Source organism: Conger conger, chromosome 9 (assembly GCF_963514075.1).
Source record: "Conger conger chromosome 9, fConCon1.1, whole genome shotgun sequence".
NCBI classification, from domain to species: Eukaryota; Metazoa; Chordata; class Actinopteri; order Anguilliformes; family Congridae; genus Conger; species Conger conger.
This window is the reverse complement of record NC_083768.1, coordinates 49,918,566-50,062,744: the sequence shown is the minus strand read 5'-3', so window position 1 is coordinate 50,062,744 and position 144,179 is coordinate 49,918,566. Positions and strand designations below refer to the sequence as shown.

At 41.6% G+C, this 144,179-nt stretch overlaps 1 protein-coding gene across 1 annotated transcript; it reads right to left on the bottom strand.

Annotated features, from left to right (window-relative positions):
• Window positions 1–33,861: 33,861 nt before the first annotated feature.
• Window positions 33,862–94,424, bottom strand: runx1t1 (RUNX1 partner transcriptional co-repressor 1). The gene is made up of 11 exons (XM_061254341.1): window positions 93,986–94,424; window positions 54,464–54,601; window positions 53,239–53,480; window positions 49,673–49,762; window positions 45,826–46,007; window positions 43,015–43,265; window positions 42,068–42,153; window positions 39,145–39,346; window positions 38,736–38,804; window positions 36,855–37,045; window positions 33,862–35,220 (listed from the first exon to the last, which is right to left on the bottom strand). Exons 1-11 carry the CDS (start codon window positions 94,011–94,013, stop codon window positions 34,942–34,944), a joined length of 1,758 nt encoding a protein of 585 aa, XP_061110325.1. The 5' UTR covers window positions 94,014–94,424; the 3' UTR covers window positions 33,862–34,941.
• Window positions 94,425–144,179: the final 49,755 nt, after the last annotated feature.

The following is a 144,179-nucleotide window of genomic DNA, read 5'->3' as shown; positions in this document are numbered from 1 at the left end:
AGTCTGGAAAATAAGTGAAAATAATTGTCTGTGGATTTTGGGAGGGTTAGTGACCACAAAATCAATTATGCTTTCGAATAACCATGAGCTGGTCACATATAATTAGACAGATGTTCAAATCAAGTAAAAACATACTGAAGAATGGAATATTTCAGGCTTGTGCTCAACATTATTCATTATTACGTACATTATTCAGCTCTGTAAGAGTTTCAGAAGAAGGTCACTCTCCAATGCCTTTTGTGTGTAGTGAAGCCAGCGACCATTTGGAGACAAGAAGGTAAATCGTATTTACATAATTTATAATGTACATTGGTCCTCCAGATGACAGTCAATGATACCAGATGCCCGTGTCCAGAATGCAATGCAATCACAAGGGCCAGAAGAAAATAAATTTACAAACATTTTCCAGGTGTCTCCCCTGCTGAGAAAGTACGAAAGACCCACCGCGTGTGAACTGTGTTCCATAATTGATGACAGGGGACATCTTGCCACAGAACCAGCACTGACCCAGGTGAGCAGCCTGGAGAAGATTTCCTGAGAAGTACTGATGACCAGATGTCAGAAGAGCCAGTGGGGCTAACAACATCCTGCTCACCTGTTTACTGGAACAGGATCTCTAATAAAATGAAAATTATGGAATGGGAGAGAAAACCCCCCAATAAAAATGGATGCATTGGATTTTTATATATCATAATCACAATTAGTAGCAGTCCCTCGAAAAGCAGGTAATATACATTTATGGATAAACAAAGTATGTTAACTATAGAAAACTCTTTTATGAGAAGAATATGCTTTCTCCAAGTAAGGAGATTGTTGCTCTTGCATATTTCCAAACACATATCTTTTGTGTGTGTGTGTGTGTGTGTGTGTGTATGTAGAATGTTACTTTCAGCTAGACTGAAATCTGCCTGCTAATATCTATAACATCAAGCTTTGGAAAATGCCTTCAGTGAGAGTTTAAACCACTACTACTTATAACAAAACAATGACTTAAGCATAATAATGATGCTGAAGACCTGAGGCCTATTGCTAAATAGTGAGCTAACTGTCCAGATCAAACAACTAGCAAGATTGCTAGCCATCTCAGCTACCTAAATAGTGAACTAAGTGCAACTTTAAGTAGCATGGCCATGTTCATTAAATTTTATACCCCTTTCTCACAGAAAAACCTTCCGGCGTTTGACCCATTCACACCGCACAATGGTCTCATCGATGTGCGAGGACATTGAAGGCTATCCCGTCTGGTTTGAACTGACAGAAGGGCTACTGTGGCACAAGTTGCAGAACACTTTAATGAGGGTTAAGGGAGGAATGATTCACAACACACAGTGCATCGCACCCTGCTGCGTATGGGGCTGACCAGTCAGAGTGCTCATGCTAACCCCTGTCCACCATCAAAAGCGGCTAGAATGGGCACACAAGTGTCGGAACTGGACCTTGGAGCAATGGAAGATGAGTCCCATTTTCTTTTAAATCATGTGGACAGCCGGGTACGTGTTCGTTGTTTACCTGGGGAAGAGATGGCACCAGGATGCACTGTGGGAAGAAGACAAACCGGTGGAGGGAGTGTGATGGTCTGGGCAATGTTCTTCTTGGAAACCCTGGGTCCAGGCTGAACATCAAGTTGACACGTGCCGCCTACCTGAACATTGTTGCGGACCAGGTACACCCCTTCATGGCCACGGTATTCCCCAATGGCAGTGGCCTCTTTTAACAGGTTCATGCGCCCTGCCACACTGCACACATTGTTTGGGAATGGTTTGAGGAACATAATGAAGAGGTCCAGGTGTTGTCCTGGCCTCCACATTCCCCAGTTCTCAATCCAATCGAGCATCTGTGGGATGTGCTGGAACAACAAGTCAGATCCATGAAGGCTCTGCCTGGGAACTTACAGGATTTAAAGGATCTGCTGCTAATGTCAGTGTGCCAGATACCTCAGGGCACCTTCAGAGGTCTTGCAGAGCCCATGCCTCAGCAGGTCAGAGCTGTTTTGCTGGTACGCAGGGGACTAACAGCATATTAGGCAGTTTTGACTAATCGGCATATGTCTATGGCAGTGTCTCATATGTATGTGTGAGAGTATTTCATATTTTAATATATTAGCATTTTGGATATGTGGGTGACTGTTTCATATAAGTGTATGAGAATGAGGTAGAATGAATTAAGTCCCTGGTGGCGTCTCATAGCGCGGCACACACACGCACGTACAGGTGCAGACAGCGTCATAAGTCATAGGCTCCAGTTTTACGCCCACTCTATAAATGTCACCCGTGACAAGCCGTTTCGTCACACAAGTGATGGAGTGGCTCTGGCACCCTGGGACACGGGGGTTCCGTCGCGTTGCGCTCGAATTATCCCCAGCCAAATCCGGCGCACACCAGTGCTGCAGCAGGCCCTTCTGCCCATAACTGACAAAATATAAATCATCATCACCGCTCACAATGGAGACGGAGCGAACGCCCCTCTGTAAATATTTATTCAGTATTAATATGATTAAACAGTCCAATGCATCATGTCAGATGTGCCCCAATCTTTCATATAGTTGAGTGATACTGTGGACCAGCTCGGTCAAACATTTGTTTTAAATCTGGGAGACACAGGAATAAAAGATAGATGAGACAGATGTTTGAAGAGAATGCTCTGGAAGCTTTTCTAACTGCCAGCATGTGCCTAGCAGAATTCTGTTTTCTATTTGAGAGCTAGGACGTACAGTATGCATTTAAAATAAAAAAAGGAGTATCAATCACGTCAAACCTGAAATAAGGACAGTTTCAGAACCAGAAAGTGAGGTCTAGGCTTGCAGTCTAATCGCAACCAAAAATGTTGTGTAATTTGAAAGAATTTGGCTCTTGTTTCAATTCGGGACTGACATTTAGGTAACCTATTGAATGGAATTATGGTATTATTTTGATAATGTTCTATACAAAGTGAATAACATGAAGATTCAACTTTTAGGGCAAAACACATTAATAGTTCAATTAAAGCAATTACAATACTTTTAATAAGTTAATACTCCCACAGTTCCCAAGAATGGAGAAGATTGAAAAAAAGTTTGGAAAAGCATGAAGATATCCTAACCTGACTGTGCTCTAAGAATACGGTTTCCCTTGTGTTAATGATTTGTGTGATTGTGCCCTTGTGTTATCTCTGTGTTAGCATATAAATCATTTGTTAGAAATGATCAAACTGCTGGACAGCATACAATAGTTCAGACAAACCCATATATGAATCTCTGTTGCCATGAGTCCCAGCCATGAACCTTTCTGTCCTGTGATCCCATCTCTACCTCTAACGGTCTCCCTACTCCTGTTAAATGAAAGGGCAAAAATAAGGGAAAGTAGAGAGTCCTTTCTAATTTCAGTTGGACTATTTCAGTTACAACAATCAGACTAACATAGAAATATAACCCTAGACAAGCTCCAAAAAGACAAGCCACAACCCCACCCTGTACTCAGACTGGCTAACACTGTGAATCATTTCATAGTTCATTCACTGATTGCATGTGCAAACGTTGTGTGGTTAAAACTTTATGGTTACAAAATACAATCTGAAAGTGGTCAACCACATCAGAGCCTCTGCAAGATGGCGTATCGAAAGCAACTGGGATATCAGTTGTGTCCCTGTGTTCCCAATGGTCATTGCGCCTTGATTTAATTAATTGAATTCCTTGCATTTATGTAGTGCTTTTCTCACCAGATGGCGACTCAAAGCACTTTCCTCTGATAAGGGAGAAACTTGCCTCAACCACCACCAATATGTAGCACCCACCAGGGTGATGCACCGGCAGCCATTTTGCGCCATAATGCTCACCACACACCAGCTGAGGTGGAGAGGGAGAGAACAGTTTTTTAGGCAATTAAATCAGGGGATTATTAGGTGGCAGGGTTGAGAGCCAGGTCTGGAATTTAGCCAGAACACCGGGGAACTTGAAGTATTAACCTGAGCAGAAGAGAGGCTAATTATTTACTTGGCTACATAGCTACCTACATACAGAATGTTATGCCTTTAAAAATGGCTATACAAACTTGCACATGAACTGGTGTTTGTACAATTTATTAGTCTAAAACACTGCACAACAATTTCCATAATCTCTTATGATATGATTAAATAAAAAAATCTATTTAATGTAACGGGCATGGTACAATTATGTCATGAGTCCTTAATAAAAACCTGTGAGATTTCTCTTTGCATTGAATGATTTATGAACACTACTTCAGTATACAATTCGGGGAAAACAGCGAATATTGAATGAAAATGGACAAATTACATTCCAGTTGTGATATGTAATATTTTTGGAAAAACGATAAAGAAAAGGACCTATGTTATGCTGTATAGGTGTGCATAATTCTGAGAAGGGATTTAATCTGGCCTTGATTATGCTGAAGATCCACCCTAGATATCTCCCTGGTTGCCTGGCTGCCAGACTCTTCCCCTTGCCTTGACAAGCCTCGTCCATCTTACTTCAGTTCCACTCCTCTTGAGTGGGGCTGCTTGGTTAATAAGCCTAGGGAAGGCCCTGAGCTCAGATATATTTCATTAAGATTCAAAATCAGCAAAGTGAAATTAAACTTCTGGAGGAAAAACAGGATGCGCTCTACGTGGCAGCTACATGAAGAATTCATTTTGAAAATAGGGGGTAATTTCTGACAAATGGCATCTCCCATGACACAAAGATTCCAGCGTGTCTCCTTTTATCATTTTTTATTAATGTATTTAGAATAACAACACTGTATGTTCTTCACAGAGAGCAAATAGATTCGTTTCTTCCCTCCATTGGTTCTGGGCTTTGGAAATTGTCCCTCGATAGGATGATACATGATTAGTTATCACTGCATAAAATGATCAAAACAAAATATGATAGTTCATCTATCATCAGTTATTGATGGTAAAGGAGTTTTCATCAATATCTATTATTTATGGAAATTAATGCTCTCATTTTCACAATATGATATCCTTCATTTTTATTATAAACAAAACTGCTATTTTTAAATGGTTTTATTGTATGGAAAAATGGTCCACACAGTTCCATTTTAAAAACAGGTTCCTTAAGAACAAAAACTCTTGCTTCTAAATTAAATTAAGATGAGTTAAAATTATGATACATATTCTGCTTGAGAAAAGGGTACAAAGAAATTGAATAACTTAAAGTTATTCACCCAAAAATGTAATTAAAGTATGTTTCCATTTACCAGTACTCAGATTTAATGGGTTTTCTACATTACATTACATTATTGGAATTTGGCAGATGCTCTTATCCAGAGTGACATGCAGTTGATTAGACTAAGCAGAAGACAATCCTCCCCTGGAGCAATGCATGGTTAAGGGCCTTGCCTTGCTCAAGGGCCCAACTGCTGTGCAAATCTTATTGTGGCTACACCGGGATTCGAACCACCAACCTTGTGTGTCCCAGTCATTTACCTTAACCACTATGCTACAGGCCGCCCAAACATTTCTAGATATCCACTGCAGTTCACTTTGATACAATGGATGTCAACAGACGCATATTTTTGTGGTGGTCAGTGGGCTGAAAATGTACATTTGAAAAACAGCAACATCTCTTTCTAAATATAATGCCAGTTACTCACAAACATATACAGAGCTTAATTTCTGCATGGGATCATTGAGAACTACATCTACCAGAGTATGCCAACTGTGTATGTCTGCATAGTCTCAACCAAAGCGGGCCATAGAAGGTTACCGTTTGTAGTCCTAAAACCTGGAAGTGAGTCAGTGTATTTAAGCCATAGGTTCCCTCTGCACTTCCAAAGCTTTTCCTATTGGGGTCTTGTTGATGCAGAAAATAATGTCTGTAGTTTACATACAGTAAGCCTAATCGAGTTTCACGCTTTGATCTGTAACATAAATGACATCCATTAATATCTCAACCATGAATTTCTGTCTGATGTCTAATGAGGTAAGTTGCTAAGAAGTTGCTATATTAAAATGACAATAAACGGCCATATTCCCCCTCCTCACATCATCCCCATTCAATAAAACCATGCACAAATTAAGCTCCGTGGATATTTGTGAGTAGCTGTAGCATTATATTTGGAGAGATGCAGCTGTTTTGTGAATGTACATTATTGGCACATTGGGTCTGTTGAAGTCTGTTTTATCAGGGTGAGGTGCAGGGGATATCTAGAAATGTGTCAAATCAGCAAAACTATTTGGATGGAAAGATGGGTACTCTGGGTATGTGAAAACATACATTAATTTCATTGTTCACATGACAATCACATGAGAAGTGACCATTATAATGTCTGCACTGTAATTTAATTATGTACATCTTTAAAATGGTATTAGTGGAACTAATGTATCAGTGCCTCAATGTCGTGCACTGTAAGAAACTTTGCATGTATGTTATTGCAACTGAAATGATATCTGTTTGCTCTCAGATTGTGATAACCGGAGCTGATTTTAATTATTTTAATTCTTTAATTCTCTAATTCTTCTTCTCCCATGGATTTGCAAACTAATGTAGCAGCAAATAATTGCTTTGCAGGTGCTGTAGCTGATACCCCTGAAGTCGGTGAGATGTTACATTTGACAAAAGATTGTCATGGATATGCAATACACTCCAGTGGTTTGGCCAGCTTTTTACAGCAAAAGTAAGATAAGAAAGTAACTGCAAGAACGGTTTTGATACCCTGTGGATTTCTTAAAATGAATAAAAACAAACCCACAAGGATATTTGCACTTGCATGCTACTAAGCTAGCCTATGCAGTATGACCAAGCATCTTGATGGTCCATACACATGAAAAAAAGCCCTGCACTATACATGGTTTACCTGCAATTATTCTGTTTTTGTCATAATTATTTCTACCAACCAACCTTCTCGGAATCACACACGTTTGAGCAGTTCATTTGAAGGCTGGAAACTGCGGCTTGGTGTAGAAGTTACATCACGTGCCTCGATGGTATCAAATGGAGAGCGTTTAACCAAACCAATTTCTTCTGCCTTTTCATGTCTGAGTGCTAAGTGCAGCAGAATGTGAAAGGCAAGAATTCAAATGGCATATGTGAACGTGTTCTAAAAATAGCGGTCTGAAATAGAACAAAGCGGTGACCGCATACTGTAAAGTCAGGAAACCGCAAAATATAGAACCTTTAAAGTGTCAACCGCAAACCCTTCAGCCTGTTTCGACTTAAGACTTGAGCACGTACAGTATAGACTCCTTGCCTTAACCTTCAAACACATTAGGAAGTGTAAAAGGGAGAAGTAATGAATCAAGGCTCTCACGCATACCTTTCCCGTGATTTGGTATAGGAGGGGGGTCATCGCTGGCTCTAATCTCGCGCCGGTGATATTGTCCTGCCCCCCTCACCTCCGTGCACCACCCGCCAGGCGCGCCCAATCCCCCCCCCCCCCCCCCCCCCCCCCGTCCCCGCCTCTGCCCCTCAGAGAGATGGATGGCACGTCTCTCCCGTGGGCCGGCGTCCAGGTGCGGAACAGCTGGGGTAGACCGGGGGAGGCGTGCGCCAAGAGCTATAAATTGCGCAGGAACTCTGGGTACTTACCATCAGCGTGTCCGCGCTCCGATATTAATCACGCGACGGAGCTCAGGTGTGTCCCGTCACTCCTCTCCCCGTCAGCCGCACTTATTCACCTCCTCTCCTCCTGCTCTCCCTGCTCCCGCTCGGAGGAGGAGGGAGGGAGGGAGGGGAGGGGTGGGGGTGCCCGCGGGAGGAGGTGGGGGGGCAGGCCAGACGGCACTCCGCTGATTTATAACCGTACTCAGGTCATTTATTCGATGGAATGTGTGGCACATCACAGTGCTTCAATGCTGTTTGAGCGCTGTATTTCATTTTCAATGGAAAATGGTTGGAGGAGCAGCTGTTGGGATCTCTTACGTATTATGTGTTTGAGTGCAAAAGCACTGCGAGCCTCTACCCGTGCGATAAATAATTCAGCCTGGGTAAGATAGAGGGAAGGCTAAAATTAGGCGGTGACTAATAACATTAATACAGAGGGAAGAAATCTACAGGACCGTTTTCATGTACTGTGTGTTCTATTGTGCATAACGCCTTGCTAAATCAGTGCAATTCATTTTTCACAGGATAACGTTTAGCTTCACAGTTTAGAGCAGAATGAAAAGACAGGAGGAATGTAGACTTGATATGTACACACCAGATTTGACATGTATTTTTCATTGAATTGCAGTAGAATCATTCTCAATTATCTATGACCGAATCCCAATAGAACTGTCTGTCAAAGGGTTATAATAATAATATTAATAATAATACAAGTAATAACAACAACAACAACAACAACAATAATAATAATAATAATAATAATAATAATAAGCAGCAGAAGAAGAAGAAGAATAGTAGTAATAATAATAATTTCAGAGGGTTTCAGGATGAATAACATTAAACTGGGAAAACTGCAATTTTCTAGCGAAGCACAACACAAAGCATTGACTAATTCCAAAACTCGCACCAGCAGACATGGCACTCATTTGCACATGGGCTGCATTCAGGGAGAGGGAAGAGGGAAGGCTGTGAATGCAGAGTGATGGATAGCTTATGTTTCTCCACACTGAATCACAGCCAATTGTTTTTTCATGGCAGTGCCCCGGCGAGTGGAAATGCTTTCTAAATGGGATGAGTCAAAGCACACTCTGCGAGAAGCGCCCCTGACAGGCGACAATCCGTGGGGGGAGCTGACCGAAAAAGCACTCATGCTTCACTATTTTTATTAATATTTCATTCTGCCCGTGCTGCTGGAGTGTATCTGCAATTCAAGAGTTTTCGCTTCCTGCAGTGGAGAGTGTATCAGGGAAGCAGAGGTGCTGAAACATGGATATGGGACACAGGGACACAGTCTACACTTCAAATGGCATGGGAGAAAATGTTCATTTATACAGTAGGACACCTATGGCTGTTCCACAAAAAAAGTCCCCCAAAAAAGTTTTATTCCTGTTTGTGTTTCTTTTAAAAAACTACTGCAACTATAAGTCACCCAACAAGACTCAATATGGCAGAAGCATCTTATCTCATCTCAAGTTCAATAAGATGCTACCAAAGTCATTGGACAGTGCTTCATTCCACAACAAGGCAATGGTCCCAAACATAATACCAGTGCTCTCTTTCTTCTTAATGATGTTCCAAACAGTTTGTGTCAGTAAACCTATTGTTTGACCTATGCCCCTGACTGTTTTAATTTCAAATAATTTTCGAATAATAGCTTCTCTGACGGAGGCACGGATGGTGCAGTGGGTAGCACTGCCGCCTCACAGCAAGGAGGTCCTGGGTTCTCTGTGTGGAGTTTGCATGTTCTCCCCGTGTTTGCGTGGGTTTCCTCCAGGTACTCCGGTTTCCTCCCACAGTCCAAAGACATGCAGGTTAGGCTGATTGGAGAGTCTAAATTGCCCATAGGTATGAGTGTGTGAGTGAATGGTGTGTGTGCCCTGCGATGGACTGGCGACCTGTCCAGGGTGTATTCCTGCCTTTCGCCCAATGTATGCTGGGATAGGCTCCAGCCCCCCTGCGACCCTGTTCAGGATAAGCGGGTTAGGATAATGAATGAATGAGCTTCTCTGACTTTCATTGGCACAAATCGCCAATGGCAATACAAAAAACTGGAATCTTTCTTATACCTGCACTAGGAAGTGATTGATTGTACACCTGTCTTATCTGAGACAACTGAAAGCCAGCTGTCCAATTACATTTGGTCATATAAAATGAAGGGGGGGGGGGGGGGGTGTCTATGTATAAAAAGGGAATGGCATTCTGACATGGATCACCTGATATGGATGCAAATACCCTCAAATTAAAGGTGACAGCCTGCAATTTAACCTCACATTTGTTTCATTTCAAATCCAATGTGCTGGAGTACAGAACCAAAAGAACAGAGATTGTACCACTATCCAAATGTGGGCTGCCTGTAGCCAAAGGTACATGACTGGGACCTACAAGGTGTCGCCCCCCCCCCCCCAGTGTAGCCACAATAAGATGATAAGATCTTCCCTTGACCCCACATTGCTCCAGGGTGGATTATCTCCTATCTCCTGCTTAATCGAATCAACTGTTTGTCACTTTGGATAAAAGTGTCAGCTAAAGAGCGTGTACTTATGAACTTCACTGTATATAAGATTTTTAGAGATGAAAGATGTCTTCAAAGAGCAGATCTCTTTTGAGACCAAACTAAGTGTTAGGGTTCAAGAGAGCAAGACTCTGTACTGTAGCCTAGCCATTGCTATTCTGATTCTGGGCTTTGTCAAGAGTTGATTGTGATTTAGAGTCTGTGCTAGTCAAATCCAAGTGACTTCATTTCATTGGGTAGGGACGCCTCAAGTCTGCCATAAAAAGTGCACCCTAGCACCTCACCAGCTACCTACAGTACAAGACACCTTCTGTAGTGTGTGGCGGATGTGCCTCTTGATAGATATGGTAGCTCTCCTGTTGAATACGTTGTGGCTCGTATTGTGGAAAATTGTCACGGAAGGACCATGAGGCACTGTGAAAACTTTACATTTCACTGAGGGGGGTCACAGCAGGACAGTAAAGAGGTTTTTTTTTGTTTTTTATTTTGTATGAGTAAGCGAGACGGGTGCCCACATGTAAAGTGTGGGGGAGATGGTGAACTGCATCAATCATTCCTTAAACACACAGAGGGCTCCACGTGGCCCACTCCTTATTCAGCAGTCCTCCGCAATCAATCATCACAGCTGGGGATTCTCCCAAGATCAGCACTCCAGACGGCGTTCAGACCTCAATGCCACAGCATCATTGGTTTCTCAATGCCATGACTTCATCGCCACCCTGCAACACGCCCTTACTGCAGGCACCAAAGGCTATTCCAGTGAAGCGTTCAATTCAAAGGAGTTGAATTTTCCGAAAAATAAGTTGAAATAAAAAACTGTGAAGTGATTGAATATGACACCATTAAACTGAGGAAAAATATTCTAGATTATTTCAAAGAAATATATTCCTACTATTTCACAAATCTCAGTCCATTGACATGTAAAAAATACAATCAGTATGGATTCAGGTCATATTTTAGCATAATTAGCATCTTATTCTAGATGTATGGGGTGCAAAATGTAAAAACTATAATTTGTCTGTGCATTTTTCCCACATTTAGGCAAAATCTATATTTTTTCTAACATTTAGCAAAATAAATGCACATCATTTCCAACATTTACAATCTTTGAAATGATAGCCGTTGGGCCCTTGAGCAAGGCCCTTAACCCTGCATTGCTCCAGGGGAGGATTGTCTCCTGCTTAGTCTAATCAACTGTACGTCGCTCTGGATAAGATCATCTGCCAAATGCCAGTAATATAATGTAACGATAGCTAAGGTTTAATTATGTAGTGCTTTTTTATTATTTAGCTGAATTTATAACCATTTACCCAAATGTATGAATCATTAAGGAAAATATTTAACTAAATTTATAAAACATATATCTAAATGTATGAAACATTTAGTTAAATATTTAACTAAATGTAGGAAATATTTAGATGAATAAATCTTGAGTTAAATGTTTGAAACATTCAGCTCAACACTTATCTAAATGTATGAAACATTTAGCAAAATATTTTTTAAGTTTCAAAAGTTCATTTGTAAAGCCTATTCATTTATAAATATGGGAATTATCCCAAATATTTAGCTAAATGTTTAATACATTTAGCTCGCCACACCTGCAATCCTCAGTCACAACTGCCCCACGGTGGTGGAATGACCTTCCGGTTGATGACCACTTTCAAGTGCAGACTGAAGACTCATCTCTTCAGGCTTCACCTTTCCCTCCCTACCTCACCACCATGATTAGCCTTAGATGCCATAGATTATAATGGCATTTATATATAGTTATTGTTGTACTCAGGGTATTCTAGCTGCCAACCATGGTATGCTAGTTGGTAAGTTGATGTATTCTTCAAGGTTTCAAATTGTATCTTTGTGGTCACGCTAGGACTCAAAACTGTACTTTCCTCTAGGGTCCTCATCGCACTTAGTCCTGTGTTCGATTTGCACTTCATTGTATGTCGCTCTTGATAAGAGCATCTGCTAAATGCCTGTAATGTAATGTAATGTAGCTAAATGTCTCACATATTTATTTAAATATTTAGCAATATTTTGCATGCATTTATCTAAATATTTAACTGTATGTTTCATACATTTAGCTAAATTTGTTATATATTTTGTTAAATAATTTAGCGAAATGTTTTAGACATTAGCTAAATAATAAAAAACGCTAAATAATTAAACATTTAGCTTTTATACACACAGTGAGCACTTTATTAGGAATTTGTTAGACCTATTTTTGAGATAAATTAAGTCTTCTGCTGCTGTAGCTCTTCTGCATACCACTGTTGTAATGTGGGGTTATTTGAATTACTGTCACCTTCCTGGGAGCTTTGGCCAGTCTGGCCTCTCTTATTATCAAGGCATTTCTTCCCACAGAATGTGGATGTTTTTTGTTTTTCACGCACCATTCTCTGCAAACTTGAGAGAAATCTCAGGAGATCAGCACAGTTTCCACCTGCCTGCCCGTGGAATGATCGTTCCACGGTCAAAGTCACCGATCACATTTTTCCCCATTCGGATGGTGGATGTGAACATTAACTGGAGCTCCTGACCCGTATCTACATGATTGTATGCATTGCACTGCGGCTACACAATTGGCAGATTAGATAATCACATGAATAAGTAGGTATCCAGGTGTTCCTAATAAAGTGCTTAGTGAGTGAATATAATTTATTATAAATTATAATATAATAGAGTAACACATTTAACATTTACACCTATCAATATATATATTTTTTTGTAATATGTGAGAAAAAAAAATTTGGGAAGAAATGCACAGAAAAATGACAGGTGACATTTGGCACCCCATATTGATATATTCAAATTAGGACATTTTGGAAGGTATATATTTTATTTAAGAGAATGAGGAAGTAAAAGAAAATGTGAAACTTTCACTATTTAAAATTTTCTGTCGTGAGGAAAGCCCCTTTAGCCTGATAAGACGTGTTCTCAATTAAACAGGAGCACGTAATTGTCTTGTAGGTTCTTAACTGCAGTTTACACGAGGCTTAGTTTCCCTCATTTATGCCTTTCTGAAACTGAACCAGTTTTTCTGTTGTTCCTAACAACTGTGGTAGATTACATGTTTTCCCAACAGAGCCCAAGGGAAAGCAGTATTTTTCTTCTAAATCAGGGCTTGAGTTTCAGGGGAACCTTGAGATAAAAGTATGCTCTTTTTTCGTCCTTGGCTGCAAAGCAGTACAGAAGCCATTAGCTGACATTTAAGCAAAGCTTTTGTCCTTGCCTGGCAGATATTCACTCAGAACCATCCAACCAGACCCATCTTACCGCTGTCCTACATACATTCTAAGCAAAATTGAAAAGTCTCAGCATCCATGGGTGACGGAAGAAGCGTTTTAATTCGCCAAAGATGCAGCCGCCGCCTCAGTTCCTTAATAATGTCATTTTAGCTGAATGCTATTAACAGATTACCAGGGCCTAGGGGCAGTGAAGCATGTGCTCAGGAAAGATAACCTTGTGTTGGTAATTTAATATTAACTCTTTTTTTTCCATGGCACCTCTTCCTACTACATTAACAACAAGCCAACACGACGTCGCGCCCTCTGGTCGTATTCCACAGTCAGAAAATGGATTACAAGATAGCCAGCGCTTGAACATTTCCACTAAGGACTTATAAATCACTCACCACCCGACGCATATGTAAAATAAAATAAAGACCCAAATAAATATGATCAGATTTAACTTCTTAAATTTAGCTTCAAAGCAGTAGAAGGCCTATTAATGTATTTGAGATTTTTTTTTCTTCTCCTTTAGCCTCTCCACCCCCCCAGGGTCCGCTCTGATGCTTCCCACATATCGGATTCATGAAAAGCGCAGTGAAATTCTGTGACACAGTTTGATTCGGCGAGGAGGGAGGGGGGGGCGGAATGTAAACCATTTAGAGAAAACTCTTTATGGAATTTTATCCTGCACTCCATCCCTGAAAGCTGAATTTATATCCTGCATTAGCTATCATAGTGGTGGAGTATTACTCTTCTTCCTTTGCGAGCAGTTCAGGGGCCGAGCAAGGGCCTATCACTCACCAGCACTCACACATACACAGACATTATGGGTTTATCTCATCTCCTCCAGAAAGCACTAGGCCCAGTCTCAGTCCTCTGGGCTACTTTACTAATAACCTATTTCTTATCAGGCACTCTCCACCTCTGCCTGTGATCAAAGACCCAATTAATGGGCCGGGGAAAGGTGAAGCATTCAAATAATGGAGACAGCTGTTTTTCTCTGTTTGAGAAAATCCATTTGTATTGTTATCGCTGGAGTGCAGTTCCCCGGACCCCGCTTAATTCAGTCTATTTCTGCTGGCTGATAAAAAAAAACCCCAACCACAATGAAGTTTGGAGGACAATGGCGGAAATGTCACAGCTTTCCAAGTCATCCCAGGTCTATCAACTCAAAAGTGGTAATACATAAAGATAAAGTGTGGAAGTCCTCTACAATGTAAAGGCTTTTAAAAAAAAAAGTACAAACCCTTTAAGAACAAATTTCTCTCTGGGTCTCTGTCGTTTACTTTGAGGTTAGTAATCCTTGTTTTGTTTTTGATGCCTGCATGATTGAAGGTTAACTGCAATTGTGTTAGGACTACATGTAAATGCAGAAGCTAAAATCCCATCTGCGCTTTTAATGTGACAGTTCATGGCTTGGCAGTGACCCCCTTGACCAGTCCTTGCGCTTCCATTAGGACAAAATGGCTTCTCAGCTGGACTATGTCACCAAGCCCTGAAAATAAAGGCCGACACTGAGGGAAAACCATAAAATAAATGCATTGCCAAACATGAGGTAAAAAATAAACAAAAAAAAACCAACAGAATTAAATGACACTTTAAATATACACCGTCTGCTTAAAAGGCATTTATTTCATTGAGGGGGGAGGGAGGGCATTTTCATGCAAAGAATTGTGGAAGCCATTTATCATGCGAAGAAAAAGGTTTTAAAGGCTTTGCTATTAACACAGCGAGTGAAGCAATTTCAGACTCTTTAATATCTTAAGTAAATGGCAAGCCTTAAAAAGGTTTATTTAAATCACTGCAGAAATTGATGTGCATCAGGAAATAGCTTTATAAATTTGCAGCACTGAATTCCATTTACAGAGAGGGAAAAAAATAATAAAAACCACCTATAAAACCATCACATCACCTGGTTGATGAAAAAACAATATGAATCAAATAGCAGATATTTTTTATTCAAAATGTGATTGTGGAGTTATTTTAATATTCACATATTGAATGATTCGCTTTCGCTGCTGTCAAATGTTTCTTAAAATACAACACTTGCCACCAACCAATAAGAACCCAGACCCAACCATGAGTTTATGTACGTCAATTAGGCAGTGACTCTGAAATGTCATCCATTACTTTTAAATATGACAAATAAATATTAAATTTTGTGGTCAAGTAAATTAAATGTATTAAATTTGGACTGCTGTTCTCATGTCGTGCTGCTAGAGTATTAAATATGGTATTACATTATTCTAGAAATCAGTATATAAATGCTTATAGAGTAGTACATGATTGTATAATACCAAAGACCATAACAACCAGTGTATTGTTGAAATGGGCAAAACTAAGGCTCACAGTAGGAAATAATTGATCTTGTACAATTGAATCTACTGTGGCCACTTCTCTAATCAAAAGCCATTGTACTATGCACTCAGTGAGCACTTTATTAGGTATTTATTAAACTTACTTTTTTTTAAACTTATGCTTCTGCTACTGTAGCCTATCCACTTAGAGGTTCAACGTGTTTTGCCTCACTGGTTGTTTTTTGTTTGTGTGCATGACCACCCACAACCACCCTGTCTGGCACCAACAATCATTCCATGGTCAAAGTCACTTTGATCACATTTCTTCCCCATTCTGACATTTGATCTGAACAGCTGACCACGTTTGCATGCTTTTATGCACATGATAGCTACATGATTGGCTGATTAAATATTTGCATTAACAAGCTGGTGTACAGGTCTACCTAATAAATTGCTCACTTAGTGTATATGTTTGTTTCCAGGAAAGGTCAGAGATGAAGAAAGTAGCCAGGAGCTGTTAAAAAGAACCCTGCTGAAAATGCAGAATCCCCAGGAAGACTCAAGCAAGTCAAGATGGCCTTAGTTAATGTACAATATTTTCATACATAATCATTCAGTATATTTTAAAGCCTTCAATAAGAGGATGAATGAAGAAGCCTCTGAACTGATGGAGGACAGTGATGTAACTGGGTCTTCGATTACCAATCGGAATTGAGGGGCGGAATGGAAAATCAAAAGCAGTAAATGTTACAGTGAGTACTTATTTATTTGCCTAACATAGGAGAAACGCAGGAAATGCACTGAAAGAAAAGTGCAGATGAAAGAACAGAAAAATAGGGATAAAGAAAGGCAAACATAATATGGTCACAAGGGAAATTACTGTAATAGCAGACATCGGGGAATGACCTTGCTGAGAGGTTCAGCTCGTTGACTGACAGGAGCGGGTGTAATATGATCACACAGGTGTGCTCAGGTGGCACCACAGCACAGCATAGGGACTGTGGGTAAGGCACACTCCCCCACATGAATACTCTCCAGGGACCAACTTCCAAAAAAAAAAACCCACTACAAAACTCAAACATTGCAAATTCTAGAGCATACAGTACACGCGTACTAAGTGAAAGCAATCTAATTTTCTAGGTTCTTTGTGTCCTGTGAGCTTTTTGGATGAAATATATGAGATGACTTTTAAGAAATTCTAATAATTTTGGACTATTAATGAGCTAGCTATGCATACCACATACCATAGCTGAAATAACACACTACATTTCGTATAGAAAGGTGTTATGATGTCTTTTTGGACATAATTAACGTGCAGCTATGGGCAGGAATCATAACAGGCATTCGTCAGATTGAAATCCATTTCTCCAGACAACGTCTGCTCGGTGATGCCATCCTCTAATGCATTTCACACGCTCCCCACTGTGGAAAAAAATAGAAGGGAGTAAAAGCAGCACTACTTCACCTGGTAGTTTTATTTTTCCACTAATTTATACAGTTAAGTCCTGGGGTATTATTTAGATAGCGTTAGATGCATAATTTCACAAATATCTCCATGGTAACCATGGAAGAAAATGAAATTTCTCTGTTTAAGTGTTGCAGCTGGCCACAGCAGCACGTCCAGGTTCACCGGTGCTAAGCAGCAGGCATGGAAAGGAATTGGGATAATTGAAAACCTGCTATTTGGACAAATTTGTCTGTCGGCATACAGATGACATTATCTATTGCTGTGAACAAAAACATATGTTTTGGAACTGTACATATGGTGCAAAGTAAATGAACGGAATATGTACAAGAAGTATATATCATGTTGAAATTCATCAACTATTCATTGCTATCAGCAGTTACATCAATGAACGCAAGTGAGCCAGCTCCTGTGGAAACCATACATTCTTAAAGCATAGCACCCCCACCGCCATGTTTCACAGATGAGATGGTTGGGTGGGGAGTTCTGTGGATCTTGGGCAGTTCCTTTTGGCCTCCACACATGACATCACTCTGAAGTCAATCATCTCTCCAGAAGACTTTTTTCCAGAACATTGCAGCCTCTTGTATTTTCTGCTAAGCAAACTGTAACCTGGCCATCATATTGTAGTCTCAGTAGTTCTGTTCTCAAAGTCTTCTGTGGACAGTAGTCACCAACACATCCACTCATGCCTCCTGAAGACCATTTTTGATTTGTCTGACAGATGTTTTTCTCCATTATGGTGAGAATTCTTTGGTCTTCCTTGGCCGACCAGGCACTTTGTGAAGAGCACACCATTTGGTAAGCCTCAGGTTTGGTCCATGTATGAAGAGGTCTTATTGGGGGGAATGACCCTGGTAAGAACAAAAATGGCAAGTTCCAAAAAAATGCCTTTCTGGTTAAAAATAACAATATTTATAATTCCTAAACAGGTGTGGATTAATTATTGTCTCTTAAACCTCCTATGTCATTGTGCTATGCAGTGTGTAGCCCTAGTGAATTATATACTTTCCATTTCACCCAGAAGTGCCAGAACCTAATTTGTTTTTTCATTCTCACACTTCTACCATGGGAAAATTGATGAGAAAATTAACACACTTTTTTTGTGGGCTGAATTTACTATACCTGAAGTCAATTTTCAGGACATCGAAAAATATGTGTGTGCCTTTTAAGTATTAAAATGTACAGTAATGTTTGGGACAAGGATGCATCATTTATTTATTCGCCTCTCTACTCCACAATTTTGTAATAAAAGAATGTGTTAAAGTGCACATTGTCAGATTTTAATAAAAGGCATTTTCATACATTTTGGTTTCACCCTGTAGAAATTACAGCAGTGTTCATACATAGTCCCCTCATTTCAGGGGACTGTAATGTTTGGGACACAGCAATATTATGTAAATGAAAGTAGTCATGTCTAATATTTTGTTGCAAATTCTTTGCATGTTGTAGATTTAATTTTAAATTGATAAAATTGCCCATTATTGCCCATCAATCTACACTCAATAACCCATAATGACAATGTGAAAACATCTTTTTAGAAAAAAAAAGCTCATTTATTAAAAATCAAAAACTGTAATCTCTCATTTACATAACTATTTAGACACTTTGCTGTGGCACTCCAAATTGTGGTCAGGTGCATTCTGTTTGCTTTAATTATGATTATAATTATTGAGATGTGTCTAAAACTTGATTGGAATCCACCTGTGGCAAATTGAATTGATTGGACATAGTTTAGAAAAGAACAAACCTGTGTATATAAGGTCTCACAATTCACAATGCATGTCAGGACAAAAAACAAACCATGAAGTCCAACCATAGACTAGGGCAAGGGTATGAACCCATTTCTAAAGCTTTGAGTGTTCCCAGGAGCACAGTGGCCTCAATAATTGTGAAATGGAAGAAGTTTAGAACCACCAGGTCACCAGGAGTTGCCTGTCTGGCCAAACTGAGTAATCAAGCAAGAAGGACCTTGCACAGGGACATGACCAAGAACCGAGCAGTCACTCTGACAGATTTGGAAGTCCGCTGCAGAGATGGACGACTGCAGAGATGGTCCAACCAGGCTAGATGGAGTGGCTAGATGGAAGCCACTCTTGAGTAAAAGGAATTATGACAGTTTGCTTGGAATTTGCCAAGGACTCTGAGAGCATGATGAAAAGATTCTCTGGTCTGATGAGACAAAAATGGGAACTCTTTGGGCAGAACTCCAACACTGTGTCTGGCAAACACCAGGCACTGCTCATCACCTGGCTAATACCATCCCCATGGTGAAGCATGGTGGTGGAATCCGATGGGGGTGCATCTCAGCGGCAAGGACAGGGAGATTGGTCAGAATTGAGGGAAGGATGAATGCAGTGAAATACAAAGTGATCCTTGAAGAAAACCTTCTCCAGAGTGCATGCAACCTCAGACTGGGGCGAAGGTTCACCTTTCAGCATGACAATGACCAGAAGCCTACAGCCAAGACAACACTAGAGTGGCTTCAGGACCAGAGTGGCCCAGCCAAAGCATGGAGCTTGAGAGGATCTGCCAGGAAGAATGGGATAAACTGCCCAAATTGTATCAATTTAAAATGAAGTTTCTGAAGCCACTGTAACATGTAACATAATAACTTCTAAAACACTAACAGAACTTTAATATTATCAGGCTAATATATATATAGACACCAGCTAAGTGAAATAACTACTGTACAGTACAGCTGTGGATGTGGATTATTCCTGGTAAAACAGTGGGGGAGGGGGTGACTGAGACACAGTGCTAATTTGAATTAAATCGCTGATTAGCAAGGGTTTCATCCTTACCCTGTGATGTCACCTTTTCCCCCAGTAATAAATTTGAAAGGAAAAGCACCTGCAACCTGTTTTCTCCCCTTTGCAGAATAGACTAATTTTGCTGGCTTGAATTATCCAGAGAGAGGGGGTGATGTCCTGTTAATTACTTAATTTCGCCCCCAAAAATATTTGGGGCAAAGTAATTATTTGGTCAGCTGCGACATTATAGCAAGTGTCACTGTTTTAACTGTATCCAAGATGACAATAATGAACTGTTATTGAAAGACCTATTTTTCCGCCAGAGTACTTGTTTGTAGTTTTTCATTTAGTTTCCATTTAACGTGGTAATTTGAAAACTAGTTTATTTTGTTTAACCTGGTAGTCATTTAGTAAGTTACGAACCAAAGCTCGTCTTCAGCAAAAACCTGGGCGAGAAACCATACCGCGACAAATGAAGTATTCATCTGGAGCAACAGAAGTTTGTTTTGAGTTTGTTTTGCAGCTTTGAGCTTCAGGCGTGACATAGACACATACCTCCGGGCCCTGGTGTATTCTACAAATGCTTGATGCGGACAATTCATTTTATACATAGTGTAACATGCAGCAGTGTCTGAAACAGGAACAGGACAGCGAATGCGCTTCTGTTTTTAGCCCCTCGCTCACAGGGTGGAGAAGCATCAGACATCTGGTGCGCCAGCTGAGAGATCCATTTCAAGATAACTTGTCTTTAGCATCTGGTTCATCCCTCCATCTTTCAGACTGTCGGTTATGGGAAATGGGACTGTGATCATACGCCAGTTAGGACATTTTATTCATGCTGTAGCAGGACTTCCCCTTCCACTGGAACGTTTTTCTTTTCTTTTTTTAGGATATCAGGCACACAAGCAGGGTCTTTACTCTAGTTTAAAGCATTTGAAACACTGCGTTTGATGTGGCAATACCACATTAATACAATACAAAATAAATTATACTGTATTCAAAAGTTTCATTTTTGATATTAGACTCAAATAAAGGCCTGAGAAACTGTGTAATACAGACTGCTGCTCAGAATTGAAATTAATTTCTCATTGAAAAGAGTCAATTTCATTTAGGTGATTAGTATCTTCCATTTTCCCCCAAGCTCATTTAACCAGCTACGCAATTAACCATGCTGTGAACGTCTCTAAGTCTACCCATGGAGAGGAGGGGCAGGCTAGTGTACAGGTAAGCTACATGATGCACCTACAAATATGAAGTACTATGCTGTCCATTGTAAAGCTGTCCACCCAATAAAAGGAATGGATAGTCAGTCCAAAAATGTTCAGCTGAATAGAAACCTACTCAGTGATTACCATTGAACCAGTTAACCTGAAACTCTAATTTTGACTGTCTCCTGTCCATTAGTGCAAATATTGTTAATTATGTGTAGATTTCATGGTCAAATGGTAAGAAATAAAAAAGAAACTTGGGGTGGGGAATTATTGTCACAGGGTTAATTAAAGCATGATGCATTACCACTTTCTTTTATCAACTGATTATAATATTTGAATAATAAGATGGCAATTTGCTGGGCAGCTCGTGATGGCTTGCTATAAATAATAATAAAATGAATATGGAATGGTGCGTTTCTTTTCATGCTTTTATGTGACACCTGTTTAGGCACAGAAGAGATTGCAGAGAATAAACAGGTGTATTGATGGAGTCACGATCTGCCTCACAGCCAGGATAGAATGGGTAATACTTCATTTTACACTATTGCCGTCTGACACGTGTATTGTCTAAATTGAATAAAATCAAAGGAATGGTGAACTGGGGCTTCTCAACTGGTAATTTGTTGTTTTATTCACATGATGGCTCGACTGGTGACAGGATCTTAGAAGTTGCACTCAATAAATCATCACAGGCCTTTGATTCAATGAATTATGTAACTAGACATATTTTGCCTTGGGCGTTATATATATATATATATATATATATATATATATATATATATATATATATATATATATATATATATTCTGTAAAGTGAAGATGCTTTTAAAAAAATGTGAAATTTATTATGATGAGCAGTGAACAGTTAAAAACTAAATCAAATCAATATTTGTTCTTACCACTCTTTGCCATCCACCATCCTGCAGTTCTATATGAAAATCAGCTGGCAGGTTGCTCCCCTAATAGAACTTGAGAAAAAAGGCTGCATATAATAAACAACATGGATAAAGTTCAAACATACGGAAAAACTATATACTTGTATTTCAATACATTTACTCTCATGTTTCAATGTCAATGTCATTTAGTAATCAAATTTTATCTGAAAAGCACAGGTGCCAATTGTTTTGGCTCTTATACCATTTATTGTAGATAGATCAAAAAAAGTGAAATTGGCAATACAATTTTGCTTTAATTTTGTTAATCTCAGTCTAACAGAACTATATTGTGTCATTCCACCTTCCTGTTTCACTCAGAACTATCCATTCAGATGACACAGGTAGTATCTGACCAACACAAGTCAGGTAATGGGTACAAAAAAAAGACATAACTGGTTAAACTTACCACTTAGCACTGTAAGTGCAATAATCAAAAGGTGTAAAACATATGGAATGGTTTCCAGGACTTCCCAGGAAAAGATGTAAGTGCATATTATCCTCATGGACAGTGAGGACATGGTGAGAGAGGCCATAAGCAACCCAAGGATCGCAGTTTAAGAATTGCAGAGATTGCACCTACTGTCACTTACTGCAATTGACATATGGTCATATGGAGGTGAGTCATTGATGTTTTGGATATGTTTTTCTGCCAGTGGTCGAGGGGCAGTATTTAAGATCAATGGCACAATTAATTCGACAAGGTACTAAGAAATCTGGTTGCCTCTGCTAGGAAGCTGAGACTTGGGCATCAGATTGTCCAGCAGGGGCAATGGCTCCAATCAAAATCCAGTATAAACCACAACCATGTTCTCCAATGGCCATCTCAGTCTCCAGACTCCCATCAAAATCCCATCAAAAACCTTCGGTCTGATCCCAAGGATATCAATGATTCTGAAAAGTTCTGCATGGAGGGATGGTCAAAAATCCCTCCAAATGTGTTCTGTAGCCTAATCACAAACTAAGGGAAAAGACTCTTGGCTGCCATCTTTTGCCAGGGGTGCATAAAGTATTGAACCAGGGGTGGAAATACTTTGGTTGATTCTATTGAATCATTAGAAAGCTCACTACTTTACACATGTTGGAAAATAAAGCTTATGTCAATGACATTTTTCGGGATAATATAATTCCGCCCATTGTATATATCATTATTCAAAAAAATGGCAACTTGCAGAAAATATGAGTTTGAATACATCTGTGTAATACAGGATTTTATCAAATCAAAGTAGTCAAAAGCAAAGACATTTTTGAAGATTGATTCAGCACCTATTGTTTCATCCTCAAGGTTTTATTTGCTTCTTTGGTAATCACTATGGTTATCCCTGTACGTTATGAAAGTTATTTATGCCTCAAGAAATGTTATGTTTTTGAATACTTGTGAGGAGTCAGATTAAAACAGAACTATTATTTCAACAGTTTATTCGTTATTTTCTGTGGAACTGAAGAATGGGTGGCATATCCCAACATTTTCATTTAAACTTTTAGGAAATAATTTTAGATTTGCTGATGCTGCTCTTTTTTTGTTAACCAAGTAATGTTTTTTTCAGTAGGGAGCTATACCACAGGGATTCATACAAGACAGGCTGTCTGTGCACTTCTCAAGTCAATACTGTATGAGGTGTTATAACTGTGCTTTAACGTGTCAACTTTGTTGTCTCTGTGTTCCTGGTCATAAGGTAGATTAATGTTGGTGACCTGGATGGCGTACTGATGCTTCCTGGGTTTTTTACGTGTTTCCAACCTCCCTGCTGTGCCCATCACAGGCAGTTACCACAGAATCCGCAGCCAATGAATTTAAAGCCGTGGTCTGTTTTCTGTTGGAGTTCAGTGCAGGTTCATCTCTGTAACAGGAAAAACAACAATCCCAGCCACGAGACTGCTTCATGGGGGGTCCCGGCATTCAGTCGAAGCCTGTTTCCTGATCACAGATAAGACAGTTGAACTAAATATAACAGCATTAATGGGGCAAAACAATCACACTAGTCTACAAACGCAAGACAAAAACTTTCACAGGGGATAGTAATTATTCAACCCTGAAAATTGTCATATGGAAAAAGCATATCCGTATTTCCCTGCCATAACTATTGCACATACTGTGCTAAGACATTACACTGATTTCATATTGGCCCCTGCAATTGGAAATCATAAGCCACAAAAAAGCATTAGTTAACCACTAATATGAAAGGCCACTTGCAAGCTAATAATGGCAAAGGTTCTGGAAATGGTTTTTTGAACTTTTGTTGCAGCAATAATTAAATGCTGAGCTTTTTGGGTTTAAACAATTCATTTTTCAACTCATTTTTCTTGTTATACCGAGAACCAATGTCTTCAATGTTCTTCTAGAAGAGTGCGGGGCACTATTGTTTTCGCTAGCTACATGTACAAATTAATTTCAGTGGTATTAATTTAAAAGAACTTCCAGGAGGATTATGAAAACGTATGAGTCTGACGCACATGCCAAATGCCATTAATGTAATATAATGTAACATGCATTAATGGCACACAGAATATGACGCATGAGTAATGGGATATGGTGTTCAGGCTGTGACTACTGGTTACTGCTCCAAAAAATTACCGAAGGACATCATGGAATCAGTAAGTGTACTGACTACTAGATTCCCTGAGAAATATGACACACTTGACTAGTACATTTCAGCAGAGCTGGGGACTCAAGTCAGCAACTCGGACTCGGAGTCGCACTTGAGTGCACACAGACGGACTCCAGACTTGGACTCGTCCAAACATGACATGAGACTCGACTCGGACTCGTCAACAGGGACTCGTGAACAATAAGAGTCTGCCAAATGGTATCGTGAAAATGACGAATTGAATAATGTCACAGCCAATGATTATGTTTATATTATTTATATGAAAGATATTCCTTAGTTAAAACACCCAACGTCATTTTACACGCCACACCATGCACCTTTTAGTTGCAACCATAGCAACAAAGCTGGCTAAGATTACGGTTCTGCATGTTGTGGCTTTTGAGTTTAAATAATTCAGGGTCATCGAGCCAAACAAAGTAACTGCAATTAGAAAAATGTGGAGAATTAAAAATAAAAGATGCAGGAGCAACCATGTCAAATTTCAACAGACATTTAAAACTCATACGGAAAGGTAAGTCAGTTTACCAGCACCGGAGCTGATCCTACCGCTGTTCACTGTTGCGTTAATATAATTTGGCTAAGCTGCTGTGTTGGCCAAATGATGCATTTCAAATGCAGTATAATGCTTGTGTCACTGTTTAATCAGCATAATCGAAGCGCATATTTTCTTATTTTGTTGACTGCCAAGTTGTAGCGATGTTGGCTAGCATTTCAAATGGTTATTCTTGGGTAATACCGTGTAGCCACGATAAGATCCGTACAGCCATTGAGCCCTTGAGCAAGGCCCTTAACCGTGCATTGCTCCATGGGAGGATTGTCTCCTACTTAGTCTAATCAACTGTATGTCGTTCTGGATAAGAGCGTCTGCCAAATGCCATTAATATAATGTAATGTCATGTAAAGAAGCTATGCAAGCTAGAGAATCATGAGCGTAATACAGTAACGTTAAAACAAACTACTTCAGGTTGGCTTGAAAAGGCCCATATATTTCCATTGTCAGCCTAGCTCACACAAGCAGCAGCGTTTTCATAAAAACGGCCATGTAATGGGATTTCGATGAAGGGTTGCGCTATTTTAAAAACCTTTCAGTATGGTCTTCAAGATCGAGATGCAAGCAGGACAGCGAGTGATATTGAATGTCTTGTTAGGTGACGTTATGTACTAGTTGCCTGGTCATTGTTTGGTATTCCAGTGTCATACATGTATTTTTGAGAGAGCTTCTTTGTAATTCACGTTAACATTAAAAGCTACCGTAGAACCCGAGTTTGGCATGTACTGTAGTTGCATTCGGTTTTGAAATGATTTCTCATTTTACTATGCAATAGTGCAATGGCATTCCTTAGGATTCAAGGTTTTCCTATAGCATAATGTAGATGTAATCCCAGAATCATAGCTCCCGATTTCTTGCATGAACAATATCTAGCCTCATTTGAATGATTAAAGTAAATGCTTAACAGTTACTTTTCATTTAAACGAAGAGTATATTAATAAACCAATACTGCAATGTGATTCAACACAGTTATAATTATTATTCTTCACAGATGCAGATTACGCCTTGTCCTGGACTAAATTTAATTGGAGATTATCCATAGAAAACTGCATCTAATCCAGGATTGATCTTAATCTGTGTTCATGTTACCAGCCCCTATTTTGTTATTGACCATCATCTTATATTACAGCCCATGGCAATGCTTACATTATGTTACATGAGTCACACATGAGTTCTTAAAAAATAGAATGGTTATAGAATATTTTATCTTATTTATTTATCTACCACACCAGAACTGAGGTAGTTCATTGATATATAAATAAATACATGAAATAACCACTATCTTTTTGTGTGCCCCTGATAATACTGTTTCTTCAGTTGTCACACACTTGATGTCATATACAAAGTATGTCTTCTACACTTTCAATTAGCATAGGGAATCCTGATGAATTTATAATGAAACTGTTGTTTAGGCTGTACCATTCTGGAGGCTTGAGACTTGGCTTGGACTCTATCTCAGAGACTTGACTTGGACTTGCATTTGATGACTTGTGAACATCTCTCCATTTCAGCAGTATAATACCCAAGCTATAGCCTTACATTTTAAGTTGAAGTGAATCCTGGGTGCACTATTAGTAAAAAGAATTTTGTTGAAATAAATGGTATGTTTATCTTTACTGCTATGAAGAAAAAAAAGGAAATGGCGCCCACAAGGGGTGCTGGGAGCACTCAGGAAACTTCTGGATTAAATACTGATATAGGAGCTGCAGGGTAGCTCACTCAGCTTTGTGCTGCTTAGGGATATAGGAGGGATTCAGGGATAGGGATAGAAATGTTTGGGGCCTGTGGGTTGCTCTCTGAGCAAGCAGAGGGTTTCCTCTGCCCTTGTTCTGTATCCTATGTTATTAAGCTGATTCTTTTATCCAAAGAAATTTACGGTTGATTAGACTAAGCAGGAGCCAATCTCCCTGGAGCAATGTGGGGTTAAGGGCACAACAGCGCTGCGGATCTTATTGTGGCTACACTGGAGATCGAACCACTGACCTTGTGAGTCCCACTACGCTACATGCTGCCCCCACAAATTCAGTGCATGCCAGGCTTGAGGAAAAGAAGCGGTTGGTGACAGGTTCGTGTCTTGGAGGAGGACCACTGACTGTCTTCACTCTGCTGAGGCAGCAGCAGGTCCACATAAGAGTGCGCTTGTACTGTAGATGCCAAATTTTACTTACTTTATTAAAGCTTCTAAATTCATGGTTGAGCTAATATCGGGGGTGGATTATGTCTTAAAAACATGAAATTCTTAAGCATATGTTATGTTAAATAAAATAAAATAAAAGAAGATGATATAATGTTTCACTGGTTTCACTGCACCGAGCAAATTAAAACTGGTGAGCGCAGTGATTCGTCCAGCCACGAACTTATGTTACGTTAAAGACATAATTTTCTGCATAAATCGGAAAAACTGAAACACTCTTCTGCTGGCCACCCGCAGCAAATCCAACAAATAAAGAAAAATAAAATAGCAAGAGTACTAAAGCATACAAAATACAGTATACATACAAACAATAAATATCAGGAAGCGTCCTTGGCCCAGAGCCAATGTGTGCTTGGATGGCCATGATGAGTTATTGAAATTCGTGTCACACATGGTGGTCACATACCAACACGCACAGGCAAAGAAAAAAAGAAAAAAGGCAGTATATTTTTATCTCAAGTGAAATTGCACAAATGGACAAATTTTACCACCCTTGATCCCGGAGCAGTGCTGGTAAACTGGAGAGAATCTGCCGGAAGCAAAATACCACCGCCGGTTCTAGACCCAGTTCGCTTCAGATTGACGGGGGGAAAATGACAGCCATTTGCCGTAAGTGCGCTCAGTGGAAATTGTGTTGCTGTTTTAGAAGTTGTAGAATAACTCTTTAGCTCAAATAATTGCCTTGTGTCGCCCTAGGGACAAGTGGATCGGCGCTATCCTTGAAAAGTCTCACACTGATAGCAGCATGGTGCAGAGGCAGCTTCCCCACACAGCTGTGCTCTCTGGAGCCGATCTTGACAGGAATGGATTCCATAACATTGATTAATTGGATGTGTAAGCGGAAGAAGCAAGTGCATTCACTGAACCACAAAGGCAGGATCATTACAGACGCTCTTGAGGTGAGCGCTAAACTCACTTCATTTCCTTAAATCTACTTGGCGGGATCGAAATTAATGGTTAACTTGTTACACAACAACTCAAGAGGTTTCCCTACTTTAAGCTGGTTTAAATATGCAGATAAAAAAACGTTACTGTGTATCTTTGCTGACAAGTGCAGACCCACAAATATTCTGTAAGAATAACACACGCTGGACTGCCTACAGCAGACCTAGGTCAAATCATTGTTTAAAATCATGTCAACTCTTTAGATGGTAATAATATTTGAAAATATGCAGGTTGCTTAAGAATTTCAGCAAAACATTTCACATTTCACTAACTAAGTACACATTCTTTGTGAACATACAGCATATGTTGTTTATTGTAAATAATGTATTCATTAAAACAATACTGGTGTATAAATGTAGAAAGAAAGTATTTAAAATAATTATTTTGCTCAGTTTTGTCCCTAAAATTGCCTGTAAGAACATAGGACTTCAAATCGAGTCTTTGAAAACACAGAATAGACATAAAAGAGAATGCTCTCTGAGCATTCATATTTTAACCAGACTGCATCATTTAAAACTCAACAGATGAAAAGCTGGAAAATCACTGAACATACTGTGGCTAAAATGATGTCCACAATCCCCACCTGTTTGTTCCTGCTTCTGGGCTGAAATAGCTGGAAAGCTGCTTGGAGCATAATTCAGAGGTGACTGGCTTAATCAAGCTCGGCTGAAACCAAACAGCATGCTGAAGCAGGTGCCTGTTTCTGCAGCATTCTCCAGCATTCTCCAGCTGAAAATATGTGGAGAATTTTATGGAGCTATTCCATAATTATTTGGAATTATTTGTATAGGACAATTCACAAAACATACTGGATGCGACTGATTATTATTTATATTATTATGTTTATAAAATATGTTTATCTCACTTCAAGTGAGACTAGGAACACCTTTTTCTTCAAATGGCAGTTTGTTGTTAACATTAACATTAACCTTACCTTTGAATTATGAATATTAATTGATGAACAATTTTGATTAACATTATACATACAGTAACATCCATATTAACAAAAACTATATAAACCTATTCTAGACAGTCATGTACAACCTTTTAGATATCAACTCAGCCTATTCCCTAAATAAATCATATATGTACGTATGTACTGTAAATATATTCAAGATGTTGTCTTGAACCGTTGTGGTTAAAAATCTGTTTTATAACTTTTATATTTTGTGCCTCTATATTTTTTAAATTTTATGTCACATACAGATAAGAAAAAAACTAACAAAATAATTTAACCATGAACATACCAGAATAGAATAAATACAGAATTTTACAGGTATAGATCAATTATCAATCAGTTGGTAGGTCCCCTTAAGATCCATGTGACTAAACCTACTTGTGAGTTTTTAGGTTTTTGCTGCTGATTGCAATTCTTCTTGTAATCTTGCATTCATAGCAAAAATGAAATGGCCTGCAAGACACAACAGACAGCACATTCTATAGTTCATTATCTAGCCTTCAGCGTCTAAAAATACAACCTTCTGGATGCCATTGTATCAGGTGCTCACATGACTTCACAGACCAGCAACTGATCAAAAACATAGTGTGACCCCAAACCACTTTTCTTCCACCCTGATACAGCGGTATGACTCATTTTCTCTTCAAAGGACTGAGCTGCACATACTCTATGTAGGGCAGTGAATGAGGAAGATTTGAAATGAAAATAATCAACACATAATAATCATAAAAGGGAGACTTCTTATTTTGACGGACCTGAGTCTGAGTCTAATTTGTGACCTCTGGTTCTGAAGTTCTGAATGTTTTATACCCATTCTGACCCAACGATTACGTACATCAGCATCGAGGCTGGATAGGCAAATTCAATGTTGTTTTCTGTTGTTTCCTTACATTTGGAAAATGAATGAAGAGAAATAATTTACCAGAAAACCTACCAACCACCTCACCCCCTCCATTCATAAACACACACACAGGCACACAAGCACACATGTACAACACACACTCACACAAACACCACCATTGGGATCTAATATCCGATTATTGTTGATGGAATGATTGACTGCTATCTTTGGCCTTCAAGTTTGAATGGGACTGAAGCATGATGAGCATAGTATTTTGCGCTTTGCATGATCATCCTATGTGCATGATCCTATATCCCTATGAAGCAGTTTAATGCTTAACACATACTGACACGTTCACTTTGAGATAGATGTCATAGTTCAGAACAATGGATTCCTCCCCCAAGAAAATCATAAAAAAGTTTTTTTTTTTTTGTAAAAGCTGACGCCCTGATACTCTAGCTGTTTTACACACTTTTCTCAAAATGTGAACATACAGTTTTGACTGACTGAAGGGTAAAATGTGAAATATTCTGACATATTCTGTAAAGGGCAGTTAGCGTGCAAACATAAAAATACTGTTGAGAGTTCCATGTACATGTTTTTCTGATGGTAAATCTGGTAAACTTTCAAATAAATGTGCGTAGCCAGAGGTGTAGCTATCTGGACTTTACTGTATGGAACCCGTGGCACAAAATGTAATCCAAGGCAGTTTCAAACTCTGCTGAGACTTTATACTGCAATAATAATGTGAGCTTGTAAAAGCAGAAAAGCACTGATATAGTCTACCATTGAGTACAGTATGTCAGCCTGAGACCCCACAGTTTTCCACAACACTTGGGAACAAACTGGGATGTGTTCCACAAAGCAGGATGACTGAGTTACCAGATAACTGCACTGGGTAAAACCCCGGACAATGCCCAAATCTGGAACATGGACTGAAGTAAAAATAGCTGGTCCAAGTTTTACTTTTATCGGTTATCTAGCTAACTCAGTAATCTGGTTTTGTAGAACAGGCCTCTGTTTTCAAATGCTGTATGCGTTTACATCAGCAGAGATGGCAGATATTATATAAAATGGCTGCCGGTTTTAATTTTACCAAGTAATTCATTAGACTTCCGTGGTTAGAACCAACGACAAACAATGAATTGGGTACAGGTTTTAAAATATTTATTACACAGTAAGGAGTACAACAATACCGGAATCATACTTCAAAAGGTTCACAGATTGACAGACCATACGTTACAGTCCAACTAAAGAAAACCAAAAATAAAAACAAAACAAAAAACAAAGAATTACAAGAAACCACAGTCCCGACATAGTAGACTTGAAAGCTCAAGAGTATGCCAACAATGCAAGATGACGGACCAACCCCAGTGTTAGTCTACCATAACTTGTGGTACATGTCTGAATTAAGTATTGCACAACAACTTCAATTGTTTATTTTTTCACAATAAAACTTTCAGAACCGCCCCTCCCCCCACCCCTGCTCCCGAAAACCATTAGTTTGCCATTCCATCATCTCCAGAATTAATTTTTTTAAATTCATTATTCATCTATTTTACAACCCGGAGATCACAGTTCCTTTCCCCCCTTGATACATCGTCAAAACAGGCATGCGTCTGTTAACCAGCCTTCATTTTTCAAAACACTTTTTTACTTGTTATTAATTTCTTTTTATAAAATTAATCCCCGTGATATGAACCTAAACAACAGGCGGCCTACTGTAGCATGTCTAATGACAGAGAAAATCGAGAGAAAAGCGTGAGAGTGAAAGAGAGAGATAGATAGAGAGAGGGGGGTAGGGAGAAAATGAGGATGCCATATTTTTCCATCAGCGATCTGTTTCGACTATATCAAATGGAGTTAACATCTTTTTAAGTCATGGCCTTTAATTTGCTATACATACAATTATACTTCAGGTGATCTGTATATATGACAAGCATAAAGGAACAAAAAAGTTTTTTTTTTTTCATTTTTTCTTACTTCTCTTCATTAGGTTCATGAGGTCTGCATTGTTACCAAGTAGTGATATGGTTTTTGCAGCTGTTTAAGCTTAGATTTGGTTTTTTCCTGTTCTCTTGTGCCCATTTGGTTTGACTAGGCCAGTATATGTTCAGCAACTGGCGCTATTAACATGCTATCAGAGGTAGAGTGAGACATTTTTGCCACTGAGGAGGTTGTAGCAAAACAGGAGTAGAGGAAAGGAGAGGAGAAGATAGAGCTTCAAGAGTTTTCAACTTTTATTTATTCACCTCTTTTTTTTTTTACCCAGGTTGCCCTGAAACGCGACAACATGACACACTAATCCTTTTATTTTTCAAATACAATACACTAGTGTTAAAACAGCTTCGCTGTTTCATGTAAAGTCACAGCTTCTGAGGAAATGTTAACTGGGTGTCAGACACCTTTTTGGATTATTTAACCCTTTAGAGTCTAGAACATAGGCTTACAGCGTGGGTACACAGGAGAGTCCCACCAATCAGACTGCCTGTAGCCACCACCAGGCCACCTCAGTGAGGTCAAATATACATCTATTAGCACCATGGTTTCTGGGAGGAAAGCGTACTGTGTGCATCTGATTAAGTGCTTGTCAATTTTCATTCCCAAATATGTATGCCATGTTTTAGGCCATATTCCCTATTTTTGTCCTAAAAATACATTGCACTTGCATTTATTGGCATTCTGAAAAAAAATGATCAGACGATGAACGCACACCTTTGAAAGTCCCAGAATTCTATTAGCCTGTTTTTGGAGTTAGATACTATAAATAACAAATGCCCAAACAATGAAACAAAACCTGCCATGAAACTTTTGGAATAAATAACTTTTAACAGAGGAATCCTCGTTTCTGCTTGTGCTACCTTGGATATTATTGCTCGTTTTATTTCAAAACACATCTGGTGGTGTGCGAGGGAAGAATCTATCTGTCTGAAATGTCCATTTCACAATTGCTTCCCCCAATCTCGTTGAGCAGTGCTGATCTCGGTTCTGGACAGGAAAGGGTTAAAGTTTTTTTTATTAAAACATTGCTGAAACTGGTTTCACCTGATGATAGCTTGGTTCAAACAAAAATAAATAATCATGCGTGTATCTCTTTTGACTTCAGAATAAAATCAGATTTTGGTCCTTCGTGTCTGTCTTTGGCTGGCTTCCGTGTTTTAATTCTTGTAATACTGTGTAACCTGGCATTCAGCAGTGTTAAAGCTGTCAGTCTACACCTCTGCATTTGGAACGTTAGTTTTAATTAGTTTTTTTTCTTTTTTTTTCTCTTTTTTTTAGAAAAACAACAATACTTAACAAACGATCAGTGATGTGCATGCACGGCCCTTTAAAAAAAGTTATGATATCTCATTTTGCTCAAAAACATCACCGACAATTGTGGGTTTTGTTACAATATTTCCATATAACAGAAAGAAAATCACACTACAGCTACAGAATAAATCAGTGTGGAATGGAACTATACCAAAAGAGTTTGCCAAAAGATGCATGCCTAGAGTCTTTGTGACAGTGCAAATACATTTGTGTACATCCCTTGTACAAAACATTTATGTTAGCATTCCATGAAGCATGCTAGTTCTCAGAAAAGATCTGAATAGACTGGAATAGCAGCTCTGAGAGTATTCTTGAGGACAACAAAAATCCTTCTTATAGAACTACTAGAGAACTATCACTAATACATACAAATATAAAAGCAGCTCAGAAAGGTTAAATCTTCTTTTTGCGCCAACAAGGAACAAAGAGACTAAAGTTGTGGGCATGGTTAAACTACTATGCATCTTCACAATTGTCCAACACATATACATTAAATCACCATTGGGAACTGCACAGGACAAGTGTTTTTTTTTTTTTTTTTTACACCATGAGAAATATTTAGAAAACAAAAAACGGAGAGAGGAAAAAGCTAGGGGCTGAGGGCACACTGGACGTCAAAGGGCTGAACAGTGTCCATGAGGTGGGCCTTAAATGGTCATGGATGTGTCGTTTGTCCCGGCCTTCTCCGAGCGGAAAATGTTAGAAGTGAAGCTTCGTCTCGCCTTGCTGAGGCTGTATGACTTCACATCCTGTTCTGGAACTGAAAGGGATGATATTTAAATATAAATAAGTATATTCTATTTTTTTCCCCAATCCAGTGCTGTGTTCCTCCAAATCCTTATCCCTCTGCCATGAAGGTTCACTTCTCCCTCAATCCACTGACCTGGACATTATTACACTTCTTTCAGAAGTTGGGGGGGGGGGGGGGGGGTTGTGTGTGTGAACATCTGGGTTTCATGGCAATCTGGTGCGCATCTGCAGGTTTCTTTGAGGGGTTTTCAGAGTTCAGTCAAGTAAGCCAAGTATGGCATCCATCTTCCCGGGATAGTCCCCTATCCAGCACTTGTGCCCTTGGGGTGGGGTGAGGTGGGGTGGTGGGGTGGTGTTTTTTTTTCTGCCCCCTACCTCCAATCGCCACATATTGTTCAAAACAGTGTCTCTTCATCACACGGAACATTATCTGTTTTTGCTTTCAACAGCAATTAGTAATCCCTTGGTTTGCTGTTTGGTAAAGCATCTTTTAATGAGGTCAACTAGTTTCAGATCCCAGCTACTGGAAAAAGGAACAGAGGGGAGGTCAAATGTACTCATCTGCAATTCTCTGCCGACTCTTCAGGCTCCGCTTTGTATTTACAGGAAGGTAAAATAGCAACGACGATGATAATAATATTAATAGCGACGACAATGACATTAATAATAAAAACAAAGAATATCTTTGTGTTCTTAATCGTGGCAAGTCAATATGACCCGTTATTGGCCTTCTGCGTATAACCGTCACTCCCAAGACCAGTCCTCTCTCTTTGTAAGCATCTTAAATTTTAAAATCTTTGAGCGGGCGTGGAAAGCGAAAGAGTTTCACGGGGATGAGCGGGAGCCGTTTTTAGCGCGGCGTGGCTTCCATGGCGGAGGGCGTGGCCGGGGTGGTGGAGCGGGGCGTGGCCACGGGCGGGGTGTCCACCGGGCTACCCGCACCGCTGCTGGGCGTGGCCGAGGAGCTGACCGCAGCCGGCGTCTCGCCTTGCTGCTGCGCCTGCAGAGTCTGTCCGCACACGTGGTGGTGCTTCTCCCAGTCCTTGTGTTGGCAGAAAGAGCCACAGTACCGCGCCGTGTTGCAGCCGCTACACGTCTCGCTCGCCTTGCGCCCGCAGTTCCAGCAGCTCTGTGTAGGGGGCAGCAGAGAGACCGAATTAATAGGTCTTCGAATGGACGCTGTCTCAAATCGACAAATGCTTAAGCTGCAGGATGTATTTTTAAAATATGACACAGCAAGAAAACTTCTTACACCAAAAATGAATGACTCAATCAGAGTTTATTTTGATGGAGCTGAAATTTCACATTTTACTTGTTTGACTTCCAAGAAGGCTAGCTGGGAATCATGCTAATTGTTAGCACTGGTGCAATCCAGTACAGCTAGCACAGTAAGGTAAGGACACCATCACAACAGTCCTATGTACCACTTTGGAGTTAAGTGAAATAATATCATATTTTCAAAAATGGGTGCACTATCCCTAACATTGTCCTGTAAGTTTTTCAATGACCACCATTTTGGTCCTGAAAAATGTGGTTGTTCTAAATAATTCCAGTTGAAAAGGAAAACAGTACAACATTGTATTTGTACAAAGTGTATTGCAGAATACTGTATTGCAGACATAAAGCAAGACATAAAGTAAATAAATATAAGTACTGTCCATGCTGTACTGTACATAACTTTTCTTCAAATATGCACCAAACATGAAATACCCTTGAATCTTTACCAGAACAGGATGCAGCATTTATAAAGAGCGACTGAAGCTATACTCCAGAAAGACAGTCAAATAAACATGGCCCATTCAATTAAACTGAGCTGTGAGAATAATTCTAATTTCTCAAGTTCCCCGCTGCGATTTAATTTCAGTATTCCAGTCCCTCTTCCACTTTGCCCATTTCCAAATTGGTACCACCTTTCCTAAGTAAAATCCAGTCTGAGGAGAAAAAAAAAACGAAATTGCATTTGGGTAGCAACGCTTCAAGTGTTGGTGCTGATCCCTTGTTGCGTGACTGCACAAAGCTCACATTAATTAGCTCCGATGCAAGGAACAAATTTAACATTAAAATACTGAGATGGGCTGTCAAAGACAGACTCTTTGTACTTCTGTGATTCAGGGACTCTTCACGAAAGATACAATGTGCAAGCTGAGAGCTGCAAGAAGAGATCTTTTTGGAGCATTTCACATCTGCACCTTCATGTGGGCAATCAGTAAATTGGCTATCTTTCTTGCCCACAGTTTTGCTTTTTTTTCAGTTTTGTGTCAAACTTTTGTCATCATTTTACGGACACAGAGGCTTAGCTTATTCCATGGCATTAACCAGCAACTCAAAGAAGGCTGTCGGTTACAAGGAAAGCATGCCTTAAGTAAAAAGAAAATCCCAGCTACTGCACTCACTGCACTTTCACTTCACTTTCCAGAGGTAAACGTCGATCATACTTAAATACTTAAAGTATACCACATTAGGGAGCAAAGTTTAGAAAAACTGATAGACTTCAGTTAAAAAACTGAGCCCACAGACATTCCAAATGCTCTCATTTGAATGACCGCGGCTCTCACTGTAGTCTTCACTGGCTGATAGCATTAGCATTTAAGAAGCACTCTCTAATGGGAAACAAACAAAAAAAAAAATGCAAAAGCTAAAATGGATTTCAGGGACTATTCATAAGAATTGAGATCACCCACTGCTGCTGTCACTGTCCTGCCCTGTGGAGGTGTTCTGTGACTGCCTGGCGAGGGGCGGCTGGCCTTGGGGAGAGAGCCTCACCTCGCTGGAGTCCTCCTGCTGATTAATGACGGACAGCGCGTCCTCGGCCGCCTGCCGCTTGGCCTCGGCCACCGTGCGCTCCATCTTGGCGCGCTCCGTGCTGATCATCTCGTGGGCCTTGCGCTCCGCCTCCGACACAGCCTTCTGCAGCTCCGACATGGCTTGCCTCTTCACCTCGTTCACAGCCTCTTCTGAAAGACACCGCACTTCCCTGAAGGGCCGGCTCGCGAAAAAAACTATCCCCAGACACTGCCGTTGCGGTGAGATTTGACACTGCTTTGAAACCTCCACGTGTACAATACATGGAACATCAAGTAACTTGCACATTGTGTCAAGCTATCGTCATTATGTCATACTTATTTCTGAAATAAAGGACACTTCAATTTCAGGATTAAATCAAAGGGTAATAAATGTGCCACTAATTAAGCACAACTCCAGCCTATTTTGCTTATGTGTTACAATAAATAAAAGAGTCCTCTATATGTTTTTAGTTTAATTACATTCAAATTTATAAAATTAATTGGGCCTAACAATAGCTAACAAACCACTGCTATTCAACTTTTTACCTTCATTTTGTAATTGTAGCATACTAACATGTTCAAATGTAATTTTTTTCCCTTATTTGTTTTTAAAAAAACATATCATTCATATCATCAGTGGATTTCAGGGAACGGCATATAGATTTTGAATGAATGTTACTCTGAATATTCAAGGTCAATTAAAATTCCATCAAAATGGCAACAGGACAATATTTCTGCACTCTGATCAAGGCTGCAGCTTGACTAATTGTATATGTAAATCAGGCAATTTATATTTAAATTATGCATTTCTATTGTGGTCCCAAAGGCACATGCAGATCAGTAAACGAGAGCTGGTAGGACATTGTGCTAGGCGCCTGAATATTTATTACCAACTGTAAACATTTTGCCTTTGCAGGGAAAAAACAATGCAAAAAGGCATAGCTCCTGAATTTTCTGCAATCCTCTCTGGGAGACATAAAAAGAAAAAAGCCTATTTGAAGCATTTCCTAAATTTACATTGAACAATGTTCTATCCTGCCTGGCACCATGCTCATAAGTTGAGTCCCCACTGGAATAGAGGAGATGGGAAGGTGTCAATATAATGCATTGTTTTTCAGAGGCCTAATAACAATTTCTTAAAAACTAGACTGGGACATATTATAGCAAAGAAACCCCTACATAACTCCGAGCAATACAAATATCAACTACTGTAAGTACCCCACCAATGCATGTAATGTGTGGTATTCTAGACTTAAGAACATATTTTTTCCTTGAATGTTTTAAACCACTGAAGCTCTGCGCACAGCCTAAACCTGATGCATTAAACTCACTGAAATAGTTTCTGAGGACATATTTATTGGTGAAGGGAAAAATACAATCCATGGCAAATCACTAAGGCACATCACTATATAACGAAAACAGTAGTGTTTCTCAAGTTAAAAAGCAATACTAGCAATGATAGCTTAACCATTGCCCTTTTGAGATTGCATACATAGGTCACTTCACCACAATATAAATCATATAATAACTTTAAGATCTGACATCATATTTGGATGCAGAGCATAGTTTGCAGTGGAATTTCATTGGTTGGCTACTGTAAATCTCAAAGTACTGCATGACTGTCCAAGTTTCCAGCCTTCTCTCTGTAGTAACACAGACACTGAGGTGACTGACTGAAGTTTAAAAGACTTTCTCATTCAGAGCCAGAAAAAGACTGAATAATTTCCCTTTGATTTTCCTTCCTTCCAAAGGCCACTTGGGATTAAACGTGCCACAAGACGTCTGAGACGGAATGACAATTTTGATTCCATTTGACATACACCCTCGCGCACAGAGGTAAATGCGTGCATGCAGTGCTCACCAGCTTTTTTCCAGATTTCTTCAGGCACATATCCTGATACGGGTCTGTGGAGCAACTCCCTGTGTATTTCTAAAAGAAGGAAGAAAAATACTACCTCATAATTTATGCTAATACGCAAGTACTATTAATTCTCATCATCACAAAATTATTTGCAGACCAAATGCAAGTTTGGCACAATGACAAGCATTGACTTACACTGGTGGTAGAGTCTTGGTGTAGAGGTAATAGTTCGCTTATGCAGGTCAATATATTAACCATTATATCTGCTCATTTGTGATAAAACTGTGATAATACGTAGCAGGCAAATTATACGAGGTCTCAATTGAGTATGATGCCACTTGGTCTTTGTGGTGCTACAAAAACCCTGGCAAAGTCAGCAATCAGCAAGTGCAGATGTTAAAGACTGTACCTGGCGTGGAGCCCTCTTGGCTGCCGGGACTCTGCTGCCTAGACTGGCTGCTGCTGCTGCTGCTGCCCTTCTTCAGGTCCTCGGCATCACTGTATCGACGGATCCAGTAGTTGAGTTCCTCTCGGTCAGCCTCCTGGCAACGCCGCAGAACGGTGAGGGAGCGCCGGGTCTTCTCCACCATGTCCATGATGCAGTTCAGCAGCTGCAGGCGGAAACAGGCTGAGTACACAGGCTAACAGGCAGGGCACACAGGCCAACTGGCAGGGTACAGAGGCTAACTGGCGGGGTACACAGGCTAACTGGCGCGGTACACAGGCTAACTGGCAGGGCACATAGGCTAACTAGCAGGATACACAGGCTAACTGGAAGTGTACACAGGCTAACTGGCAGGGTACACAGGCTAACTGGCAGGGTACATAGGCTAACAGGTGGGGTACACAGGCTAACTGACAGGGTACACATGCTAACAGGCAGGGCACAAAGACTAACTGGCGGGGTACATAGGCTAACTGGCAGGGTACACAGGCTAACAGGCAGGGTACACAGGCTAACAGGCAGGACACACAGGCTAACAGGCAGGGTACATAGGCTAACAGGTGGGGTACACAGGCTAACTGACAGGGTACACATGCTAACAGGCAGGGCACACAGGCTAACTGGCAGGGTACACAAGCTAACTGGCAGGGTACACAGGCTAACTGGCAAGACACACAGGCTAACAGCTGGGGTACACAGGCTAACTGGCAGGGTACACAAGCTAACTGGCAGGGTACACAGGCTAACTGGCAGGGCATACAGGCTAACAGGTAAACGCTTGGCTGGCTGGGCAGTGCTTTTGGCTGAAGGCTAATCAGAAGTGAATGAAAATCACATGCACAGAGTTGACCTGTTAGGTCAAAACTGTAGATCTCATTGTCACATTTTTTTATCTTAAAGAAACAAATAATCACTGAATATAGATTAAACAGTGCGAAACAGATATAGGGCAGACAAACTGGGGCACAAACAAACACAGATTCATAGACTCAACTTGACAGGACAGGATTGTAAGATATTAAGTGTTTTATTCACCTTTATCAACTACCCATAACTATTTGCAATCTGGTTTCATATACATAATACGTACATACAGAGTACATATGCATATACTGTATATGTTGATTACCATACCATATTGCATGCTCGTCATTCAGAATGTACTGATAGTCATTCAGAATTTCTGGTTCTACATAGAAAGAGTGCAATTGTCTGAAGTTCCTTGCTCTTCCATGGTTTGAATAAAGTACCGTGTAAACTATGAATCTATTTAACATGTTTTGTGTACTCCTGATGTGCACATGTCTTTGTGATACGTTGGTGGAAAGCTAACATATGTTTCAAAATCAATCTTAGACATAATCCTAGCTGAAAATGCATAACCTTTTTCTGTAGAGGGATGGGTTTGATGCAAATGTAGTTGATTTGTAAATTTTAACATTGTTTTCCAATTTAAATCCAATCCTGCCAAGCTTACACAGCATCTCCTAATATTTTGCATGCTGGGTACATCTCTAATACATCTGTAATACTTATTTTTTCCTGAGTATGTTTACATAGAAGATAAAAATCTGTTTTCAGAGATTTCCATGCATAAGCAATTTCTTTGTGTTAAAACCCTACTGTAAATCTGCTATTCTGTATGCGGCATGGAGACTGAAGAGTAAGCTCATTTTCAACACTGATTTAAAAAATCAGAAAACGTGATAAGATATGAATCTCAAAAGCCAAGTTGAAATACAAATGTCAAAACTTGGTAAAAAATGAATATACCGTGGGCTCCAGAATTATTGGCACCGTGAAAAAAAGGCTATTATTTTGTAAACAACACAGATAATAATATGTAACGTTACGTTAAACTATAACATTAATCATATAATTTAACAAACATAATGTAATAATACTACATAATGTAACAAACATCACGTAATAATACTACATACATTTCAATGATTTTATTTAGTAATCAAATGTTTTTCTGTAAGCCATAGGTATCAAAATTATTGCCACCCCTAACAATTATTGTACATAACATCAAACTTGTAATACAACTTCAATGAAGTTAATCTCAATCTAAAGGAACAGAATTTTGGGGTCACCAAGTCTCAAAAACAACCATAAAATGCCTCCATATCAACAAACTCTTGGAAGGGTTGCATGAAGAAAGCCCTTACTGAGCACAATAAACAGAACCAAGCATCTGGAGTTCACCAACGTCATTGGAATTATGACTGCAAGAGGTCAGATAAGATCAAAATGTAACCTTTTGGCTATAAACACCATCATTATTCTAGCCGACAAAAGAGGAATCTATACAAGGAGAAGCACCTCATACCTACAGTCAAATATGGATGTGGGTCATTGATGTTTTGGTGATGTTTTGCTGCCAGTGGTCCAGGGTACTAGTTAGATCAAAGGCATAATGAATTCCACAAAATTAGATTCCATCTGTTTTTTGGGGAAATAAGTTTTTTTTATTTGAAAAATGTAAGTCTTGAATCCATTGATAAAGCACACTACTTAAAAAATAAAGTTTATTTAAATAAAAGTATTGTTTCCAGTATATTTATCAAGGGTGCCATTAATTCTGGAGCCTGCTGTACATATACTGTGTGTGTGTGTGTGTGTGTGTGTATGTGTGTGTGTGTGAGTGTGTGTGTGCGAAATACTACTCTAACAGTTAATTAAAACCCTTCACACTTCAATTCTTTGCTTGCTATAGATCCCTATCAATATATATCACTAAACTTTTCCAAAAAATGTCCCCGCTTGTCCTTGACCCAGTGTACGCAAATGCACGGGGATACATTTGTATTTCTGACACACACAGTACAGAGACATACACTTGAACAGTCTTAGTAATAAAAAATGTTATTACTTTTCTTACATGGTCAAGGTGCTTCCACTCCTCTGCCCATTCCCTGTCAGTGAGCCTGTGATCGATGACTTCCTCCTGTCGAGTGCCGTGCATCCCTGTCAGAAGCAAAGGGACGAATTACAACAGAGGCCGCTTTGGGAGGTGGAGGACGGCTGGGGTGCGGGGGACCTCGCTTTCATTCATCCTGCTCATTACATTCGCAGTGAGTCACCGGCGACTTGTGCCGCCCTCATCCTTCACCCACGCCGACACCTTCCATCCCTCAACCGTGCGCTCTCGCTTTTCCCAGCATGCCTGCAGGCCAGTCACTTCTAGGGAAGGGTCGGAGGGGGAACGACAGGCCCCCTATAAACGTATATCATCGAGTAAATTCATCTTTTCCCTTGTATTTTTGGAATGGGCAATGTGCCGTTATGAGCTTCCTGAGGGTATGCTTCATGGGTCAACTCTCGTCCTGCGGGAGAGAAGATCTACTTCAGGACCTTTCTCACTTCATTAGGGCCTTCATGTCCTCAGGCTCTGCTGCCACGTTTGAGGGACTGCATTCAGAGGCAAGAAACAGGGCTCCACCACTCTAAACATATCAATGTGCTGGCTGTATGAACACTTCGCTTGGATTGGATTGTGGGGCACAGACCTGCATAGTCTAATATAAAAAAATGGACTCAAACCTGGGTCAAATACATAATTGTTTTTGATTCAAATACTTTTCTATGCTTTACTAAGCTTGTCTGGTGTACTGGAACCTATGAAATACTCTACTACAAAGTCCTCATGGTTGGCTCAATTACACCAGGCAAGATCAATTGAGCACAGAAACGTATTTGAATCCAAAACAATTATAGACAGTATATCACCCAGGTCTGGTATACCCCCAGCTAATCTAACCCACTCAGACCAGGGACGCCCTGCATGTACATGGGCTTCTAGGTTTACTGGGATCCTGAGGAGCTTACCCAGAGGCCGGGCGCGATCCCTGAGGTCACGGGGGTTGGGGTGCCTGTAGGTGTCCCTGTAGTGGTGTGCGATGGCCATGTCATCCAGGCGGTAGTGCTGAGGTGGGGGTGGTGTGGGATGAGGCAGGCCGTTGGGCTGGTAGGAGAGCCCGTTGCTGGGGCTGTAGCGCTGGCCAGGACTGATCGTGCAGGGCCTCTTGCTGGGGTGGTCTGGGTGCAAAGGCTCCCGGTCAAAGCCGTTCTCTTTGGTTCTGTCCAGAAAGGGGAGAGAAGAGCCCAGCTGTAAAATCCAGCTATGCCAGCTTGAGGATTGAGCTGGTCATAAAGCTGGTCTAGCTGGGTATGAGCTGGTCAACCAGCATGGCCAGGCTGGTCATAAAGCTGGTCGAGCTGGGTATGAGCTGGTCAACCAGCTAGTGCTGGTAGCTTGTTTCAAAACCTAGCTTAAGCTGTTTTTTCAGCAGGGGACACATTTACTATTAACATGTCCAGACATGACAACAGCCTGTTCTGTTTGAAATTCCGTATCATTCTGTATTGCCACCCCTCATTTGAAGTCTTTAATTACCCCTTTAATGAACTCGGTTGCAAACTGCATGCTCAACCATACATCTGTGTTGATATCAGCTCAACGTGCCAACCAGCACCATTAATACTTTTTCGGGGATCGAGATAAGAACTATCCCAGCTAAAAACCCAGCTCACACACTGTAGGTGATCCACCAAGTAGAAACATTCTCTCCAGAATTTTCTATCACAACAAACAAAGAAAAGAGGGCACAGTCACGACCGAATATGAACGTTAGACTCCTGAGAACAACACACCGCGGCGCTAGGCGAGCGAGCGCTACATTTTTCATTGAAATTCGCTTTCCTTCTGTCACATTTAAATGTCAGCCACGGGGTATCCCGGAAGGGGAAGGCGTGACAGATCAGTCATCCGAAGGGTCCACAGAGGAGGGAGCAGAACCTCCACCGAGCGCGGCGTCTCCACATCTTCCGCACCCTTGCCACTCACCGGGGGCATCTGCAGATCCCCGGACCCCATCCCCCGACAACATCCGCACCCCCGTTTCTCTGACGTATGGCTCCCCGCATCACGGCAGAAACAGATTGAGCATCTTAACGAGCTGTTTTATGGACTCAAAATCCTCATTCACGGCAGACCATATGCACCCACAACTCCCTTCCCCCAACACGAGCGCTTCTGTCCTCCGAGAAGATATTTTTTCCATGCAACGTTGGTCAGTTTAAAGAGGATACAGCTTTTGCCAAATATTTACCAAGCCACAGTGGCGAATATATTGAATTATTAAAATGTATTGTAAATTTACCATTGGGTAAATGTCATTGACAGTGTGAAATGCGCGCTTACTGCATATTCCGACCGCTGCCTTTGATAATGAAAGGCTGGAATGCTCTTGCATTGTATTCAATGATTAAGAGTAGTGTTTCCAATTCAAATTCCAGCATTCCAATTTTTCCTACAACAAAGCAAAGCCAAACTAAGCAGAAAAATCCAGCTTAGCAAGCCGGATTGGAGAAGGGGCTCATCTGTATACGTTACTAGCGATTTCCCTAGGCTCACTCTCCATGCCTCTCAGATCTCACAAATATGCAGGAATTACAAAAAGGCGTCACATGCAAACTTCTTACAGCAACAAAGGCCTAAGGTGACAATTGTTCGTGTACATTTTTTGAGTACATTTTCTTTTCTGCAAAAATAGACAAATAAAAAAGTACAATATGCTCTGGATTACGCATTTAGGAAATAGCAGAACCAATAATTCATCCTCGTTTTCTGCAATTCATAACAGACCCATTCATTTTTCACAAAAAAAAAAAAAGCGCTCACTTTAGTTTTACGATCATCACTACTGGCTTGCACGTTTCATTGCAATTCCAGTAGACTGAGTAACAGCATGTCATTACGGGACCAAATCAGAAAGCCAGCCATGCTGCCACGCTGGCTGGGGACTGCGCCCGCGTTCTCCAGATGTGTCCCGCAAAACCTCCAGAAACGCTGGGTTCTGCTCCATTAAAGAGCGCCTCCGAAAACTCAACGGACCGCGACGCGAGACACGAGGCGGGCAATGATGTGCGTGGCGCAGATTCCCCTTCTCCGCGCCGAAACAGGCCTGTTGTCCTCCAAGGGAGCTACCATCTACAGTTCATATGGCAGCTGCCACTGGGGAACCTGTGTAATTTCATGCTGGAACACAAAGACCCAACTGTTCACGAAAAAAGTAATTTAGAACAAAACCAGGCACACCGAAAGGGACTGAGTGCACTCGCAAGACCTGCAAGAGCCTGGTCCCGAGGCTCGCATTGGAGAGGAGCTTGCTGACGAACAGAAATTGGCTCTCCCCTGCCACTATTGCAAGGAATAATAAAGATCCGTTACGTTATAGCACATATGCCTCGTACTGTAGCTTGAAACTATGTACCGTGGCTTTCTGCGATGGAGTAAACATAGAAATCAAATGAAAATATGTGACAAATCAATGTCACCTTCAGTAAATCAGTGTCTCTTTCTTTCTTGATGTCACACCATAGATTCACACATACATACATTCAATGGAAATTGGCAGATTCTTCAATGGAAAATGGCAGTTGAATAAACTCTTGTCTCTTATGTGTGCTTTATTATGTGTTTAACGCTACACTAGCGTCGGCGACAGCCAGTAAAATAAAATGATACGGTCAATGAATGTGACCGCTGTCACAGTCTATGGCGTCTAACTCTCAGAATAGCTGTCAAAATCAGAGGCTTCTGAGAATTCGGGGAGGAGGGGGGGGTCCGGGCCTCACCTGTCGGGGGTCCTCCTCTTGCCGTTTTCGTTGACGTCCAGCAGCAGTTCGGAAGAGTCCACCGGAGAGGTGGTACTGGTGTCGAGGAGCAACTGCTCGTGCTGAGCCAGGTACTGAGCTGGGTTCTGCTTGGCCAGCCGTGCACAGTGCAGGAGCTCCCGCTGCAGTAACGGTAGGTTGGCCTGTAGGGGGAGACACAGTTTTGTCCTCAATCCCTTCCGTCCTTTAGCCACCACACTCTACTTTGCATATGTCTGCTCAGCCATAGCCTAGCTGATTTCACGATGTTTTTTTAAGGTAATACCCATTTAATGCATGGCTTCCAATGGATGCAAATCTGGAGCAACATTCTCTTCTCATCTTTAGAGTTCCCAGTGTAGCTCTTTGAATCTAATAGAAAGCATTTCCTGACCCATCAAGTGCTAAAGCACTCTTTGGCTTCCGAGTGACTGAAAAGAGGATGTGTAAACCAGCATAACTGCAGGAAGCACCATCAAAGTAGGTGGTTTTAGAAGTGGATGGCATTTTGCTTTGTCCCTGAAAGCGAGGAGGTAACTGTTTGTAAACACTGTGCGAGAGAAGACCAGAAATGCACAACATCAAAGCCATTCCATGGAACATTTTACAGCAGATGAAAGGTTTTCTTAATGAAATTGGGGGCCAGTGTGGCTGACCAAATTCTGAGAGGCTTCTGAGACACTTCAGTAAAAGCTTTCTCTCCAGGCTCTTTGACTATACTCAGACAAAGCTCTCTACCTTTGTTGCTTCACTGGTGTACAACTTCAAGAATACTTGCAATCAAGCCCTCATTGTACTTTGAATAGCAAGTAGAGCTCTGAAGGACTTTTCAATAAATATTCAGCCAACTTCGATCTACAAAAACAAACCAAGAGTACTCTCATCATCAATTCATTAGCATGAGCAATTGAACAGCATGACAGTAATAACCAGACAAGTATTACAGACACTGTTATTTGTGCTTCCAACCTATTGTGAAAATGAATGGCTGCTGGAAGTCAATGTTTCTTAAAAAAAAAAAACATGAGTGGAATAATTCCATTTCTAAAGATGAATACTATTTCTAGATTTTTTTGAAAGAAAAGGCTCAAATTTATGAATTTTATGCTTTGAATAGCCCCTGTTTGAAAACAGAGGAAAACATAAAAATTTGGTATCTGAGAAATAACAGGCGCCAATCACTGACTGTGCCAATAGCTGTTTAAGTTAATGGTCCGTTAATAGTTTATGATACCAATTACAGCAAACCTGGATTGCTTTAACCCCACTGACCCCCCAAGCTTTAATTTACCGAAGGTCATTTTAATTGCTCACACTTCATACTGTCAGACTGGCCTATAATATATGGAGCAAGGAAAGAAATTCAAGAAACTACTCAATATCAAGACAACGCTAAAAACGGCTAACATGCTAATGTAAGAAAGCCCTTCACCCCACATATAAACTAGCATTAGCTAGTGCCATTTCTTCTTACTGCAGAGATGGCTTCCTTTTGGGCTTATAGTGTTAGAAAAGAATCACATTATGAACTGTTGACACGGATTTTCATGGCAATCTTTTCAAAATTGCATTTACTTCATGTAGTGCCCTTACAGAATCATCACATTCCCATAAGATTATTTTTACATACAGTATATACATTTTTACATACTATATGACATTATTGTTGGCTTCTACTGACATCACCTTAATGTATTGTAAAATGCCTAATTGGTTTAATATTAAGCATTGATTTATAGAGAGCATTGAAATAGTGTCACTATTGTAATTACACAGAATTACAACAACCACAAAAATGTGAGCTGAGTTTATTCCAAAGCCACATTCTGTAGTTATATTAGGTAACAATACTCATTCTTAGAAGTTGTTAGTGGATTAATCACGCTATTACTAACTTTTTATATTTTATTATTGTGTTGCTGTTGTGTGAGTGCTTGTATGTGCTGTATTGTTAATGTGCTTTCCTGAGCGAGGAAATATAAATGTATACTATGTACTTAAAATTCATTTCAAAGAAAATTAAAAATGCATTCATATTCACAGTAAAGTCTTAGGAACGTTCGATTTCTACATATGCCATACATGTTGCTCAGTTGTTGCTGAACATGAAATGGTCTTTTACACTTGTAGGCAAGCATTTTATATACATTTTTCAGTGAGTCATCTCACTAAGATTTTCAAATCCACACATGCATAACAAGCTCAATAACTGGTTTATGATTCTGGCCCCATAAAAGCAGGCTTTTGAAAGGCAAGGTAACCCGAAGCTGTCCTGTTGCCTCTTGTTTTGGTCCCAAATTACATCATTAGAAGAGTTTGTAATATCCTTCCAGTAAATGTTTCACCATAAACACAAAATGGAAGCGAGGGTCGGTAGGTGACATTAGCCTAATGAAACTAAGACTCTAATGCATATTGTTGCAGCTGCGTTTGAATGCACTTATAAAAACCCCACAGTCCCACCGCCATATGGTATTTGTCATTAAAGGCTCCTTTGAGGAAAAGCACTAAAATTAGAAAAGGAAAAAAGTTGCAACTTTGACTCCAACCACTCTGACTCAATGATAAAATAGCCATATGGAGGACAGTAGTGAGAGAGTTCTGGCAGTGTTCTCGTATGCTACTCTCAGCTGCCATGACCCTCATGGAAGACATTTCTGTAGCACAGACATCCTGCAGTTTCTACTGAGATGATGAAACGAAAGACAACTTTCTTCATGTACAGAGATGTTCTGGGGTACAATTCATCATGTTTTCGGACATGAGCTGGACACAGACGATCCAGCTCATATTTCGGAGCAGAGAGAGAAAATATCAATCATGAAGCTGTTGCAACAGAAAAGCTGACATTTCTCTCCGGGTAGAGGGGCAAAAAAAAAAACAAAATCAAAGAAAATGTTGGGCTGTAGATACCAAGCATTATATTTTATCTAGATCAGTTGAGGACATTCTGACACAGTCCACAGTAAGCACCAAACTGTGATATTCCAGTACATCCATGTAATCTAATCCAGTCTATGTGAATATTGCCTCATGGACTTGTTACCTTAGTAACATTCAAGACAAAATGCATTAGAATGATATGAGTCAATATGCCATGTCATTAGCCAGCTATGAAACCACAAGAGATAGCACACAACTGACCTCATCCCTCCAGGGTTTAACTCTGCCATGGACCCACACCGTATCAGTGGTTTCATAACCAGCTGGATAAAAGCCCAGCTGACCCATACATACTCTACAGTACATGTAGTGAAGATAAACAATATCTGTAATTCTCTCAGTTACATCATTAGAGTTGTGGTGTTGCCACATTTTATATTTTTACATAATGCAAGGCCTGCAATTATCTAATTGCACAGTGCAATGATGTAAGACTACTAGCTATTTGCTTTTATAATTGTCTTTACTTCTGAGCTGTTGTTTCTTATTATTGTTAATTAACTATACTAACGCAGCAATTTTCTAAGCATGATTGTGGACTTCCAATATAGAAATATTAAGAATTTCATATCATATTGCTACTAATGTGCAAACTATTACCTGGATGCAACTGATGACCTAAACTGGAGTCGGCCTAATCCAAAATAACAAAAAATGATGCTTCTCTACTGAAGGTTTCAGTCAAATGAATGAAACCTACAGTAATAAAATATGGCAAAAAGTAACAAAAATCCCTTCAGACACAGAGCTGCTGGGCTCACTCGGAAATGTCAAATTATGCCTTTCTCCTTTCTCCCATTCACTTTGAAAAAGAAACGGTAACCGAAATATGCACATAGCTTCAGAACTATTCAAACGGTTTCCAGATCAGTTAGTTGCGCAGTACCTTTAGAAATGGGATGACAAAAGGTCGTAGAGGGAAGTTTGTAGCTTCTTGAAGTTTGGAATGAAATTCCTCTATGGTCAGGGTGGAGTTCTGTGAGAGAAAGAGAGAGAGAGTTTGAGAAAACATGAGCACATATGGAACATATTACATGAGAATATTCTTATTGGAGGCAAAAAAACGATACTCTGCTATAGGCTGAATGGTTTTAGGATATAGAAACATAATGGGGAGCACATGGTGGACGAGAGCAAAGCAAGCTAAAGGCAAAGGAGCCCTTAGCTCCCTATGACACGTGTACAGACACTGACCCCCCGAGTGCACAACACAGGCTCTGAAATATTGAAATGAGGTGCTGGTCTGGTATACGTGTGCAGGTTACAGTAACAGAGCAAATGTTTAACCATGGAATCGTGTTTTTTTTCTGGGAGTTATAAGATGGTTTGCGTACCTTTGCACGTATGTACGATGCGGTAATCTGTCTGGGGAGGGGGGGGGCTGAGCCGATTGCGTTTGATCCGTTTAATAATGACACCGAGCAAACAAGGCACCTACCCCGGTGGAGCTGGCATATATCTACCCCAGCCGGCTTGCGGTTGAATTGGTTTTCACCACATCATTTAGTTTCTAAAAAGGCTTCTTTTTTATCTGTCCCCTCGCCAGTTTATCTTATTTAAACAGACAGACAGCATAGTGACACTATTTTCAATTTCAAAAATGCCAGTTGAAGAAATAAATAAATAAATAAAAACCCGCAGCCTCTTCCTCGTTCTCCCAGACCTGAATTTTGTTACATTAGTCCTACATCTGTTCCCCCAGATTGCACAGTTCTGTTTTGACAGCCAGCAATCCTCCAGAGATTTCCTTTAGCATTGCGAGTGCTAATTAAGTGTGTCACTCTTTTCAATAAAGTGGAGCGTGGAGAGAATTAAAGAAAAATAAAGAAGCCAAAGAGACACTCTGAAGCCGAGCACATAAAGGGTAAGAAAAGAAGAAAAATGTGTTGGCAAAAGGGTATAAAGCAAAATACGAATCCCACTTATTTCTATAATCGTGCTTATTTGTAACTGTTTGTAATTAAAAGCGTTCTATGTCTTTTTGAAATACATTATTGCGCAATTATTCCTTTGGCCATTGAAATCAGTGCATCATTGAACACAGCTGGATTGCATATGCAGTTCCTTTGCTGGATATCATCCAGGCCAGATGAAACGAATATCCACTTGGTAATCAAAAATCATGAAACCGGAGCAATTTGGTGTTTCCGTATGGGATGGAACCTGTTAAATTTAGTGCCCATAAAAGCTTTGTAATTTGAGGAAAGTGGATAGGTCAAAGACTTGAACCCACGCACAGAACATTCGTCCAGCTGTTCCATCAATAACGTGATTGCTCAGAATCTTGACCTTATTTGCCTTAAACTGTGCTGTCAATGTGTGAATAGAGGAAAACGCTATTTGTTGTTCAAGAATCCCAGTAGCTTTTAACTATAAAATACTGAATATAAAGTCAGAGACCCCACTTTAATTTATTCAATTTCAAGTCAAATCAGCCATTCAGTACAGATATATATTTTTTTTCCAGTGTCAGGAAATAATGCAGAACATTTCAGAGAACCCTACACCACTAATCTATCTGTATTTATCCACTCCTTTTGTGCACCCTACTACCACCTTAACTCTTCCATCCTTCCAAATAACAGCTCATGGCTGTGTCCTCCCAACAATAATTGCTAACAAAAGTATCAATGATGTTATGGCAGAACACTTTGCCTTCAGAAGTGACTCTACCATTCAAACAAACAACTACCAAAACACACCTTCGCTCACTTACAGATTTTCTTTGTCATGTGCACCTAAAATAGCTATTTTTCATAACATCATTCAAATGCATAAGAAAGGTGACAGTCAAAGGCCAATGAATGAAAAAAATTGGAGTTCAATAGCTTATTGCAGAGAAGATGGGAGTCCTAATAACCTTGTAAGAACTGGTAGACCACCAAAACTATCACCAGAACAAAGACAGTATGTAGAGATTTTATCTTTGAGAGATAAGAAAAACCAAGCTCCACTCTTGCTTCAGATCTGAAAAAAATCTGGTGTTTCTGTCAATCCTTGAGAAGTGAGAAGTCAGCTCACTGCAATTGGTCTGAAAGGAGAGTAGCTGTCAGAAAGCCACTACTGAGAAAAGAAAACATACAAAACTAAAGAACATTTGCAGTTGTACACCAAAACCTGAGGTGTGGAGTAAGGTTTTTTGGGCCGATGAGAGTACATTTGAGATTTTCGTAAGTAAGCGAAGGCTGTACACTGCTGAAGCAATGAAATACTCCTGGAACCATGTCAACAACCATCAGTGAAGCATGGAGGAGAATCAGTGCAAGTTTGGGAGTTTCTGGAGTTGGTGATTTGCCTTTGATTGAATCATGACTGCTGACAAATACAAACAAATCTTAACTTATCATGCAAATGTCCTCTGGTCAATGTTTGATTGGGAGCAAATTCATTCCACAGCAAGATACAGTAATGAGCCCAAGCACACTGCTAAGAACATCAAGCCGGTGGTGTCCTCAGAACAATGGACTAGCCACCCCAGAGTCCAGACCTCAACAGCATGGAATGTGTTTGGGTTTACTTGGATCGAGAGTAGCACTAAATGCACCCAACTTTGAGGACAATTTAGTTGGAGCATGTTTACAAGGAGCATTGGAAACGTTTTAGAGGTTTTCTGTCATTTTGTGTTAAATATATGTGTGCTGCATTATTTTCTGACATGGGAAAATAAATATATTGTACTTAATGGCAGTTCTCACAGGAAAAAAAAATGGTGGTCACCACTGTTTACACAATACTGTATATGTACACTCAGTGAGTACTTCATTAGGTATTTATTATACTTATTTTTGATATACTTCTACTGCTGTAGCCTATCCACTCAGAGGTTTGACGTGTTGTGTGTTCAAACATGCTCTTCTGCATACCACTGTTGTAACGTGTGGTTATTTGCGTTACTGTCACCTTCCTGTCAGCTTTGACCAATCTGGCCCTTCTCTCTCATTAACAAGGCGTTAATTAATCTGACCTGTCTCATTAACAATGCGTTTTTACCTGCAGAACTGCTGCTCACTGGATCAGTGAGTTTCACAAGAGCCGACCGCTGGCTCTATAGCTGACTACTGCACTGGTACTTTTGTGGGAGCAAAATGCGGTAACTAGCCGTCAAATACAATGTGATGTTGATTTTTCAATCGTATCGACCACCTATTTTAATTCCAATACAAACAAATTTGGCAATTTAAAACAGATGGATGAAGCTCCCGACCCATGCTTTTATGCATTGCACGGCTGCCACATGATTGGCTGATTAGATAATCACATGAATAAGTAGGTGTTCCTAATAAAGTGCTCAGTGAGTGTACATGCAAACATTTCAAAAGAAAATCAATATTCTCTTGCCACTATTATACAATTGGCACTTATATTATAGTACCTGAGTGTTTAGTTAAAAATGAAGCCTTTGCTTTTAACGTACGCACCAACTCTTAGTCCATCTATTCATGCTTAACTCACCACGAGGCCCAACACCAGCGTGCGAACCCTCTCTCCGATCTCCGGGGAGATGTCGTTCCCGAACTGCTGCAACGTCGTGAGGAAGCGCTTCAGCTTGCTGAGTTGCCGGGCGCCGCAGGCAGGCGGGAGCTGCTGATTGGCCAGTGAGGAGGAAGAGGATGAGGAAGGCCCATTGCTGAAGCCATTGGGAGGGGAGGGGGCACCGTTCAAAGCCGTCGGAGAGTGGCTGGTGCCATTGGTTACTGAGCGCAGAAACAAAACAAGACAAATAAGTGCTACGTGGTATCTATTATATAACACATTACATGTTTATAATTAAATAATTCTTGTTTATAGAATTTCATTTATTTATGTAGCCTAGAGTTGTGGAGGATTTGCATGCCAATGGCAACATTTTAATCTTAACATGTACGACAGATACAGCAAAACCAAAACAAATCCACATAGTAAAAACCTCTTTCTACGGGCATAAGAGAAATATACTCTGTGAAGCAATGACACAAAACTCAATCCCTTAATGGGATTAAGCTGTGCGTTCAGCCCGGCCCCCCCCCCCCCCCCCCCCCCCAAGCTCTTCCCCAGGAACGAAGGAACAAGATACTGCAGAGACATCTGGTAACAATTACATAAAATCAAAGCGCTCACTTTGTTAAACCTTCAGAATTCATAATTACAGCGTGTTATTAAAGGTTCCTCCTTGCTCTATAACCAGCTACTGTAAACGTGTGCTAATTGCAGAGTCCGAGTGATCTGTTTAAGGGATCTGGCATCATCGACTGCGAACAAAAGCCGCTGCTGACAGCTAACCGCTGTTCGGTTACTCTGATGTAATGTTTTAAGCAACAGCAAAGACTCTGCAAAAAAAAGAGGGCCTTTCAAGTCTCTTTAATGTTTCTAATGTACACCATTTCGAGTATAAATGACGATTTGATCTATTAAGACGTTAGTCAGCAACGGCTGGTGGTATGTGCGTTAAAACGCTGCGCAGCGCCCTGCCAAACGGCGTTAAAAATAAGTGAACGAGTGATCTAGAGTGACCTTGCCCGGCGCATGTCTCCTGACTAACTATAATGAAATCACTTATCTGGTCTGAGCCAGGCCTAATCAGTGAAGCCATCCATTGAGAATGAACATTGATTGCGCTTGCCCTGTGTGCTCGGTGAGGCCTCAGTGAGGTGTTTGAGCGTGGGCATTCTTCCCGGGGCGGGGCAGGGTTTGCGCTCACGTGTGGTGGGTGTGAACGAGCTTGTCCTGGGGGCGCCCTGCGTGGTGGGAGGCGGTGGCATGGTGGGTGGAGTCAACCTGGATTGTGTCTTCACATCCGCAGGTGAGTCGGGCATGGTGGAGAGCTTCTCAGTGCGATCTGAGGAGACAAAGAGAGAGAGAGAGAGAGAGATTCAAAATGGGAGAACCCCAAAGCGCTTTAGGTCGGTTAGTTATACGATATTTGCACTCTTGACTCTGAGGAAGATGTCGTAGACGTCGAAAACGTCTGTCTTTTCCCCCCTGTTGGGTTAAACAGTGTGTTTTGCCTGAAGCTTCCCATGCTCCAGCATTCTGTATTCCAGGCTAGTCCCTGTGAAGTTGTCCGAGTAAGGAGTCTTTAGAGAGAGAGAGAGAGAGATTGTTCTTGGTTGTTTGCAGGCCAGACACCTTCATCAATGGCGGTTTAGATGGTCGAACAGCCCATAGAGCTGGACTTCAAACGAAGCCACTCGAGTGAATGTAATGGCCCGACAAAACTCCCGACCCCTGAGGGTACCTGATTCTCTCTCCGCGCACTTTGTGCTCTTCCCTCATGTGACAGATCTAGGCCAATTACAGATAAGCACATGCTGTGTGCGATGCCACACGAGGCCGTTCTGGTCAAGGGCACAGAGCTAGTCACCATTCCATTTCCTCCACATCAATTCTGCGATATCGGCCTCCGTAGGAGACCTCCTCAGGCAAACCCAGACCGTGTGCCCTGACCGGACAGCAGACTCTTAACAACTCCCAGAGCCCAGAGAAAGCACCCCAGATACAGTCCCGCTCTGGCAAGGGGCTCAGGTGCGGAGCCCATCAGTCCTCCGGCTACAGAGCCCCTGCACCTGTACCGCAGAGCAGACAGATGTTTCCTCCGCTAATGATAGACCTTTCATCCATCCATCCCCGCGGCAGGTTTGAAAGCCTGGATGTCTCACGCACGGCTGTTGTGGAGGAGACCCTAATAAGCCCCAGAGCGTTGCGCAAAACCTGGGGCAGCCATTGTTTCAGTGGGGTCAGTGCAGAGGCAGTGTGATGCACTTATTTTAAGTACCTGTAACTGCAGCTCACGCTATGCATTTTCCTACCCAAATTCCCTTTCACGTATGGAAATGTGGTAAGGGCATAGAAACAGCAACTAAACTAAGACCTTCCACTGATTACAAGAGTACAAATTGCAAACAAGAAAGTTAGTTTCCATCTAGGCGTGAACAAGTGTCGAGCTCTCAATTGTATCACAAAAGTCAACAGCTGTTATCAGGAGGCTTTATTTTGCAAATAGAAGGAAAGAGGAGCGCACAATTGTGTCTGAGGTTAGGAGGAAGGGAGGAGAGGGAGGCCCTTCCACAGAAACAGACATTATCTGTGGCGGAGGACCCGCAGAACACTCTATAATCAGCGTGGTAGACGGACATCTTCCAGACACAGGCCTCTCTGACAGTTCCCATAACTGGGGCATGATGGGACAGAGATGGAATGGCAGGAGGCACCTCCTTTAGCCTCTCTTCAGCCAATGACAAATGCTCCAACCTGCCACTCTCTCTTCCCAGCCAATGACAAAGGCTCCAGTTTACCACACTCCCGTCATAGTCAGTGATATGGGGCTGTAACGTAACCAACCGCACTTTCCAGCTAAAGATAAAATGAACTCCACCATTCACGAGGTAGATAGTGTGAATGGATGTGTTTTAAACTCAGCTCAAGTTATCACAATTAAGATTATGCAGTAGAGACTTGGAGACAGAGCCCAGAAAAGAGAGAGACAGTGCAGTATTACATGAAAAATGACTAAGAGTAATTAGCAGAATATGTGAGAAAACTACTGAAAGTCCTAGGAAGCGCACTAAAGCACAACACTCTCACATTGAAATGGGTTTATGTTATAAACTCTGCTGAGGGTTCAGGTACCCTCGATTGAGCGCAATATCAACACCATAAAACTGCACCTGCATCTGTACCCTTTTTCTGTTTACTGCTTATATTAAAAACTGCCCTGTGCTCCGACTATCCTGAGCACTGACTGACCTGTACACTGACTGACCTGTACCCTGACTGACCCAGTACTGACTGTCCTGTACACTGACTGACCTGCACACTGACAAGAGGTGGAATGTCCAGGGGCCAGAAAGTAAAAGAGCTACCATGAGTGTGTGAGGGAATGGTGTGTGTGCCCTGTGATGGACTGGCGACCTGTCCAGGGTGTATTCCTGCCTTTCGCCCAATGTATGCTGGGATGGGCTCCAGCCCCTCTGCGACTCTGTTCAGGACAAGCGGGTTAGGATAATGGATGGATGGATGGATTTCTACCTCCTGGCTGTAGAATTGTTCTATTTAGCAAATGATTGGAATGAAATACTGGGGAGGACTTTTACTTTTCTGAACCTGGACTACCCACTGACTGACATGTCATCTGACAGACCTGTGCCAAAGTGACTAAAGAGCCAGAGGCTTTACACAGGCTGCCAGTTTCAGAGTGGAACCCCTCTCAATGCCAGGGATGGGTCCTGCCAGGGTGATAAAGAGGGGCCATTTTGGCTCCATCTGACCCTCCCTTCCTGAGCAACAGTGATGAGCAATGAGGGCAGGGAGGCTACGAAGGCAACAGACCCAAAACACATCTGTGAAAACTGAGTGACTCTCCAGCAGTAATCTGCCCAGTGCTCAGCAAGCTCCCTCCAGCTCTCTCCCTGAATCCGCTTCCATAGATAACAGACTCTGACGCCAATAGCAAAAAAAATCACACTCTGTACCCTCAGTTAAAAATGAGGTTTTCATTAAAACAATTTATTTGTTCCAGCGCTGGAAATACTTGAACCACATATTTATTTGATTAGGTAAAGATATAATGGGATAATTACGGAAGTATATCATTTTACATAATTGCTTCTTTACTTTATAGTTTATTTTAAGCGGCGTGAACGAAAAAAAAACTGGTTTAAAATAACAGGCATAATTAAACAAAAGTTCTCTGAGGGTTGCAAAACATCTCGAAAATTCCAAGTGCTCCAAAAATAACTGTCAGGCCACGGGGAAGTGTTGTGTAACTTTAAAACCAGATTTCTGAGATTGTGAGGAATATCCACAGAGGATATGGCTTCATTTTTCCCTCTTCTGCATCGTACATCCAACGGGATTATCTGTGGTCGTCTCTGAAAGGCCGACACGTCTCGCAGTGTTGAGGAAACTGTTGTGAAACATTGGCTTGGATGACAATGAGAAGTAAATTAATCTGAACAACAACAGGAAAAAGTGACAAGATAAGAGGTGAGACATGACAGAATCATACAGGATTAAAGACTTAAATTAACCTAGCTCACACATTGGAGTCCGACGAGAGTATTGTTGCACAATGACAAATTCATCCATTATTTTCAGTCAAATGGCTCTCTCCCTGTCAGAAATGCTAAGAAGGGGGGTGTAACTCAACAAGGAGCCAAATAACAGCTTCACACCAATCACTGGAAACAGATCTGAAAACCGTTGCAAATATTACATCTGGTCACACATACTAAAGTAATATTAACAATATGAGTATTACTAAAGTAATTTAGTATGATATAACACCCCTATCTGGGGTCACACAAAATGTAGAAAACATTCACGGCAGCAAAAAAAGAACATAAAAAACAGCCATGAACAAAATACTGAATGTAATATTGCCAAATTCCAATATACTGTAATTTTTTTTGCGGATAGAACCAACAGCCTCGTTTGATTAAAAATGGAAAAAAAAGCTGATATTGGTACAAGGTCTGCAGTTAAGGATTACCCGTGGGGTCAGTGTTATGATTGAATTCATGCAGAGGGCAGGTCGTGAGGACCATGACCCTCTAGCGCTTATGTTCCTCCCCCTCAACGATGGAGCCAGGCGATAAAGGAAGGGTCAGGCTCTAATCCATCTGTACACTCAAAGACTACAGGCCCCCAGTGGCTCATGGGATTGCAGATAAATTCATAGCTCCAACATTCAGTCACCATCGCATTTGTTTCTCGTGACGCCCCCCAGCCAATCACACCAGGGAGAATTTGCGCAAAGTCTCTCAGCGTCAAAACTCAGCAATCTTTTTCAAAAAGAGCACGTGCAAGTTCCTCCGAAGAACAGCGACCTTCCATTTACGAATTTAAAAGACCCCATTATGTGTAATTTTCCTTATTTTCAAAAGCGAAGTTGAAATTGTTGCATTTTAAATGCTCAAAAAGAGCACACAAATTAACAGGAAAAAAGATACAGAAATTATAGCCTTCTAGAAATAAAAACATAAATGGCAGCCTTTCATAAAACAAAACAAAGAAAAACTACCGGCAAAATTGTTCTCAATGGGGGTTGGGGGTGGGCGGTGCACTTAAGAAATAAACTGTTGGAGTTTACAATCATGAATTCAACAGAATGCAAACCACCAATCGTGGTGTTACAAACACGCAACAAGAACCGGAGGGCCTAAACAAACTGCTGGAAACCAAAAGCATTTCACGCAGTGTTGACAAAAAAGATGGCTAACAAAAAGAGATCACAACTAAAGACTTCACAAAAGTTAATGTATCTGGAAGACACTTCACCACTGAGGGAGCAAACGGTGGCGTACGACACAACACTGAAGAAGAATGAATGCATATTCCATAGGCTGGGATGGATATTGAAATGCTAAGTGATCCACCGCTACTCCCAGGGAGAACCTAGAGTGCTTTCAATTTCCCCATGCACAGAGATTTCTTTTAATACATTTTGAAATGTGCCTGGGCTATATAGATTGCCATTAAATGAGAGCATTCAGCTGCCAATTTAAGCAGAAAAGAGCACTAAAGACCTTAACTTCACTTCTCTCCTAATGCTTTTCATTACCTACAGCAATGTTACTGATCATCTTGTTACATTCAGGATTAAAGGATCAAAGTTTTATGCCTGCACACTATTGATTTGGTAGCCTCCTTGCCATCTTCCCTCTCTCGCCTGAACCATTAAAGGTTTAGCATTATGCTCACATTTTCCTCAGCATAAAACCAGTTTCTATGGAGACAGTAAGGTAAAAGGCCAACAGCGTGTCCTACTGTGTCTATTAGTATAGCAATTCGTATTGCTTAAGATTTATGATAAACACGGCAATAAATTTGATCAATGTCTACAGCTGTGAACGAGAAAGAACGTCTCTTTTTAGCCTGTTCACCAAAGGACCAGAGGCTAATTTCTCAAGGGAGTGTATGTCCTCTTAATCCAAGTGTTTGACAACATATCCTGCCAAAGGCACAATTATAGCACCCATATCATTTGACCCTGCTTCCCAAAGTTACTTGAGTAGTCAAGTGCAATTGCTAAAACTTGGCAGGTGCAACTTCTTGACTGACATATATTTAGCTCTGATTTAAGGAAATGCTCAAATGTGCTGGTGAAGACCTTGTTAGTTCTGGTTAAAAGGCAGCTTGTTTCCTTGACTTGAATAGAGTCTATAGACTCCTTTGCTGCAGATATCATCCGGTTTTGTTCTCTGTACTTTTTCCTACACACTATAATCACCAGGTGAGAAAATTCTCTCATTCAGAGCTCCTCTCTCCCTGCGGTTTTTCTGCGATTATCCTCCTAATTGGTTATGAGATTTGGAAGGAGATATGGAGTCTGCTAAACACCGGAATGCTTCATTGTCATTTTAGTCCTGGTACTGAGCTGAGTAAGGCCTGCCGACAGTAAACTTTGCAAAATTTCAACCAAATAAGGATCCAAGCACACCCTGTTTCTCGCTTCCAAGAAAACCATGGTGACTCACAGAAATGAAATGACTCTTTTTTTGGTCTCTCAGCTTTGTCTCAAGAAATCAGAACCAGTTCCCGAGCTCTCACGAAGTAGCAGGGCTGCACATATATATCATTCCTCAACCACAGGCCTATTCTTATCTGCCTTTCATCACTAGGCTGTGCTTTGCAGTGCTCTTAACTCACACGGAAACCAAAAAGACCAGAAACATAATACGCTGTGCTTCAAATATCCATCTAATTGCAGTGCATACACACATACAGTACCGTAATGAGTGTAATGAGCATCTTGAGTTCATTTCAGAGATTACGTACACTGCAATAACTCTTAGACATGTCGAGAACGCATGGCTTCTGAGGTGGTAACTGGGAGAGAGATCAATGTATTAGCATTAATGCCAGAATCTGGGAGACAAACTGCAAAGACATGAAGACTGATGGAGATTCAGAATAACGAATGCCTCAGACTAAAATAGAATTGGTATTGTCAAAAAATAGCCAAAAATGTAAAACAAATAAAACAGCAAGTCCAAGTGAAACATTCCTATACAGTTGAAATTTCACTGGAAAGAATATTACCGAAATGTTTTGTAGGAAAACACTTCTAAGGAATCCTAAGGAACAGCATATACAGTAAGTTGTAAGTAAGAGATGTCTGATGACATGACATGCTTTTATTGTAACATATATAAACCCACATATTTCCTCCTCTTTGACTTCCTATCAAAGCTGGGCTGCATTTACTCTATTAATTTAAGTTCCATTCCAATACAAACGTTCTTAAAATAGATAACACTGGATACAGCTAATCAAAGTGTGCTTAGGAAATGATGTGGCCTGCTTCATGAAAACCTTTCATATATACAGTGCTATATATGCCCAGACAGATGGAAAAAACAAGACCATCTGTCTCATTTATTCTCTCACATAATAACTTTAACATAAGGGCCTCGAGCCTCCAGCTATGCTTAGCGGTGACCTGGCCAGAGTCAAAATCCTGACCATGCCAGTGCCAACTGTGGCTGAGAGTACCAGTGGGGGGGTATGCCCATAATGTTGGTCAGCCCAGGACAGATGGATTCAGAGGGCAGGATTTCCCTTGCCTCATCCCACAACAGTGACCCCTATAGGATAATCAGGGGTATGCAGTCTGTGTGTGACTTCTATAGGCCAGTCAGAGGTATGCAGTCTGTATGTGACTCCTACTGTATAGGCTAATCAGGTGCATGCAGTCTGTATGCGACTCCTATTGGCCAACAGAGGTACACAGTGGTACATGTGTGACTCCAATAGGCTAATCAGGTATATGCAGTCTATGTGACTCTTATAGGATAATCAGGGATATGCAGTCGGTGTGACTCCTGGAGGATAAGCAGGGGTCTGTAGTCTGTGTGTGAGTCAGGCGCATGCAGTCTTTATTTGCCAGCAGTGCATGAATTACAACAGCCACCCATGTTTTGAGGACAGTAGCAGCTGGCAGCATAAGCTTCAGTGGGCTAGAGTGTCTGAATTCTCCCCAAATTATTGGAGAACATCATACCAACCAAATGGCCCAGTAGTTGAGCAATCCAGAGAAGAAATTCAAATGGAGAATGCAAATAGGTTAAATAAACACATGCTCAGCTCTGGTTCAGAGACAAAAATGTATACATTGTTACTGTAGCCCAGTTGTATTTGAAATATGTGTTTTTTCATGTATTAAATAATCATGAATAGTAAGCCAGCTTCCAAGAAAATTAGAAAATTCACTGGAATAAGATATTCACAAAATATAATGGAAGTGAAACCACAAGCTAGTAAACAGCTGGCCAACAATAACCAACAGTCAACCTCAAATCAATGGCTGGAGGAATTGTCTGATCAACAGAAAAAGGTCAACAAACTGAAAAATGTATATTTTATATAAAATGTCGAATGACAACAAAATCTGTTAAACTCTTCAAACTGGCACTAAATAAGAAACAATTGGCTAGATACAGCTAGATTACTCCAGTGATTCACAACCATCTATCTCATAATAATAACCATTAACAATAAAAGTTATGTAGCCATTGGAACCATTGGAAAGTCCACACTAAAAGAACATATTATTAGCAAAACACAGTAGGGCTACATGATCATTTCAACGTCTGCAATCTATATTATAATACCTCCACACACTATAAACAATACCACTATAATACTAGCAATAATCTACCAAATGCGGGCCAGGCAAAGCTTACTTGCGAAGAATTATGTAAAATCTGCTGAAAGCGTATTCGATGTTGTTAGGCCTTGCGAGGCACTTTTACGCACATGTATGCATATTTAGTCTTCACCTGAGAAATGTGATATGTCATACAGTACGTGTGACATGAACACATGAATGAATACTGTGAATGCATGGAATGCATGATGCATGGAAACTGTATTGTGCAACATGGTGTAGCAGCTATGGATCGTGGCTGACAGACATTCCACACTTTCAAAATCATGCAGTCGTACCAAGTTTCGAAAGAGGGAAGTCACATCCATCAGGTTGACAGTACAATTAAGCAGACAATGAAGTAGGATACCCCTGTCTACAGGTACAGTATATATGTAGAACATTAAAAATGTAAAAATCTTGCTGGGCTGTATTTAATTTTAAAGCAAGGGCACAACTGTTAACTTCTTATCTCCTGTGTACATGCATATGTGCATTGCCAGTGCTATGAAATAAATAAACAATGATAATTACAACAACAACAACAACAATAATAATAACAATAATTTTGGACTTTTTCCGCTTCAATAGTGTAGAAAACATCTGTGCTATAGCCCTACTCCTTTTTTGTACAATTTCTGCGGATTTCAAATCCTCAGTGAGCTGAGAATGTGTTTTGCCTGTTACAAACAATTTATGCAGAGAGACATCTAACCATATGGCTGAGTCTGAGATAACATTTACCCAACAGAATCAATTCTAGACTGCTTGGAAAATATTTGCGTGGAGAGGTGCCTTTTCTTCAGAGATGCCCTTTGCACCGATGTGAATAACACAAAACAGAAGCAGAGGCAACAGGAAGCAAATGAGCTAACCGCTAATGCATGCTATTAGCTGCCAGCTTCAGCAGCAGAACAACACCTTTAGCTAGCAACTTGCATTCATGTCAGGTGTAAAATGTAAGACGTGAGACATACCAAAGGGAACATCTACAACCTTGGTGTAGAACACAGGGAATTCAGAAAATATGTTAAAATATTTTAGCAAGTGCATGTAATAAAGAGGGAGAAATAAATAGATGGAAATTGTAGTGCAAAAGAGAGAGATTAGATTCATTTTTGCATTCATTGTTTTATCAAGTAACTTTTTCCACACAGTACAATGTGTTAAATCATATTAATGTTTCTTAGGTACATGTGTACGCTTGGGCAATACAAATACGATGTTCATGACAACACTACCAAATGAAATGGGGGGGAAAAAAACAGAGAGAGAGACCGACAGAGACAGAGTGTGAGGGAGATGCCGGATGATTAAAATTCGGATGCAGTTGAAAGAGATGGGCACCGCTCCATTGGTATGCAAGTGACGTCCCGGCACCCGGAATACATTATGAACTGCCGGCGCACTAATACGCCATGCAATCATCAACACCAGATGGAACAGTTGGCGGTACATGTCCCATCAAACCCCTCCCGCTTGTCAGGAAGATGTATTAATGTCCCTTCTCTCCATCCCTCCTCCTCCACCCCCACCCCCCACACATACACAAATCCAACCCCTGCGCCACCACCCCCACCCCACCACCCGCCCCAACCGCCCCCCCCCCCCCCCCACGCACACCCTTCTTTATTCCCGCGGCTTATTTATTTATTTCCCCGGTAGAATCCGCGGCGCCGCGGTCCCCCCGGACGTTTTACGGAACCTTCCGTGTCCCAGGCCGCTCCCGGAACGGCGCTTCTCCCCTGCCTGCCGCGGCAGAGCCAGGTGGTGCGCAGTCATTCCATTCCATCCCATCAAATAAGGTGAGGGCCCAGGGACTGCATCGACTCGCGCTCACTCAAGGGTTACCAGCTGCAGCGGCTAACAACCTGCGCGCTTTAATATTTAAAGAGGCCGCACGCTCGCTCCTCGCGTTTTCCTTTTACGGCGCCGTAGGAAAAACGCCGTTAAAGCCGTACGAGCCAACGCGGACGGACAAAACATTACAAGGTGCGCGTGAATGCGGGTCGCAGATGAACTGTGGTCCAGTTGTAAACAGAACGGTGAAGCTCTCGCCGACGGTATAGCGTGTGCTGGTTTGGATGTGATATTACATTTTATTTAGCAGATGGTTTTATGCAAAGCGAAGTACAAAACAATGCATATCAAGGTCATACAACAAACAACCGAACACGTCAGATAAGGTACGATTCATATATGAACATGCCTATAGCCACATAGGTCCAGTATATGGCTATAGCCATGTGAGCTTTAGCTATGAAAGATCATGAATTGTCATGTGCCTCAGAGTTTTAATGTGGCATTGCTCTTAGGAAATTAATTACTCTTTATTCACTAGCAACCAGTAAACCCAAACCAACTGACCAAGGTTTAGGTTTTGCAGCAGGCAGTAGGATTGCTCCCAGGGGTTGTACAAAAGCAGCATTATGCAGAAAGTGACTTAATTTAATTCAATTTCAATAACTGTACTAACAGACTAACATATGTAGAGATCACACAGAAAAATCCAGGTGGTTTCCTTCAATGATAATGTGACACAAATCTCAGTAATGTCTTATTTAAAACTCAGAAGCTACAGCAAATTTCGCTAGTAAGATAGCAAAATAGTAGCATTGTCTTGAGCAATATTGTATAGAAATATCAAGTTTCAAAACATGCACATCGACCGTTGTAACTATTCATTATGCAGACATGATTTAAAATGCACATAATATCACTTATTATGTAACATCTGTTGTCACATCCACAACAGGCCACAGCATTTTAATCTAAGGATTAAGCTTAAAGTCAACTGACATGACTTGCCACATAACAGGCAAATACAGTGTACACATACATATGCATACACTTATGATGGTGGAGCATTTAGGATTGTACAGTATCTTAAATTCCCTATCATACACTCAATGTTGATGTCAACCCTTATAATCAATGGGGACATTTGCCTGTTAATAATTGTATTTCTATATATAACTGTATTTATAATTGTGACAAATACTTATTTTGTAAAGTCCTCCAAATAATAATAATTGTAAATGCACTGTACATTTGCTATGGATTAGTGGATACTAATTCTGCAAAAACAATCCCACTTGTGTCTCAAAGGAAACACATTTCTTTCCCTTTTTATCAATTAAACAAAATGAAAACACAGAAATGCAATGTTTGTTTTAACCAGCTGCTGGAATAAAAGTCTTAGTGGTTTGGAGCAAAGAAGACAAAATAATAAACGTGTTTCTTGATGTTACAGAATGTCTCAAAACCAGCAGTAATTCCAGTGAAAGCTTACACTGCATTTAGCTCCAATACGAGAAGATTTTAAGTGCTCGGTCCACACAATTAAAAACAAACCCAACAAAACCCCTCATAATGCAATTTATTACAATTTCTGTACACATATAACATGTAACTTTTATGTAGTATTACATGAAAAAAATCCAGATCTTCCCTTGCTTGCTCCTAAGGAAACGCAACTGCATTTAATATAGCAGAGTACAAGTGAATCACAAAAATGACCACAGTAAAAACACTTTTCATCACCCTCACTGGAATGATTAATAATCATTATAATCATTGTTATCTACAGGCCTGTAATGTAACCTGGGCGATATCCCCAGAAAGCCACCATGGATGCTAATTTGTGGATGATGGGTTGCTGCAAAATTCACCAAGCTGATTTAGCAGGCAAAACACCAGGGCTTGTCAAAAGCATATAACTGTAGCAGCGCACGAAAAAGAATGATGTCAAGGCTTCAGTCACTGGGATGTTCAGCCAGATCTTCAAAAGAAAAACATGAAGTCTTGCGAGACCCACACAGCATCATCACAGGAGCAGATTCATGGGCTAGTTTCCCCAAATTTCAATAAACAGCACTTGAGGGAGAGAGGGGGCTGTAAAGTGGCAGAAAAGAGCTCTTTTTAAAGTCCTGATGTCCCTGGTCGCTCTGCGTGAGAGACGGAGGCCTGCTAGCTCGCTCACAGATCTTGCCAAGCAGGACAGTGTCCGGAGAAAACAGGACAATTAAAACAGCACGACCTCTGTAATTCGACGTGTCGTCTGTGGTGCTAACCTCCCACACCAATCTGCACCTATCTGCGCCACTTTAGCCAGATACAGCCTTTACAGCTGCATTAATGTCCGGATCTGCATTGTGGACATCTTGGGCCGAACTACGGCCCTCCACCTGAAAAGGAGGGGCCTCTGCAACGTCCCTCGCGATTTTTCGGCTCGCCCTCTCGGCAACGGACATCGGCGAGAGGCTCCGACGTTAAAACGGAGTCAAGTCCACGGCTATAAATGCCAAATCAATTTTCAACAGATAATAAAGAGGTTCATGTTTTACATCTGGGAAACGCAATCCAGAAAAATGCGAACTAATAATATATTGCCCCTCTAACTGAAAACACAGATACGCGGTCAAAGAAAAACAGACGGGATGAAGGGAGAGGAGGGGGGAAGAACGACCTGGCGGCAGACTGACGGTGCGTTCCTGCCGGGACCTCCATCTGCAAGTGTTTTCCAACATATCACATGACGGAGGCCATGTGTTAGAAATTACAGCCAGTTAAGTTCCCTGCTCAGAAAAATATGTCGACAATTTATGAAATGTGGTCCAGGATGGAGATGTACTAAGTAGAACCAGGTTCTGAAAACACCCTCTTCCTCCGCCTCCTCCTTGTCCGCTGCCCCCTCCACGTCTCTCTTTCTCTCCCCCTCTCCGACCCCTCCTTCACCGAAACCTTAAAATAAGAGCCGCAGTCACATCTGGCAGGCAGGAGATGTAAGAGACGGTGGTGTGACCTACTGTTAAGGCCATTCAAATATGAACAATTTGTGTGCTCAAGTGTCTACGGTTTGCTAATGGCTCTGAGTGGAACAGGCCGGAGCCTCCTTCAGGCAACAACAACAAGGTCACTGGCTGATGTCAGGCCCCAGCGCATTAATGGCAAACATACACTTTTTAGAGCTTTTTCAAATGCCAAGAACCATAAAAGTATAAATTTCATGTTGCAAATCCACAGAAAAGAGGGGATAAAACAGATCTGTTTTTATGTTTCTGTTCAAAAAAACTGTTTTTTTCAAACCTCGCTCTTTTCAAAACTGCCAGTCTCCAGGTTTTGCGGGGGTTACAGTGGGTATGATGAGGGCGTGTGAGGTCAGACAGGACAGTGTGTATGTAAAGCATGAAAGGCTAAAAAAAGCCAAACACGGTAAGGAGGCACTAAAAGGCGGTTGTAGTTAAAACAGCTTTTAGGTGAAAATTGAGCAGAGCAGAACATGGGCTACAACACTGGGTGAGAAAAATCAGCCCAGTTTCAGTGTTCCCTCGTGTTTTTGACATCTCGTCCAAAAAATGTCTGAAAATCCCCCACCTTCTGGTGACTGCCTTTTAACCCCCCCACCCCCTCCTCATTTTAAAATACCCCATCTATCATTGACTTTAGTACATTTTCCCTCAGAAGCTTACAGAATGTATTTTTATAAGCCCTAATTTGGTGGTTGGGGGGGTCTGGGGGATTTCCCCGCTCTGACATGGATTGGGCAGGCTGGTTTGCATTACGCACCAATCAAATTCCCCCAGAGTGCTTCAGCCATTACAGTCATATGCTGTAATTCAACATAATATAAACATGGCTGCAATGAATATGCAGAGGAGAATCGTGAAACGGGGAGACGGCTTCTCTCCTCTCTTAATCACACATCTAATCGGCTACGCTTAAATTTAGAATCAAATATCAAACATGGATTATTCTCAAGCATTTACAGATGTATTGTCCTGAATTATGTAGAGCTATTCAGGAACACATGTTCTCATAAGCCATAGATACATTTTCATGATAGTGGACAATAAAGTATAATCTAAAAGATATTTCAAATAGTATTGTATATACTTCAAATAAGAAAGGTGCTTGAACTTGCTATTTTTCATTTACTTCATGATTTACATGTACCACCAGGCCTATAATAGCAACAAGAAATATTCAGTAAATATAACATATTGTGAAAATGTCACTTTTTTGATGTTGTTATTTATATTCAGCGAGGGTCTCCTATTGCAGTGTGGAAGAGGTCACACTCCATTCCTTACATTATTAATTCAACATAATGCTATAACACAAAAAGCAAAAAAAAAAACAACAGCATCAGCTACCCCCAACAATAACAATAAACGCAGCCATTCCTTTAATGTAGCGAGTCCCAATCCTCTCACAGATGGACGCCACTTTCTCTGGAACGCTGCCAGGGCCTGAACAGATTGCCAGCCGCGTCGTCCCCAAGAAGAGGCAGTGCGAGTGCAGATGGGTGTCCGAAATAGCCAAGTGTCATTTCTGCTCAAGTGTCCCTGACCTGCTGAATACCCCGGTCACATCTGCTTCCCATGTTCCCCCTGGAGTGCAAGGGCACACACACGTGCACACACACACACACACACATACAAACACACGTGCACACACACATACACACACATACACACGTACACACACACACACATACACACGTGCGCACACACATACAAACACACACACACATACATGTACACACACATATATACACACAAACACACACAACATGCACGCACACACATGCACGCACACACACATATACACACATATACAGACACACACACACACGCAGGCACACCCACAGGCACACATACATGCGCAGACACACACATATACACACACGCATGCTTGCAGACACATACACACATGCATGCACGCACGCACATGCAGACACATACATACACACACACACACACACACACACACGCTTGCACGCACGCATACACGCACACATATACACACGCGCAGGCACACCTACACACACACATATACACACACACGCAGACAAATACACACACACACACACACACAGGCACACCCATAAACACATATACATGCACACACACACGCATGCATGCAGAGACCTACACACACACACACACGCATGCATGCACGCACATGCAGACACACACATACACACACACACGCGCTTGCACGCACGCATACACACACACATATACACACGCGCAGGCACACCCACACACACACACACACACACAGACACATACACACACACAGGCACACCCATAGACACACATACATGTGCACACACACATGCATGCACGCAGAGACATACACACACACACGCATGCATGCACGCACATGCAGACACACACATACACTTGCACACATGCATACAAGCACACATATACACACACGCGCAGGCACACCCACACACACACATATACACACACACACGCAGCCACACCCACACGCATGCACATGCACGCATACACACACAAAAACGCACACATGCATGTATGCACATACACACACGCACACACACACACACACACATATACACACGGATGCACGCACGCTCATACACATACATACATACACACACATATGCACATACACACAGACACCTGCACGTACACACACAATACCTACACATGTGCACACACACATATGCATACAAGCCTGCACATGCACACACACATGCACACAAACACAAACACAAACATGCACACACACACACACACACACACACACACACACACGTGCACGCACACACACCCATGCTCGCTCACACACACACACAGCTCCTGAGGGAATAGACTCATCCACACTGAAACACAACATTCCCCCTTAGAAGCATTCATGTGCACAAAGCACAGGATTTATTTAACGTCACTGCACAATCATAATCCCTGATATAGGCCATATGCACTGTATACCTCACCTACTAACCTACAGACACAGAGTACCATCCAGTATCAATCTGTCTCAGTTCCACAGTCTCCGCCATTATACTAGCATATTCAACTAATGTAACTAAATGAACAGGCAGTATATTACAATCTGAAATATCAGCAAATGAAAGCAAATGAACACGCCAGACAAGACGACAAACTTTTTTTTCAGTGGTTGGCTACCACTTCTTTGGAATAACAACAGCAACAGCAGTGAAAAGTTGCTTTGCTACTCCACAGATATACCCGCACAGACCCAACTCGTAAAGCGAGGAAAACAAAAGCAATAACAATGCACAAATTAAAGGACCGGTTATAATGGCAGATACTATGAAATTAACAAAGATACGCTTGTCGTGTCACCTTCGTGGCACCCCGCTGCGATCCTTCCCTCCGAGCTCAGACGCGTCGGAAACGAGCGGGAAGAGAGAGACGTCTCGCGCGTTCCGTGCCCGTCTGGATTAACTCCTGCGGCGCCTCCATTGATACCTCACCACTTTTCCCACTCAGCGCCCTGTTGGCATTAATCCTCTTAGCGCGCTCCCTTTTGAACGGGCCGGATCGATGCTTACCCTTCTCACAGAGCGCGTGCGGCGGCGTCTCGCCCGCGGTGCGCAGAAGGCCGGAGCAGCCTCCCGAGCCGGCCGAGTCGGGCTCACAGCGCCATCTGCGCGGTGCAGGGACTCTTCTGCTGCCTTGGCTCGGCGAAGCGAGTCCTCCCCTAGCCATCCGCAAACCGCCAGCTGCAACCTCTCTCTCCCTCTCTCTCTGTCTCTCTCTTTCTCTCTCCCTTTCTGTCTCTCTGTCTCTCCCTCTCTCTCTCTGTCTCTCCCTCTCTCTCTCCTCTGTCTCCCTCTCCTCTATCGCTTACTCTGTCTCCCTCTCTGTCTCTCCGTCTCTCTTGCCCTCTCTCTTTCTCTCTCCTCTCTCTCTCCCTCTCCTGTCTCTCACTGTCTCCCTCTGTCTCTCCCTCTCTGTCTCTCCCTCTCACTCTGTCTCTCTCTTTCTCTCTCTCCCTCTCTTTCTGTCCCACCCTTCTCTCTCCTCTCTCTCCTTCTCCTCTATCCCTCTCTCTGTCTCCCTCTCTTTCTCTCTCTCCCTCTCTTTCTCTGTCACTCTCTTCCTCTCTCTCCTTTCTCTTCCTCTCTCGGCCTCTCTCTCTCCTCTGTCTCTCCCGTCTCTCTCCTCTCTCTCTCCTTCTCCTCTATCCCTCTCTCTGTCTCCCTCTCTTTCTCTCTCCCTCTCTTTCTCTGTCACTCTCTCCCTCTCCCTCTCCTCTTTCTCTTCCTCTCTCTGTCTCTCCTCTGTCTCTCCCGTCTCTCTCCTCTCTCTCTCCCTCTCCTCTATCTCCCCTCTCTGTCTCTCTCACTCTCTTAATTCTTCCCAATTTGCTTAACTAGCATGGTGGGCATATGCATTTCAATATGCAACAAATAAATATTAATACAAAAAAGTAAAACTAGCAATAATATTGCATTACAAGGAATGGGAAAGAATAAAACCTTGGTCTATTTTTCTCCTGCTGTGTCTACGGTCTCTCTCACCACCCCTCTCCCCTTCTGTCGATGTTATCAAGTGTCTGGAGTTTTCTCCTCTGCACCACCTCCAGTGCTCGCCAGGGGTGCAACAATTCATTCACAATACATGCGATTCATCGATTTTAATTCTGGCAGTAACGTCTGATCGATGCGCACGCTCTAATAATATGGACAGAGAAGTAGGCACGCTCGATTGAGTATTGATTCAAAAGCACTCTTATGGTCCTCGTGGTACAGGAACAAAAAGTTTATCTATCTTCGCCTTGTCTTTTTTTGAAGACATTTGTTTTAATTAGACAAAGGACAACATTATTGTTCACTTAGACTTTGTTAATCACATTTTAGCCCAGCAGGGTTCTGAACACTGACTGAATTTCTTGCACTAGGTTGGCCGTATCAAATCATCCTGAATCTCCCATTAAACAGCATGGTACGGACTTGCTCCAAACTGAATACCACAACCAACCTATCAATGAACCTCATTTATATTCACACCTACTAGAACTTTCTGACCGATGGGCAGACTATCTAGGAGACGCCTGTCAGCAGGCTAGCAAAGACACGTATTTCCTCACTCCCATTACCTCTTCCACTGGAGGTGGGTCCACTGTTTCCAATTTCACACTAGCGGTCGCCGCGTCTAAGACTCCCTGTCAGCTCAGCCCAGGGGCCAGTGTGAGTGAAGCCCTGCTGCGTTGTGCAACTGCTATTCCCACTCCTGGTCCCAAAGTGCTGAGAGGAACTACTGCCCCTACGCTTCAAAAACCAAAAAACCGCCCTGGTGTAAAATCCAGCTATGACCAGCTCGGAATACCAGCTTCCAGCTGTTTCAAAACATAGCTTGAGCTGTTCAAACCATTTTGAGTATAGAGCTGGTCTTTCAGCAGGGTGATGAAGGGGAAAATGCAAACGTAAACAAGATGGAAGCACACGCCATGACGCAACCAAAATATTGTGGGTGCCTACACAGAATACCAGTACCACATGCTGAAAACTGCTTCAGAACATGTAACTTTTTAACAAATGGTTATTACAAAAATATATATTTCTTGTAGCTGCACACATCAACAAAACAAAGCAACTCAAACTGACTATTAAAACCCTCTCCATACCTCGGACATTTTAAATCTTGTAGTTTCCTAGCCCGGAAACATTGACGTGAGCATGTGTTGCACAAACCAACTACGCACACACCGGGACGCACAGACCCACCCACTCTCTAGCCCTCCAGCCGTAGAACCTTCCGGGCTTACCTGGCATCATGAGCTCTCAGATGCTGAACGAGGCGGCGGTGAGACTCTCAGACTCTCTCGCGGTGCGGCCGCGGGCACGTGCGGTTTCTCCCCCTAACCTCTCCTCCTCCCCCTCTCCCTCCCTCCCTCCCTCCCTCGCTCGGTCGCTGGCCCCTGTTCCGGAGCGGGGAATGGGACACAGGGGGGGGGTGGGGGGGGTTTCAGACGGCTGGCTCTGGGAGCGCGAGGGCAGGCGCGGGCTCTTTTCGCCGGCCGGAGACAGATGGAGAGCGGGCACTCGGAGGGGCGAGGGATGGCGGGGCCACATGTGGCCACGGGCCTCTCTCTCTCTCTCTCTCTCTCTCGGGCGGAACGACGGGAACGCACGCGCAAATGATCTCAGCTGACTCGCGGCGACCATACATTTCACAGCACGAGAGAGAGGGAGGGAGAGAGAGACAGAAATGGGGGAGACTGAGAGACAAATGGGGGAGGGGGAAAGACTCGGGGGAGCGGGGGGGGGGGGGCAGTCAGAGTGAGAGAGCGAGGGAGGGAGGGGAGGAGGAGAGAAGAAAGGGGCGAGTCACACGGAGACTGAATGTATAAATGTAGGAATGCAGACCAAATAATCACTTCCTGTGTGCACAGGCTCAGTTGATGTATTTGTTCCTTGCATGAGGTTTATCAAACATCCTGTCACCACTCCAGCCGCTCGCACACGCTAAAGCACGGCGGAGGAAGTGTAGCTTTCTGTGGTGTCTACAGAAGCCAGGCTGCCTCGCAAGGAGCCCCAGCCTGCTAACGTCAGCCTACCCAGAATACGTAAACAAAGGACAGCCTTAAATGACATAAACCCTCTCTGTGATACTTCACGTACCTAATGTCAATGTCCACATGCAGCATTGAATTTGTTTATGGTTCTTCCATTTTGAAAAACTATATAACATTTTAAAGGCTCATCAACATAATCAGTCACTTCGATATACGGTATGTGTAATCACGGTCCAAAATTTTTCCGGAATGCTCCCGGATGTAGTCTGTATATCGCTCTGTACTTAGCCACTGATACGAGGGGGAAACACAATAAAAATGTGAGGAATTTTGAGTACAAATCAACTGAAAAATCTGAAATTGCATTCAAATTACAGCCCGACGCCGCACTGATCGGAAACAGAGCATCACAGAAGGGCGGCGTTTTTAGCACACTTCTTTATTTATTTTTTCCGCGTCTCCGAAAACAACAGCAGCATCGACGGAGGCAGCCGTGCCAGAGGTAGCTGCAGCCTCTTCATTAAAAAAAAAGAAGAAGAAAAATCAATTTAGAGACTCCTAACAAAGGAGCTGCGTCTCCTTCTGCTGCTGTGTTTTAAGTCTCTGGAGTGGCAACCCCCCCCACCCCCACCCCTTCCCTACTCCTCTTTTCTCTTCTCCTCTCGAGCTGCCATCGCTGCATGTGATTAACATATGTCTAGGTTCTCAGTCCCTGTCAGCTTGAAGGCATTCCGTCGTGTAGCTGCCTTAAACGGCAGATGAATTCCATATGGGGAAACAGGCCCTTCTACTCTCCTACTTTTATTCCATTAATAACACCCCCCCCCTCCCCACCTGCACAACACCTTTCCTCCTCCGCCCCTCCAGTCTCTCCCTCTCTCCCTCTCTCTCTCACCGTGTGGTGCCGTGTAGACCAGCATCGATGTGTAAACAACTCTCTGGCAGGCCTCACCTGGTTCGACTGACCGGAGTGGTAATACGCCCCCGTTTTTAGAACCGTGTGATGATGGGGGAGGGGAGGAGCGTGTGTGTGTGTGTGTGTGTGTGTGTGGGGAGCCCAGGAATAGCCCTGACTCTGAACGTCTCCTGATAAACAGGAGTAATCGCCTCCTTACCCGGGAGGAAGCCTCCTCCTTCGACTGTCGCTCTCGGACAATCAAGGCCTAACTCGCATAACTGTTCAAACCATCACGCATTTCCATGTACACCACACACAGACCTAGTTAAGCGCTGTTTGCGTCTTAATGTATATATATATATATATCTCTAAACAACTACTTTATACTGCTAATATGTATGCAAAGGTGAACCTATTGCCAGACTATACATTGCATCATCAATGGTGCCGCAACTGCATGCAGTTCTGACATCTGACATTTTCACAATCCTACATTAGAAATTCATACCAAGATAAATTCTACATGACAATATGCAGTTATCAGCATAACGGTTGTCTTGCAGAGCACATTTAGTTCATATGATTGTTGATAACGCACTCCGTTCCTAAAGTAATTTGATGCATCTTCTCATGTAAGTCGGAAAGGCTACCATCCGCAATATCTTGGCTCTGTCTGAATCTGAAGCAAACCCACTGTACCCCGATCCTGGAGCAATCGCAGACCCCCGTGGCCTGTATTTGAATCACACATGGAGGGGAGTGAGTCCCTATGGCTTTCCACACTGGCTTTCTTCAGAGTGTGTCCTACACCACCTCGCTACCCTGCTGAAAAACAAGCTCAAGCTACAAACAGCTGGTAGGCTAACCAGTTCAGTCCAGCTCCCAGCTTGACATGGTTTCACCAGCTCAAGCTATGTTTTGAAACAGCTGATTGACCAGCCACCAGCTCAGACAAGCTACCAGCACTAGCTAATTGACCAGCTCATACCCAGCTAGACCAGCTTTATGACCAGCTTGACTCGCTCACTTTTGAAGCTGGCCAAGCTGGCATAGCTGGACTTTACAGCAGGCTACTGACGCTGCTCTGCTAGCACTTTCTAGCGGTATCCCACGATGCTCTAATCACAAACAGCGACGCTCGCCTTGCCTTCATCTCATCCTTCCCCTCCCGTTAAACCGGCATGTAATAAAAAGGCCTTGCGATGAGTTAATGGACAACTCAGCAGCTTTTGTTGAAGCAGAAACTGCAGAAGCAATCATCAGGATGCAGAAGTTTTACCACAAAGCTGTGAAAAAGCAAACAAAAAAACAAAAACAAATCAACAAAAACGTGTGAATACAACAAAGTAGTGCCCGAAAATGAAATCCACCAATAGAGGCCCTTCAATACTATCTACTACCCTTGAACAGAAGAGAGCTTGGTTTGCTCAACAGGGGGGGGGGGGGGGGGGATGTTACTGAAGTTAATGTCTGCACGCCTAACAGCAAATTCACTTTAAAATCACGCTCGCTTAAACCGCGGCTTACCGTCAGGCGGGGGGGGACTGGGGACACCCATCGCCTCGGTTACGTGTCCCCGGGGAGGGGGGGGGGCCGTGTGAGAAAGCCCTGTCCCTGGCCACCCCGACGGCAGGCTCTAACACACCCTCCTCAGCCTCGCACAATGGACATTACTCCCTCCCTCATTGGGCACTAAATGAGTTAATTTTAAAGAGGTGCAACCTCATTGATTTTATTGGGAAGCAGTGCACCAAACGAAATTGTTCTCCTCCGGCACCCCCTTCCGCCCCCGGCCCCCGCTGCCACAATCGCCTACCCCCCCCCCCCCCCACCCCACCCGACGGCCCACCACCGCCGCCGTCTTTTCAATGGAGACGCAAATAATAGCAGATATATATTCAAAACAGGGCGATAAAAACAGCCCTTTAAGACCGGGCTGCATTAACAGACTGTGAAAGAGGGTAACAAGACAAAAAGAGGGGAACAAAACAGAGGGATACGTAGGCGAAGGGCCTCGGAGTGGAGCGTTTTTTACATGCGGGGCTTCTTTTAACAAAGCTGAATGGGGCCTCTTTCTGACTTCTCTTGTGCAAGACTTGATAAACTAAATAGCCTGGCACTCAATGATGAGCCAATGAGCTGTTGATGAATAGCGGTGACTCTTGAATCCCCCCCCGCCCTCCTCCACCCCACCAGCCCTCAGACCCCGTCTCTGGCGGTGGCGGGGGGGGGGGGTCCAGGGTTGCAACCGGCTGACGCAGCAACCCCGAAGGGGTGTCGCCGGACGTGTCCAAAATTCTCCGCTTGTTTGTCCGTCCCTGGCAGCTGACCGATCGGCAGTGACACTGGTGGCGTGCTGGGTGGTGGGTGGGTGAGTCGGTGGGTGGTTAGGGGAGGGGGCAATGTTTTGCGGCCCGCTGGTGCAGAACAGAGAGGGAGAATTAGCCGGGCCTTCTCCTCCCTCTGTGGACCCTGAAGGGCCCGATTTTCCACACAGCTGGAAGCTATTAATGTCTTCCTATTGCGGCCGGCGAGGAGGACAGGCCCGGCGAGACCGGCCGTGGAGGGCTGGAGTTATTGGATCAAGGAGCCTGTCCGGGCTAGGCCGTCCGCGGCTCCCTCTCAACCCCGAAAGGGTACTGCTGCCAATTAAGGCCCTGAAAGGGAGTGATAAATGATCCGAGCCCGGCCTCGGGGAGACGAAGCGAGAGAGACAAAGACGGAGGCTCGGTGCCGTTGCCCCCCAGATGTGAAGATGCAACGCCAGTTCCGCCGCAGGGGCGAGAGAACCGAGCGCAAAGGTGGCAGAGGTCTGCAAAAATAACATTTTGTCGAAAAAGGCCACACGGCCTCCTGTCTGTGGATTTACTGAACGGCTAAAACAGTCGAACCCAGAAAGAGCGCGAAACCTTGGGAGCTTTTGTCTGGCTACAGAAAACGAACAGTGAAATTAATTAAATACGTGCCATGCACTTGACAAAAAAAAGTTTTAGAAACTCAATCGACTCAATGGAATTTAGAAGCTCAATAGACATCTTTCTAAACATCACATTAACACAGCATTGCGCAAGAGCCAGTGTCGCTCCAGAACAACCTCGCTTTCTCCGCGTGCAGGACAAACCCATGCCCGTTGTCGATTTTTGGGCTGAACTGGAGCATCCAGGCGACATCGCATAAGAGCTTTAATTGACTTAACAGGTGCTGCACTACAGATAAAGGGCATTGTGCCCCCCCAGCGCTCTCCTCAGAGTGTACGAGGAGAGGACGGGTAGTGCTGAAATGTGAGGACAATAGAGCACGCTCCAGTGAGCTCCCCCGCCCCCGGTCAGAGAGAGACAAAAAGCCGCAGTCCTGCCTGTGTTTGTGTGCAGGCCCCTGCCATCTGGCCCGCTCCCCTGCCTCCCTCCCTCTCTCTCCCTCCCTCTGTCTCTCCCTCCCTCCCTCCCTCCCTCTCTCTCACTCCCACCCTCTGTCTCTCCCTCTCTCTCTCTCCCCCTCCCTCTCTCTCTCCCTCCCTCTCTCTCTCTCCCTCCCTCCCTCCCTCTCTCCCTCCCTCGCCCCGAATCGCACCGTAGGCCCCAGCCCCCCGCGCTCTGCAGCTATTCAGGACAGACCCGTATCATCACCCATTCAGATCTTAGGTTCATAACAATAACCGCTAATGAGGCCGACAAATGACTTTGGGCTGAGGGTGGGGGGAGACTCCCCCCCCCTCCCCCCCCCCAGCTTGTTCTTCTGCTGCCGTCCAGCCTAGGTCGATCATTTCTGTAGAAAGGAGATGGCTTTCCGAGCAGAGTGGAGCGAACCCTTTGACTACGAGAGTTAATTTCCCGCCGCCCTTTATCTGGGACTACGTACGGGTCTGCTCCAACAAACCCAGTTTTGCTAAAACCTCTAACCAATCGCTGATTCATTCAGGTACAAGCCAGACCCTGAGAGAACCTGTATTAAAGGTGACATCTCGGAGCTTGACTATGACTGAGCACCCTGATCCCAGTGAGTATTGTGGGCACGGTCATATTCCCTTTCCACACCGCTGTTCTATAAATAGTGAACCCTTGTCAAGGCTTGCTCAATTCCGGCTGCTGTTGGGGTTGGGGGGGGGGGGGGGGGGAGTGAGGGTGGAGGGGCTGGGGGGGGGGGGGGGTGGCAGAGATGGGAAATATTTCTCTACATGACTGGTCCTGTCCTGAAAAAGGTGTTCGAGGAGCTTCACTAGGTGGAGCTAGCAGTACATCTCCGTGCCAGCCTCCCTTACTCTGCCAAGCTAGCAAAGAGCCATGATCCTAATTAACAGGCAAGCCTCTTTGCATGCGTGACTGCAGCCTCAGGTGCAGCGCGCGCACTAACGGTCTCACCCAAACACCAACACGTGCCGCAGTGTTCCATTGACAGGGGCAACGCAAACCCATAGCGTACTGTCTGCCTTCTGGACGATTATCTCAACTGTGAGTTAAACTGTCAGTTGCTTTTTTTCTGAGAAATGTCAGGAAAACAGCTAAAGCGATTGACATTCACCTAGCTTTGTCTTTTTTCACCTAGCAAAATCAGTGCATGTTAATGTGTTAAAGGCACATTACAATTGGGATCTGCAGAAAATCAATGATTACAATTCCAATTTGTAACACAAAATGTTTGTGTTACAAAACAATGAAACGGATGCCTCTTTTGACCAAACTCCCACAGTCAGCTTTTGTAGAGACTAGTTATAACAACAGGTGACAACAAGGGCATGCCAATTCCAAACAGACACAACAGGCGAGACCAGCGCTACTCAACTCCACGTCCTCCGGGCCGCAGTGTCTGCAGATATTTGTTCCTCCTGTGGGCTACCTGATTTCACTCGTGATTTATCTGCTTGGTTCAGATAAGCTAATTCTGGAAATCAGGAGTTTTTCGCGCACGGTTGTAGCGCACTGCAGACACTGTGGCCCGCAGGACGTGGAGTTGAATAGCGCTGGGCTAGCCGATTTCACAGGAACCTGAATATAAAACCATCAACGTTTTTCATGAAGCACATTCTCCTCACACTATGGTGTAACTTTTCAACCACATACAAATAAATAAGAAAAGAAAAATGACTCATACATGGGCTGTATTAAGATATTAAAAGTATTAAAAGTAAAGTGACATTCATTTGGCATCTGTACTGTGTCACAGTCTCAATCGTTCTTTGTTCATGTTAACAGACTGAAAATGAAAATAACCTGTTCCATCATTTCTACTTTGTATAATGCCCCTGAAAAGCATTATCCTGGCCATCATAACTTTAAGTGATGCACAAAAAGTTTCTTAAACTATCTATCTTGAATTGCTGGAATGCTTCCATTTCATTACACTACTAAACACATTCGTTTTTAAGTAGAAATACTGGGTAATTCTTTGGCTGAAGGTTTTACCATTGTTCATCTTGAACAAGCTGCTTACAAGGAAAACTGAGTGAGCGTGTGTGTGCCTGTGTTCTGGTGGAAATTCTGGGCAATGTTGAGATGTGTACCAAGTTGGTCAAAGGCAGGAAGGCCTCTGTTTTTCAATGTCTGCAATAAGCTTGGGCATGCCTAAAGAAAGCAACAGAATTCCGCCAGCACAGTGGTGGATCATGTAAGGGCAAGATACTTCCAAGAACTCCTGGTCACGGCTGGTCACAGCTGGTCATAGCTGGTCACAGCTGGTCGTAGCTGGTCACAGCTGGTCTACAGCGACGCTTGGTAGGCATTTTTCTTTTTTTAAAAGGATTACTTCTATATCCCCCTCAGAAAAAAACCCCCCAAAACAAAACAAAATAAAACCAGAGAAATCTGTCAGTGAGGCCGGAGCTCGTGAGCTGAGAGTGCGAGACCAACAGGAACCCGCGATTCCTGACCCAGCCCTGCTGCACACAATGCCTGCTGAATGGAAGGAACCAGGGGCCCGGCAGAGATAGCTCGCTGTCAGGAACCGGCCCTGACGCTGCAGGACGGACAGGGCCAGGCCCACCGGGCAGGATGTCGGAGCGGTGGACTGGGGCTGCCAGATATCCCGCTTTCACACACTCTCCGGCCGGGATGTTTTGCTCTTCAGGTAATTAAATTCGGAAGCCGGGACCGGTTGCGCTTCGAGCCTGACCCCGCTGTCACGGCCCCGCGGCCTGCCGTATCTGCCTTCCGCCAAGAGCCGCCCGGGGCATCAACAAGCCCCTGCCACTTTGTCGTCGGCGAGGAACACCCAAAAAAAAAGTACCAGGGTTAGAACTGCCCAAACACGCCGCTGTCCGGAGGTCAGGACTCCGAAAACACGACACTGTCGCCAGCTCGGCCCCACCTTTTCCCCTGAAGAAGAAAGAGGAAGGTTCCACTGTGTTTTTATCGCTGTGGCTTTAGGTCACTGCATTGTTACAGTTAATCTCCAGGCCACCCCCCACCTCCTACCCCAGGTTACCACAACTTAAGCTTGTAAGAAATATTCCATTATGTTACATCGTGGCGCAAATGGACAACATGGAAAAGGTTATTTTCTTGAATGCTAACAAAGCTCAAGTCCAGAAAAAATTGTGTGCACTTGCCACCTGCTTTTGTCAATGCTTTTTGATAAGTGAGACCCATCAATAGAGAATTAGCATGAGCTCTGTAGTCAGAAATGGCTCAATTGGATTACACAGAAAGTGATAGAATAAATGCTAATCAACATTTACATTCAGTTCAAAGGCAGACACGCAGCCAGGGGGAGTCTGGCTGTAGCCATTACTGATTGTTACCTTTGAATTGCAACATTAGGGCTGGCGGGAAACAAACTCATCTCGTCGCACAAACGAACCCCGAGGGCCCGGGCACCGAGGCTGTCGGCCGAAATCGCCGACGTCCGCAGCCGCGCCTCCCGCTTGGACCGACCCCACCTCGCTCCCCTGTGCCGGCTGCACAGCCACGGGGCGCTCCGTGCCGTTCCCACAGAAATGGGAGATGGGCTTGTGGGGCCTTGCTGTTGTTTCCATGACAACAGGTACTGCAGATATGATGTCTACAGAACAGCCCTCCGAACTGAGAGTGCACACACGGAGTGCACATTATGTGTGTGCAATATGCTAAATAAAGTTACTGTCACCACTGGGGCGAGAGAGGGAGAGAGAGTGAGAGAGAGAGAGAGAGGGGGGGAGAGAGAGAGAGAGAGAGAGAGGGAGAGAAGAGAATAGGGAGAAAGGGAACTGGAAATATAAATAAAACATAACAGCATGTGGTGAGGGGATAAGTTATGTTCAACCTTGCCTGAATCAAGATCGCCTCACGTCTGACTTGTAAAATGAAATACTGTCTTGGAGCATATGTGGGCCATTAGCATCACTCGCCCACTGGTAAGAAAGCTTCTTAGACACTAAATCAAATACAAGGCAGCCCTGGGTTGTCAGAGGGAAAGGGGGGGGTGGTTGTTACATGGGGGGGGGGGGGGGGTGACTGCAGTCTCTCACACAAATTCTCTTCTCCCACAACTTCTCTTTCCCCCATTGCTTCATTTTTTTATAAACACCAGCTGTGGAGAACTCCACAGCCTATGTGTAGGATCTGTAGATGTGTAGAAATGCAGATGTGCATTCCCATGTACCGAACAGGCCTCTTAGACGGCGGTGGTGATATTTAACTTCGCGCCGTATCCTTTTGAGGCCTGCGGGGTGCCAGGCAGGGGAAAAGTGCCTACTCTGCCCACTGCTCCTGATACACTCAGCGATGATTTACACCGCGTAGCCCCGCGCAAACGGCACAATAAATCTTTGACGGGCGAAGACGATAAAACACGCCGGCGACATCAAACTTGTTTGCCTTTCGGAGAAACGCTCGGTTGCAGTTCCTCGAAGGAGATTGAACTGACCACGAAACCCTCCCCTGCTCCATCTCCTTCACCTCAACCCCCTGCACAGCCCTCTGGTAAACAAAGCCACACAAAGACACTAAACAGCCACACAAACTGTTCCTCTGAGTCAGACACAAAGATATTTGTACGACAACAACTGGCATTAACGACAACAACTGGCTAATAAGAGAATGAGGATCCAAATTAATTTCACACCTCCCACTGGCCTAGGGCAGATTGATATGACAATGATAATACAGTTTGGGGACATCCATATTTCTTCTGGATCAATGTAATATATGAAAACATGAAAGGCATGTCTTGCCTCTTGCCTGTCTTTTATGAACTTCCTTCACTCTGTGAGTCAGCACCCAAGGCCTTCTGCGTATTTTTTTGTCTAGATTAAGAAAAGTAAGTGAACATATTTTCCTGAAATGGCTGGGCTACGAAGAATTACGTTTTACTGTGAATGTAAACTACAATAGCACAACCCTTCAAGCCTGGGAAGGCCATGGCCTCTTGAAGGTAATAGATTAAGACCAGAGAAACATGTAACATGAATTGGGAGAGGAACCAAAAAATGATGAGTAACAGATACCAACATTACAAACAGCTAGACTGTTGCTCGCAAAAAGTAAAACAACCTGGAAACATGATTGTATTCAATAAATGTTGTCTACTTCTCAGTTAATCTTCTTCACTCCTTCAATGCTGTCAAATCTGAGCCAAGCGGCTTTTCTAAAAGAGGCAATTTGACGTTGGCGCAAGCCCAGTGGAGAATCTTAAAAATACATTACAGCGCTGAAAATTGGTTACAGCCTCAATCCTCTTGGCATTATGACTAGGAAACAAAATACACACAGGGGGCATGGTCTCCTGTTGTCTCTCTTGACCGTTGTTCAAACCTCATTTGCGGTCCTTTCTCTGGTTTTTCTCCTATGGGCCCTGCCTCTGCGATTGTGTCCACATACTGAAACTCCTAGGTCTGCTCCCTAGCTCCTCTTCTGCACACCCTTCCTCTCTTCTCTTCTGGCTGGTGCTGATATTGTCCTGGATACACACCCTCCAATCAATCTCTACCACCCCCGCCTCTTTCCATGACAGCAGCAGGCAAAGACAGACTCCACCCTTCCATCTGGATCCAAAGCACATCCATCTCCTCTCCTTTCAGTGGCTCTGAGAAGTCCCGCATCAACTAGCGGCATTAACTGAACTGAGATCAGTTTGAGTTCCACAAATTCTTAATTTCCCCAGCCAGCAGAACCCCGCAGAAGCTACACCCCACCTATGCACCATGCAGCAAATTTTACTCAGCCCCGTTGCCACAACAAGCGAGAACGTGGCTGTAGAACAGGAAGTATGTTACTCGATTTACTCATAGCTGCAGACATGTATTGTAATCCATTCTCAATGAATGCTGCATACTCCATCTCACTGCATTGTGCTTGAACTTGGATCATCTGCATATGTATGGTACCACAGAGAAATCTTCAATTCCATACTGGGTAACTGTCACAAATAGCCATTGAACACATGAATGTAGTTGAGTAACTGAAAACAAGTAAGGGAAAGAAGGAGCTCCTTTGCATATGCTAATTGAAAATAAGGTTATTTTGAATATAGTCATTCTTTACATGTAAAATTCAGCAGGGTGCAGAGTATGATGCGAGTCACAGGCAAACCTAGTGTACCACTCCTCATAGCTTTCAGAGTAGGTGGACAAGGGGGGAGCAAGGGAATGAGCCTGATTTCTTTGAAACTTAAAATAACACGATGTGTCCTTTACAGTGCCGTGCGGCACAGATTTTACCATTCCCTGCTCCCCAACCGATGCGTACATGCTAGCCGCTACCCCAGAGGAACCGCCGTTTGCCCACGTTTGCTTTCATTGTTAAATGAGAAGAACCTCAAACCCAGCACTGGTTTTCAAAATTGGATTCTACAAAACAGCCCCAAAGCAAGTACATTGACACGGACCAGCCAGATTGCACTTTCCTTCCAAGTAACCACAAACATGGAAGCCATTTTGAGGAGAATTCCATGATTTTAAGAACGCATAACATGTGTTCAAGCCCAACTGGCTATTTTCCCCAAGGTTTTAAAAAAAAGCTATCACATCCCATCACTGTCAATCATGTCTTAAGTCCTTCCCCCATGTGATTGCTGATCTTGATTTGGTCTTGTTTGCTTGCCGATTTCTACCCTATCCTACACTACACAGTTTTGCAGTGGAATTACAATGATTATGATTGTCATAAATTGTTTGTGGTATGTTAAAACTGCTGTTCAGATACATGGGTTTGGATGTGTTAAGTTTTTTACAGAGATTTTGGGAATTGTATTGGACATTAGTGGCCACAAATACCTTGCTGCTTCAAAACAGCCAAACCAATCCCAGAATGCACACAGATGATTTCAGACACAATTTCAAGCATCTATCTGAACTAGCTACAATTGTTATTGAGCACTTCGCATGATTAACAGCCATCTTACTCTATTCGAATCAAGAACAACTGCAGACTCCATACTCAAATTGTATCCATGTGAGAGATAAAACCGCAATGACTAAATAATGTCAATGAATAGAATTATAAGCACAAGTATACTTGATGTTGCTTCTGAGCACTGGAGCATTCTGTAAAACACCAGGCGTGTTTGAGGTCATGTGCAATTTACAAATATGCTTGACTTGATTTCAAATTGGCAGCATCTCCCATATGGCGATGAGGGAAAAAAAGCATAAAAAACAGATAAGCTTAAATTCGCAAACATAAAATTGCAGCTGTACCATTACATGCGATCCCTCCACAGCTGCGAATTACTGTGTGGACAATTTAATACAGCCAAGGAGGAAACGGCTGATTAAGATCATATCGGCCCTGCCAAACAAGAGCGCGTGCGCACGTTCCCGAAAATGCGACTTCAGCGGGGGAAGCGGCTCGTTGCTAACGCGTCTCCCGTTCTTACGCGTCGAGTGGGACGGCGGCGAAAGAATCCTTTGGAGAGTCAGACGTCGCCTACGAGTACGCCACATTTTGGAAACGAGACGTTTTTGGAAGGGCACTATTTCATTAAAGTGTCCAGAAAGCACAGAGAGGCAGTAATTTGTCCAGTCACTGGGGGAACATTAAAACCAGATCCAAAAATTCTTCACAGTGATGGAAAAAGTGAAAAACAACACTTTCCCCAAAACGTTATTACATTTTGTGAATGGTATGGGGGTAATGGCAAGCACATGTGAATATCTGGGACTCCAAGCAGTAGTCAAGGCTAACTTAATAGCAAGAACAGAGCTGGAGACTGTGTCAAATAAAGAATACTTGTTGCTGAAGTACTGTACAAAAAAGCAGATGTTGATGAAGAGACACAAGAGCAGATGGAAAAGTCATTACTGGCACACACACAAACCATCTTAAAACATTTCTAGCCTTATAAGGCAGAGCAGATTTATTCTCTGCCATTTTACTGCTGTGTAAAAGACATTGTATGTTTTGCATATGGTCTTATTATTACATTTGCTGAATCCATCACAAATTTCTTGAAATAGCAAAAGACAGAGAGGTGTCAGGCATTCCACTTAGGCAAGCAGACAGACTATTAAATTATTTGTTTATTTATTAATTTCATGAATCATGAAATAAGGTCACAGACAGTAACCGTGTGGATCAGATTCAGATCATTTTAATAACTATAATGCATTCAGAGAGGTAGCAGCATTCATGTGTTGAAATTACTGACCACGGAGACTTTCACACTGTTACCCACCACGCAATGAGGAACATTTACAGCTTTAATGTGGCCAACAATATGAGTAGTACAACAAACACCTGTGCACTTCTGTTGTTGGTGATTTTCATGAACAGGTCTCCTTGTTAATCCAGTTAAGTCTTTTCATTAGGTGGCAAGTCACAATGAATTCTGGAGAAAACTTCTCCAGTGGAATTGTCTCTAAATAGGATTAGCTAAAGCAGTGGTCTCCAACCCAGGTCCTGGAGATCTACAGGGTCAGCTGGTTTTTGTTGTTAACTCTGCACTTAGAGCAGTTGATTAACTCACACTTAACTCACCTCGCCTGGTTACCTGGGTCTCAACAGGGTGATGATTTTAAGGAGAAAACAAAAACCAGCAGACCCAGTAGCTCTCCAGGACCAGGCTTGGAGACCACTGAGCTAAGGAGATCTAGATTAGGATCATTGTTCAGACCTTGAAAGAGGGCGCCTCTCAGGCTACAGCTGGCAGGTTAGCAGACCCTAGTCGCAGATGCAGGTCTATATTTGACTGCGCTGTACCATCAGCCAAGTTATAGAGTCCGAATCACGGACCCCAGACAGCTGTTTTACACTGAAAAAGTTAACAATGCTCTAATCCGCTCCCTTGATTGAACTGGCATGGAATCCTCCTCAAGCCTTCTGTCCCTTCCTGCTTGCACTATTGTTTTGTAATTATTCAACCCAGGACACATAAACTAGCACACGCTGGGATCACTCATAATAACTTCCAATATAGCGCCATTTATATGCATAGCGGATCCCTTATCCAGAGTCAATTACATTTTATTTCAGTTAATTCAGCCAGTACTACTTTTTTCTGAATCGACATCGAGGAAGCAGCATGCCTAAGGCCAAAATAGCTACTGTGTGTCCCATAAAGAATCGAATACCATGTTCCTTGTATTTACAAATAGTACAGAACATTCTGGAAAGATGCTCATCACTAGGCAGGCTCTAGAGTTTAAAAAGCTGTAAAACACTATTGCAAATTATGGAAACATTACAGGAAGAAGACTCGTATGCCTTCTGTCCTTGATGCTACAGATATGTCCTTAATACTAGTATGCCACAAAAAACAATGTATTTTTACCATTTTGTAGTGTGTGAAATCAGTGGTTATTGAAACTGATAATCCTACTGTATAATAAACTACAAAAACTCACAACATTTATTTTAATTTGTAGCTTGTTAAGGGAACACAGCTGTTATAAATGTAATAAAGTGTTTTGTGTCTACATTCTGTTCTTCATGTGTACTCTCATGAACTGATCTAGCAGGAAGTCACAGAAATGTTCTGAATTAGTATTTTATTTTGTAATAACTTTGAATGGGTTTTCTTCTTTCAACAAAAAAAACACTAACATAGGATAACAATAAAACCAATTCAAAAGTATTCCTTAGACAACAGACTGATACCTGGTTGAATTTCATTCAAGTATTTCAATAATCATAATAGATTCAACAGCATTTTAGCAAATCAGTTCCCACCCCAGCTCAGCACCTATCTGTCTCTGTACCACTTTTCCACATCTTAAAAATCATCTCTCCTCTAAATAATTGACACTGGGCATTTACCTTGGGAGCACCTGCTGGCAGTTCAGAAACACCACCATCTTCTCCCAAGCCACACCGCATTCCCATTGTCCGACCAGTTTCTCTAACACGGGCAGACAGTAGCAGGAAACTGCACTGCACCAGGTCGCAATTTACTCTATTTCACAATGCAGCTCAAATGAATTATCAAGGCCATCCTAAGTACAACACTGTTTAAAATCAACACAGAACATTTCTACGGGGTCCCTAACTTGGAGCATACACCTTACAATTTATATCTGCCCAAACTCTGAATGCTCGATGGCATCTCTGCAAAAATAAAGAAATAAATAAATAAACACACTTTTTTCTTTATTATTGCACCCATGCTCACAAACACACATACAGAAACATTCAGGTATATTTTATTCCCAATTTGGAAGATGGCTGATGTGGTGCTCGCAGTGTGTAACACCCCAGAGCTGCCAGCTCATATGTGCAATATTCTCCCAAGCAATAATTGACTGAGCATATCAATATGTGCAGTCCAAACAAAGGGGCCTATTGTCTCTGCCTATTGATCCGTGCATCTCGGAGGAGGCACCACCAAGGGTTCGGAGCGAATCTTAATCGCACATTTCTCTCCTTTCTCTTCTGCTGTGACATTGCTGGAGTTGATACCCTTTCTTAGGAATAAATTTACAGCTCAATAAATCAAAATTAATGAGGGCGCTCTCAATCTCATTAATGAACTCTGCTTATTAGTACAGGATCGCGTACAAGCCGCAGAAACGTGCGCTAAAAGTATATGTCTTGAAGCACGCGCAATAAGAACCTAGCCCAGAAAGAGAGGAAAAAATGTCAATTCTTCTTTCCCAACATCTGATCAATAATAGACTCTGAAAGCTGCCATGGCACTGAACTGCTACTAGTATAATATTCTGTTTATCAATGAACGCAATTAAAACGTGAAAGCACTGATGAATCCCCATACCCTGGAGGGCAAAAGCATCTCAGCGTTCTCGGCTTGGAAAGGATCCATGTCCCACACTGTCCATTAGAAAATAAAGGCTGTTTTATTGATGGATTTTATAGATTCACAGTAAACGCCCAAGCCTACCCTTCAACAACAGTAACCTCATAAAAGAACACCTAATCAAGGTATTACACAGCTCATATTCCGCATCAATCAAGTGTTTATGGGAATAAGTCCATAAATAATCTGTGTCGTCTATGATTCTTAGTGTTAAAGCTACTCTAAACAAAAACCCAAGTACAGACAGAAGGTAACCGCAGAAACCCGCTACCTATATACTGAACAGCTGATTGGAGGTACTAACATAGGCCCTCTTCGACTGTGTCACGCACACACCCTGCCTACTCCCCCCACCGCACCCCCGCCCCACCCCCAACTCCCACAAAACCCCCGCGCCCACACCCTCCACCCCCTCCTAACACCTTCACCACCCTGAATCTCTTACCCTTTTACAGCTAATCTTTAAATGTAAATTCTGTGACAGAAAAATAGAGGAGACGCAAGATAACAGGTTACATCTTCACTCCGCCGCTGTTATCGAGTCCCGCATCACTGAAAAGCACCTATTCAATAAGATTACCTTCTGGCCGAGTGCACGGCGACACACAACGGCTTTGTATTCATTAAACACACATCCCCGGCTTATCTGAAATAAAAAAGGAGACTTGTCAGGATGGTACATTGTGTGTGTGTCTGAGGAGGAAGGCAATGTGCATTAGGGCGATTACAATATCAGCTCTGTCCAGATGGAGGCAGGAAAATAAACAGTGAGAGAGAGCGCGCGTGTGTGTGCGCGCGTGCGTGTGTGTGTGTGCCTGTGTGCGTGAGAAGGAGAGAAAGTGTGAGAAAGAGGGAGAAAATGAGAAAAAGGGAGAGATCAGCATAAAGGGAGAGGGAGTGGAGTTAATTGGCGACTCAATTTAGAATTAAAAGGAGACAGGGTAGGGTGTGAGGAGGACCAAACGGAAGGACTGCGGCAGAACTGCCAAACAGCAGGCAAATGAGACACCTGTCTGCTGGACCACAAGGCTGCATGGCGAGCATGGTCCACACCCCCCCTCCGCCCCCCCATCTCCCAGGAACAACAGAGTCAGGTGCAGCAAACTGGGACGTCAAGGCAACGGCCAATCAGAGGTGGCAATCAAGGGAGAAAAAAAAACCCTTCAACCTCATCCAGAAATCATGTCGCATCATCATTACAAGCTCATCACAAGTGCCTTTCTAAGACTATACATAATTAATGTCGCATTTAAGTCCCACTTCATGTGCTTGGAAACTGCAAAATAATACAGAAGAAGCTTAGGAAAGGCGTGATTTTGTTTGTCCTTTTGGTGAATATCACAGTCACCGCCTGGTTCTGCTGAACCCAGTTATTGTAGGGAAAAAAAAGGTATTCGTTCAGCTTGTCTGGTGATTCACAGCCTCCAGATAAACCAGCCTAATAAATCATGCTAGTAGCTCTTAAATATTTTCCTTCAAATTATATTGGCCCTTGTAAAATGTCCAGCCCCACAATACAATAAAAAGCCACTGATCTTCTCCACTGCATTATGCTTTCACGAGCAGTGAAATTCAATAACCGCTCAACTGCATTCCGCTTACTGATAAATCTGTAGCTATCAATGCCTTCTATCGATTTTTAAGCATGCATTCTGCCAGATATCGGTCCTATCAATAATTCATTCTCCGCTCTCTATGGCAACTGATGCAGAAGCAAGTCCGCTCCGCTCACAAAGAAGTGGCTCTCCTCTCTCGAACACGGTTTCGACAATTCAGTGTGATTACCTGACACAATCTACAGAAAGGGATGCGCCTGTAATTGAATCTAAAGGAGACTCCGTGTGACACTTACATTTAAAGCAACATGGACCGAACCAAAACCTCCAGATATACTATCTGTCTGGTATCCGATATAGAAAAAGCACATATCTTTAATATATTCGGCCTTTTCGGTATAATGGAAATCTACCATCTTTACAGAAGAAATGTAGCACTGTTTTTTGAGGGCACATATGTACGTGGACATAATATAAATGCAGACGCACACACACACATGCAGCCATGCATGAATGCATAGACACCCTTTTCAGAAAGACAGAGAGGGGAACTCTATTTTGTCGCATGGGAAAGGTAGCATCTTCACAAACAATAGTTAGCACAATGAGTTAACAACACTTTGGCTTTCAGCCAAAAGCATGAATGATATCAACTCAAATATTCATAGTAAATATTGAAATGTAAATATTTTAAGATGACTGCTTGTGGTTGGTCTAACATATATATTCTTTGTTTTGATGTATAAGACCTTTACATTCATGATTATTAAAATAAAGCATATACTTCTGCATAGGATGGAACCCTGAGAGGAATAACTACTTCACCCAATTTCAGGGACAAAAATGATTAGCCTGTTTATCCATTAATATTTTTGACATTAAAATAAATAATAAATGTTAAAAAATTATTTCACTCAGAAAATGAGTGTGCATGCAAACACATGCATACATTCACCCACACACACACACACACACACAAACAAACACACACAGAACCTAGAATAGGTCTTGAATATTAAGTATGAAAATATATGTCATCATGGATTGTGAAAACTTGTCAGAAACGGTCTAAATATAGGTATCAAAAAAGTCAACAATTTTGGAATTTAAAAAAGCTCCATCATTTCATCAGTGAGAAAAGTACTCAGACTGTTCCCCTCTGACCCAAACACAGGTGTGAGGCCGACTGCCCGCTGTACAGCTGGTCACAGAGGATGCTGCTGTTTAAACAGTCCTGGCAGATAACACACACAGCACTTATCGCTTACAATTACCTCCAGCAACCCCGCTTTAATGTTTGCTTTAATTAAACTGCCGACTCTCTGTTAGCAGTGTCTATAGATTCTCCGGTTATAGGGGGAAAATGAGGAGGAAAAATAAAAAGATGGTAAATTAATGGGTCGCAGATTAGAGCGAGGATTCTAAAAGCACTTTCTTCCCCAGCAATTATGCTCCCACGGCAGGGTGGACACGGAAGTGCACTAAGTAAGCAAATAAATAAATAAATAAAACATTTGTCAGTCTCTCTGGAAATTTCTTCCTAGCATGACGTATACCACCTTAATTAAAGAAGCAATGCCTACTTTCCAAACTCTGAGATAGCTAGGCTAATATCTGCTGGCCGTTTACCAGACAGCACAACTGCACAAACAAAGCAATGTGGCCTCACAATGGACTTGCAGCGCAGTTCATGCTTCAAATGTAAGGATGGGGTGTATACTTTTTTTTTCCATACATTATCTGTCTACCCTTGAAAACAACTCACAAAATGTAGGAAACGGCCTGTTTCTAAAGGGTGTAGGAACTACACGTGTTTTAAAATACAACCGTTTTACCGCGTGCAAAGCACTGTTTACTTGGAATATGGAATGGCAAAACTTTCCCACGTGCTTTTTTTTTTTTGGTTTGATGAAACCCGTGAGAGCCATTATCTACAGTCAAACCCAGGCTGCCAATAATATTCTTTTTTTGGATAAAAGGACACGCTGAAGTCCACAGAGCTCTCGTTCCCAGAGGGAAAAGGGGAATTAAAAAATATAGTGAACGTTTCATAATTTCAGCGTTCCCCATCCCCTTCAAACTCCCATGCTCATCCCAAACATTACTTCTTCAACTTCACTCCTCAGTCACGCAGCCTAAAGTTTTCTCTCCCACAAAGTAACAGCGGGAGAGAAGAAATAAATATCAAGATGGATTGAAGAGATGCATTTGACAATTGTGGCTGGTTCGGGTTTTTCACATGCAAAAATCCCAGATGCCAACCACTGAGGAGCGCCCAACTTTAGGGATAGAGCGTTGTGCATAAGCCCCCAAACAATGAAATGGGTACACGGCTAGTCGCCTGTCAGCTGATGTTTATCGCTAATGGAAGGGAGAAAATCAGATCTGACAGGATCATCGCCTGGTGAGAGGGAGTGAACAGACTGGCTAATGATGAACTGCGCTTTGCATGCGTGTTAAGAGTGCTCTGTTACGGGCCACTTAAAACCGATTTTGTCCTGAATTGATACGTTTCTTGAATTCAGGTTGGCAGCTGACACGTATATTGTTAGTCAATACACACGCAACTTCAAACGCAACGGATTGTTATTCAAAGTAGTTAGTTGTTTGAAAGCCACATGGAATCTTGTACCAATATGGGGTGCTTTTGCCTTCACATTTTGTTTGATTATGTATCTTATAGCATGTCTGCCTATCTCTTAATTTTATAATCATATAGCATACGTTACCTTTGTCAAATGTAGAGGCAAGCTATTATTTTACAGTTGTTTTTTTAGGCCCAGCTTCTGCAGTTCATGAGATTCCACAAATGAATTCACACCCACATAACATATTTTATCCCTTCAAATGCACTGAAGCTTCCACCTGCATTATTATGATATACCAGATGCAACAAACTGAAATGATCAAAGCAGGACCTACGTTTGATTTACTGTATTGACAATTAATATGTACTTTCCCCAAAAAAACACGAACGGCTAAAGTTCAACACTTATTAGTAACAAGACATTGGTTTGCTTGGATTAGGAGCTTCTGGATTTTAGGAACCACCACCAATGTATTTAGGAAAACAAAGCCTAGAAATCCACCTCGGCGGTTCGCAGCCCGACGGAATTTTATGTGGCCCCTCAGATTTTTATGACTCTAATATTAATGCACAAAATCCGATGTCAAAAGTAATTTCCTCATTTACTGTAAGTGTAAAGCAGAATGTTATGAAACGCCTTCAACTTCAGATACCTTTCATCATCCCAATTTGCGATAATCGTTAACAAAAACCAAAACAATAAAAACACCAATTTAGGCCAAATAATAGGCTACCAACAAATACAAATATTCAAGACACTATGATATAGTCTATCGTTACAAGGTTCATGTGCGGGTGTGTTTATGTGTGTGTGCAGCATACTACTTTTCATGTGAAACCTTCGTAGGCTACTATGCGGGAATGTTACAGGATATTTCACTGGAATCGTTTCGTCTTTTTAAAGGATGTTAGGTTATAAAAACAAACATAAACAAGCATTTGATAATCGAACATTGCTCGACACATCCATGATTTCCCCCAAATTATAAACAATACTGTTGTACCATTACAATAACGTCTGTACGTCGGTTGTACTGCAAGGCATTTAAGAGGAAATAGAGTACGCTACTTACACTGAAAAGGGGCAGAAATTCCCACCATGCGTTACGTGGTTGTGAAGACAAAATTAATTTCCAGTCCCCGACTAAGATTGAGCCGTTAAAATGAGAAATGTTATTCAGACTTGTTTATTAGACGTCCAACACGTCGGGACTGTCAGAAAAAAAACTTCACCACACAAGAACAGCGGCGCACGGTTCCAATAAAGCTTCAGACAGTCTACAAAAAAGCGGCGAATAAAATTGAGATGCAGGCGCAGCACAGAATGATCCTATGGTACACAGCCTTTCCTCTCGCGGCACCAGAGAACTGAGTCTTCTTTTCGTGTATTAACACTTTTATAATTCGATGTCTTCTAGATGCAGCTTTACGTTGTATGACAATAAAACATGTTGCAAAAAACCCCGAACATTCACGTTTTCGAGCAACCACGATAAGCGCCTCTCACGACCGTCCGCTTTCTCTGGGTTTGGAGAGAACTGCTGTGGTATTCTGCCTCCAGACGGAACGGCTCAGCTTAGCCAGGTGCAGAGTAGGCGGGATCCAAACAGTAGGAGGTGACTGAGGTAGCCGGCATCTGTGTCATGAACAGGTTGAAAGGGTCAAGTATATGTGAACAATGGACAGGATTGGTTCCCTATGGACGACTGGTTGCTTTTTCAGGTACTAGATTTCTTCTTTGGGGTGTTTGCCAGTGAGCGTCTGCCTATGTTTGTGTGTGAACGACTGCGTGCGCGCCCTATCTGTTTTGCTCTTTCAGAAGTGCAGGCTACCCTGTTCTAACCCAAGGCAAGTACTTTCCCCAGACCATCTGGAACTCGTCTCAGCCCATCGAGCTATAGAGCGGCTAGCAGCCTTGATCACAGACCCGCTGCACGAATGTCCTCACAATTCGCAGTCAGTCAGAGCCAGAGTCTGAGCTACTTTTCCAAAAAATAATTCTCCTTATATCCAATACCAAGCTTTTTCCAAGTGGATTTTTAAAAAATATTAGATGTCTTGTCTGTTACTCTGAGGCACAGACACATTTGTTCAAGCAGTTTTCATTTTGGAAGGCAGATCTAGTCAAGTGGCAAAACAAGACAAGAGCTATTGTTTTCATCAGGGTTTACTGCAGCTGTATACAGGTTTAATGAATAAACCAAATATATTTTGAGTAAAATGAGGTGTCACATTTCTAATAGTATTTCTTCTAGCTCAAGAGAAACTTTCCATCATAATAAGCAAATTATTATTTAAGAGTCAAATATCCTGGTAAAAATAAACAGGAGCATCTCTGTGCCAGGCTGCTCTGGATTTAGGAGGAGATAGTTTTACAAGCCATTACCTTGTGGCAGCTATTGCTGCTGGTTGTCCCAGATGAGTCATATACAGGTGGAGGGGAAGGCATACAATATATTCTCACTTGGCTCAGATGTAAGCATCCAAGTTTCAGCCTTACAGTAGTATGCGTTCTAAGGCCAATCAGAAATGCTGTAATTTTGTACTTGAGGCAAATGTTTATTTAGGCATACAGTTAGTGTTCAAGGTTCCATGCTCATTTATGCAGCCTGGAATATTCTTCTTACAGTGACTGGGGATGTTCCTGTGGATGACAAGGGATGTTTCAGCAACATTGGCTCAGGCGGTAAGAGCAGTCGTCTGGCAGTCGGAGGGTTGCCGGTTTCATCTCACCCTGGGTGTGTCAAAGTGTCCCTGAGCAAGACACCTAAACCTCAAATGCTCTTGACAAGCTGGTTGGTGCCTTGCATCGCAGCCAATTGCTGTTGGTGTATGAATAGGTGAATGAGAAGCATCAATTGTACAGCGCTTTGGATAGAGGCACTATATAAATGGCAACCATTTACCATTTATCATTACCTTTACAAAGTAGTTGGCTGTGGTACATGGGATGTGCTCAGGAGGGACGGTTATGATTGGTATATATACAGAAAAACAAGACCACTGGAGGTCACCATGATGCAGCATGGGACAAACACAGCTCCTCTGTTATCATAAGGACATTTTTCCACACTCGCTGTGGCCTTGGTGTTTTGTAACGCTTTTCACGGCAATCAAGCGAAAACATCTTGATGCCAGAGGCACAAAGATGGCTGTTTAGGAAACCTGCAGGGGAAGACAGGGCCTGAGCATTTCTTCTGTCTGCTGATAACGGTATAAAAGACCAGGAAACACTCAGCGGTGTTTTGCTGCTGCGGTTCCTGGAAGTTGGCCGCCCTGCCCGGCCTGCAATTTACACACAGGATACCTCGCCTATGCAGGGGTTGGGGGGTGGAGGGGGCTGGAGACAAGGGGGGCTGACACACATGGACGCACAGACTTCCTCCACCAACACCCCCCCTAGCCACCACCTGCAACACACAAACACACGGTCATTAGCTGGCCACTCAGGAACAATAACAAAATTACACCCACAAGCTGAGCTTGTTTACCTAAACAAGGCCCATATAAAACCAACTGGGTCCTCCAGTGGCGGAAAATACTACTTCACTGGAGACATTTAGCATTTGTAGTGGAATAGTCTTCTCCACACCATCAGTACTCATCTGCTTCTGCTTACTGTACCAAAGGACTGGCAGGAGTTGAGGAGACCCATGATCTGTGAAGTCATCTCTTTTGCAGGTGTCACCATAATTCCTTAATTTTCTTAAATACAGTTGCTTACAGTATTCAGACCCCTTCACTTTTTTTCCCCAGTGGTTTCATTTTAAATTGATAAAATTGTCCATCAATCAACACTCAGTAAGCCATAATGACAAAGTGAAAACTAATTTATTAAAAGTAAAAAACTGAAATCTCTGATTTGTATAAGTATTCAGATACATAATCTTCTTATTGGGTCTCTATGAGCTTTGCACACCTGGTTTTGGGCCATTCTTCCTGGCAGATCCTCTCAAGCTCTGTCAGATTAGATGGGAAGTGTCTTCAGGTGACCATCTTCAGGTCTCTCCTCAGATGTTCTTTGGGTTTTAAGTCTGAGCTTTGGCTGGGCCACTTAAGGACTGTCAGAAACTTGTCTCAAAGCCACTCTAGTGTTATCTGTGGCTGTATGCTTCTGGTCATTGTCATCCTGAACGGTGAATGGTCGCCCCAGTCTGAGGTCACGTGCACTGTGGAGCAGCTCAATTCTGGACAATCTCCATATCCCTGAGAAGCACCCCCATAGCACGATGCTACCACCACCATGCTTCACTGTAGGGATGTATTAGCCAGTTTATGAGCAGTGCCCAGTGTTTGCCAGACATAGTGCTTGGAGTTCAGCTCAAAGACTTCAATTTTGTCTCATAAAACCAGGTAATCCTGTGCTCCTGGGGATACTGAAGCTTTAGAAATGGATTTATACCCTTGCCCTGATCTATGCCTTACCACAATTTTATCAGGGAGGTCTACAAAGAATTCCTTGGACTTAATAGAAACATCTCAAGGATAATTCAAGCAAACATGATGCATCTGATGACAATTTGGAGTGCCACAGAAAAGGGTCTGAATACTTACGTAAATGGGAGATTTCAGTTCTTGATTTTTAATACATTTGAAAAACATGCTTTCACTTTGTCATCATGGGTTGCGTGCAAAAAGTGAAGGGGCCTGAATAATTTCTCAAGCCACTGTACGACGATTCCAAAGTAGGCTTCCTCCAGAACAAAAATACCTTCCATTTGCTACATACTGCAGGCTTGTGATTCATTTCACATATTGGCAAATCACTAACTTCACAGACCAAGATAAACACAAATGTGTTCAAAAAGAATTTAATTGTTTTTAATGTAATTATTGTCCACACATCCATTTCAGCATTCGTATGCTTCTCACCCATGACCTTGTAGCTGTTTCACACCAGATGCCACATAATGCACTACAGGAGAGAAATGATGAGAAAACACCATTCTGAGGAGAGGTACATTCCTGATTGACAACGTGTACCCAGAGAGTAATGAGTATGATGCTTATGCAGGGTAGTCACAGTTGGAAATGACTCAACCCAGACTTGAATCTGATATATTCAGGCTATACACCTCGCCCTCTGCTCCAAGTATCTGCATGTACAGATTGAGATATGGAAGCATGGATTTCATTTTGAACAAGTATATAACCAGGACAAACCTACAGCTTTTGTGTGCCCAGCTATCAAAGGAAAGAGTTATTGAGAGATAAGATTGTCAAGCATGACTAAGGTTCACACAGAGTTAACTCTGAGGACAAAGGATGGATGAAAGTATACTTAAATTCCACAGAAACCTACTAAAGACTTGAAAAATTAATGGAACAATATAAAAGAAGATGTGAAGGTTATGGTTTTTGTTATGTGTCTGTCAAAACTTGTCAGAGACACAACATCTCCTCACAGATCTTGTGGTGAACTCCTGGCCACAAAGGGAATGCAGTCTCAGTCAGGAAGCCATTAAGTGCTTTGCGACTCGACTTAACAATCACTGAATGAAAACAGCAGTAATTGAAAAGCATTTTTGAAAAGCTTTTTTATGCACAAAAATGAATCAAAACATTCTTCTAAATTCCAGTTACTTCAGGTAATGAAAGCTTGTCTATTTGATGGTTTGTAAAAATCAATATGATCTAGCAACTATGCAGAAAGCACAAACGACATTTCAAGGTAAAATTGAATATCAGAAATGAAACACATTCAATGGAAAAGGAAACTTGATACACTTTCTGAGTAATCTCTTTTGGTGTTAGAGACTGGGGCATTACTTAATTAGTTCAATTTTGAATGTATAAAGTTTTATAAATCAAGTAGCAACTTCAAATGGCCTGCATTGCAGAATTTCTTTAATTAATTGATTATATTTTTAAAGGGCAGCACGGATGGTGCAGTGGGTAGCACTGCCGCCTCACAGCAAGGAGGTCCTGGGTTCGAATCCCCGTCGGCCGGGGCCTCTCTGTGCGGAGTTTGCATGTTCTCCCCGTGTCTGCGTGGGTTTCCTCCGGGTACTCCGGTTTCCTCCCACAGTCCAAAGACATGCAGGTTAGGCTGATTGGAGAGTCTAAATTGCCCGTAGGTATGAGTGTATGAGTGTATGAGTGTGTGAGTGAATGGTGTGTGTGCCCTGCGATGGACTGGCGACCTGTCCAGGGTGTATTCCTGCCTTTCGCCCAATGTATGCTGGGATAGGCTCCAGCCCCCCTGCGACCCTGATCAGGATAAGCGGGTTCAGATAATGGATGGATGGATGGATGGATATTTTTAAAGGTTTCTAAAGCTCAGTCGGGTCAGTTATTTCTCCACAGACTTATTTTGTATTAGGCTATTGTCCTGCCAGGTTTTTAAGATCTCTAGATCAGTCCATTTTCAGTTTACTGAGCATCACAAAAAACTGTTCACCATAATCAGTATCAGACTTTATAATTCAATAATGAAAATATTTAGCTATGTGGTATTGGAGAAAATCTAATACAGACATCAAGTACATATGCCATTTTTAACAAACTTAAATACACCTTAAATAATCTGAAATTAGCTGTGCTGTTTTACTTGTGACATTGTGTTATCTCTTGCTATAAATCTGAATCATTTTTATCATTGAATCATATTATTATATGTATTGCTTTCTTGGAAAAAACACTTCAATGAATATAGATTCTGCAAAAAATTCTGACTTTTTCATCGGTGTGCATTGAGTTGAACGACATAATTTCAATAATAGTTCATTACATATTTACCTGAGGCCATTTAGTGAGGCTATACTACCCTGTGGAAAAACGTATGCCTTGACAAATCAAACAATAAAGAAGAAAGCAATGTGTATTACTAGTGTGCTATGTACAGTATTGATTCTTTGGAGTTAAGCACTCTTTACACTGGTAAAATACAGAAAACAGAAAACAACATAACTCACCTGCTTATTTATCGATAGACTATCTTGTAAACAAATAATGGACATGAGTTTCTATTGCCTAGGAGGGTTGCTGCAAATATGCTAAATATAAAATTCCACTTTTCAAATCGGGACAATCATTGCAAAATTCTGCCGCACATTTGCTACCAAGAATAGGGAAAATTATGCTGAGGAGAACAACAATAACAATGGCTAGAAAATGGCTGGGAAGAGAACTGAATGATGGGATATCATCTCCAATTGACTATTTATACAGGTACTGGGTCTACTGGGAGAACATGTCTATTCACCAGGGTATTACTGAATTCAAGCGCCGTATGGCACCTTCATCTTAACAGATTAAAGGGGAAAAGCTAAGTGGAAGAAAATTGACAACCGTCCGTACTTCCGTGATAATGCAATTAGACCCAACCTCTCCAGAGCTTTTGTTAATTCACAAAACAGCTTCTGTCGGCAGGTTGTAAATATTCAATCATTTTTCACACTTTGCAAAGTAATGGTGCTTTGACACGCATCAATAAATCACAAGGAGCTGTTCTGTATGACCATGTTACATGCGACTCTCATTTGAAAAATAACAAGTTTTCCCGTCTGTGTCATGGAAATAAATAGAGAGACATATCGCAGAGAACATAATAGGGAACATATCGCAGGATTCTTGCCATATTTATAGCAGGAAGTACAGCCTAAAGCAGCAGCTGTATAATGTTCACATTGCTACACTGCGGAGGCCTGGGTTCTTTTAGAGTCCTGTGGGTGCTGGAGTTCATATAGGCTTTTGAAGCACACACATGTGCAAACATAACTCACCACTCCTGACTGGCCCCGCACGCCTGAGCAATAAAGTTGATTGACAATGCCCATCAAGTGTGACATGTCCTTGTCTGTTAGTCAGACGAGTTCCTTTACATCAAACAGGCCGAGACAAAAGTTATTACAAATTAATTTGCCAAGAACTAAATGTTTTAACAACTGGAACTGCATTCACCCAAATGCGTTTTCCACACACCTTGCGACGCTTGCTTTTTCTGAAGGAGGGAAATACTCCCAGATATGCTATACATATAGTACAGTGCAAGACATAATGCAAACATAATATTTCTCCAGGCACAACTGCTGACTTTGGTTTTTGACTTGTTTTCAATTTCACTGAGTACCAAGATGAAATTAGCTAACAATCAATGTTCTATTCCAAAAATAACCAGAAATTCACAGTAAATAAATGGACAAATTCACTTGAAGGTAGCTCAAGTAGACAATACTCTGATTCAACAGTAATCAAAGATTTTGTTAAATGGCTCAAATGTATTTAAAGGAGGTGAGACAGGATGTATAATATATGTTTTTCTTCCTCAACTAGAATGACAAATCAATTGTTTGTGAAATCAAGCAAAAAAAAATAAAAAATAAAAAGAATATTAATCTTTTAAATTCATACTGATGGTTATTTTCTAACAAACCTAACTAGTCCCCTGTAATACACATTCGATATAATGTATAAGCTATTGCAGTAGCCAACCCAGAGCAGCTACATGATTAGAAATGTTTGTGTCTGCAAGAACTGGCACAACTGCAACTGGAGACTGAGATGGAATAAATCAGGGGTGTCAATCTAAAGTCCCAGGGGGCCTCAGTGTCTGTGGGTTTTTGTGGTTTCCTTTCAATCCACTGCCAATTAAGGCCTTGTGAAGGAGAAGGTGTGTGGATTCTTGTGATACTAGCCAATCAATGACTTAAGTGAACCACTGGTGCCGAGACACCCCAAAACCATGAGGAATAAATCATGTGTAAACACAGTTAAACATTTTCAGCACTGTGAATTCAGAGCTTTCCAAGGAAAATGTTGTTGTACTTGAGACAAACATTATTATCGCTAACTAACTACTACTGAGAAGTTAATCTCTACAGCTATGGTAATGTCTTTGTACATTTTTAATTTGTGTTAACAACTAGATTTGTTAATGCCAATTCATATTTTTATGAGAAAGGCAGTTCACCCCTAAAGTATCGCCCATTTTTTTGACACAAGCTTAAAAATGACATACCCAAAATAAAATGGTTACTATTCTTTAGTATAGTCAGTACAAGCATAATTCTGGTCTCTTCTGAAAGGTAACCCAAAAGTCATGTTTCCCAAGAGTCTGAATTACTCCAAATATTACTAAAACAAAGATACAGAAACTGAAACACAGTGAAAGTGGAAGCTTTTTTCTCACTGAAAAGATTTTCTATTTTTGACTGAATATAGATTATTTTAGCTGTGGCCGGTGTGCCTAGAAACACAATGGAGTCCAATCATAACAATCCCCTTTTAAATTTGAGGACAATATCACCAAAAATGAGCATTCTGCATTGTTTGTTTTAATCTATGTCTAGGCAGTTTACCAAAAAGGATATTTGGCGGCTCCAAAAGAACACATGGAAACTAAATGATATTATGGGTCTTAGGAAGTGTAAAACAAGCATTTTGCCTACAAAATTATGCAACACCTTTTATCATGAAAAAATGTTTGCGCTTCCTCCTGCCTGTCACCCTCCCCTACCTCTCTGTCCCAAACTCCCTCTCCTTACAGCTCTCCTCAGACAGCAAAGGATTGAGAAGATAAGTACAATATTCGCAATAATACTAGCTTATTATACTATTTCATTGAGGTACATTGATTGGAGTTTTTGTCAAATACCCAACCCCCATCAACAAGTCAAACACATTCCATAATTTTACATGCTATTTATTATTGCAAAGCAGGCTGGCCCCTTATTTATAAGCTTACTGAACAATAATAAAATATTTTTAGAATGTATTTAGATTCTCATCGATATAAAATGGGGTCACGTCACCTCTATTGTGTTGTCAACGGTGTTTCTACAGAAATATTGACTCAGACGAGAAATTCCTTGAAACTCCTCTATTGAGACATAGGCTCTTTTGTTTTGTTCTAAAACTTTAACATTTTTTGGCATAAACTTTCAAGAACTGTTTCTGTTGATGCGCAACAGACTTTGTGTGTGTATTGAAAATGCTAGTTTCGTTATGCAGGCCAAACATTTTTGTTGTTTTATGCAAGCCAAACAAATTATAGACCATTGGAAATGTAGTGTCACTACCTAAAATGCTTTTTAGTCATCACTTCTATAAGATGCCCGTCATCAGTTCTTTGATGAGCTGAAGTTACACTGAACTTTCTTACACACGGATTGGGGTAACGCATTTTCTCTGCAATTACGTTACAAATACTGGCAAGATACAGTTGCACTTGGGCTCATCGTATTAGAGAGAGCCTATACAAAACGTAGATAATAGAATTCCTCTGTACAAGTATGTCTATCAAGGTGGCAGGGATGGTGCAGTGGGTAGCACTGCCGCCTCACTGCAAGGAGGTCCTGGGTTCGAATCCCCGTCGACCGGGGCCTCTCTGTGTGGAGTTTGCATGTTCTCCCCGTGTCTGCGTGGGTTTCCTCCGGGTACTCAGGTTTCCTCCCACAGTCCAAAGACATGCAGGTTAAGCTGATTGGAGAGTCTAAATTGCCCATAGGTATGAGTGTGTGAGTGAATGCTGTGTGTGCCCTGCGATGGACTGGCAACCTGTCCAGGGTGTATTCCTGCCTTTCGCCCAATGTGTGCTGGGATAGGCTCCAGCCCCCCTGCGACCCTGTTCAGAATAAGCGGGTTAGGATAATGAATGGATGAATGAATGAAAGTATGTCTATCAATGTTTCTCTGATATATGTATACATTTGGTCTGCTAGACACTTGTCATGAAAAGAACACTGACATTACCTTATTTCTTGTAGTATGTGGATTTCCAAAATGCTGACAAGGTGAGGTCCCCCCCACACATGTAACAAACTAAGGAACTGTTGTCGGTAAAGCAATGGCATCTTAAAATAGGTTACACAGATAAAACCGTGAGTTTTAGTGCTTTCAAATGGTATGTCCTGTCACCATGCCTTACAACACATTTATTTTAGTATGTGTGTATGCAACAGTAAAAAATATATGCATTACTTAGGCACTGCAACACAGTCTGAAAGTGAAGGAGGAGAGTTAAAAAAGGAGAGTAACTATACTAGCAAGACCCAGCTAACAAATGTATTTCAAGAATGTTATAGATATAAGATATAATGCTGGTTAGATTTCCATTTAGCTGCAAGAAATAATCTGGAAACAATCTTAGAACATTTCCTTGTTGTGTATCCAAATATCAATAAGTCTTTATCTATTTTTCTTCACTTTCTTCAATGGTTATTTTCCCATTGAGAACCATAGACCACAAAGAGTGTTGAATCATCATAAAATGATTGCCAGTGAGTGCCCACAACTCTGCTACACATTCAAATATTCTTAAATGTCCCAGGATGTCAGCTGAAATCTTGCAGTACACGATTGGAAAACATTCAACTACAACACTGATAATCCCAAAAACATTTGAATAATTCATTCTGAACTGCATCCCAAAGCTAGAAGGTTAGGCCTCTCCATTTTTCTTTTAAAATGGTGGCTAACTAACAACAAAAGAATACGATTGCTGGAAACAGATGAATACATAAATTATGAGTGAACTGGAAGCTTTAGCAGTGAGATCTCAAGATCAATAAATCGATCAATGCAATTTTATTTTCTGCCATGTATATTTGCGCTTGCACAGTGGGATTTTCATAGACAGATTTATTAACTGTGATAAGGAAAAAAAGATTGAAAAAATATGGTCAATGGCAAACTCTTTCCACTTGCAAAAAGCCTCATATACTGTAACATAGCTGAGAACTTAGGCCATAGGCTTTGTGTGCTACCTAGTGTATATTCAAAAGCAAGACATAAGGGAGTCATGTCTAATGCTCTCCAACCTTTGGCCCATGCAAAATACATACACACACCACCAAAACCTACTTACAGTGGCTTCAGAAAGTATTCAGACCCCTTAACGTTTAGCAATATATTGTGTAGATTTAAATTGATAAAGTTGATATTTTTGCCAATCAATCTACACTCAAGAACCCATAATCATAAAGCGTTGTTCCAAGTGTAGTGACAAATTTTGTTTTGAGAATCATTCCCGGTATACGTATACATAGGGCCTTGTCTGTTTCTAAACTGTACTGGACTCAGAGGAGTGTGTGAGGGACAGAATCGGGGGAGGGGAGAGGAGAGGAGAGCAGGGGGGATGAAGGGGAGTGGGGGTGAGGGGGAAGCCGGCGGGGTCAGGCTGATTGGCAGCGTCACTTCTCGGCGTTCATCAGGCGCTCCTCCACTTCCCCGACCGTTTACCAGATGGGGCGCGGGTCCTGGGTTTAAACACCTGATATGAAGCCATCCGTCACGCGGTAACGTCCCGGCTCCCGCAGCTGGGCCCCCCCCTCCCCCCCCCCGGCTCCGCGCGGCTCGGCTCGGCTGCCTCCGCCTAGCCTGGCTGCGCCCGTGATGGACTGGAGCCAGGCGGGGAGCTCCGCGCTCCCCTGATAGGATTCGCAGCTCTCCGGCGGACCGTGGAAACAGGTGGAGGCGGGCGAAGAATGAGGGGGAAAAAATTACCATGTGTGGCGGGGATTAGGAACGCGCGCGGCTCGGCGCTCCGCTTGAATACCAATGATGCCGCAACCTTGAAAGCGGAGCGTCGGAGCGCCGAACTCCACCTCTCCGGAATACCTTCGCTGGGATTTGGGGTTTGACTCCGGGGGTGAGGCACGCCAGCCACCCCGACCGGCTGGGTCGAGGAGAAAAAGAATTGGAGGCCGTGCTCACGTCTCTGTGCGAACCATTTGTTGCTGCTATAATCATTATTGCTGTGCATAATGTTCCCTAAAGACTATGTCAAATCAATCATGTTGAATGTGATATAAAATGGCAGACGCTACATTTTCAGAAAAAGGGCATGAACTCTAATTCTGCTGCAGTAAATATCCTGAATGAATTTGCACTTTAAAACACATATACTGTTAGAGAAACAATTTTGTACGTATACGCAAGCTTACATGCATACACGCACACATGTATACGCAGGCACGCGCACGCATGTACACACACATACATGCACATCCAGGCACCCACACACATTCACACGCACACACACATACACACACACACACATATACATAAACTTGCATACACACACACACGCACACATACACACACATGCCCAGACACACACGCACACAAACACACAGCAGAGATTCTCATTAGCTCATATTCCACTGCTGGGCCAAAAGAGGCATTGGGTCTGAGGACTAATTTGTCAGGGAAAACAATTAGGGGGGAATGATCCGTTACATTAGTTTTAATGAGTACAGTCAGGTCAGTCCGCTAAAAGTGGCAGTGCACAAAGGTCACCACGGCAACACCTCATTCCTTCTAGGTCTCTTTCACATGTTGAGGGGGAGGGGGGGGGGGGGGGGGGGTGCACAGAAAAAAATAAAATAACAGCTTTTACTAGCCAACTGATATATAGTCACAGCATTTCTTCTTACTTAATTAAACCACTGTTCAAGATATGGCATTAAAAGGCAAAAGTCAACTGAGCAATTTTGAGGAAAGAAATTACAGACATATTTCAGATTTCCAATGAAACTGACCTTTATTCAGTTTGCTAAGCATCACCACTGCAAGGAGCACTATGGTTTCAGGGAGAAAAGCAAACTTTTATTTCCAATTTAAAATAAAGACCTTCAATTCAATTAATTTGGTAATCCTCATGCAGCTAATCCTGAATAAAAGAAAACAAGTAATTAAAAAAAGTAATTAGAGAAGTTGAGATTAATTTGACACAACATAAAAATATAATACATTTATGAAGTAATGCAATTATGTGCCATGTGAATTCTGAAATGGTGTTAGAGTTGATTATATAGCTTGATACTCTCTTCCAGACCTTGCTTGCATGAACTAACCACTTCCAACTTTAGTTTCCTTTTCAAGCTAGCACTCTTATCTCTGGATTATCAGATCACCATATTCAATATCACACTGTTACCAATGATTGGCATGGTAGGCGCCTTCCAACAGAAACTAAAATTTAAATGATGTATGACTGTTCAGTTTTAACAATGTGCTCATATTTTGTGGGCACAGACAAAGGTGAATTAGAGTGACACAGTGTCAGTCTATCCTGTACCTTATATGTGCTGTACATAGCTTGCCAGGACTTGTAGTGGAGGCAGAAACAGACTTGACCAGGCTTGATATGGTGCTAGATACTATTTAGCTTTTAGACAAACTAAGCAGTAGATCGACTTTAGTGGTAGGAAAAGGCGAACATTGCTGGGCTGAATGGCCTATCCTCGCCATTATATTATATTATGTTATGTTATGATACCTACCTTGCCTGTCCTGGCTGCTGTTTCAGACTATGTATTTGGCCTATAACTCATTAACCCCTGAAGTCTCTACGATGGCTCCCTACTCAGAACAATGGCAGACGCAGGTTTGTCTTCCCCCTCTGAAGGCTACAGGACTATGGCGTTACCGTCTGGAGCTACGCTCTCCCCCAAAACATGTGATGCCAGGCCACCGCTTCTTTTCACCCCACAGGCCTCCAGTCTCTAGTCACACCCTTACAGCTGCCGGAGGATGTTTTGTGTGTCGAAACCTGATTAAAAAGTGTCACCACTGCGGGAAATGACACAGACATCCAGCAACTCTCTCGGGAGACAGAAAAGCCAATTACGTGTCAGGTTTGATACCACACCACAGGGCCCGTTCCACACTGGAGCAGTACCTTAGCGAGATGAGCCACCAAGTAGCTCCTTTGTGCGCTGAATTTGTCCATATCCACAGGCTTTATACTGCTAATTGTCCAAGTGCTCAGTACTCAATTTTCTAAAACACTCAATAACAATAAAATGAAATTTTATGCTGAAAACATCTGCTCAGAAATTGATTCCTTTTACGACATCGCTTTCTCAACTCCTAGTCTCCCCATTAACTGCTGCCAGGCTTTGACTACTTGGAAAAGCAGTTCTGTCATGGATCACAGCTTAACCTTGGCTCTCCTGGGCTGGGGGAGCCATCTTGGCCATCACTGGGCGCTGTATTCTCACGGGCAGCACTCTGTCACTGGGTGAAAATGGGTTTTGTGTCACCTACAGGATCAATGCAAAAATGCCAGATTAAGAATCTCGCCCAAGTGTGCACTGTCAGCAGTTTCTCCAAATGACCATGACTGTGCATGTCTGAGGAAAATTAAACTCTAAGGCTAGTCTGGAGATAAAATTGTGTTGTGGAAAAATGAGATTCCCTCAGGTCTGCAATTCAAAACTTTATCTCTGTGTGCTGCCTTATTTTACTGTGTTTATTTTTTAAAAGCAAATATGCCTTTGATTGAATATACAAATACATTAAAACACTTATGATACATTATTTAATAAGGAGTAGAAATAAAATATGTAATTTACAAGCATGATTGATCAGAGTTTACTGAACACAAATAATGTTATGAACTTTGAATTGAGTATAGACTATACAATTTCTATCAGTGTATTTGGCTACTGAAGTGTTTCCATTCATTATAAAACCAATGTATTTCATATAAAAGTGACAATCCCAGCTGACCATAACCTGATATACAAAGGTTTTCACACAACGTATGAAAAGCACACAAGAATCTAATTGGGTGGTACAAAAGCCAGCAGTGTCCTACTGAAAACACAGGTTTTGATTTGGGCATAATTCAGGTCTGTCACTGTATTCAATGCACATCTGTCAACAGAGACCATTCGCAGGTGGTTCTGTAGTTGACTGTAGTTAAAGTCATCTTTCGACTACAGACCTATCAGTCTACCTGTCCTACCTGTCCAAGGTAGCAATCAAGCAAAGTAGCTGCAATTACTTGCCCCAAATTTTCCTGTTGGCCTGTAACCAGCGTATTATGCAGTCCAGGAAGGCATAAGGACAGATAGATTTGACAAATGATTCTCACTTAATTATGACCTACATAGTCCACTTCATTATTGATGTTAAAAGGGGGTTGTAGCTGTCAACACACAAAGTTTAGTCTGAAAAGTGCAGCAATGTGTGAAAGGAAATGTCAGTTGAAGTCAGGAAACATAATTAAATGAAAAAGGTGGAAAAAGCTTTATGGTAATAATCCACTTAGTAATTAAGTGAATATCACTGGCAAGTGCCCATGCCACTTTTAAAGCATAATTTGTGCAGAAGATCACACAATAATTGTCAAATCAATTGAGGAGCAGTGAAAAAGTGAAAAACATATGGGCATTTTTATACAGAGGGGCTTTTGTTCATCGATTTGTTCATCCTGGATACAGATGCATACATCCATGCGTGTGTGTGTGTGTGTGTGTGTGTGTGTGTGTCTGAAACTACTAGAGAAAATGCTTCCATTTTGCATTCTTTTCTAATTACATTGTAACAATTTGATTGTCCAGCACTCTTTGCTCTTCTTTGGTCTTTGAGTAGTTCTTGCAAAGCCTACCATATGTAAAAGACTACACCAGCAGGGCTACAGAGGGTACACTACAAGATGCAAACCACTGATAAGCCTGAAGAACAGAAAGACGCGATTACAGTTTGCTAAAAGGCACCTAAAAGAGCCACAAGAGTTCTGGAACAAAGTCTGAGACAGATGAGACAAAGATTATGTACCAGAGCGATGGAAAGAGGAAAGTGGAGAAGAAAAGGAAATGCCCATAATCCAAAGCATGCCACCTCCTCCGTGAAACATGATGGAGGAGGTGTTATGGCTTAGGCCTGTATGGCTGCCACTGGAACTGGCTCACTTGTCTTCGTCGATGATGTGACTGCAGACTGAAGTTGAACAATGAATTCTGAAGTCGACAGAAATATTTTATCTGCTCAGGTAAAACCAAATGCCTCCAAAGTTATTGGACAGCACTTCATCATGCAACAAGATAATGACCTGAAACATACTGCTAGAGCAACGAAGGGGATTTTGATGGCCAGAAATCCTTGACTGGCCGAGTTGGTCACTGGATCTGAATCCATTTGAACATGCATTTTACATGCTGAAGAGGAGACTGAAGGCAAAAGTCCTTGAAACAAGCTGGAACTGAAGATGGCTGCAGTACTGCATCACCAAATAAGATACCAAGTGTCTGGTGATGTCTATGTGGGACAGACTTCAAGCAGTCATTGCATGCGGAAGATATGCAGCCAAATATTACATTACATTATTGGCATTTGGCAGATGCTGTTATCCAGAGCGACGTTCAGTTGATTAGACTAAGCAGGAGACAATCCCCCCCTGGGGCAATGCAGGGTTAAGGGCCTTGCTCAACAGCTGTGCGGATCTTATTGTGGCTACACCGGGATTAGAACCACTGACTTTACGTCTCCCAGTCATTTACCTTAACCACTACGCTACAGGCCGCCACATATTAAAAATGATGACATTATTCTACATTATGTTAAACTGTCCAATATTTGTTGATGTCCAAAAATGGGGGGGGGGGGGGACTGACAGTCTGCACTGCACCTCTTTGTCAGTATTTGTCATTATATTATTTCAAACTCAAAGTGCTGGAGAACAGAACCAAAATAACCAATGTGTCGCTGTGTAATGAATGATGGTGCTCACTGTGTGTGCAGTGTGTGAGAGAATGATGGTGCTCACTGTATGAGCAGAGGAGTGAGAGAATGATGGTGCTCACTGTGTGTGCAGTGTGTGAGAGAATGATGGTGCTCACTGTATGAGCAGAGGAGTGAGAGAATGATGGTGCTCACTGTGTGTGCAGTGTGTGAGAGAATGATGGTGCTCACTGTATGAGCCGAGGTTTGAGAGCAAATGAGAAATGAAGGTAGCGTGACAAGAAGTGAAGAGCCCTTTTTGGATCGTATTTACCTTGCTGTCGGCATTCACCTACGGGTTCCACCCTTTCACTATTCCTCGGTCAAATTGACCATCAGGGACGTTAATTTCTAGGGGGGGTTCTTCATAGAAAATAAATCAAGTTAAAAAAGTTTCAGGTTAAAAAATTTTTTTTCCAGTATCTCTTTTCTTTAAGTGAAAATTTAAAACGGGTTAATTTGACCCGAACGCCACATGAGGGTTTTGCCGCTTTGCAAATTTCCATTTGATTAAGTATTTAGCGTTCTGTCTAACTGACTAATGCCTGCCTTGATTGTAACTCTTTGCGTGTGGATTTTAAGAATTCCTGAGAGTAGGGGGTAACTTGCTCATAAAGCCAAGCACCTGTTGTTTTGTCAGAACTACTATTCTTTCCTTGGTTGGATCCTTACATGCCACATACAGTACTGTATATGGTTTATGGGTCAGATTAAGGAGACATTTGGACCTTCATGAATCCTGAAGTCTAAGAATGTATTCATATTTGACATAAAGCACTGATGACCTCCCTCCTGATAAATTAACATTGTCCAGTCGACATCTTAGGTGTCTTGCTTGAAATGACATTGCTACCTGGATGTAGCATTTGGATAGTCCACTTTATCACTGCCATTTTTTTATTTGTGCTCAGGAGTAAAAAAAAATTTTTTTCAATTTGAATACTTCTGAATTAGATCTGGTGGCACGGATGGTACAGTGGGTAGCACTGCCGCCTCACAGCAAGAAGGTCCTGGGTTCAAATCCCTGTGTCTGCGTGGGTTTCCTCCGGGTCTTGCAGGATAGGCTGATTGGAGAGTCTAAATTGCCCATTGGTAGGAGTGCGTGAGTGAATGGTGTGTGTGCCCTGTGATGGACTCGCGACCTGTCCAGGGTGTATTCCTGCCTTTCACCCAATGTATGCTGGGATAGGCTCCAGCCCCCCTGTGACCCTGTTCAGGATAAGCGGGTTAGGATAATAAATGAATGAATGAATGAATTAGATCTGATGTTCAGTCACTGTCTGATGTTGATGACATCATTCAGTCTGCGACTCCATCGTTAGAAAGTTCTGCACTACTTTTATTCTGTGCATCAAGTCAATCATTCGATCCCCTCCTATGTGACTCCCAGGTAGTGTCAGGTAATCTTTAATTGCAATCAACATGCTCCCTGTGTGACTCCCTTTGCAAAGCAATCTGTGAAAACCCCATTTTGAAAGGCATCACATTAAAAGTCTGATTTCACTGACTGATTGTTGCAATCCAAGTTCCCTCCAAAACCTTAGGCAAAAACAGCAAAATCAGAAACTGGTCATTACTTTTAAAATACAGCACAACACATTATTCAACCTGAAGGAGAAATCTGGTGTGTGTATGAGACACAACTTAAGTACATACATGTCAGCTCCAGAATTATTGGCACCCTTGAAAAAATGCAGCATATGATAAACAACATAATTTATATGTTATGTTGAAACATGTAGGAAAATTATATATGTTTATTTCAATACATTTACTTTCATGTCTCTATATTTTTTATGAAGTAATCTTATCTTTTTTGGAAACCATGGGTGGTAAAATTAGTGGCACCACTAGTCATTATTGTAAAATTTAAAAAAAGTTACAATTTTGCTTAATTTAGTTAATCTCAGTCTAAAGGAGCTATATAATCTTTTGTCATTCCATTACTTCTTAGAGAATAAAAATCCTTTTGTCATTCATCAGCATGGGAAAAGCCAAAGAACTATCAATTCAGAAGAGACTGATGGTAATGACCATCACAAGTGTGGTAATGGATACAAAAAAGCATATGGAATGGTTGCAAACTTGCCAGGAATAGGATGCAAGTGCACGTTGTCCCCACAGATGGTAAGGAAGATGGCAAAGGAAGCAAGGATCATGGTTTAATAATCGCAGAGATCGGTTTCATCATGGGGTCACACAATCTAAAAAAAAACATAAAATGGCACCTCCATATGGACAAACCTTAACCTCCAGTGACCTCCTTACTGAGCACAATAAACAAAACCAATCATTTTGAGTTTGGAATAATGACTGGAAGAGTTTTTAGCACACTATTGGCATGTTATGGAAATAGGAACACATAGAGAAGCACCTCATACCAACTTTAAAATATGGCAGTGGGTCATTGATGTTTTGAAGCTTTCAGTGGTCCAGGGGCACTACTTCAGATCAATGGCATAATGAATTCAGCAAAGTACCAGGAGCCTCATGCACAAAACTATGCACAGTTTATTTACTAAATGGTAGTAACTTATGCACAAAATGTGTACAGTCCCAAATATCCAGATATCCGTATGCTCAACTGCACGCCATTCTCACAATCAACTTGAAAGTTTGCTTAGTATCCCGCCCAGTTACTGTAACTCCCACAATGAACCATAAATGGTTCACAGAAAGCCAAATGTGAATATGATATGCATATATTCAGTTTGTCATTCAAATTCATTGGTGGAGAAAATGAAGAAGTCAAACCACAAAATGAAGAAGGGAAACTTTAGGGAATATGAAATTGAAGCACTCGTTATAGGTTGAGGCCAGACAGGCTATATTGTTTGCAGCACATAGTTCTGGTATAACCTATAAAAGATCATTTGTGGAATGGCTGTATTAATAGCTAAAACAAAAAAGTGGTATCTGCACTATAGTAACACTGAGGGTGATGGGTGTGTAGGTATAAAGTCAGCGTCCATAAAAACCCAGAAAATACTCACTTCAAGAACGAAAAACATTTGTTTTCACTCACTATTAAAGTGTTTCTCTCAGGTTTTGCATTGTTCCATCTTGGAGTGCACACATTTTTAGTAGGCTACTTTGGTTTTCATAGAACAGCAGCATGCTACAGCAGTCTAACCATTTAGGAAATACATTTTAAAAAGTGGTCAGATATTATGATGGATGCAAAGTGCATCAGGTCCATAGCCAGGAGTGAATAATAATTGTTGCTATTTAGACTTTATTCAAAATGAGATGTATAATAGCCTAGCCAACTTAAAGTGCCACAGTTTCACAAAGTTAGAAATGTAAAAGACAGGATTCAGTCACAGAATGTACTGTACACATCCACATAGGCTAAATATCTCCCTGATGAAACCCCTCACCAGTTAATGAAATGATATGGTTGGTCCTCACATTCAGCATTAGAATAGATTCAGGGATGAAGACTACTTAAATCTTATACACTCAGTGAGCACTTTATTAGGTATTTATTACACTTTTTTTAAAACTCATTAAGTCTTCAATGTTGTAGCCTATCGACTTAGAGGTTTGACGCGTTTTGTGTTCAGAGATGCTCTTCTGCATACCACTGTTGGAATGTGTGCTTATTTGCCTGACTGTGACCAGTCTGGCCGTTCTCCTCTGTCATTAACAACGCGTTTTTGCCCTCAGAACTGTTGTTCACTGGATGCTTTTCGTTTTACACACCATTCTCTGCAAACTCTATAAACTGTTGTGCATGAAAATCCCAGGAGTTCAGCAGTTAGAGAAATAGAGCCCGTCTGGCACCAACAATCATAAGAAATCACTGAGACATTCACAAGACATTCTTTCCTCATTCTGATGGTTGATATCATCATTAACTGAAGCTCCTGACCTGTATCTGCATGATTTTATGCATTGCACTGGAACCACATGATTGACTGATTAGATAATTGCATTAATAAGCAGGTGTACAGGTGTTCCTAATAAAGTGCTCAGTGAGTGAACGTTATCACTGGCGGTATTATCATTATTGGACAGCCTGGATACTTAGATATGGATTTTCCGAATAACACCAAAAACACCAAAAGAATCGACAGTACCTCTGACAAGGGATATGATTCTCAGAAGGCTGTGTACTGTACTTTTTTATTTTTTTATTTTTTATTTGTCCTTTATTTAACCAGGAAATGTCACCATTGAGATACAAGATCTCTTCTTCCAGGGAGTCCTGGCCAAGACGGCACACATAAAGTTACAACATGTTACAACTTTGATATGAAGCGAAAGGAAATCAGTGAAATGCCTCTGTAGGACATCTGTATTTGACTGCTTTGCCATCGAAGACGCCAATTCACGCCAGTCCAAATTCATTGTTTGTGTAAATGTATTCGGGTATTGGTTTCAAGTTTATTTTTCAAAATACCAAAATGTGTGAGATACGCACCATTTATAGATGAGGCTCCAGGGAATTATGGCAAAAAATCTGGTCATCTCCGCTCGGAAACCAAGACTTCGTCATAGGTGAATCTTCCAGCAGGACAATGACTCCAAACATGAATCAAAATCAAAACAGAAATGGTTAGGTGAAAACAACATCCATGTTCTGCAATAGCCATCTCAATCTCCAGACTTAAATCCCATCAAAAAGCGGTGGTCTTAACTGAAGAGGGCAGTCCATAAAAGCAAACCCAAGGATATCAATGATCTTGAGAAGCTCTGTATGTAGGAAAATGTTCTCTAACCTCTTTCCTTAACCATCTTTGCCAGGGTTGGTTGCATTTGAAAAATGTAAGACATTGCATTGGTTGATTCCACTGAATAATCATATTGGAAAATAATGTTGTTTTACAGTATTTCTTTGAGCACATTTCTCAATAGTGTCAATAATTCTGGACCTGACTGTAGTTATTTATACTGTATGTGTTCTAAAGCCATTATAATGCGTTTATTTTATGGGAATATCATATACTGCAATCTGCAGACACAAATAATTACTATAGGCCATGTCCAGGACTGTTTTCCAGGAGTGTGTCATTCTCTAATTTGTCCTGTAAAATATTAAACTGTTAATTGTAAGATATGCAACAAACCAATATTGGATTAATTTGAAGCACAGGTGGAGACTGTAAATTTAATCTTGTTTACATATGAAAATATTTTATGTTTACAACTGGCTAAATTGATTATTATTTTAATGGAAAATGTATGCTCACTAACATGCTTTTTAGACATGAGATAATCACTACTGTACATACATAAATTGAATTTGTCACATAAAATACAAAAGCTACGTATATTCTGTCTATCTATCTGGCTGGCTGGCAGTCTAGTTATTATGCAAACTCACTCACTGTAGCTGTTTAAACCATGGAAATACTGTACATATACATTATCCTATAGCAGTGGTTCCCCACCTTTTTTGGCTTGTGACCCCATTTTGACATCACAAATTTCTGGCGACCCCAGAGACTTTTTTTTTTCTAGAATAAGTTCTTGATCACGTTTGTTATACTGTGTTGCAAATACAGAGTAGCCAGATTAGTGCACAAAGTGACATTTTATTTTCCCTGATCAGGAAATACAGTACAGTACAAATGTCCAGTTAGGTAAGCTGCAAGGCTTGATTAAAAAAAAAAATGTTTTAATCAATTACTACACATTTCAGGCGACCCCATTTGAATTCTGAGGGACCCCACGTGGGGTCGCGACCCCAAGGTTGAAAAACACTGCCCTATAGACAGTGCTAAATAACTTAGTGAATATGGGAATTTTTTTATTTACATTTTCTAACCTTTGATTGAAATTTTGTATATGAGTTCATGTTCATTGTACATTGATAATTGTTTCAGGGAACATATACTAGCCTGAAGAGGAAGTTCTGTTGGAAGTGAGAGGCAGACATTGCAGCTCTGGTTTTTACTTATTGTTCCTTCAGCACACTGAAAACACTGCCACGCTGCTCTGAGAAGAAATTGGCTGGAGGTATACTATGTACTGTACAATGATAGACTTCAAAAAATGTTGTCAATGATTCTTTCCTCCTGAAAGCAAAGCAATCATGCATTCTGCTGCTGCTTTTCACACTATGAAACTGTGGGTCTGTGTGTCTTTTTTGCATGAAGCTATTCTTTTGTGTCAGAAAGAGACGAGATGTGTACTGCACCTTTAAAGCTGGCTGTGACAGAGAGAAATCTCTTCAGATGTAGATTTTGTATCAAGTACTCTATTTGTCATAATTATGTGGTTGTGGGGGATGTCTGGAAAAGGTCTAATCAATCTGATTTAATTAAGTGCAGTCAGTCATTTGAAATGTGCAGAATAGAATTAATAAGCACATTTAAATCTGCATTTTAAACTCTACTAATTATACCAATTCAATCCACTTACAAACCATTCTACCTGTATTTTTTCACAACTGAGTGAAACATATTTCCCTTTTTTCCCTTTAAATTCAAATGTCAATGCAATACACTAAATACAAGATATTTAATGTCTTTTATGTGTTGTAAATAATACCAAGCAAAAAATGGCAACATAACTAAAACAATGCAGTATATAATCATAATCATATAATTTGTTGTGTGTGTGTGTGTGTGTGTCTGTGCATGTGTATGTGTGTGTGTGTGTGTGTGTGTGTGTGTGATACCACAGGGATGGGGAATTAACAGAAACACATTTAGTTTAATTCCAATTTTCAAAGTTCCCATTTTAAACTGGACACCACAGTTAAAGGATGCAATGACGCATTACATTCCTGGGCATCAGAATACCCTGTTCCGTAGGGAAATACCGTGTCTACACACTAGCTGCTGCAAATATTTGCAATGTAACTTTTTTTACAACAGAACTGCCGTTAAAACAAATCATCTAACACACGCGTCAAATGACTTACGAAAATGAGAACAAAGGATTTTAATTTACACCTTGCTTACATCAGAAAGGCGGCATTACAGGTGTGGTGATTGCAAGCTGAAGACAGCTCCTGACTTGCTTCAAATAAAATATTACTTATTTTTGACATGTTAGTACTAAAAACAAAGAAAGCATTGTCCTATGGTTTCACTAAGAAACGGGCTTAACGTGGAGAGAGTGAAGAGAGAGGAAAAGGTCAAGAAAAAAACCCCACAGTATGGAGGACAGTTGCAAACACCGTGATTAACCTGACAAGACAGTCAATCATTAGTCCCTCAAGCTCATGGGAGGAAACCTGGGAGAAGAAAAATGCTCACTGGCTCTGGAGAAATAGAAAAGTCAAGGTGACTGTAACAATATTGCATTTGCATGACAGTTCCAAACACTGTCAACTCCTGCTCATTATACGATAATGCATGGTCAAGTCCTTTCTTGACACCCTAAAGAGAGAACGTGTATGTACACCACATACCCATATGCAGACTGACAGTAGTATTAACAATGAATGTCAATCTTTAAAAAGTAAATGTTAAAAACTATTATGCAGATTCATCTTCACAGAAGGAGACCTCTGTTCATGGCTTCATGTCCTTGCAAAGATGACTACTCCCCCTCAGATCCAGCTGTGAACTGCATTCAGAATGAAGTATGAATAGCTTAGTCTCCTCAGTAACCGTGCCTGCTAAGCATATAAACGACACTGAGCTTCAAAATAAATGGTAGCACTTTCCTAGAAAATGGGTCTTATGTAGCATTCATAATACCTTCATAACTGCCACATTACACGTTGCCTGTTGACATACTGTAAGCTTACATGCATATCTTAACCAGGGACAACATATACTGTAGGTTTAAATGGGAAGTGACAATGTTAAGTTTCTGTTATAATGCTTGCCAATGTGTGTCTTATAACCTCATGACAGTTGTAATACTTTGTTCATGACTTTTATGTGAGCTTATGACAAGGGTTATGAGAAGAAATTACATTTACATTTACATTTTACATTTTAGTCATTTGGCAGACGCTTTTAATCCAAAGCGACTTCCAAGTGCATAGGTTCTACCATAAGTCAAAGCATCACATCCAGAACTAGCAAAATACACATGAAATGCTGTTCTAAACATAGTTGTCATCATAAGTGCATTTTTGGGGGGGGGGGGGGGGGGGTTAGACAAGGATAGGGATATCAGAAAGGAGGGGCAGGGGAAATCAGGAGGGAGGACTAAGGTAGAGTTTGAAAAGGTGGGTTTTGAGTCTACGTCGAAATAGGGGAGGGATTCTGCTGTTCTGACAGTGGTAGGCAAGTCATTCCACCACTGAGGAACCAGAACGGAAAACAGGCGTGAACGTGCAGCTCGACCTCCAGGTGCACGTAGAGAGGGAACCATAAGGCGACCAGAGCTGGCAGACCGGAGTGGTCTAGCTGGGGAGTAGGGAGTGATCAGGGATTGTATGTAAGGTGGGGCAGTCGCCTTAGCAGCCTGAAATGCCAACACTAGGGCCTTGAAACGGATGCGTGCGGCAATAGGAAGCCAGTGGAGGCCAATGAGAAGCGGGGTGACATGAGCCGACCTGGGCTGACTGGTGATCAGGCGGGCTGCAGCATTCTGGACCAGCTGGAGGGGCTTGATGGCACACGCTGGGAGACCGGCTAGGAGGGAGTTGCAGTAATGCAGGCGGGAAATGACGAGCGCCTGGACTAGGAGCTGGGTGGCTTTCTCAGTCAGGAGATGACGGATACGGCGTATATTATACAGAAAGAACCTGCAGGTTCTGGCAGTGGAGGATACTTGTGGAGCCAGGGTGAGGCAGTTATCAAGAGTCACCCCAAGATTCTTTGCTGTACGGGAGGAGGAAACAGTCCTCAACAGTCAATGAAAGGTCGATTGACAGAGAGGACTTAGCAGGGATGTAGAGAAAGCTCAGTTTTGGCAAGGTTGAGCTTCAGGTGGTGGGAAGTCATACACGCAGAGATATCAGCCAAGCAGGCAGAGATCCGTGTGATGACTTGGGTGTCGGGGGGGAAGGAAATAAAGAGTTGGGTGTCATCAGCGTAAGAATGATAAGAAAAGCCATGGGAAGAGATAACAGAACCAAGAGACATAGTGTATAGCGAGAAGAGGAGAGGCCCAAGAACTGAGCCCTGCGGGACTCCAGTTCGTAGGGGGTGAGGGTCGGAGACTGAGCCCCTCCAAGTCACCTGGTAGGAGCGACCAGAGAGGTAGGAGGAAAACCAAGTGAGTGCAGACCCTGATTACAGTAATTACAGTATCATTGGGTAATGAGGAGCAACAATGTTCTCCACTACTGTATCTGTATCATCACTGAAGTGATGTAATTTACTGTATATACATGTGTGTTCCACTAGATAGCATGTAGTATAAAGATTATTTAATTGATGTATTAACAGTGCCTAAATATGTTTATTTTGACAGCTGCATGAACAGGTCTATACATCACCTTTGTGATTGGGCATGTCTGATGATGGGAATTTAGGGCTGTTGAATGTTGAGCCCAAATCAAGAAATAGACACTGTGCTGTAATTATTAAGATAACCATGTCATGTAACATCAAAAGTTACGATGACCAGCTCCACGGTAATGTAAGGATGGAAAGCTTATACTATATTTAAATTCGCCCAAGCATGGCCAGCCAAGAGCAGTCAATTAATCAAGCTCATGGCAAAACATTGAATCGATATACAAAATCAATACTTTAATTTGACAAAACATACATGCATAAATAATGAATCCATGATGAATTTCCTCTAATACTATATATAAATCCTTAAATGGATTTTCTTCTCTGACTTCTAGAAGAGCAGTGATACCTTAAGTCATGACCTAAACTGAGAAATATGATCCTGTTCTCTTTGCAGTAACGATTTTTCTTTCTATAATTGGTGCATATGAAAAGCTTTTTTTCACTGTGGGCCAGAAGTTCCAGCAGCAAGTTGATCTTTTTTTGCACATGTGCAAGGAGTACTTCATGCTCATGAATTGAATTTCCCTGGTGGAGTACACTCAGTGAGCACTTTATTACATAGACCTGTACACCAGCTTGTTAATGCACATATTTAATCAGCCAATCATGTGGCAGCAACTAAAGGCATAAAAGCATGCAGACGTGGTCAAGAGGTTCAGCTGTTTTTCAGACCAAATATCAGAATTGGGAAGAAATGTAATCTAAGTTACTTTAACTGTGGAATAATTGTTGGTGCTCCTGGGATTTTCATGCACAACAGTCCCTAGAGTTTGCAGAGAATGGTGTGAAAAAGTTCTGCAGGCAAAAAAGCCTTGTTAATGAGCTGACAGGAAGGTGAAAGTAACAAAAATTACCACACATTACAACAATGATATACAGAATAGCATCTCTGAACACACAATGCATCAAACCTCTTTAAGTGGAGAGCCTACAGCAGCATCTGGTAAATGCCTAATAAAGTGCTTACTGGGTGTATTATTTGTACTGTGAAATCATCAGCATCCCAGTTGCTTATCTTCCACCAGAACATTCTTAATTCTCGATGCCAATTTTCTGTTTTTTATTTGATAACATGCAAGAGAAAATAATATAACCAAAACAGTTGAAACTATGATTTCCTACAGTTTACATTGCATTCTGGGTGCTGTGCAGGACAAGACACCGTATTAACTCGTATTAAAGAAATAAGATCACATGAAAAATAATACATTTCTTCCTCCAACAATCTCTCTGAATTATTGAGAACCGGGCACAAGTGAATCACCGCGTAGACATCCACGTTCTACACCATGGTATTTCTTTTGAGAGTTAGTGCCAACTGCTGCAACCCATAGTTTGTAATTCTGTGAACAGGATATTATAAGGCTGTTTGGCAAGTAGTATACCACCCTGACATGTTTTAGCCTTTCATAAACTGTGGTACATATAAGCCTACTTGTCTGGTCCTCTCTCATGTAGGCTTGGCCAGTGATGTAAATTGAGTAATTACCTTTAATATAATTTAAGGGGATCCAGTCTTGTTCTTATTCATCATAAGTACCGTATAACCTCCAACACTAAATCAAGTGACAGATTATTGGTCCCTGGAGAGATTGGGGCGGGTCAAAGCCCTGTTGACCCAGATGGGCTGTCACCAGTGTTGCCCTGTGAGACACCAGCTGACAGCTGCCACCTCCCCCTCCCCCAGATAGAATAATGCCACCAGCCAATCACGGGGGAGTGCACATGTTGCAACGCAGTCTGCCGATCAATAATCATTGGCTTTCAGGACAGGGAGAGGAGTAATGAGTCAATTGCCCAAAGGAGACAGCTATGAATGTTAAAGCAGTACTGGCCTCGATGGAGAGCTCTCCTTTGGCAAGCTTTTCTAACAGATACATTCATGAAAATCACAGGGGCAGTCAAGGACATGTTGGCACCAAAACGAGTTTCTCGACAATGATACAATTCCGTTTATCAATTATGCACGTTTTTCCACATTTTAGCCGGGTAGGGGCTTTTGGAACGAGCCGGAATATTACAATGAAAAGCAGAAAAAGGCTAGTGGATGGGAAAACAGCTGTTTGATGGAGGCAGAGGCTGTTTTATATATAATCTACAGTAAAATGCCCAGCCTCCAGGTGGACGGCAGACAAAATGTATCCGTATTTATATGTCGCACTTTGCATGCATTTGGAATTTAACAAATACTCCCTTTAGGTAACATGACTATGACGAGATAGAGACAGGAGATGACATCCGCTCTTTCTATGAAAGTGGCTGTCTCTTTTCTCTTTTGTGTGAATTTGGGATATATTGTATACTTGGTTCTTTCAAGATGTATGAACACTTATACCACTGTTCTTATGCCACTTGGTGAATTGAAGCTATGAGGATAAGTCCACAAAAATACGTTTTTTGAGCATACAAGAGCAGGTTGGATGGGGAGAGGATATGTTGTAATTTTTAAGGTTGCCTCCCCTGTGAGGCACAGAGAACACTATGCTTTACTGTGGGGCTCTGTGGAATCCTCTGGTCTCAGAGCTTCTGTTTTTATCTCAGGCCAGGATGCTTTTCAAAATGAGTTAACTTTTATTTTCATTCTTTGATAAGAAGCTCAAACTTTATCTGAGATAGGCTTTACATCAGAATAACAATACGATACCCCCAAATGTTTTACCATTCAGCTGAGGATTCTTTATTGGCGAACAAAACCTCTGGACCTCAGTCAATTTCATTTATAATATTAAATGAATAAAACTGTTTACTTTAAGGCTTCTGTGCAAACTTGAACAGATGCACAGATGTCAGATATATAATTGAGATGATGTGCTCCAATATCAAAAGTTCTTATTGTTAATATAATTCTGTGCTCTGTGCTTCTCATTATTTCAACTTGAAAACAGTATAGTACCCTCAAAAACTACTGGAACAGCAAGGTCAATTTCATTTCAATTGTTCAATTGTGTTTGAGGTGAAAAGATGTACATGAGATCCAAATTTCAGCTTTTATATCCTGGTATTTTTTTCTAGATTTGTTATGCAACTTAAAACATATCACCTTTTGTATCAGACCACACAATTTTTAGGTGAGCAGAAGTATTGTAAAATACATTTGACTGACAGGTGTTTCTTGTTGCCCAGATGTGTCCTGTAAGATTGATTGGTTAAACACTTCATAGTTCTGAATGTCTACTATTGGTTTTAGCCTGTGAAAACTGCATTTGTTTTAGAAAAGATGAACCAACATGAAGACCTGAGAGCTGCTTTCGGGAGAAAAACAAGCCAATTTGAAGCTTAGAAAAAAGGGGAAATCGATCTGAGCAATTGCACAAGCATTAAGAATAGCTTGTAAAACAACATGGAATGTCCTGAAAAAGAAACTGCTGGCGTACTGAGCAACAGTCATTGAACAGGTCGACCAAGGAAAACAGCAGTTGATGACAGAGGCATTGTGGGAGCTCTGGAAACATAAGTCAGTGACAGGCAGGAGTGAAGGTATCTCAATAACTGTTTGAAGAAGACTTAGAGAGCAGCAATATAGAGGCTAAACCACAAGATGCAAACCACCCAGTAAGAATTGGAAGGCGAGATTACAATTTGCAAAGAAGCCAAGATTAGCTTCTACCAAAGTGATGGAAAAAAGGGTGAAGAAAAAAGGGATCTGCACATGAACATACAAGCTCATCTGTGAAGCACAGTGGAGGATGTTTCATGGCTTGGGCTTGCATGGCTGCTTCTGCTTCTACTGATGGTAGCAGCAGGATGAATTCAGAGCATCACTTTTTGAAGAGGAGATTGAAGGAAAAAACACCCTGAAACATTTCAATGCCTTCAGTGGATTCATGCCCCCACATCAGAAAAATCGAGGGCCACCTGGTGTTGACAGTCTTGTATGGTTACGGTTACTTTTTATATTTCTTCATTTTCTTGATATTTCTTACATTTTTACAACACAAGTTTTGAAAAAAAAAGAGTTTTATTGACAGCAGTGTTACTCGATATTCATTACCTAAAATGCCAAATGATTCGCTTGCAAATGACTTCCTGAAGTTCCCCTGATAATGAATGTGCATGAGGGAATGGGGTTAAATGATGTTGCCTTGCTGTTTCTGTTACAACAGTTTCTGATTCTATTGGAAGAATAAACGTATTTGTTAATCATAATAATTATTGTAACAATATAATAATTATTCTCACAGGAGCATAAAAAAATAAGAAATCTGTTTTCAAGATTTTTCTACTCTTGTCAAGTCAAGCTTGGTCTCTGTTTTGCTAGCTTGCTGAGTTCATTAGCTAAAGAGCAAGTTAGGGAAGTAGTTGCAAGAAGCAAAGGGTATATAATTAGGTAGCTTAGCTGCACCAGTATGAATGGGGCTTATTTGACAATCTGAGCCCTGAGCACATTCCCACAGTGCAATATGAATAGAATAGAAAAGTTTGCATGACCTAACTCTATAGTTCAAATACAATGGGCGCAAGAATAATTGGCTCCCTTGATAAATATGCACAAAAAATACTGTAAACTAAAATATAATAGTTATTGAAATACAATTTATTTCTCGTCATGTGTACAATGTGTTTTGTTAATGAGTCAATGGAATCAACCAAAGTCTTACATTTTTCAAATTAAAAAATGATTTCCCCAAAAAACTAGTTCCACAATTATTGGCACCTCTGCTTAATACTTTGTGCAAACACCCCTGGAAAAGATGACAGCCATGAGTCTTTTCCTATCATTTGTGATAAGATTAGAGAGCCCATTTTTGACCATTCGTCCATGCAGAACTTTACAGAATCATTATCATTATCATTTTACTTTTATCTATGTTTGTGCCTGGCAGTGACAACTTATGGAGTCCCCTGAGGAACAGAGCTTCCTACACACGCAATACATGCCATCCTGGATAGAAGAAACGTAACAAGAGGTTTACTGTAGTCTCGCCCCTTTACACATTTCTCCTTAGAGCCTCTTACAAACCCCTTGCAATCCAATCATTTTGGGATAAAGATCTATTGACAAAATTCCTTTTATACTATTTGGAGCAATCTGTCATGTGCATCTAAAAATCCTGACCATCAGATCATACACTACCGCTCTCTTCACAGAGCCTACTGTACGTAACACCTAGAACACATCACAGCATGAAGCTCCTCAGGAATCCATTGCCACTTTCTTGCATATTTTTTAGAAGTGCCTCTCTGCACATCAGTTTTGGAGCCAAACTATGCAATATTGTTAACAGAGATACTTCATGCTGTCCCATTTAACTAATTTTGATAACTTGAAACTTGATTTATCTCTATGGCTGGCTGGCCTCACTGCACCTAAAGATGCTGGCACAAAGATGGAAGCCCCATCCTTTCCCTGGTCTTATTGAATGAATAGCTTCCTTCAGATCATCATTCACTCAAATTCATGAACATTTCATTAAAAAAAACATGTTTATGTTTATGTTTATTATCGATGTTGTTTACTAAATGCATTTTTTCTTCATTTTTATCAAGGGTGCCAATAATTCTGGAGCCCACTGTTTATATGTTATTTGACTATACTGTCATAGTGGGGAGGCCAAGATATGAAAATAAAATAAATCGTTTGCCATTTTTAAGATATCAAATTAGAATTTGTATTGTTTATGCAACAGATACAAATGTAGTCTTTCACCTACTGTTAAAATGTAATACGTTACCATGCATTTTAAGTGCAGCACAGTTCTGTAGAGAGGCTATATCACTTTCCCACTGAAATGGATTAATCCATAACATGGTATATAGATGACATTCTCTTACTTACTGTAATGTCAAACTTCATTCTGGATGTTCCTGGAAAAATAGCTTGCAGGTTGATCTTTTAAAAGTGATTCAGAGATGCAAATTGGATTTTCGTGTCTCAGAATGTCACATTAATTTCATAGCAATTCTACAATGGTAAAGTGTGCTCCATAATCCTGCGTGGTCATTTAATTACCACAGGGACCTCTGCCGAGGCCGGTTCAATTTCCCAGCCTCTACTTGTTTCGAAAATAATGGATTTAGTATGTAACTTCCTGAGGACACCATTAATATTTGAAAGCATTTAAAACCATTAGGCAGGTTGCGGGTAGAGACAAGAGCATGTTTTTATTCTGCAAAGTGAAAGACAGTAATGGGTTATCCTCTGTTAAGTAAACAGAACAATGCAAATACACTTATTACAAGCATTCCTGCTGCACATTAAAATGGCGTTGAGTAGCATCTCGTATTAATGGCACCCTGTTGCTTCTCACTGGCTATCAATTATTTATGTTTATCACTTAAAAAAAAAAAACATAACTCAATGATTCGAAAGGTAGGATTTCTCATTATTTCGGAATCCACTGACTGTTTGAGAGAGAACGTGTGTGTGCATGTGTATTCATATGTGCATTTGTAGCTAGCGTTTGCAGGTAGCATTTTTGTTTGTGTATGCATGTGCATTTATGCGTGCAGTTTACGTATATTTGTGTGCATAAAGTGGGGACCAAAAGTCTGAGACAACATTGAAAATCTGTGATGTTTTTTCATGTAATCCTGGAAATAAACAGAAAGTTTTAGGATTTTGAAAAAATAAAACGAATGAAAGTTAGTTCAAAGCTTTGCAAGAACTACTCGACGACCAAAGAAGAGCAATGAGTGCTGGACAATCCACAATTATCTGACCTCAACACCATTGAACATTGGGGACACTGAAAAAAGCCAAGCATCCATATAACATCAGAAGATGCTCTTTGGAACATTGTCAAATAATGCTGGGATAACATGAATCATCAGGTTTTTCACAAATGTGTGGAGCCAGCTTGAGTGCACATTGCCATTAAAGCAATGGTGGACATACAAAATACTAAGAAATTCTGAAATTAATGTTTTTTTTTCAAAGATTCAAACTTTCAACAATTTCATACAAAATGTTATGCTGATAATATAAGTAATTTTTTAATTTAGTATAGTAATGAAGACGTTTATATTAAATTAGAAAATAATGCAAAATAGAAGCATTTTCACTTGTGGTCTCAGAACCCACTGTATGTATATTTGTGTGTGTGTGTGTGTGTATGTCTGCATACACAGCCCACACTTGGCCATGGTTTACATCTGTACTCCAGATTGCACATCTGCACCTTCCGTTTTCCACCATAGCTTTTCAGAGAGGGGGACTCCACTGGAGCGAGGAGAGAACAGTCGCTCCATTGTAACTTGCCGTCCTTGCTCCGATTCAGCCTTCTGTATTTTCCCAGCCTTCACTCCTGCCCGAATTTACAGAGTCCGTTGCTTTCACCCTCCTCGTACTGAATGTGGCACATTTTCAAGTGTTTTGATTTATTGGTCAAGGAGTCAAGCTTTCTCAAGCGGGATATTAAATTTATCAGGGCAGGCTTCCAGCATCATTTAGCCCTTTCACCTACAGCAGATGTTTGTGAGCAGCCATTCCAGATAGCTCTCCGTCAGAACACCGACCTCGGGAACTCTGTAATTGGGGAAATTATTCGCTGTGGTATACATAAACATTCCCTGAAAGAGCAATGCTCTAATCACTTCAGTACCCTCTGAATGCCTAAAGGGAAAGAAAACATCGGCGATTGGAAAGAAGAGAAGGCGTCATATGAACAGTGCGATGCGTTTATTTATTTATCCTATATCATCGCACAAAGGGTTTTTTTTTTTTGTTCTCTCCGAAGGCTCTTTTGATACAACTGAGGAACATGAATCACCCCCTACAGTATGTAAAAACATTGAGAAAATTCAGTTTGGAATCCTTCTGATACTTGAAATGAATCTCAAACATTGATGTCTCAGTTATAGCCAGGCCTGTCCTGAAAGTAAGCTTAAACAGAGTCGATCCAAAGAGCTGAATTCTGAAGGGCACGAGGGTTTTCTTTCATTTTACATCTCTGGCACCTTTGATCATTTCGCTTTTTATAGCCACAATCAAACGGAATGTATTGCCTCAGAGCCTGGTCTCCAGACACCCATATCAAAATCAAAGCTTGGGTATTCTTGAAATCTCTTCGAGGCGCAGTGTCCAGGTGACTATGGTACAGCCAAACATGGACCAGAATAGCCTTTGATGACTTACCTGCTCTACTTAGAATGCCTTTCACTGCTAGGAGAGATAATCATTCATTTTGAACCAAAGCTGTGATGTTGCATCACTAAAGAACCTCCATTGCTCCCATGGGATCGGGGGACATGTGTTAACACTTGAATTGGTGGGATTTCATAATAGCTTGGCGTAGGCACAGTGGTGTCACTATCTGGAAGGTTCTGGCAGTTGGGATTTGATTGGAACCACTGCTCTCCCGTTCCCAGCATACCAGCTCAGGCCTAAATGTCCCTGAAAAGCATATTTGGCAACCAAGCCACTGTTTCAGAAATGAGTCATTTCTGCCCAGAAAGCTATGAAACAGGTTTTCATGGACGTACGTTGAGTTCTTTATTCTTATTAGGCTTACAGTAATTCCTGGTAATATGATGTTATTGTTTCAATGGGAGGGTTCATATTGAATTATGTACTGCAAGAGTGTCTAACCTTATCAAATTGACTGGTGTGGGTGCAGGTTTTTGTTTTAGCCTAGCAACACAACACCTAATTCCACTAATGAACTAACCATGGTCCTCAATAAAGACCTAGAGACGTAGAATCAGGTGTGTTAGTGTCGTGCTATAACTACATTTTACACTTACATTTTAGTCATTTGGCAGACGCTTTTAATCCAAAGTGACTTATAAGTGCATAGGTTCTTCCACAGGTTAAAGCATCACATGCGTCCATCCATCCATCCATCCATCCATCCATCCATCCATCACATCCATCCACATAACTAAAGCCTTCACACACACCAGCCCTTCCCAGATAAGACTGGACACCCCTTATGAGGCATTTCAGTCGTATATTTTTGTATATATACAAGCATGTTTACGGTCTTGTTTGTGCATGCGCGTCAATATGAAATATGTGCTCGAGGTGTTTTGCCGTTTTTACACTTCCGCTCTCCCATCAAGATTTAAAATATGTTGTCATAATTCCGATTTCCCCCATTACCCTTTCCTTGATTAGCCCTTTCTTCTCTTCTGCAGACAGCCCACTAGCCAGTTCATAAAATATTAAGGAGCAGCAGTGTCTATTAATGCTGTCAGGCCAGCTGAAATATGCCTGATAGATTTATTCTACTGTTGGGGAGCCTCGCTCTCTCAGTGTCCCTGTGGGAGAGCACTCCAGCTGTTTAAACTATATTTCCATCAGTGGCAGGAACGGGCTGGGTTGACCTCTGCGAAATGTCTTCATCTCCCCTCCCCACCCCCGATACCTTGAATGTAAATGTCTAATGAGGCCCCTTTTGTAATAATATTGAAATGTGCGCAGTGGAGGAATTCTTTCGGAAAGGTCAGTGTTGCAGGCTGACGGTAGGAGGGTTGGAACAGCTGGCGTGTAAACACGTACACACGCTGCACGTTTCCGTTTTCTGAGCCTAAGCTAATAAAATGTGCTCTATCCCTGATTAAAATAATGTCACGCAATCTAAAGCATTTATTTCCAGTACATTGTGGGTTTGTCGCAACAATGGATAGAATAGCTAAATGAGCTAGTTTCATGAGCATCCGTGATTTTGTTATTGTTATTTGTGTTCACTTTTGATTCAGCGGATAAAAGATGATAAATTCACCACACATAGATAGATCATACCCTATTTTACTGTATTTCTCCTGATGTTATGCAGAATTATTTATGTGTTGTTACCACTCTACTGCACACTTGGATTCAATTGCAAAATGTAATCCTGTTCAATTAATTTAATGTAAATCAGGCTGGTAGACGTGTAAGAAAATGGTGGTCATTTGCTGCATTGCAACAAAACCATGGCTGGTGATTTATTTGTTGTGATTTTTCTGAAATGGATGGTGTTGACAGAATTTCATGCAGTGTATACCTGCCTCAGAGTTGGCATTTTCATGCATTCTTCATTTCAACACCTCCTGGTTCTCACTTTTGAGTTTCAGGTCCCATGTTTATTGATGACAAGGCCTAGCTTTTCGCTCCATGTGGATGGAATGAGTAGAGTTGATTACCTGGATTAGTGACAGGAGTGCAAAGTTTGCCTGGAAACACAGAGCGAGCCCCTAGGATAATTGGATCATTGGAGTTTTGCCGCATCTGTCCAAGCCATCATAATGACAAGGCCTCCCCCGTATGAGAAACATATCCCAACACCAAGGCAAAATTTTCATAATGAAAACAAACTACATATTAACCGTGTATGGGTAAACTGAAGGGGGATAACACACACTACGAGATAAGAATGTCTAATGGTGTGCTCGTCATTAAAATACACGGCGTATTTATTGAATTTCCTCCATAACTCCTTTCCGGGTTGGGTCTCGGACACTTGACTGATTGCGGTTCAGTTAAGATGTCAGTTAAACCGAGGAGCGTATTAAAGACGTGGACGTGGTGGAGGGCGCCGAATTCGAATCCGCTGCAGCTTCCAGAGGAGCAGAGCAGGTCCGGTAATTAGACGAGATTGATTTAGCGGCGAAGCGCCACCCACATACGGCGTGGTGGAGGAGTGGAAGCGGCCAGCTGCGCGGAGCGCTGGGTTAATTATCAGAGCGTGCCGCTCGCTAATAGAATCTCTCCCCTGCACGCGGCAGATGTGTGCTAAATCACGCACATTATTAATTCCAGGTCCCGTTCTCTGGCTGCAGCCGAGGAGTGGGAGAGAGCGAATATCTTCCAGACCCGTCTGGGTTTTTTTGGCCAACTTCGCTTCCGCTTTTTGCGTCCGAAGGATGGGAGAGAGACGGAACAGATCAATTGAACCGCCCCGTCTCGTCTGTAATCACAAGGTGTACTGTAGCTACAGATCCTTCCATCAAAACCGCTCCTGTTCCTTTCCCTTTCCCTCCCAAACAATTAAACACTGATATTAGATGCCATTAATCAGTTGGGTGCGCGGCTCAATCTAATTGATATCTGTCAGAAGCAATGGGAAGAACCGAATAGGAAGGCCCTGCAGCTGAGAGTCTTGTCCTACTGTTGATGGTATGCCTTTTAGACCCTTCTGTGCTGGGGCAGCAGGGAATTATTTGTTTTGCTTCCTGAAAAATCATGTGGCTGAATTCGAATGGTCTCCAAGTTTCCAACATTTTAATAGTGACTGTTTCCAAGAGGCCAAAAAAGTAATTGGTTAAGTAATCATAAGATATTATACTATGTAGCAGATGCTCAATAGCTTGTTGGGGGGGGGGGGGTAGTCTGGACTAAACCACAGAAAAAAGTCTGGCTAAAAGTACTAACAATTAAATAATGTAGAGATGGAACAAATTGATATAACAGAGTTAGGTGAATATATGGGTGGACAACAACCATACTACTGTCATAACACATGTTTAATAAAGTTAAACAATAATAAAAAAACTTCTTAATGACTTTGCAGAAGATTACCTGACAATAGAAATATCAAAGTGGTCCTTTGCTATATCACACTTCACAATTACTAAGCAGCATCCAAATCCGCAATGAATAACAGCACAAGAAGCAAGACTTTATTTCCGATGAGAGCATGATGGTTGATCACAATGGCAAGCCATGCGCAGTAATTTCCATACTCTATAAGATGAAATCCATAACTGCCACAAAAGCCTGCTGTGGTGAGGACCTTGGGACCATAATGGAAGTGGGTCTTGGATTTCATTAGCATGATTGAGAGCGATAATGCACTGTATCCAAACTCTCAGAAGAAATGGTTCAAAAAGGCTCCTCTGTGTCTCCACAGAGCAGGGATCAGCAACTTACCGTCCTTGAGGGCCAAGAACCATGAGTTTTCTGCCCTCCCTCCCTTTCCTGGGAGTCAAGCATAAAGACAGTGTGGCCAATCAGTAGCACTAATTACCCAGGAGAAAAGAAAATCAGGGCTGGATTTGGCTGGAGTTGATAATTCCACCCATAGAGGAACCCTATCTAGTTCAACTTTGGCACAACGGTTGAGTCTGGGAGCTTTAATACTTTTAACACCTACCATAGAGGGTTCCACAAAGACCTAAAAATGGTGCCCCTGTGGAGACAAGAACACTTTATTCTGGGAGTCTAGGACAAGATGGTGAATGACATAACATGATGACAATCAAGCATTACCTAAAGATTACATCACATTAATGGCATTTAGCAGACACTCTTATCCAGAGCGACATACAGTTGATCAGTCTAAGCAGGAGACAATCCTCTCCTGGAGCAATGTAGGGTTAAGGGCCTTGCTCAAGGGCCCGAGGGTTGTGTGGATCTTATTGTGGCTAGACTGAGGATCGAACCATTGACCTTGAGGGTCTCAGTCATGTGCCTTAACCACTACACTTAGTCAAAAGCTTAGAGTTGACCTATGATCCAATTTAGTATGCTGAACTAAATTAGAAGCATTTGTCTTCAGTGAATTTTTACATCATTAGTGAACTAGTTAACTACCGTTGGCACTTGTAAGACTAAATTGAAAGGCAAGCCTAGAATGTAGGCTAATGTTCAGTAATGGCCAGCTAACTACACAATAACTACAGCATTTTCTGTTTGAACTGTTGAGGATATCAATAAATTAACACACAAATAATTATTAGTCTGATCTATACCCTGTTGTAGTTACTCAGCTAATGTTAAATGTAAGTAGCCAATCTATAGATTTCACAGTGTTTCATAAGACCAATAATAATAAAAGCTATTGCATACAGCAAATGTTATTGATTTGTGTTTTTATTGTTTGCTGCTGAGTGATCCATTAAGCTTAACAAACATATGTTTTATATATGCTGTAGTACTTAATGAACATGTGATGTCTACCAGAGCCAGCCAAAAGAGCCTGAAAACAGACTTTGTTCCAGTATGTGAATTTTAAAGTGTACTGTAATTGAAAAATTGTTTCAATGTCCCTCATAGTAAAAGACTTTTCACAGTCGGACATAATTGAATGCCTTTTCATCTGTGTCTCTGTTTATTTATTTGAGGACTCAAAGCAACTGGAAGAATATAAGGGAAAGATGTATACTGTAACAGAAAGAGACACAGTGGTGTCTGCAGTGGGGGTGCTCTGTAGTAAATGTACACATACACACTCATGCTTCTGAATGTTTGTGTTATATGATTTCATAATAGCCATGTACAATGCCAAGAACTTCCACTCATATTACTTTTTAGAATCGTCATATAGACCCCAAGGAGATATGACCTGTATCTAATCCAACTATATATCATCTATCTACAAGCCAGTTTATCTGAAAGCCAAATATCCAGACCTGGGGAACAGGGATTAATGGGCAGCACTATGGCCTGTAGTGTAGTGGTTAAGCTACATGACTGGGACACGCAAGGTCGGTGGTTTGATCCCTGGTGTAGCCACAATAAGATCCGCTCAGCTGTTGGGCCCTTGAGCAAGGCTTTTAACCCTGAATTGCTCCAGGGGAGGATTGGCTCCTGCTTAGCTTAATGAACTCTATGTCGCTCTGGATAAGAGTGTCTGCCAAATGCCATTAAAGTAATGTAATGATATTTATGTTTAATAAAGACGCAGTAATGTCTTTTCCTTTGCTTTCATCAGATACCACAATATTTCCTCTGTCAGACCATTTCAAACAGCCTATCACTGTTATATTAATGGACATAGGCTCATTTGAGTTTCTTTTGAAAATAATATTACCATTTAAAAATAAGTTTCCACTAAAAATATTCATGTGCGACTTCAGATGAAACCAGTCGATGTGAGAAAAAGCCTGATGCGATTTGATGTTTCTTAAAATGTTTTCCTTTTGAGTTGCAGCTTCTGGAAAATATCCCATTACCAAGAAAAAACCCACACGCGAAAAAAGCATTGCAGCGAACGTAAGAGCCTTTGTGCGATAGTTTCAACGTTCACATAACATCGCATTTGGGTGTCGGGTGTATAAAAGCGATGAACTCCAGATGAGTTCTGCGGGACTGGAACGGAAAGCAGTATAATCACAGCCACATGCAACGCACTCTGGGGCGAGTATGACTTTAAAAATAAACAAGGCGTATGACTCATGAGCTCTGGTTTCCCTTATAAGCATTCCCTGGAAAACAAATAAATAATCAGACATGGTTGCTAGATAACTTGCTTGTGGTGTGCGATTTCTTTGTTTTCCATGTATTCGTAACACAGAGAAATAGAATGTTTCCCTTTAAAACGTGGAGTCTTTCTCACAGATCCATTGATAATAGAGGAAATACACTCAGTGACCACTTTATTAGGTAGACCTGTACACCAAAATTTTATGCAGCAAAAATAATTTACAGCAAAACATCAACGAGCATATTTGACAGTAGGTGCTTCTCCTTGTATGCATTCCATTTTGCCGCCATACGTGTCGATGGTGTGTATGGCAATGCATTGAATTTTGGTCTCATCTGACCATAGCTCTCTCTTCCAATGAGGTTTGGCAAACTCAAGATGCTTGGTTTTGTTTATTGTGCTCAGTAGGGGCTGCCTTTGGAGACCCTTCCAAACAGTTTGTTGGTATGGAGGTTAAGTTTTCTTGACTTGGTGACCCCAAGACACTACCAATCTCTGGGATTCTTAAACTGCAATCCTTGGGTTACTTATGGCCTCCCTCACCATCTTTCATACCATCTGTCAGGATATGCACTTGCGTCATCTTCTTGGCAAGTTTGCAACCATTCCATATGTTTTATGCCTTTTAATTATTGCCCTTACAGTGCTAAGCGGTATGTTTAACCGTTTAAATTTTTTTCATCCCACTTACCCGACTTGTGATGGTCAATTACCATCTGTGTCTTCTGAATTGACAGTTCTTTGGCTTTTCCCATGCTGATGGTTGACAAAGGGATTTTGCATTACATTATATGTAGCCATTTTTCTCCATTTTTTTTAAGGGTGCCAATAATTCTGGAGCCCTCTGTATAACATACCGTAATTGGCAAACTACAAAAAGGCCATTTAAACCTCTGACTTCCGACCAGTATAAAGTACTTGGTTTAGGGAATCTAAACCAGTTAGAGACTGGAAGTGACATTGCAGTCAGCATTTTATACAATGTTCAAATATCATAAGATTTGTGTGATTAAAACACCACAGAATGGTGCTTCCATGTTAGATGATGATGTCAGAGAAAGGAAGTACTGTATACACATCCCATAAGGACTGTATACACAACCTAGAAGTCCCTTTACCCTCAAGGTATTAAGTGAAATAAAACACAGCTGTTATATTTACACTAGTGTGGGTGCTATTGTTTTCCACATTGGGAATGATTTGGAGCCAGGTTCAGTGAGTCATAATCCACAGTATGGATTTAGTGACTTTGCAAACGGTGCTATAAACAGCCTTTTGCCTTGCAGTGATTCATTCACCATATCTTTGTTCATTAATGTCCATAAGAAAACAGAAACAAGATTAAAGTACACAAGCCTGCACGCATATATAAGCACTGAAAACCAATCTCAAACAACTTGGGTTAATTTCAGCTGATAAAATGCATTGAATATTTGGCATGTGCATTTCAAATAAGATGCAATTAGCAATATTTGATATTAAGATTGTGATACTGAAGGCTCGGCCACACAACCCTTTTACCCCACATTCTTTATGAAATACATATTTATTATATGTCAATAATGGTACGCTAAAAAGTGATCTGTGTTCAATCATATTTTCAGACAGGTAAATGAATAATATCAATGAATCATTTGTACAGGCATCTGAGGTTCCCCTGCATGGATATTGATGAAGAAAGAAACTTCAGTCTCCCTCAATTCGCTGATTAAGTGGGACTTAAGTACTGACCTTAATAATGAACTGATTAGTAGTAATCACATAGTCTTACCCCTACCCTTATGGTAAATTCCTTACATTAACATTATGAACTAGCTGGGATATCTGGATGTTTAGATTTTTTCAAACACACAAATATAAATTACATATTATATTTTTATAATGTCAAAATAAATAGCTTCATAAACAACAGTACTAATATAAAGGATATTGAGTAGCAACTACAAACAATGAATTATAGGGATGATTACACAGAGTTCAACAAATTTTATTACTTGGCTTAGAGTCTACTAGCCCTGTGGGGAGAAAATTGGCCAAACTGCAAACATATGGATGCTCTGTATATTTTGGTTTCATAATATTTCAGTATTTATCAGCTTGTATTTTTTTTTGACTGTGTGCACTTTGTGTCACTGTTTAGAATTCTCACCTAATTAGTACTAATTTAAAAGCCTGGTTTGTGCATGTTCACGCTCACTACTGCGACCTCCTGTGACGAGTGTAGATCACAGACAGCCACACATTCTCCTCTGAATCATATCAATTCAAGGCTTGTTTTCACTCCACAGTGAGTACCCTTCGACTGACACCCAGTCTGAGTATGACACTTTATGTGTAGTTGATTTAGTAGATAACTGTGAGCTACCAATTCACCACAAGGGCTCTCTAGTACGAGACGAGATGTGGACATTGACTGAGTTTTCTCCCTGGGTGACATGGTACTGATATGGTTTGGATTAAATACCAGTTAATGGGGCTTGTCTGTATACTAGAACAGGGCCAGATAGCTGGATAGCTGGAAGTCACCCAGAGTCCCCTACGAAGGTCTTCGTGATCCTGTCTTTATCTGTCTGAAGGTCGAGAATCTTACGTATGCGAAGACCTCCAGCTGAATTTATAGTAACCCACTTTTAAAGCCCTCGTTAATTTAGTTCTCTTTACATAATGTAAATGTAAAACGATTTCCCCAGTTTGATTAATGTGCAACATACCTCTGTAAAAGTATATTCTTCATCACTCAATTCAATTATGCACTCAGTCCATTAAAATACCTTTATTCAAAGCTCTTTAGAGGCAGAAAATAATCTGCAGACCTCTACCAACTGAACAAATTTTACGTCGTATGACACCAGGTATTTTTTTGATAATGGAAAGTAAATTACTTCAAGACTGTGATAAAGGACAAGTTAATAGCCCTGGGAAAAGGTAATGGAGGGAAAATGGCTATTGAATGGGTGAGTCTTAAGTCACGTTGTCAGAAACGGTAACAAAGCTTTCTGTGCCGGTAGGTACAAAGGTATTTTTGTCCTCAGTTCAAAGCATTTCAGCCTTCTGATTGTGAATTTACATTTTGGCATTTAGTAGGTGCTCTTACCCAGAGTGACTTACATAAGTGCATAGATACAGTTTTTGACAACAAACAGTGATTAGCATGACAACCACATGTAGTGGTCAACTGTGTAATTCATTTTCCCTTATTCACCCGTCATTTTTTGACGCGTACATGCACTGACATTTGTTTTGAGGATACAATATACAGTAAACTTGCATGCAATTGGATTCCAGTCAACATAAAAATTCAGAATAACGTTAATTCACGTTCCTCCTGCCTCTGAGGAGTAGGCCTTACTTTGATCATGCACCTCAAACGAGGATTTCCACTGAGAGTTAAAATAAGACCTTGAGCATCTTCTTCATAACAGGAATTTGCATTTCTATAGCTCTGAAGCCAGAACATAAACTGCTTATTTTAGCCACAGGAGAATATGAAAACCGGTGCTGTCTGTGTGTCTTTTTGAGAATATCACACTCTTACATTGCTGACAATGCCCACCAACTGGCATTAAAAGTGATTAGATCATCATGCATTAAAAAGTACATTTGACAGGATTAAAAAGAGAATCAAAATGTTTTCAATCCATTACTATCTGTGATATTTTCATTTTTCTAACTAAACAGCAGGGCAGTATTTAACTCAATTTAACCACACTAGGCTGAACTATGAAGTAAGTATGTTTAATGTTACATGTTTTTTAATTTGTTGGTGCTCTGGGCTTACTTAAAAGAGGACACATGAATGATGTTATTTGGCTATACTGACCCTACTGTGTAATGCTGGGATTCTAAACACTGATGAATACAATTGACACGAGGAACTGCAAGCGAAAGTAACTTCCTTCTCGGGTTATTGACACATCTAAAGAGTCATTTGTTGTCATAGATGTCATTGTAGTCACGATAAGATCCGCACAGCTGTTGGGCCCTTGACCGAGGCTCCCAATGTAACCCCACATCCAGGGGGATCGTCCCCTGCTTAGTCTAATCAACTTTAAGTCGCTTTGGATAAAGGCATCAGCTCAATAATACATTATTTAGAAGCTGTTGAGGATTGTAATGCCACTGGAGGACTGGGTATTTGAGAAGGGAGGACAGTAGAAGAGTTGTGAGACAGCCTAAGAGTTCAGGGGCTCCCAAGGACTCAAGGTTTTAGGGAGGAAGTCCTCTCGACTTTAGGAAAATCAGCAGCAGGATTTGTGCAGGAGACAACTACAAGGCCCAGTGAACCAAGGTTCTACATAGCGAGTATTAATTAATTAATTAATAAGAGCTAAAGGTCCCTACTTTAATTCTTCATTTTAATTATTTTTATTTTATTTTTGTTTTTCAATGTAATAATACTGGGTTATACATTTTTCATAATAATGCCAATCAGATATGATGTTTGTGCCCGTGTGTGAAATCCAAAATCAGGCTGGTCTCTAGGGAGCAGAAGAGGGATTATTGTTTGACTAACCTGTGGCAAACCTGAATCACTGCAACAAGACTTTGAAGAGCGATGCCAACATCGGTACTCACCATGCCAATTTAATTAAAGCTCAGTGGTTCTATGAAGCATATTTTAACATAGCAGACCTGGATTCAAATTTGTACATTCAGTGAAAATTATTTAAAGGGCAGTTTTTTTTATTTTTTATTTGGTTGGCATTTAATTTGATCTTTAATCTCAGCCTTGGTTTGGTGACCCAGCACTAATTATTTTTAATTAAATTATGCATATTTGTTCTTTATGTTATTTAATGAACATGTAAATGAGGCATCTGCAGCGTAGATGCATTTTTTCCCAATACAGTATATTAATATTTATACTTTAATCCCTTTTTCCTGTGGGTGTTCATTTATCTCCATTATTTATTTAGTCTTCAGCAAATACGATGACTGACGCCATTTGCATTTTCTCAATTGCTTAATATTCATATTGTATCAGCAGTACGTTAAATCAGTCACACAGCGACATTCTTCCTATTCTGGAGGCTACAAACGCCAGATGTTCTTCAGTTCTGATTTGGCCTTTAAGGGTCGTGACAATCCGATGCATTATGTGTGTTACATCTGAAGAAATATAAGAAAAAAAATACAGTAAAGGCTTAAAGCTGGGGTGGGTGATCTTCAGGCGCGAGCAGAATCTGGGCAGAGGAAGAAAGATTTTGAATGTATACAGCGGTAAAAAACCCACCCCCTGCTCTTCTTCACCCACACTGGTTCGACGCTGCTGTGGTCAGTCAGCCTCTCGGGGGCACGCACCACAATTTTGATAGGCAGGTAAGCTTGCCTCCTGGCTGAGAGCTGCCCTCATTGGATGTTAGCTACAGGGAGCAATGAGAAACGGAAGTCCCTGAAAATCTGTCCTGGGACAGTCATAGATATCAGATTGTGTTCTCAGAGCAGTTGATTTATTGCTAACAGTTGGAATGTGAAGAGAATTTCACCAAATATTGCCAAAGGAAATCGCCTTCCCCAGCTTTAAAAGTACAATAGGTAATTTCGGACTTCTAACGGTCAAGAGAGGATTAGCAGCAACAAGCACTTTCAAACCGCAACACTGTTTATCCCTCCCCCTTCTGTGTAAAAGCGCTCACGTTGAAATGCCAATTTTCAACCAATGAGCTTGAATTATTGTACAGTTACAGAGTAATGTTTTGGTGCAGAGTATTGGGCCGTCATTTGCATATTTTGAAACACGAATTTATGGACTATAAACACAGGCAGAGGGTGAGTAAACATGTGAGTGAGCCTTTTTCAATGATAGGAATGGTCTTGTAACAATGTTTTAACACAAAAATCTTACCTATTGTGCCTTTAAGCAAAAAGAAGAGATTATTTCCGCCATCTTGAATATCAGAATAATAGGAGATCCAGGAGATTGGTGAGGCTGTATGAAGAGCTGCAGGGATATCACCCTCAACTTGTGCCGAGAACTTTGATCACGAACGTCCAGTGCTGACCTTATTATCGGTAACACAATTTGAACTCACTCTTTGTCCTGTCCTTGATACCGTAATCATTTGTTATTCACTATATTTACTTGTGTTGACAAATGAGCTGAATCCTAATTATCTTCTCAATATATTTCTGTCTGTTATAATGATGTTTGTAAGCAAGTTTATTGAAGTTTCATATCACTCTGTAGCCTTCGTCTGAACATAATATTGCAGACATTATAGAATGTTGCCAACACGGTTATATGAATGAATACACTTAAGTCTAAAAGACTCAATGTAAACCATTGCAAACCATTTTACATAGAAGATGCCTTGATTTGATGTTCAAGATGTGAATGGTTTCAATGTTGTGTCAATTATTTGCTGAAAGGACACAGGATCTCAATGTAAAATGTCATTCAGCGAGAGAAAGCGATGTGATAAGCACTGATGGGAATTGGTCTGAATATTTGACAACATTAAAATCTCTCTCACACACTCTCTATCTTTCACACACATGCGCATACACACCCGCATGCACGCACACACACCCCATTCGAGACGCGTTCACAAACGGGTGCAGAAAATTGATAGCGCAGACAGAGTTAAACAAAAAAAAAGACCACTTTAGATTCAGCTGCAGCTCTGTTGCTTGGGGACATGTTACGTGCTTTCCTGTGAAACCTGCCATGTTTAAGACTTCCCTGATTGGGCCACAGCGAAGCATGCTTGGCCAGGTACCAGCTTGTACTGCTATTTTCAGCTCCTTTTCCTCGTTTCGTTAGATAGCAACGGCAACTGACACAGATGTTGAAATTGGGATTTTTTTTTTCTCTCTTTGCCGTGCACCTGTGCGCGCTCGGTGCCAAACTCCTGTTGTGTCTGAATGGGAGGTCCAAACCTTCCCCGCGCTAAAAGCATGAAAGCAAATAACACATTATGACTTATTATGAGTAGGCTCTGGGGCGTTTTTCTGGATGCGAACCAGTATCTAAACGATGAGAGGGGTCACACAAGCACACACAAAGGATGAGCAGCGCTTTGCGTGTATAGGTTAAGCACAGGTCACGGCGAGGAAACGTTTCTTCAGCCAAAAATGCTGAATAACACACAGAACGTGTTTAATGTTGTAGCACAACCCCTCCTTATTAACAAGAAGGAGTGTATCTACAGTATGGTGTACGTGTATGAGTCTATATATGTTCGTTAATCGTACTAAATACAGTATTGTGGATTTTTTATAGAATCCTTCCTCATTTCAACTGAACATGTTACCATGAATACACTGTTACAATAACTTTGTCTCTCAGGAGAACAGGAACACTTCTGCTTATCGATCACAGCATTCAGGGCTGAATGCAAGCAAAGTAAAAGTGCACTTACAATGCAATTTCAGTTTTTCACCTCTTTTTCATGCTGTATACCCAAAATTTTGCATTGACAGTTATTCCTTCCCTTTTGCCGTATAGACATTTAATAAACCTTTGGTGATTCTCGTCCCAAAAAACACCCCAATTTATAACTGTCTTCATAGAATTCATCAATTACTTTCACAGTGTGCTGTGAGCTAGTTTTCCACCGCTATTTGGACAAACGAATACATGATGGAAGTGAGGCCAATATGCTTATGCCGAATACAAAGAGAGCAGATGGAAGCGTGAACAATAAAGGGAGAGGGGAAAATAAAGTAACCTTTGTTCTCCCTGCAGTGTCTGCAAATCTACAAACACAGCTCCTCTCTCTCTCTCTCTCCCTCTCTCTCCCTCTCCCTCTCTCCCTCCCTCTCTCTCTCATTGTCTGAGCCAGATCCTGATCCCTAAAGCAGTTCTTAATCACAGTCCCCGAAGGCTCGGAAAGACACGCGGCAATCTCTCCCTCCCCTCTCCCGCACAGATGTTCCGAGCACATTCCATTACACCTACACGCCATTACAGTTAATGGCTCATTCGGATGAAAGCTGCGTGAGGAGCTCAGCCGTAACGGGGTGGAACTCCCCGGGCCCACAACACCCCACCCCGCTGGAGAGGCGAGCGGCCAGGGGCGGCCTGTTTTAAGATGGCCGCCCTCCCCTCCTCTCCGTATGCTAAAGCTCTCTGCGAGAAACAACGCGGCGACACTCCGAAACGGAGATAAGCTCTATTCATTTATACGCCCAATGTTTTCATTTCGCCACTCAAAATACAGCACGCGAGTGTCATACTCCATATTTCAAACCCATTAGAAGTGATTGCCTGTATCCTTTCAGTTTATACGGGTGACGTGCTGTGTCTTTATTATTCTAAAATGGAGCATTTACCAGCTAAAATAGAAATGAGAAATTTGATTATGTGGAGGCAGAAAAAAAATCATGAAGTAAAATGGATGGAATATTATGTTAGAGATTTTTCACATTTGTGTTGATTCTAGCTGTAGTTTGCATGCATAATGCATAGTTGGCAAAAGAATATTCAGGTCACAATATTTAATCATTTAAATTTCATTTGCAGGGCAACCTTGCATGTTTGGGGTCAGATAAAAGTGATGTGAATCAGGAACAGCTCAGATGCAATCATAAAGTCTTATTTTGAGGTTACTGTCTTAACATACTATATATAGTAAACTTTATTAGGACATAGTCAAGAGGTTCAGTTGTTGTTCAGACCAAACATCAGAATGGGGAAGAAATGTGACTATGGAATGATTGTGCCAGACCAGGTGGTTGAGTATCTCATAAACTGCTGATCTCCTGGGATATCCTCCTCAGATAGTCAGTTGACAGAGAATGATGTGAAAAACAAAAAACATTGAGTGAGTGGCAGTTATGTTTGTTAGTAAATTAAATACGTATGTTCGAGGAGAATAGCCAGGCTGGTCAAAGCTGACAGGAAGGTGACAGTAACTCAAACAACCACACCTTACAACAGTTGTATGCAGAAGAGCATCTCTGAACACACAACATGTCAGACCTTGAAGTGGATAGAATACAGTAGCATAAGAACAATAAGTCCAAAACAAATATGTCTAATAAATACATAATTAACTGGTAACTGAGTGTATATAGATGCTGGAGCAGGACTTGAACCTAGCATGTCATGCTCGAAAATCTAGCAATTTGTCTGAATTAAAACAGTTCTGCAAAGAAGAGTGGGCTAAAATTTCTTTACAGCACAGCAATGTGAAAGAATGATATCAAATTATACTGTAAGACATGTCTGCTTGCAAATATTTCTGCTAAAGATGGTTCAACCAGTTGTTAAGTTCAAGGGGGCAATTACTTTTTTCCATGGATGATATGGGTGCTTAATAACAATGTTACATTGTGTCTAAACGTCTGAAACCATTCCGTGTGATAAATATGCAATAATAGAGGAAATCAGCAAGGGGGCAAATACCTTTCCAAGAGAGATATTGAGTGAGAGAGAGAGACAGAGAGAGAGAGAGTGAGTGAGAGAGGGAGAGACAGAGAGAGAGTGAGTGAGAGAGGGAGAGACAGAGAGAGAGTGAGTGAGAGAGAGACAGAGAGAGAGTGTGAGTGAGATAGAGACAGAGACAGAGAGAGTGAGTGAGAGAGAGACAGAGACACACAGAGAGTGAGTGGGAGAGAGACAGAGACAGAGAGAGTGAGTGAGAGAGAGACAGAGACACAGAGAGAGTGAGTGAGAGAGAGAGAGACAGAGAGAGAGAGAGAGAGAGAGAGAGAGACAGAGAAACAAAGCGATAATGACAAAAAAAAACTGTTTTCCAGCCTTGACTAAGCAGGACGGTTTCTCCTAAACCGAACAAAGAATTAAGAATAAATTGAGGGTAGCAGGCACTATCCTAGGGCGGCGGCTCCTCTCCATCCATCTCTGAGACGCTATCATCATATTAACATAGATGACAATCTGCCGAGAAGGTGCTGATCAAAGATAAATTTCGCACTCTCTCCCCACGTTCTCTAATTACGCCATCTGTGTCAGCCTCCACGGTGGCGTGCGGGGCAGAGATCTGTCAAACGCAGCACGCCGGCAGGAATGCACCGGAGAATAACCGTCTACAGCAGCCCCTCGCTCTTCTCCCCTGCTCTTCCTCTCCTTTCTCATCCCTTCTCTCTTCTCCTTCGCTCCCCGTCCCTCTTTCTCTCTCTCCTCACCTCCCTCCTCTCGACGTGTTTCGTCGACTCTTTGGACGGGGATCGGCCCTGCCCTCAGTTGACTCGGACGGTAGTCGGTTGAATATCAACTTTGATTCGAGTCCCGGTTACCGGTGGTCTTATTATGGGTTGCGCAGGTGGTGCCGAATTGTGGAGTTGCTGGGGTCTACATGACAGCAAAAGCCATTATTTAAATGTTTTTATGGGATGTATGTACAGACAACATTGCAGTGAACCATTCATTGTGACCTTGGAATGATAAGGTTCTATCTGCGTTTTGT

What these genes read in the sequence shown, in the direction of transcription:
- runx1t1 (XM_061254341.1), bottom strand. Translation starts at nt 94,013, where the DNA reads ATGGTGGGAATTTCTGCCCCTTTTCAGT. An exon ending in TTGTCATCCCATTTCTAAAG is followed by an intron (nt 46,008 to 49,672) that starts GTACTGCGCAAC and finishes CTCCCCCTACAG; the next exon opens with GCCAACCTACCGTTACTGCA. An exon ending in AAGAGGAGGACCCCCGACAG is followed by an intron (nt 43,266 to 45,825) that starts GTGAGGCCCGGA and finishes CTTTCTGGACAG; the next exon opens with AACCAAAGAGAACGGCTTTG.